Below are 139,418 nucleotides of genomic sequence, written 5' to 3' on the forward strand. Positions count from 1 at the left end.
TTTGTCCGCTATCAGTTCACCCCCGCTTTTCTCCGTCTGCGGCAAGTTGGAGCCACGTAAGTGTGCATCTTTATTTACGAGGAAGCAGTTAAACAGTTAAGCAGTATTTTCTCTCTCACTGCTGTCTGCTTTTTTACCTCCAGGGTGGAGTTCACGGTGGGTGACATGCCAATTGACAACTTTAGAATGATCGAGAGACATTATTTCAGGGAGAAGTTGCTCAAGAGTTTTGACTTTGAGTTTGGATTCTGCATGCCGAGCAGCAAGAACACCTGTGAGCACATCTACGAATTCCCCCCTCTGTCAGAGGACAGCAGTAAGTAAACACGCACACACGCACACACACACACACACACACACACACACACACACACACACACACACACACAGAGTAGAGAACGATGTGGATACCCCTGTTTCTGGCAGAATACTAACTTACTTCTTCTTGATTAGAATTGGCAGACAGTCTTTAGTGTAGTCTAGTTTGTTGTAGTGAGCATACTCTGATTTTACCCTCCCAGCCTCATAGACGTTTATCCCAAAGCATCACTTATAAGCACCACCACACTCATTAATAATTTTCCCCCACAGCCTGACTCTAAGTCCACACTGATTTGTCCAAGTGAAAATTGTGGCTGTTTGTGTTCACACATACAGCTCCTCCAGAAAACATCAGGAGTTTTAATGTATAGAATTGTTCAGGTTAAGAAACAGATCTCTGATGTTTTTTTTGTGTCTCCTCACAGTCAGAGAGATGGTCCTGCACCCATACGAGACACAGTCTGACAGTTTCTACTTTGTGGACAATAAACTCGTGATGCACAACAAGGCAGACTACTCGTACAACGGAGGGACGTAGAAAGAACACGCTGTGGCGAGGAACAGATGGATATATGGACTGACAGGATGGGGGACACTGCAGGGGTTAACTGCCTAAAAATGGTCTCTCTCTCTCTCTCTCTTCCTCTGTCTTCTTACTTTTCCTCTCTATCGCTTTCTTTTCTTTCTGCTGAGAGAGTACAGACAAGATATCGCCCAGGCAGACTGACACACATATATAGGATATATATTTGGTTCAAAGCTCTATGTGCATCTGTATCAAAGTGATTTTGAAACATGATAAACCAGCAAGTAAACAACTTAGGACTTAAGTAAGGACAACTTAAGTTGTGTTGTTATTTTTTGCTCTCTAGCCAGGTCATGTAGTGAAAAACTATGTTCAAATAATGATAGAAATTATTTTTCTCATCCATGTATGTACGTGTTAGGATTTTAAAAAACAAAGCAAATCTTGCTTCTTAGAAAGTGTGGTTTTAGGCTTGAAATGACAGTTTGAATTTATTTTCCAGATTCAGTGAGGGTGTGTGTTTTTGTACTTTTTATGACTGTGACTTTTTGTAAGAATGCCAGTTAGAAGCATGTCTGCCTTCAGTCTGGTTAAAATATATTCATTTAAAAGTCATTTAATGTGGTCATCAGGGTTAAATAGATTTTAGATCTGTTTGTGCATTCTTTACACAGTTTAGAGCTGCTTTCACATATGCACTCCTGATGAGTTCTCGAGAATCTCAGGACGACTGCCCAGGAAATCCTACTGCTCTGCATGTTCACACATACTGCTCTCAGCAGGAGACAGGGCAAGACGTGATGTAAAAAAAAAAAACATCCCGGAAGTGGAGGACGAAGCATCAAAGTCTGCTATACTACATTATAAGTGGAATCCTTGAAAACGTCAGGAGTTTGGTGAGAGAGTGAAAGCACGATACAAAGGAATTTTTATTCCCTGATTATTTTCCTCTTATTCCTCGTTCCTTCGTCTATGATTGTTCAGCCTGTCAACCATTTTCCTCTGTTGTCATTCTCGTGGTATGAAGTTCACATTTTGTTATTATGTCACACTGGTCTGTTCTAGGAATCAGACAATTATTATTTCACCAGCATTTTAGAGTTAAATGAAACTTAAAGAGATAGACTTATAACTGAAGATTACATTACCAAAGTTGAACAATTAGCTGTTGATGATAGCCTAACTAATGGGGATTATAATATGTTGTTTGAATTTAAGAAATAACACTCAGGCTCCCTTTTTTATTTTGGATCTCCATTGTATCCATTGCATTGATGATCAATCGAGAAGCAATGATAGGATATCCATCGTTCACGTTCCTGACATGTATAGCACTTAAAACCTCAGCACAATTGTAAAACATCATAAGGCCTAAGCTTCCACCCTGAACTTAAAGTCAGAGGAAAATGGCAGCCATGTGAATATGGAGAATTGTCTCAGCTCAAAGCACAAACACATACAGTACCAACTATCAGGAAGCTCGTAAAGGTGATCATAAACGCACTCTATCATCTGTGAACTCATCAGGCCTCATGTGGCTTTTTTAGGTGATAAAGGAAAGAAAGTGGTGGTGTGGGTGTTCAAGATGAAGTTGAGCTGTTTTGGAACTCTTTATAAGAGATTTTTAAATGTCAATGTGTTTCAGTCAGAATTGTCAAACAAAGAAGACAGGGAAATGTAGAAAAAAAAAATCTTCCTGAAATCTCAGTTTTTCTTTTTTGTGTTTTTTTCTGTTTTTGTGGCAGTCGTGTCTCTCGTGTATACTTCTCATTGTGTGTTGTCTCTCTGTTACCTGATTTCTGACTCTTGTACATTTCTATGTCATTGTTTTCACTCGGACACATTCCAATGAATTGGTACCTGAGTGTTGATCTCTTATCCAAGGACATTCACTATACAAATGATCAGACACTGATCTGTCCTCAGATGTCTCTAAACTTTAATATGCACACTTACCCTCTTGTGTCTGCATTGAAACACAACCTGACTTAAATAGTATCATGTTTGTGCAGCATAATTACATAAAATAATTGATTTGCTGCACTTACAAGTCAAGTTAATGACTGCAGAAGCAGTTGTCTTAAAATGATCATTTGTGAATTCCATTTGAGTCAGACCCTGTGAATAAGCGCAGCCAAGGGAAAGATGTTTTTTTTTAGTGCACGTGTGTTTTATTGACTGTATAGAACGATGGACAACACGTCTTCACCTCCTCATGTTGTAAAAAAAGTGAAAATACCCTGAAAAATTATCTTGTAATATCATTTGAAGCCAGAGTCTGCTGGTGGACCCTTGGCACTGACTTGCCGCTCTTTTACTCACCCAGCACAACAAAGATCCTTGAGGGCCGTACGGTGCTCGTTGCAGAACATGTTCTTAGATCAGCTAGAAGCAGACCCTCATAAACACTGTAAGGTAAAAGACTATTGTGTAAGTCTGTATTATGGTTTGCATAGCTCAAGGATGAAATTCATTCAGATGACTTAAAGTTGAAACAGGGCCAGGAAGAGACACATACTGACTTGAATGTTTTATCTATAGAGTAGGAAAGATTTATTTAAGACTGGTTCTGTCCTGATTAAAATATTTGAACTGATATGGGGTTTTTAAATGTTGTTGTGACTGGTAAATAAAACATGTATGGGACTTTTTGAAATAAAGTAACGTCTTTGTTTTTATATCAAGCAAAGAGTATTCAATGTTCACCAAATAATTTTTTAGCATGAGATTCTGGCACAGCAAACATACAATGTTGAAAACAAACATCATTCAGGAAAAACTTAATGTCTGTGTTTTCAGTTTATTACATTCACCTGTAATACACACAAAGCACAATGGAAAGTTGTAATCGCTCACTGCAGCCTCTTATCTTGAAGTTATCCTTTAACCAACCTTTTAATCTTTTCTCACTGAACAAAATCTGAAAACACCTTACTGCTACTGATTTTCATTTCCTCATTGTTAAAAGGACGTCATTCACTGTACCCTGCACTTGATGTTCTGGTACGTGCTCCTGTATTGACTGGAATGGATCCGTTAAAGGAATGTTTTTGCTGAGAGTTCGACAAGAAGATGGTCTACTGGAAGTTAAGCTGGCACTAGTTGATGATTAGCTTAGATTAAAAAAACAGGCCAACTTAACAGATGGCCTTGCTCTGTCTGTAAAAAAAAGAATGCCCACAAACACCTCTAATGTTCACTTATGTACAAGTTTGATCAATCCGTACCAAAAAAAATGTACAAAACAGTTTGTTTAAATAAAGGCACAATGTGGTCCAGAAAGACATGAATGTTAATTTGAGCTGTGCATGTTTTTTTGGTTTATTTAACTAATGTTATTTGACTTTAGAATAGAGGTAGGTTAGCTGCTTTCCCTTGTTTTGAGTCTGTTAGCGCAGCCAAGTTTACCAGCTCCTTGTTATTCACTGTACAGTTAGGATGCATTATTTAAGGTTCAAAATGTCTCTTTAAGCGCCTTTGGCTGTCAATTAACACATTTCATGGCATAAAATGTATCGTCAATGCGCATTCATGGTCAACACAGTGTAAGCAAAACACTGATAGAAAATAAACTTTGCAAGAAAACATGTAAGACTTCAGGTCCTACAGAGTTCATAAGTTAAATATATTGATAAAGGTAATTGAATTAAAGCTTAAACCTTATTTAAACATGATATATTAACATAACGTGGCATAGAATAATCACATTATTTTAAATAATTCCTTAAAAATAGTGTTCACATCTATGCATCGTTTTCATCGTATATACATTAATATATATATATGTGTGTGTCTGTGTGTGAGTGTGTGTGTGTATGTATATATATATATATATATATATATATATATGTGTGTGAAATTACCTCATAAACGGGTAATTTTGTCTTAATATGTCACTGACACAGGAAGCAGTTTAAATAGCTGTCTCCATGTTTTCTTTTACTATGTCCTAGTTTAATAGTGATTTTATTGATTTTTCTTTTTTGAGCCTGTCAAATAGTTGTTTCGTTCTTGATCTGTTTTTTCTTTGAACTCGATTGTCTTTAAGATATCAATCTATTGTAAGCACTATATTTCTCCAACAAATAAACAGTTTAGGTAATTTCATTTGATAGATCGACACCAAACAAGACTGCGGTCTGGTTGTTACAGTTGCTGTCAATCAAAAAGTGTTACACTTTTCTCACACAGTCCTGATACATTTATTCTCTCAATTCCCCATGTAAAATACCTCACTTTATGTTCTTTCCATATGCTGGATGCTGCAATGTTAGTCATATATATTATGTTCTGCTATAGAGTTCCTCATCATCTCCTTCCTTAGTTGTTCAAGGCTGGGTGTTTGAAACGTTGGCCCACACAGGGAAGGTGCCCATGTCAAACATGGCGTATCCCCAGGTATTGATGCCTAGATTAACAGTCAAGATCCCAATGAAGTTCAAAATGGTGCCAGCTTTCACCTGAAGAAGTAGAGTCAAATGTAACATTGTGGATTGTATACAGAGTATATCACAAAACCAAAAAAGTCTTAAAAAAGTAATACTTTTTCTTAAACATCTATAAACAAAAAAAACAAACAAACAGCACACTTCCCAGCTTGCATTGATTGTACGAACAGGGTAGTTTTGTTCTATTGGAGAAAACACATGACATCCACTGAAGTCTACAAACATGTTTTTTTGTATCTTATATCCAAAAATAGAGAGATGTTTAAGTCCCAGAATAGTAACAATTCAAAATATCTGTCCATTGTTTTATAAACTGTTATGTGTGTGTATCTTACCATGTCAAAGACTTTAAGGTTTCCAAAAGAGAAGGCAATCGCGTTGGGTGGTGTCGCCACAGGCAACATGAAGGCAAGGGAGGCAGCGATGGTGCAGGGCAGCATCACGTACAGAGGGTGTATCTTAATAGCTATGGCCTAAGAAACATAAAAGAAAAAAAAACATATTACATACATTGAGAAGAGTGTTACAGCATTACTTGTTAATTAATGTGCTTCTGGACATTTGAGTTATTTTACCATTGAGGCCAGTATAGGCAGGAACAGGGTGGTGGTGGCTGTGTTACTGGAGCACTCTGTGAAGGTTGCTATCAGCAGGCAGAGCAGCAATGAGATGGCATAGGGGGGAATTTTCTGCAGAGGTGTCAACATGTTTCCCAACCAGACGGATAGACCTGACTCCTAGCAATATACATATCAAGACAAAAAAATCAGGAGTCTAAAAACAAAATTAAAAAAAACATACTAGCACAGTGGTCCAAAAAAAATTAAGGTTTGCTAATGTTATGAGCTCTGCAAATTTACAGAGACATGGTTACAGAAATAACTTTGATACATATTTGTTGCTTAAGTAAAAGAGAGATTCCCATTATAAGAGTTATAGATGATTTTTTGAATAATGTTCAGTAAACATTTGGTTCAAATGCTAATTCAGATCAGATCAACAGTTATCATCCTAGTGATTCAAGAGTCCTGCTACATAAAAATTCATAATCTGATGAACACTCCAAACTGAAAGGTCTCTTGTAACCACAGTATCCACACCTTACCTCACTGCCGGCAGCCAAAGCAAAGCCTCCTCCAAGGAGCAGGATGATGTTCCAGGGCATTCGCTCATGGACCACCTGCCAGTTCAGCAGAGCAGGGGGGGCCTTGATCAGTTTACCTGTGAGACCCAGTTAAAGTGTGAACATGAAACATTTTGAAAAAAAAAAAAAAAAGCATCAAATCTGCCAGGTAATCATCCACCAGCACTCAGATGAGCTCAGATTAAGGTCACTTCATTAAGAACTTCATTAAAGCATGGTGCTTCATGGATTCTTTGCTGTATATTAACGTGATCAGTGGAGATTAAAGACAACACTTCACCTTTTTCATCATATCCGTAACCTCCACATCTGGGCAGCTGGGAAGGGATGACGAAGAAGAGCATGGACATGAAGATTGCAACTGTTCCATCAGACACAAACCTGAATAAAATAAAATACGTAATTAAATGATTTAATGTTGTTGGCCAAGCAGAAGTTTTTTTGCTGCCATTTGTCATTATTTGGAAACTGCTATATCAATTGCATTGAAGAGAAAAATATTAAATGTGTTCTGCCTTTCATTAGGAATAAAGGAATAAAACAATACACAACTAAGTAAAAAGCAGAAAGAGAGAAATAGTAATTCAATATATTTTTTAAAAACAGGCGATATTCTGGAAATTTCTTGTCTCAAATAATTCCTGAGACAAACAACAATGTACGAGCTTCATTCTACATTCATGGTACTTGTTGATATAAATAAAAAACTTAGAATAAAGCAATATGCAGAAAAACAAGACAGAAGGTCAAAACTCACGGCCCATTCATGTTGAAGAGTACTGTAGCCCATCCCTTTATGAAGCCCGGCTCTCTAGTGAACCAAAGGAGCACCAGTAGAACGAAGATGGTGAGCACCGCCACCTCAGCGAACTTCATTGGCCCCAGCTTTTTGTACTCCCCCCTCATCACTGCGTACGCCTCCCTATCTCTCTCACTTTTCTCGCCACAGCCAAATGACTCCTTCAGGCTGAGGAGAACAAAAGTAAAAAACACAAAGGCGCTGCAGATTGGTAAAAAAAAAAAAAAAAAAACATTTTGTAGAATCATAGGTGTGTAATTTATGGCACTGTGCACACTTGAAGGCAAAGGGGATTTATAGCATTATTCACTGCAATCGTCATTGCAGTTTATTGAATATCGGGTCTGATCAGTGTTTAAAAAACATATTTTGTCTTTTATGAAACAGAAGAAGTATAAAAAAAAAACATGAATGGTAATCTTCACTTTTGTTTCAGTCAGTGATGACAATGTGGGAGTTGTTCTTACACACAAGAAACAATTGTGTAAATTCATTATTAAAAGCCTGATCATTTTCTTTAAGTAGGTGGCTTATGGGTAATGTATGCTATGTGAAGTCTCGTAGTTGATGATTCCCCAGACGTAAATGTGTGTCAGATAAACGGGAGATTTGATTGCACCAGGCCAGCTGTGTCTGTCTATTTCAAGTCTCAAGCGAGGCTAACAAGTTTAATATTTAAATGTTTAATTGATATGCTCATCAGACATTTTTTTTATAAAGGCCTTCCCTGCTTATGTTGCCTTACTTGAAGCCCAGGAACATAAACTGAAGCCAGACCCACGTCAGCACCAGCATGAGCAGCATGTTGGGAAAAGCGAAGCCGAACCAGCTTGCAAAGTTGATAACATCTCCGTTCCCGGGGAAGAGCCTGAACAAAACAGAGTGAGAGATAAGAAGAGAAAGAGAAGCACAAACAATAATCAGTTTCATATATCTAAAGTGACAACCTCCTCCATCTATTCGTGACTTACTCATCGATTTGACCCTTGAGGATGATGTTAGGGGTGGTTCCAGTGAGCGTGGCAGTGCCCCCAATGCTGGCAGAGTAACACACACACAGACTCATCCCTTTAGTCAGGAGGTCGTACTTGGCCTCTATGTCTTTCTTCTTATTCTCCTGCAGAGTGTCTGGACTCAGCTGCGTTTCACCTGTAATTCAAGACACCATACCTTAAACCATTACGAAGAAGACCATAACCCATTTATGAAATACATATTTTCTCTTACATTTCAATGCACATCTGTATGAGCATGTGACAAATAAAAATCTTGAATCTTGAAACTTACACACATTGTCCTCCAACTGAATCTTGGTGTCTATCGGTTTCTTGGCTGTCTCTGTTAAGTCCTCTTTAGTTTCTGGGACCTCAAGCTCAAATCCCTCATTGTCGGCTGCAGCCTGAATATCTCGGGCATCTGCCTGGGCCTCTGTGGCTTTCAGCTGTAACAGCACAGCATGTGCGATGGGCAGCATCATAGCAGTGGTGGCCGTGTTGCTGATCCACATAGACAGGAAGGCAGAGACGGCCATGAACCCGATCATTAACCTGTTTGACAAGGTAGGGATTAAAAAAAAGTGTAACCATGGTTAAAAAAGCATTAAAGGGATTAACATATCATAATAAATGCCTACGTTTGACTATATATATTTAGTGAGGATATTTGTAGCACCATGTGGGTTTTATTTGTTGTCATTAGTTTAGGTCATGATGTCATATAACATCATCATCCAAACATAATCTGTGTATCTAAAACAAGGAATAATGCTATATTACTGTAACATAACATTTAAAAGGTTTTCCACAAGCATTGGTAGGATATCTCTTTAACTTTGCTCTCCTTGAATCATTACTTAGTGTGGTTGTTTATTCTGTTTTTTGGCAGCATTTTCCTGTTATTGAATATGTGCAGCATTTTATCCTTGCTTACATTTTTTCATCAAAGTTCATGTATATAAAACTGTTTGATACCATTAGAATCATCAATTGAAGGATTGATTGATTCATTTTGCATTTTGATAGTCACGGCAAACAGATGATGTGGAATATGATCTGATAATTGAACAAGTTGAGACAAGGCTCTTGTCAGCACTGATGATAGTCTAGGTGTAGTTGCCTTTACAGGGAACATGGGTGAGCTGTATCAAGTATTCTTACAGGGACGGACGAACACCAACCAGCAGCAAAACTCGGAGAGCGATGCGCTTATGAAGGTTCCAGTGCTCCACTGCTATGGCCACCAACAGGCCTCCAATAAACAGCATGTTGGAGTCTTTCAGATACTGAATACTGACCTGAAAAAGAAATCAATGACACTATCCTTAGAAAACTAATAAAAACTACAAACATGAACATGAAAAGTTTTCTTTTAACTGCAGTGGTAAACTGTGAACCTGCTTTCACATAAAGAGCAAATGTGCCATAATTTATTTTATGACCAATAAAACAAAACACAGGGCTCAGCACATTTGTCTGTAAAGGTACAATATGCCCTGCAAAAACTGACTGAAAGGTCAAAATACACTTCTTTGTCGTGCTCCAGACAGTTATGGGATTTCACATTTCACTTTTTTACTGTACATTTTAGCTGTTTTACTTTAGTTTTTCATCCATAACATGTTCCTTTTCTGTGGTAAAGTTGATGTCATAACCTTTAATTTCAAATATGTGACTAACTATTGAAAATGTGAAATTAATTAAGTTTAAAAAACATTGTTTAACAGCCATAATAATATATCTAAAAAAAAATCATACAGCCTGGCTGATGTGGGGTAACATACGGAAAGAAAAGTAGTTTGTGTCTGAAATCAAACATTCATGCCTTTCTCCTTCCTCTATATCAGGAGTTATATGTACTGGACTGTATAGTAAATAGCCTATATGGCCTATAGTGACATTGTTCACAATATCAGCATGGAATACTTCTTGTTAAATTGGATTATTTGGTTGGACCTAACAGCTATAATGAATGTAAGCATAGTCCCAGACGTTTGTTCTATGCGGGTATAAAAACAAGTGTACTGTAATTATTTTAAATAAACAGAAAAGGTTCTCTTGTACTCTATTTCTGTTCTGCGGATGTCCTTCACATGTCCCCAGACTAATCATTGATCTTGGTCAAGCAAAGAAAAACAAGTGGTAAGAGTGAGTTAAGGGGACTGAAAAGCACTAAAATGTAAAAAGAGACTTCACTTGTTTTTAAACAATACAAAATTGTTCACAAATATATAGAGATTTTACCGCTCCAGCATTCATGATGCCCATCATCGGAAAGAGGATGACCGGCAGGAGTGCAGTCACAGCCAGAGGCATACACTCTGTGCACCAGTACAGAGCCATGAGGATGATAGCAAAACCACATTTTGCTTCCTGTAAACACAAACACACGTCTCCAGGATAAATTCCTTGTTCTTGTCATTTTACATCTGAAACAGCCTAAGATCTGTAAATATTCAGCATAAACACACAGAGAGACACTTTTATCTGTACATCAGAGACACAAGCACAGTGTTCACTTCCTTTGTCTTATCTCAAGGCTCTCTTTAAATGGCCCTAAGACTTTTCACATGTAGATATCAGTAATCCCTGATGATAAAACAAAATGTTCGTTAAGCATTTGTTTTAGGAGATTACTCTTTATGGGTCCTCAGTAAAATTCCTTTACACAACGACTTTTAACTACCTGACAAAAAAATCCAAGTCAGCAGCTAATGCACTTTAACTGAGAGTAAGAGTGAGTAGGAGTTTAGGAAACACACCTACTTTCTTGACGAAGATCAAGATCAACCACACTGTCAAGCATGGACTCTACAAAGTGAATAGCCTACAATATATACTGTAGATTTCTCCTCCATAGTCCCCCCATGGTGGAATTACCTTAAACTCCATTGACCCTCTGTAATCCAGCTTTTTCATGAACACTTTGCAGTTTGCACTTAATGATAATGATGCTGTTGAAGATGTAAACATTGCTTCTTCTACATTGCTTCTGTGCACTGCCTGTCAGCATCTGTGGCCAATCAAACTAAAAGCGGTTTGCTGGCAGTTACTGACCTCGATTCTTCTTGTTTTGGTGCATGTACTTATTGTCAGATGAATGTGAATTTGGACAAAAGTTTCTGCTAATTGAAATTGTAACATTGTAACATATGATGAAGCCAGAAATGGTTAGCCACCTGGCTAAGTCATTGGTCATTCCACCTTTAAAGATCAACTGGTAATAACATTTGGTCTTTTTTCTTTACAAAACCCAAAGTTTATACAACAGTTATTGTTTGCAGTTTTACAGGGACATAAGTGCCAGAATAACGCAGACGAAGCTAACTGTAATTTGAAAGACATCAAACATCATCATCATTTCCCTTCTTTTTTTTTTTTTTTTGACTGATGAAACACACCAGATATAACGTATTATTTGATAAACTTTTGAGGCATTGATAGCTGATTTTTTAAAATTTATTCTCTGGAAAGCCATTTTTTTCCTCCTTTTTCAGTTTGCATGCTTGGCAAAGCCAATGATAGTGGTATTATTTACTTGTCAAACTCTCAGCAGGAAAGCCAGAAAAAGTATTTCAAAATGTGTGAAAGTATTTGATTAGTTGATTATAGTTATTGTTGTTGTAATTAATCTCTTATGAGTCCGAGGTACATTGATTTGCTGCAGTGTCTAAAAAAGCCATGAATTTATGATGCTGCCTAGTTTTTGGGGCTGAAATGACCTGGGTCACGTGGTATAGTTCAGATTAAATATAATGTTAGTCTTTTCAATACATATTTAAGTGAAAACTGTCCTTGTTGTGGTTTGAGGTGTTGTGACTCAGAAAGTACAATCAAAAGTAGTTTTCCCTTTAAGCTAACGTTACATTTAACAACACTTTGTCTCCAGTTTGAGCAACTGAGCTTTATGACACAAGCAGTAATGTTTCCCGACATTCAAAGGCAAGTTACTTGTTACAGCTATAAAACTGCATCGTCCATGTCAGATTATCATTAGTCAACAAAAAAGAATGAAGGAACAATTGGGATGTCCACTCTTCAGTTTTGTTTGTTATCAGGATATTACATTTCTTCTTAATCTCATTTGGTGTTGGCCAAGCATAGTAAATGTTTTCATTATTTAGCTCTCTGACTTGTACAATGCAGTGATGAAAGAGGAAAATATTGGGCTCAGTCACACCAAGGTCAAAATGTTTTAGATTCACCTGTGATTCTCCTTTAACCAAAAGTAATGACTCTAGTACACTTACCGGTGTAGGGATCTTTATTGGCAAGGGAAGGAGTAGAAGCGGAGTGAGAATGATGATGAAGTAGTTTCTGTGGTACCACAGCCATAATAACCAACGACGAAGGATTCTCTTAAAAGATGTAAAAACTGACATCACTGGACTCACAGAACCCATACTTGAAAAGATATGGAAAAGCCACTTGGATAACTATGAGTGGCAGCAGATCAACAACACCTTGTCTGTGTGAAAAAAGAGGTGCTGACAACTAAAAATTATACCACGCACTAAGCTCAGGTAAACTAACTTTAAACCTGCAGAAAAGTAAAGAAGTGCTCTTCATGGAACCACAAATGAGATAATATGTCTGTTATCTATACTCTATTTTTATCTCTCCCGGCATATCAAACATTAACTTAACACCACAGAGACAGTGAGGCAGATGAAGCTGTTGTAAAAGAATAAGGTGGTAGTAAAGGTTGAAAGAGGTGGATAGATTGACAGATGAAGAGAAAGATGGCAGAACAACAAACAGGTTTCTCATCTAACAGTAGCAATGTTTTTTTTTCCAGGTTTAACCAAAATACATGTGATGTAACTGTTTAAGCTAAGTTTAAAGAACTCTTTTGCTGCAAAGTCTAGAGAACGTCATTATTTGTACTCTGGTTTGGTCAAAAATTACTTGTTAGAGAAACAACACTATCAGAGATTAGAAGATAAAACAAATGCCATTTGAACCCAGCTCTAAAAAATACAGCAATAGATGTGTTGTCTTACAATATGAAAATACTTTTTTGAACATCAACAGGATCTCAAAATTAGAGTAGAGTAAGAGCAAACCATGTTGCTGAGTAACTGAGCACTTTATTAATTAATGTTACTACTGTTGCCTGTTTGTGATACTGTCTAATTAAGAATATTAAGGTTGTGGAAACAATATAGCAGTCTAATTTTAAAAGGGATAGCTTCATGCAACTGATTAACTTCGCTTTGCACAGTCATTGGACACATGCAGGAAACAGCTACCTGGCCCTCAGGTAACAGTATAAAATCATAAGTAAGGCATGCGGGCATCTTAAAGTGACCCTGTTATTCCTACACGTTTATTGTGATGTTTAGTAACATCTATAAATCTACACCGGGGATAACTGAATGTCTTCTTCTATTCGATAGAGTTGTTTTAATAGTGCGGAAAATAGATTTGTTACTTTGAGTACAGTGTGAGCAATGTTTTTTTAATTAAACAAATATTAGTACTTGAATTAAACTTAGAATTAGAAAAAAAATCTAAAAATTAGATATCTGCTTGCATGGATAGATTCAGGAGCTTTTAAGTATCATAATCTGTCTCTCTATCTGTCACAAGGGGAGGGCAGGAGCACACAGATGACAAGAAACACAAGGACAACACCGCCATAAAACATGAACCAAAACTAATTTTAAAAAATCAGACAACACAATAAAATATAAAACCAAATAAAATGTCATATTTATAATTCAAGTGCTGAGGTTTTATCACTTGTTCCTGCATTTCAAACGTGAGATAAGGCTGGCTTTACTCAAATCATAAAATCCACACAGTAATAAATCCAACCATGATGCTATAATGTGTTTCGTAAAGGACGTAAGGTTACCAATTTTCACACAAATAATTCATTTGAAATCAATAAAGAAGATGTTGATTTTTTCTTTCTGATTTGTCTATAAACTTTAACTTTTTTTCCTTATTATTATTAAAAAAAAAATAAGTATTACATTGTTTCAGACTTCTTTGATAAATATAGTTAAAACCTTATGGTCAAAACTTTGTTGACAGCTTTCAACATTTTCTAATTATGAAGGAATAAAATTTAAAATCCTTGATATGCCATACCAATCAATGCTTCAAAATGAAGAATCAGCCTGAGCGTCATACTGTGGTTATGCTCATTTTATGACAGACAGTGTTACAGTGTCAGATCCATCATGAAAAGCTCAAAGGTTTCTATGATCATGGTTTTTTTAAAGCTGACCTCCGATTCGTCAGAAGCTAAGTAGCTGACTTGTTCCTGGATTGGCTTAATATTTGACACAAAAGAGGCCCTCTCATTAAACCAGCTGTATAAGTTTAATTGGTACATTATACCGAAGGTATATGGATGAAAGATTCATGTAAAATATTTATCTGTCAGGTGAGCTCATACAGATCCTCTAATTAACATAGTTTTAATGTTATTTATCAAAATATCCTCACAGAGAAAAAGGCAACTGAGATGTTAAATCTAATTATTATTTATAAATGTACGGATGAAAAGGATCTCCAGCCACAGAGCAAACATTTTGTAGAGGGGGGAGGACTTTAAGTTCACTTGTAAGGGTTCAGAAAAGAATCAAACACAGAAACACTCCATGTTGTTGCTTTATCTCAAAATAATAAAAAATGGTTTTATCTGTTTCTTCTGTTCTTCTAAGTTGTCTTTTATGACAGTCTGACTTATTAATTGACAGCTTTTAGAGATACGGGAGCAACATATTCATTAGTCTCCCGACTAACTGATATTGAAAACCACACCAAAGTCCACATGCCGATACGATCGGTCTCAAACAAGTTTTATGGACTGTTTCAACTGCACTTCACAAAACACACACTCACTCACACACACACACACACACACACACACACACACACACACACACACACACACACACACATGCATAAACACATGCATAAACACATGCATAAACACATGCATAAACACATGCATAAACACATGCATAAACACATGCATACACATAAAGACTAACTTTATACAGCGTTTGGACAAGAGACTTGAGCTTTAGAGCCAGACATACCTGAAAGAAATTTGGTTTTATTGTAACATCATCAGTCTCTACCTCTGTCTTTTTGCCTGGTGTTGACGTGTTGGTTAAGCCTCTGCGTCTCTCAATGAGGGTGAATCTATTTGTCAAATACTGTCAGAAAATCACCTGTTGGACATAATACTAAATATGTTGCATCTCTTTGTTAAAATGGCACTGTGGTTATCAGTGTTTGCTTTAGAGTTGTCTGTTTACACCAGAGATCAATAGAGAAACTAATTACTCTAGTTCCATCTGAGCTCAGGTTCCCATTATTTGAACACAAGCTCAATATCCAGTAAATAAAAAAATAAATTGAGAGGACAACACTTCTTCAGTTTCTGGTTTGTAATGGTACATATCAACTGTTCTCTTTATTAAATAGTGCCAAGCTAAGGCAATACAAGATGTATTCTATCAAATGTTTTTTCAACAAAATAACCACAAACTGTACCAAAAGTGTTTCCAGATAACAGGAAAGGCAACGGGTATTCACTGTGCCTTGAAGTGACCTTGTCTATTTGGAGAGAGCTGTCCTGGGACAGACATGATAGAGATCAGTATTCACAGTTTAATCATTATCACGACCGATCGGTGACCAATCAGGACAGCAGACGCCTGGGGTCAACAGCTTTTGAAAAATGTCTATTGATCTGCACATAGTCCAGTACCCCAAAGTGGGACAGAGAGTTCAAACTCACCCAGCTCCCTGCGGAAAAAGGCAAAGAGCTTGTTGGGGTTCTCTGGGCTTAAATTTTCCATTTTAAGTTAAAAAATACTTCTGTGAGACAGCATGAAGCCAGCAGTGGTTCTGCTGGGCCTCATCCTGCTGCTGGACACCACCTTCTCTGCAGATGGTAAGTCTTCCATATCATTTATCCCAAAGTTAAGTAAAATCTTTACAGCCCAATTTGATTGCAGATGAAATTGTTTATAAATACATCAAGTTAAAAAAATCAGAAGTTGACAATGTGTGCCCTAGTGACTGTGATGTGTGTGCGTTTTGCAAGAATATGTTCTTTTTATTGTTAAAAAAAAGTGATATAAAGTAATTTACTGAATACTGTAAGTTATTCATCAAGCCATTCCCATGAATTTTATTTCTGTGAACAACGTTCTTTGCTGCATTGACAAATGCTAGCTAAAACTTTAATTTTCAAAGAAAACACTGTGTATAAATGAGATCTAGAAATGCTGCCTTCTTTACTGGGCTCAAGTTTAATAGACTGAGACTAAGTGGAAAACTGTTCTGAGGTCTGATGAGTCAAAATTGGAAATTCTGGACACCCCATTCTCTGGACTATGAAGAGAGGGGCCATCAGGCTTGTTATCTGCACATTAATGCTGAACAATATACACGTTTTGGAGCAACAGATGCTTCCAGATGGAAAATGTGTTCTTCAGGGAAGGCTTTGCTTATTTCAGCAAGACATAACCAATTTGCCAAACCACATTCTGGATGTATTACAACAGTAATACAGTGATAGAGGCTTTATAGTGATAGAGTGCAGGTGATGGCCTCTCTGTAGTCCTGACTTGTCTCTCAATGAAAATCTTTGGACCATGATGACGCATAAAATAAGACAAAGGAGGCTAAACTGTAGAACAGCCGAGAGCCGGGATTCAGCAAGAATGGGAAAATATTGTGCTTTCAAAACAGAATTTGGTAACTTCAGTTTCCAAAATGCTAACAAAGTGTTTAAATGTTGCCATCTGGCTTTAAGAGTTAGTATTTTGTTGGAGTTTTCAGTTGGTGTATAACTTTCTTTCAAATTTCCAGATTTAAATTGATTGAAAAAAAACCTTTCAACCTTTTAGGTTTGATATCTATTACAGAAGAGTTGTGTCTTCTCAGGGTGGGATTCCAGCTGTAACAGATGTATATGAAACAGTGGCCTCAGAAAATATCTAAATTAAATAAAAAATTATGATAATAACTATTATCATAATTTCCCTAAAAAGGGAGAAAAAACATTGTCTTTTTGGATTAAACAAACAATTACTGTATCTAGATAGTGTCATCCTAATTTAAAAGGTCTATTGTACTCTTGAGAACACGAGTATAGTAGAATTGATCACTTAGATGTATTGTATATATTCTTGCGGTAAACCCTATTGTCGTATATAGTAAAATCACATTTCATCTTTAAAATATTGTAGATGTGTATTTATATATGTGTGTATATATACATGGATGTATATATAGCATTATCTTGTCGATAACGTAGGTAAACATGATGAGCATTTTACATAGCACAGCATTTTAAAAAAGTAAAGATAAGAGAATGGTCCTGAAAGACATTTTGACTGATAAATGTGGCCAATAAGCTCAGAGAAACTAGCGAGCGTGTTAGTACTTTTATTTTAATAGAACTGTCAAAGCTGTACCTGTTTCAGTGACAGAACATTGTTATTTCATGTCATAACATATAAACTCATTTCCACAGAGTCCTGTATGAATAACTGTGGCTCCTTCGACAAACAGAGGAAATGTCAGTGTGACTCCATGTGTGTGTATTATGGAAGCTGCTGTGCTGACTTTGACACCTTGTGCTCCAAAAAAGGTTAGTGCAGTTATAAAGTATTCCCAAACTACTGAACAAATTGGTTAGATTTCAGTTAAAATCATTGATTTGTATTGAAAGATGTGACAAAGTTTCTTCTGTTCTGCCTCCAGTTGCTCGTGGCGATACCTTCGAGGAACCAGAAGTACCAGATGCTCTAACGAAACCGAACACAACAACCCTCTCACCAACCTTTAATACAGTTGTCCCAACCACTCCAGCCTCTCCTCTCCCCACCGTCACACAAAAGCCCACACCACCTGAAGACCCTAATGCAGCACCCTGCAGCGGTCACCCGTTTGATGCTTTTCTGCAGCTGAAGAATGGGTCCATTTATGCATTTAGAGGTAAACTTGGACTTCATAAAGGATTTCTGTCCTTGGCTCTGTTATTTCCTGCCCTTTTCTGTTGTTATTATTGTTCAGCATAAATGTTTAAATATGATTCATATTCACAGTTTACAACAGATTATTGTGTCAATTTGAATCAGACACTCACAGTTATGGAAAGTTCAAAAAGTACTTTCAAAGTCTTTGTTACATTTTCTCTCCTCTCTTATTCTGCAAAGAGATTATAGAAGCTGTGCATGTTATTTATATCTTTAAATTGTTTTCAATGTGTATATTGTGCTCCATATGACCCTGACACATGGCCTGCTTTTCCTCTAAGGTGAATATTTTTTTGAATTGGACGACAAGTCCATACTTCCCGGTTACCCAAAACTTATTCAGGATGTGTGGGGAATTGCTGGGCCAATTGATGCTGCATTCACACGCATCAACTGCCAGGGAAAATCCTACATTTTTAAGGTACAGAGTTTTGTCTTTTTCAAGTGTGTACACTATGTTTTTATCAAAAGCTCTGTGTTTTCTGATGACTCTCCACAGGAACTCCTGCATGTCCAAAAAAAGTGTTATAAAGTGTCAAGTTGGTCTGCAGAAATATAATGGGCTTAGTATAGATAGCAATGTGTTGTTTCCTGCGTATTACAGCTGTTGAATGAAACTAATCCACTTCGGCCTCTCCTCAGGGGAATCAGTACTGGAGGTTTGATGGAGATGTCTTGGATGAAGACTACCCACGAGACATTTCAGTCGGCTTTGACGGCATACCAGACAACATTGATGCAGTCTTTGCTGTACCAGCACCAAGTCACCGTGGCAAGGAGAAAGCCTACTTTTTCAAAGGTATTTGTGATAACTGTCAGAGCAAAATAGTGCATAATGCACCTGAAATCATCTGACTGTTCACATGCACCTCACTGCAGGAGACTATCCCTGTTGGCCGAGAGAGGGGCGTACAGACATGATGTAAAAAGAGAAGCTATCGTTTTATTTATTTTGGGGATTTGTGACCACAGTTGGAATATCATGAAACGTTTACTAACAAATTGCTATATAAGAACATAATGTTTAAAAATTATACTTAAATGTGATGAATATTCTGTAAATATGGATTCTTTCTGTTGAAATATTGACTTGTCATTGCTGAAAAACATCAGCTCAATTCAATTCAGGTGTAATCTTTTTCAATATATTTGTATTTTTTAATCTTATGAAGACATGATAACTGAAAGCCCACAATGTCTGATTCGTTCTGTCTTCAGGTGACAATTATCACCAGTACGAGTTCAAACAGCAGCCCTCCCATGAGGAGTGTGTTCGCATGAGCATGTCTTCCCCCTCTGTGCTGTTCACCCGATACACTGACCTCTTCTGCGATCAGACATGGGAGGATTTATTTGCTGAACTCTTTGGAGGCCCCTGTAAGGCTGTGATTGGTTTTTGTTTAAAATATATTTAATATTGTGTATGTTTTCTATTTGAATGAATAGGATCTAGCTTGTTGATTCTGATCTCTTTTTTCAGTCAGCAGTCACCACACAGGGGCACGTTTAACCAGCAGGGACTGGCCAGGCATCAGGCCCCCTATTGATGCTGCCATGGTGGGACGAGTCCACCTCAGTCCCAAGCCCACTCCTCCACCATCTACAAGACGGGGCAACCGGAGGAGGAGACCCAGCCGGAGGCGTGGACATCGGGGAAGGCACAGTCGCCAAGCGTTGTTTGATGATTTCTGGGGTTATGATGATTTGTTTGACTATAGCCACTACAGCGACATGATTGATGAGATCACCCCACCGGAGCACAAAAAGACACCTGTTCAAAATGTGTATTTTTTTAAAAGAGGTATGAACATGTTAATTAATTTTTTTTATCCACAAATCTGAATGTGTTTTATTAGAACATAATGATTATGTGCAATGCACTGGAAAAAAAGAGTTTCCTTTCAAAGCACTTTTTTGTTGATTCATTTTTTCTTTACTGCAGATAAATACTACAGGGTGGATCTGCAGACGAAACGGGTGGACTTTGTCAACCCTCCTTACCCACGATCTATTGCCAAATTCTGGCTTGGCTGCAAGCAGGAGGATACACCTGATACATCCAGAGCAGAGAAGAAATAGGCAAGCTGACTGAATCTTCAGCGACAGGAAATGCTAAACAGCTCGCTCTGTTTAAAAGCATGTCTTTACGCCAAGTCTTAAAGTAATAACTATGTGAACTCATGATAGTTTTCTGTAATAAATGCCCAGAAATGTTCCCTGTCTGTAGGTGGAAAGACTACATTCTACATGATATAATAAACCTAATATTGAAGCTTTTTTAAGTGTCATACTTTATTAGAAAACCTACACCTAAGGGTTTCTGACTATAACAATGTGACTAACTTCATCACTGAGGATACTCTGACCTTGAACATAACATGAACTAAACATTGAAATATTTATATTTATTTTAAACGCATAATTTATTGGGCTACTTTGTTGATCTGATGTCCAACAATAATAAAAGATTGCTACACTGTGGTCCAAGGCTAACATTACCTCTTCAGTCTCCTGACTTGCACCCTCTGCTGGACATTGTATGAAATGGAGGACTCATTTTAATGCTTCAGATATGATTCTGAAGTAAACTGCATGGGTATTTCCCCATGCAAAGTCAAATTAGGCTAAACACATGCCTACATTTAAAAGTTATTTGCCTAGGCCGATGCAAGAAAGAGAAACATGTGATTGGATAATCCACATTGGAAAACAAAAAACAGATCACCTGTTGTAAATCGGACCGAATCACGTTGTAACATTCATTGTTACTCATTCATTGTTTTTAGTTTTAACTACCTTAAAATAGTCCCAAGGAGAGTCACGTGGTTGTTCTGTGTGGTGGATGTAAAAGGCACCGCTGGGATTTGAACCCAGGATCTCCTGTTTACTAGACAGGCGCTTTAACCAACTAAGCCACGGCGCCGTATGATGACGAAGGCGGTTCTAGCTTTAATGAATATAGTACAATCAAGCCAGTAGGACGTTTCAATAGTTTTTATTTTTATTTTTTTAGACGCATTTTATACTCTGCAGTGCATATATAACTATAACAACATACTTCTTTTCTTACAATTTCATATGAGAAAGTCCTCTTTTTTAAAAAGGCTTTCTGCTCAATAATAAATACTAAAATAGCTCGGTTTTCTTTTTTTTAAATGTCTTAATGTTCTCCAAAAACGGCATTCCCTTTTGTCGTTCAACCCAGAAGATATTCGATCATAGCCTCAGAAATGTCCAAATTCAAAAAACTGAAGTCGCCCATGTCCTGAAAGCACAAATCGGAGAGGTCATCCAAAGACTCGTCGTTTTCACTGGACATACTCTGCTGGTCCAGCTGACTCTGGAGGCTCTGATTTGACCCAGACGGTCTTACTGCAGCGCAGCGAGTACCTTCAAATAGGGGTCGCCGTGTGTCTCTAAGAAAAGCCTCAAAGTCCTCCGTTAGAGCCCAAGAAGTTAGTTCACTGTCCGTGAACGCATCATGGCAGTAATGTTCTTGGTCCAATCCTGTGACACAAAACGGAGAGAAGGTAGCTGGACCGGCACGGGCCGGGGGGGAAGGTTTAGGTGCAGGCAGGGACATTGCCTGATTCTCCCAGATGGATGAGAGCCTACTGGACTCGGGTAAACTTGGAGCAGGGTAGCCTGGTGGTGATGGTAAACTGGCTGTAGGAGAGAAGCAAGGCACCCACTGGGGGTGAGGGGGACTGGGAATGATGCTGGAGAAGTGGGGATGAGGGTAGTCTGTGGAGGGTTTGGGGACCTCCTTGTTTGGTTTCTTGCTCTTGAAATGGCGTGCGCGTCGATTTTGAAACCAGACCTGTTGAAAATAAGTGGTAAAATAATAAGTAATGTTGGTTATTTCTGTAGAAATATTCACATTTTATTAGATGTGTTAAATTTAAAGTCTATGAACCATGTATTATAGCCTACCTGAATTTTAGACTCTGGAAGCCCAGTTATTGAGGCAAGATATTCCTTCATTTTAATGTCCGGGTACTGTGTGACAGAGAAAGCCCTCTCCAGCTCGCTCAGCTGCGCCTTGCTGAATGTAGTGCGCTTCCGGCGACGACTGGGGTCAGAGTGCGTTCTGTGATGCCCTGAATGGATAGAGAAAACAATCATTAGTTAGCCTATTACATTTTTCTGTCCTGGATTTAAAAATAAGAGTTTTGCTGTAGCAATCAAAAATGCTGACCACACAATATTATCCAATCACTCACCTTTGCTGGAGTCCTGTGCGTAATCATCATTGCTGTTCATATCCAAGCTACAAGAAGGGTTCCAGTATTGTCCTGAGAAAAAAGCGCTCATCTCAGAGACGCTACCTCCATTGAAATCCATACCGTATGCCATCCTCTGTTGAAACACAAAGCAGGCGGAGAAGATGTTCCTCATAGAGAATCGACTGGATTCTGGTGAACTCCAAGGATAGGACGAGGACTTTATAGTTTGCTTGACTGTTACAAAATGACCCCCCCCTTCACCCCTCCTTTGTGCACAACTCAGTGGATATTGTCGAGCCTTAGAAACGCGTGCCTTTGATATGGAACACACCTATTGACGGCTGGACGGCTAATAGTTGTGTTTGATCCCCAATGACCCATTAATGTGGCCATTCAGCCTCTAGACAGAGCTTGTCCTGCCATGTGTATGTGTGTGTATGTATATATATATTTATTTATTTTATTTTCAATAGAGGAATGCAATTTAACCTACTTTAGACCCTTTGTTCAAATATACAGTGGCCTGGTGGCCTGACGCATGTGATTTGGATTAAAAAAACAGTTTTTATACCTAATCCAGTGGCTTCGGTTACGCAAGGTTGTAACAAAAAGGTGTACTCACACATTTCTTATATGTCAGTCTGTGACGCATCCTCCTCTCCTCAACAGCTCACGGCCTCCTGGTGAGTGTGTTTGGATGGTGAAAGTGTATTGAAGAAGCTGCAGGAGTGTGGGGCTTCAGTCAACTATAATGTGTCAAGGTGACAAATCAGGCTACTTCTCCTGCTTCCTGGTCTGTTTTGTTTCCAACGTTTGAAACATCAAAACACCGGATAAAGCGCAGTCCAATGCACAGCCAGTTCTCAGACCAGTGCCAGACTCGCAGTGTATGGGGCAATTTTAAAATTCAATTTGAAAATAAGGCTGGCTGGAAGTTAAAAAAATAATAATAATAAAAATTGCAAGTTATAGGCTAGGTTCTTTTCTTTAATTCCAAAGTATTGTTATTTTAAACACATTGTTGACATTATTGTTAGGTAATCCTGTGCACATGATGTAGGTGAAAAATGATTTTGGATGGCACATTAACTTCGATGATTAACTCAAAGTAGAAGTGTAGTATTCAACATCCACTCTTAGAGCCATTGACAAATGGGCCATTATACGATCATAGCCCAAACTGTTGTCACATGACTTAGCCTAAATTAAGACAGCATGAAGTGTATCGATACCCAGATGAGCCGTAGAAACCGAGTCACATGTTGCCAGGGACATGCCCTGAGCTCTAACACTGTTCAGTCATACAAACTGGCAGTTCTATCATAGTTTATTTGACTATAGTAACAGGCCTATTTTCACTTTACCTCAAGCGTGAAATGCCTTGGCTTATTTGTGGTATATGACCATATCAGTGGGCCAAGTTTAACACATCGAAATGCCTAAAATAAATAATTAGTTGATGTTTTTTTTTTGTATTTAGCCAACACATTTTGACGTTCATTCTTTCTATATCTTTGAAGATTGTGAATCTGTGTTTGCCAGGTTGCACAAGAGAGTTAGTTATGGAAAGAAGCCACTAGGGGGCAGTACTAAACCATGACACGTTCAAAGTTTTATACTACAACACGACTGGGATGACGTCTGATTTACGTACTTACGGCTTAACATCGCTTCTATTTTGGACTTGCATTCTAATTATTTTAATTGATATTTGCTTTAGTCATCTGCTAAATAATATAGGCCATTCTAGACCTTTCTAGTTTTTAAAGATTTTTTTTACAGAAGCTTGCGTTCCTTTTATTCAGTTCAGCAACAAAAGATTTCCGAAATTTCTCTGTAAAAGATAACATGCGTGAGAGAACCTTTGCTATATAAAAGCATTTAATATCTAACTTGTGAACATCCATGCTGATTCAGTGCACAAGCGTTTAACTGTATAAGAGATGCATATTGAATATAACAAAAGTTGACAGATTTAAAGATGACAACAAATGAGATGATAGGAAAACAAAAAGTAGATGCCTTCCAAGAAGGATAGACAGGCTATAACTGTGATCTGTGAAATATGGCATGTACTTAACAATCACCAGATCCAGACAGAAATGAACACCTGTGCGAGATTATGGACTGAGAGGGAATATTTTTCGTACTCTTTTGCTCCTGTAAAATTTAGAGACTTGGACAATATTAACACACAAAACATTGTCTCATGCAGTCAAGAAATGCAACTTTAGGCAAATGCAATGAAGCTATTTGGCCATGGTTGTGGTTACTTTACATTGAAACCTTTATGCATATTATAGGAACTGGTTCCTCCTTTCATTTCAGACAGTCTTTAATCTGTCCATTATTTTGTGACCAGCCCTTGATAGTATTACAGCGATTGCCATAAAATCCAACAATATACAGACTGTCCCTCTCTCTGTATCTGAATGCTACAGTTTACACTTCTCAGGTGTGTACACATAGAAGCTCTGATCCTGTGTCCACACTCCTGGATACAAAAATCTGCCTTGACACTCAGGTGTGAATGACGCCGCGTCCCCTTCTCCCTCACCTACAGCCTCGCTTCTTCCTTCACAATACACAAACAGCATTCCCCCGCCTGCTGTTTGATGTGCAAGCTCTGTCCACATTTCCTGTCAGCTTGAGAAACGCTGGGACTAACCATGTGCTGCTTGGCTGAAGAGAGAGGGTAACTCCTTAACCCTGTACCACACTGTGAAACCTTTATGGAACTGATAAATAGAAGCAGAGTGTGATCCCAACTTGGCTGTACATTAAAGAGGTCTATGAAGAAAAAGAAGGAGAGGCAACAGGGATGATTCCACTACAGTATAAAATAAACCGATTTTATGGCTTATAGAGAATGCTGAAGACAAAAGCTCAAGTATTCCCTCAGCACAATTAACAGCACTGTGATCCAGCAGGCCTGCATGACTTCAAATTGACTTTGGATTGAACAACCAAAGAGAACAGAAGCCCTGAGCTAAAAGTGATTGAGGTGGCAAATTAAGGTTAATGGCCTCAATTTTTTATTAAATATAGGCTACTACTTATACAGAAAACATATAGAGCCTCCAGGGAGAGTCCAAGTTTCACAGAGTTACATGTCAAAGAGTTCTGACTGAGTTTAACTTATACTCACTTCTTCTCTAAACAGACTTACAGTATATAGTTTGTGTTATATCTTCAGTTTTAACATTCCCTTGATTTGCAGCCCAAATCTTTATACTTTTTTACTGCAAACTAACATGCAGTAACAATGTTTTTTTCTTCTGCTTAACTCTATAGTGGTTCAGAGTTGTCATAGTGCTTATTACAGTTTCCTCATGTTATAGCCTCCATCATATTGGGCATGATGTCACGCTCGTTTCTATCTAGAAACATAAAATTGTTAGGTTAATGGGGTGGAATTAGTTATCATGTAGATTTTATATATATTTTTTATTGTATATACTTTATTAATCCCAGAGGGGGGAATTCTGGTTGTTTGCACTCTGTTGTTTTAGAGAGCTGCTTCTTGCACACACAGGCACAAGCAGGACGTGCATTAATGGAGAAATGTCAGAGTGCGATGGAAGCCATACAGGAAGCACCCCCTAAGATGGTGGGGGTTCGGTGCCTTGCTCATGGGCGCCCAGGGTGGCTGTGGCTCAGTTGGTAGAGTCGTCGTCCTTCAATCGGAAGGTCGAGGGTTCGATCCCCAGCTCCTGCGAGCAACATGTCTGATGTGTCCTTGGGCAAGACACTTACCCCCAAATTGCTCCTCCTGCTGCGTCTGGGGCGTATGAATGTGGCGTGAATGGAATTAGTTACTAAATGGGCATATAACCAGCCATCAGTGGGAATGGGTGTGAATGGTAGGTGTGATCTGCGGTGTAAAAGCACTTTGAGTAGTCGGAAGACTAGCAAAGCGCTATACAAGCTCAAGTCCATTTACCATTTACCTTGGAGGTGCTCTGGCACCTCTCCAGCTACCAGACCAACTTCCATATTTTTGGTCCTTATCAGGACTTGAACGGACGACCCTCCGGTTCCCAAACCAAGTCCCTAAGGACTGAGCTACCAAATGTTTTTGTATTGTTTCAAGGTGATTAGTCATTCATCAATCAAACTTTGTCCTAGTGGAAGTAAATATTTTTTTGAGCATATTTCAGCTAGCTAGCTAAAGGTGTGTGTATCAAGCATAAAACCTTTGTCAAGAGGCCAGGTGGGCCTGGTTGTCACACACATTACTCAGTCACATGTTTAGCACTAACTCATTCACTTACTCACAATGAAAATCTAGGACATACTGTATTATGTCGGCTATTTTTTAGGCTGTCTCCTTACTTCTATAGACTATAGTTTCTTTTTAAAGAAGTTCAGAAATGCATGCCTAGCATTGCAAACAAGATTTATATAACAATCTGTACAACATGCACTGCTGTTGTTGCTTCATAGTTTAATACACTAATTGCTTTTTCATTTTATTTGATTCAAGGTGATATATTATATATTGATTGTTACAATAGCCCTAAATACTGTATTGTGTTGAAGATTAAAAAAAAACAGTAAACAAATAAAATAAAGGGAAAATAAATGCACTGTAAAAACCAGGACGGGGTTGGTTGGCATAATGTGTAAGTGTTTCTTGACTGGTTCAAAATTTACTGTAAAAACTATTTAGAAGAATAAAGGGGATACCCATTTCACCACAAGTCTGTCAGCCTATTTTACAAATGACAGCTTTGTTGTCTTATGATCATGAGTGGCCCTAATTTAAACAAGAGTGTCACCCAAACCTGGTCTGCCACTTTTAATTTTAACATTAATCTTAAATCTAGATTTTAAAAGGCTATCATAGCCTAAACCTACTTAAAACTAAATGTTAAGATGAAAATAACAGACTTCGGCCTATGCTACAATACCCAAAGGCCTACACACACAAAAAAAAATAGTTTAAGCTGATGTCTTTGTTACTGCCAAGGTAACTACAATAGGTTATTATAATGGGTTATTATTTGTTAATATATTGACCTAATTTCTTGACATTTCATAACAAAGTTTACAAATGTTCTGTTTGTCATTTGTTTGACTCAAAGAATCAGCATCCATGAAGCAGCCATGGTGGTATCAGAGGCAGTTAGTCCTGCCCCCTGTGGGGGTGGGACCTAGCGGGGAAGGGGTAGTTTTCTGTCCGTCATCATGTCATAAACTGTTATTCAGCTCCTTTTCCACAGGCTGTCTCACCATTAACACCGAGGGTATTTCTCAAGAAACTTAATACAACCCAAACAGCTCAGGTAGGCATTAAAAAGCGACCGTGCAGCGTTTCTCGTTTAGTTTGATCCTGTTTGTTTTTATTACGGAGGACAGACGGAACTATAGAGAGGTCGCGAAACGAAGAGAATAATAGATGTAGCCTATGGCCACATAAAACTTTTTGGATTATGTGAATATATCAATAACAGTTTAACTAAGATAAGTGAATGAATGCAAAATGCAGTGGTTAATGTTGACTTACGATGTCATAATTGTGTATTACGAAGGAGGATCTAACGTTCCCGGATGCGATTGGTTAGACATGAGAGTAAGCCATAGTCATGTTTGTGATCACTGTACCTTCAACTCTGACCCACTATTGTTGTGATCAGAGTGGTTTCTTGTGTCATTGCTATAACATTCACTGTTTTCGATAAACAAAGAGATGCTAAGACAAAATGTTGACATATGGCAGGTCGTTCAATGAAACTGCGACACTAATTAACATAGTTTTGTAACAGTGGAAGATGTGCTCAGAAAATGTGAGGAAAGGAAGAACAAATGTAGCTTACAACAACACACTAAGTTTGTTCAACAAAGTTATTGAAATAGCATTGTGAAGTCCACATTAAGAAGAGAAATGTTTTTGTTTAATGACAGCTTTTCTTTCTGTGACAGCTCCAGCCTGACTGTCTGCTCCAGCCTCTAGAAATGAATTCAAAGTCCTTTATGTTTGTGAACTTAATAATCAAACAGCAGGCTGCAAGGCCAATGTCAACTTATTGATCTGTCAATAAAGATGACCAGCAAGTATTTCATATATAACATGGACATTTGTTATGAACAAAACCAATCATTGGATCATCTCCTCTCTTTGAGTCTGTCCCACTTCTTTCCAGCCTTAAAATGTAATAAACTGGATATGTGCCTGGATTACCCATTCAAATATTAAATAGCAGGCAGATTTGTGGAAATAGAAATAAAAAGGGGGAATCCTTAGTTGTCCTTTTGAAGAAGTTTGAATGATGACAAATCAAATTTTGGGCTCAAGATCTTTCAACATACTCCAATGTGTTGGCAAAATGGAAATTGCAGAAAATTATAGATAGAAAAATCAATAATTGTTTGGTATTGCCTTGTGGAAGCATCATTTCTGTATTTCCACTGGCATGGGAGGCTGATTTAAAAATTACATTAATCTGCATTATTTGATATCTAAAAAATTGTTTTGTTCTTTTTTTCTTCTGTAAAAGTTAGTGTTAAAGTTGTAGTGGAGTTCAAGACTCACTTTGTCCTTCTAAGACTCCTGAAGTAGTGTTGTCTTATGAGTGAAGTACAAAACCCTCAGCACTGTACATACTTTCAGTTTTGAGTGACTCGTCTGTGCTGTTTTAAGTTAAAACTTGATTTTCTTTTCCCAGGATGTCTCGGGAGCAGCAGGCAGTGGCTCGAGCCAGAAAAGCCTTTCAAACAGGCAGATCCAGACCTTTAGAGTATCGCATTCACCAGCTGAAGAAACTACAGCAGTTATTCATTGACAGACAGAAAGAGATTTCAGAAGCTGTCAAGAAAGACCTCAATAAGGTGAGTTATGAGTAGTTCTTCCTCATGGTCCAAAAAGCTTTAGAGCCAGGGTCTATCTGTCAGGATAACAAATTGGTATTTTTTGTTTTTTTATAAACTTTATTAATCCACAAGTTGGGAAATCTGGTTTGCACTCTGTTATTTTAGAGACATGTTTCTCACACATACAGGCCTGAATCACACATGCACAAGCAGGACCTGTGACATTCATTAATGGAGAGATTTTAGAGTGCAGCGGCAGCCCCACTGGAAGCGCCCCCTGAGCTGGTGGGGGTTTGGTGCCTTGCTCAAAGTGCCCCAGGCAGTGCTTGAGAAGTGTTCTGGTATCTTTCCAAATACCAGAACAACTTCCATATTTTTGGTCTCGCCCCAGTTTTTGAGTCTGTTGGTTCAGACGTTGGGTTGCAGTTAGAGGTTTTAATGGTTTAATCTATGAAATACAACAATAGTTTAGTTTGCCAACGATTATCACGATATGGAAAAAAATATTCTAAATTAACCTAGAAAACTGAATACAATAAGACAATTCACACCAAAAAGGAAAATGATAGAGGTCTTTTCCTTGACAAAGTTCTTTAAAATGAGGTTTTGAAAGAAAAATGAAAACACATTACAAACAAAACTCAAACAAGATCGTTGTCTTGAGCAGAGCGACGTGGGGACCCAGCTGTATGAGACCCTGGGTCTTGAGGGGGAGATCAGCCTGGCCATCAGAAAGCTGAAGGAGTGGGCAGCTCCTCGGCCCGTCGAGAAGAACCTGCTCACAATCTCGGATACCGTCTACATCCAGCCAGAGCCTCTGGGAGTGGTTCTCATCATCGGGGCCTGGAACTATCCCTGGGCTGTCACCATCCAGCCGCTCGTTGGAGCAATTGCTGCTGGTACTATTACTGTTTTTTTTTGTGTGTTTGTGTGTGATTTGACTCATCTGGTTTGATTGTCATGTATCCCTGAGCTGAACATATTTCAGTTTTCACGCACAGTCATCTCAGACAGCACCAGTTGAATTTTGAAACGCTGATGCAAGATGTGTGTCCTTTGTCCTCATAAAGGAGTTTCAAAATAACTATGTTAAAGGGAATCACAATTTAGTATGATAGTAAGATACAGAATAATGTTGTTCTACACCAGCGTAGAGCTATCTTAGCTCATATAAGTGTATTCTGAAATGTTAAAAAAAATGTACATGGACAACAGAAACTCCTGTTTGGCTTTTCTTGCTTTGTGATCATAATCACAACACTTACCTTTTATCCCAGCATTACCTAACACTTCCCTCCCTTGCAATAAATGGGTCAAAGGGCTTTCTGTGAACTCTACTCTACAGTCAAAAGAGAGATTAGAAGTAAATACAAGCAAAAAATATATTACATTTGAATGTCACATGTGTTAAGGTACCCATCTCAACTCTGCATTATTCCTATCAGCGATAAGTCAAAGGACAAGGTTGAACTGAGTGAATCTCTCTGGTCTGAGATAATGACTTAACCCGTGAATAATTCATTTCTCTTTAAGGCCTTTAAATGTTGTCTTGCACTTGAATAGAGGTTCATAATACAGTAAGTGTTTTTGGCTCAGAATGACTTTAGCACGGCAACCTGAGTGGAGAGTGTTTGCTTGTGGTTGCTACGAATTGTCCGACCTACTTGCTTGAGTCTTCTGTTTGATACTCTCACATATTATTGCTTCTACAACTGATGAAGGTAGGTAGACTCTTATAACAACTTTTCAGACATTCAGAAGAAATGAGAACTTCAATGAAGTGAGTCCCGTCAGGCTGCAGCCCGTGCAGTAAGCGTGTGCACCGCATGGACTTTAGTCTTTGCCCTATCACATCATACACTGGCTGTCATATCAGCTTCGCAGGGCTGTTCAATTCAATTCTATTAATTCATGACAAAAATCAATAAATATAAAATATATGTGAAAGGCAAATAAAAACATGCATGTTCAACACAATTCAACAGTTTAGATACATTATTGCATGATGTAACCTTAAAAAATAGTAACTTGACAAAGGCAACTAATGCATTAAAAGTGAAGAAAACAGTAGTGTACAGTGTACACTAATATTTGCCACTTAAAAAAAAAAAGATTCATTTTATTAAAATTTGATGCACTTGTAGACTGGTTATTCAGTTCAAACCCTTCACCTGTCATTAGGGAACTGTGTATCTTTAGGTAAAGGATGATTTTCTGTGCATTGTTTCCAGTAATTGGATTGGATTAATGCCTCCAATACAGATTTCTACATGGTATGCGAGCTATTTTGCTATGTGTGTCTCATAATTTTCTATCTTGTTTTTGTGCAGGTAATGCTGCTGTGATAAAGCCCTCTGAGGTCTGTGTTCACACAGCAAAGGTCATGGAGGAACTGCTGCCTCTTTACATCGACAAAGTAGGGATGGCTCACATTTTACATGTTACTCATGTGTCAAGCTCCGCATTAAAAAGGAAAAATTCTTTCGTCCTTTAAATGTACAGTTACTCAGAAATATGTTATGTACATCTAATAAAACAATTATTTTAACGCATATCTTTAGAAACCAACCTCAGCTTTATGAGAAGTACATGTTTGTTTTGTGTGTCAGGAGCTTTACCCTGTAGTTAATGGAGGAGTGGCAGAGACCCAGGAGCTGCTGCGCCAGAGGTTTGATCACATCTTCTACACCGGCAACTGTGTGGTGGGCAAACTGATCATGGAGGCTGCCGCCAAACACCTTACACCTGTCACCCTGGAGCTGGGTGGAAAGAGCCCGTGCTACATCGATAAGAACTGTGACATCAGCATAGCCTGCAGGTCAGACAACAGATGCATTATTTTCATCCAGCTGCTTCTACCCGAGATCCACCTGCTAACTTTTCATTACTGTGCAGACGGATTACCTGGGGAAAGTACACAAACTGCGGCCAGACCTGCATCGCCCCAGACTACATCTTGTGTGAGCCAAGCATACAGGACCGGGTCATTTATGAAGTAAAGAAGGCCATAAAGGTACCAAATTTGAAAACTTTTTTGGTTTATTTTTTAATTTCACCAGGTAATTAACCCATTGAGATCAAGATTTCTTTCACAAGGGTGACCTGGCCAAGTGGCCACAACAAAGTCCTGAATAGGAAGTCTCATTCTCTATACAAGTAGTTTCATATGTAAATCATTGTAAAAAATTAAAAAAAAAACTACCAAAAAAAACCCACGTTGACAAAAGACAACAGACAAAGTGTCTAATTTAGTTGAGTCTAATTTCAAACTGCAGTGAGGAACTTTTGGTTTGTGTTTATTATGGTTCCCCATGTGGTCAAAGCATTACCTAACAATTTTAAATCGCTGTATAGAAAGAGTCAAACTGTATCAGTCAGTCAAAAACAAAGAACAAGGCCCACGTGTGGAGCTAAATGAAAAGATTTTATCATACATAAAAGAAAAACAAAGGCTTACCTTTTCCCAGGTACATAGAAAATCCAAATTAAAATTCCAAAAGGAGAATGAAAATATCTAAAAGTCACAAGGAAACATCAGGATGTAAGACAACAACAAAAAATCAAGTAGTCACACAGAGAGGTTGACATGACAAACAGACAAGGACGTGAACGCACACAGACACTAAATAGACTTTTGGTGATTGGACACAGGTATGACTAATGAAACAGGTGCCGGCAATCAAAAAGGGAGGGAAAAACAAAAAGAGAGGAAGTACCACGAGACATGATGAACAGGGTCAAAACTACAAAATAAAACAGGAAACACTGAAAACCTAAGCCAGGAATGTGAAAAAAAAGATTAACACAGGGAGAAAGCAACACAAGGGAGGAACAAGACCAACTAAAAAGATATGAACACTTAAAGAACTATGCTTGGAATAAAGATGCACACGAGAGAAACAACAACAGGGACCAAATAAGACAGGAAAAGACAACGCAAGGGTAAACCATCACACAGTTACTTCTCTGATGATCTCGTTTGTTTTTGTAGGTCGTAAAGAGGCATAAATATTTATTTCAGCTTGATTCATCCTAAAAGAATCTTTAAAAAAAAGTGTATGCTTCACATCATTTGGTATTTTGGCTGGATTTTACAAGACTACATGTGACACAATGTTTTATTCTCTGGCAGGAGTTCTACACAGACAACCCAAAGACCTGCGCAGACTATGGACGCATTATCAACCAGCGCCACTTCAAGAGGATTTTGACCATGTTAGATGATAGCACTGTGGCTGTAGGAGGAGATAATGATGAGTCAGATTGCTACATAGGTAAAACATCTGAATGTCACTAATTCAGTACTTTTTCGTGGTTTATATTTTGACAGTTGCATAAAATCAAGAATCAGCTAGAAACACATGTTTGGTAAATAGTGTGTATGTGATGTGTTTAGCCCCCACAGTCTTGCGTGATGTGAAGCCAGAGGCGAAGGTAATGCAGGACGAAATATTTGGACCTCTGCTTCCCATCTTACCAGTCAGCGGCCTGGACGAGGCAATCAAAGTTATTAATAAGGGAGAGAAACCTCTGGCCCTGTATGTGTTCTCATCAGACAGCAAGGTATCCAACAATAGTTACTTCAAACAATCAGTAGTAAATAGTTATGCAGAGCCTTTATGTGTGCAGTATGTTTATTCAGAGTCAGAGGCATAACGCAAACCCTCTCTCTTTAAAGGTGATCAAGAGAATGACAGACGAGACCTCCAGTGGAGGACTGCTGGCCAACGACTGTCTGGTACACTTTTCTGTCAGCTCTCTGCCTTTTGGAGGAGTGGGTGAGTGCACACAAGGACAACACTTGAAGAAAAAAAGGTCAAGAACTTCTCTTTAAGATAGTCCATCTTACAGTGTGGAGGGGTGTCTGGGTCTATAATAAAAGTGAAGGCAATCCGCATTCTTTCTGATGGCCAGCAGAGGGAACTCCACTTGATGAAGAAGAGGTCATATTGTAAATGACCTTTATATGAGAAATGACCTTTATATGAGAAAATTCTCATACCTCTGTAAATATTTTCTTGTGAGTTTCTAGCCCCAACAACAACCCCTACCCATTTTTTAATCGGAAATTGTTGTAAATTATGCACCAATTTTAAAACAAGCAGTTTTCCATAGAATATCCAACTTTAAACACAGTTCCTGCTTTCAACTGTTTTGATGAAACAATAGATTTGAAAATTTATTAAAATTGGTGATGTAGAACACAACATTTTAAGGGACCATATTCTCTGTGTTCACTGTGTTGACTAAAGACCATTACATTTGAAGCCAATACATGTTTACATAGTCAAACCATCTTTTGCTTTTTTAAAAAAAAAAGGGAACAGCGGTATGGGTTGCTACCACGGCAAATTCAGCTTCGACCAGCTGAGCCACCTGAGAGGTTGTCTCATCAAGCAGCTGAAGATGGAAGGGGTGAACAGCATGCGTTACCCACCTCACACACTCAAGAAACTGGGCTGGGCTCGCTTCTTCATCCTGAAGACTGTCGACCTGGGCTGGGTGGGGCGGATGGCTCTGTTCGCTGTCTTTGCTGTGGTGGCTGCTGTTGTGCTTCAGGTGAGTTACAGAGACGAAGAGAGTCAGAAAGCATTGAGTATACGGCACTGTGAGTATGATAGCCTCGTAGATGGGCCACATGCACTAACCATTATGCAACCAGCACCTCCAAAGTATAATGTTATGTACATTTTTATTGTCTTTGTCATAAAGACAACAAAAAGGCAGGCTTAAAATGGCCCTGTCATATCAGAAGAAGAACTAGAATGGGGCACATGATAGCCTAGCATTTATGTTACTCTCCCCATGTACAGAGGCAATAATCATCACAAGGTTGAGTTCAACCCCAGCCCTTTGCTGCCTGTCATGCATAAAATCTACATCTACAGGCCGTGAAGCCTTTATGAGTTGTAACCTGTCTGCATCTCCAATATTGATCATAGTTTTACCACAATTCTGGTTGTGGAGGTTCTGGTTTTTAATCTTTTTATTTTATTTTAAGGATGTATATGACATTTAAAGGGCATACAGAGGATATAAAGTACAGATGAAAAACTAACAGACAAAAACAAAACCAAAAAAAGACAAAAAGCTGGTCACATAAATCTCAGTTACAGTATGTGTTATGTTAGAGGGATACAATGTAATTAGTGTATGAATAACAACCAGGTATTGTGAATTAATGTTCCTACAAACAAACAGATGATCAGTTATATATTTAACCAGCTCGCTTGCCTGTGTTTAACACTGCAACACCTTTAGGTGCCATGGTGATTGTTCTCACATCTGGCAAACCGCTGGCAAAACGAATACAGATTATTCCTGACCAAAACTTAGAAGGACATAGCTGCTGGGTTATTGTCAGAGAAGCCAGCACTTCAACGTAGCATGTTTCCTTTATGTCTGATAATAAGGTCCGTCTAACATTGAATTCAGTCGATATATTGCATATTTTTTCTTAAAGACTATATGACCAACTTAATATTTTTAATTTAAATCTTTTTTATTTTTTCAGAATTATTTCCTTTGAAGACATCCTGCTGCATCCCAAAACAAGCCTTGCATTTATTCCCCCCTGAGGACCAGGGAGAGGTGAAGAGCAGCATGAATGACAGATCTTTTAATCAGCAAGTTTCTGTTTTAATCAGAGCTGCACTGGGTGGCTGTAATTCTTAAATGTCCGTTCAACATTTCCCAAATGTGTCAGAAGTTTCATGTAGCTCACAGGAGAAAGCATCTGATTTCATGATTTTTTCAAATGTATGGCTCTTGTATTTTATTCAGCATTACTAATTTACAATTGAACCTGTTAGATCAGGTTTGCATTCTTACAAATATTTATTAAATACATTATGAAATGCACACTAATGCTGTGATTTTGCGATGAAAATGCTAAATTTACAAATAACAAGTAAGAAATTGAAGTAACGAAGCTACAGTAAAATGTACATGAAGGAAGTTAAACCTATCTAACCTGCAGTTTATTCTATCACACTATTTTTACTATGTAGGGGTTACCTGCAGTCAGTCTTTTGTCCATTCCATTTCATTTTCTTCAGCTTTAGGCTCAATCATTTCCATCCAAGTTTTTATTTATTTTTTGATGAAGAAAATGTTTCTTAGTCCGCGTTGGAGACTTTTGAGTCCCATGTTTAGTAGATCGGAATCAAACATGTGAAGGATGTTTGTGTTTAATGTGTCTTAACCACCAAATGCCTCTAACAACTGTAGCAGCCTTGTAAAACGTTTTTGAATCTTTTAACACAACAAAATGCTTTTTTTGGGGGGGGGGGGGAATAAATGGCCTTCGTAATTAATTGTTCACTTAATTTATATATATTTCTATGTTGGAATCAATGTTCTAATAAATGTCTACCTGTGTCTGCTGTGTTGTCATTATTCAAGTTACAATATAGTGCAGTAAACCAGGAATAGCAGGACATTAAAACTGAGTTACTTAATGCAGCCCTCACTTGAGTGTCATCAGACAGTTTTCTACTGGGAAAAGGAAATAGTGAGTTTAAAGCAGTTAAAGCCGCCTCCAGTTGGTAGCCCCTAAACATGAAATGATGAGCAGTGCTATGGAGGTCACTTGACTTTCAAACGCCACACCTTCAGATTTGTATAATTTCAAATGTGTATTCTATCAAACCAAGACTGACTCAAATGACATCACACGTGTCAGTTTATGAGACCTTACACTAAACTCTGCTCTGGAGTCAAAAGCATTTTGTGTATTTGTTCATATTGTAAGTGGTGATAAAACTTATACACTAAAATCTTATATAGGCTATTGTGATGAACTCTACATTCATTAGGTTTGTCCAGAAGCTTTTAATTTGGTGAAGGAAGAAGATTTTGGCTTTTAAGTATACTGCAGAATAACAACCCAATGTCTGACTTTGCCACCAGGTGTCCGTCTTTCTTTCTTCATAAACAGGACAACTCAGTTATTGCAGAGTGACTTTAAACGCTCTTGTGACACCCACAGAGAGACACACACACACACTTTGTCATCACTATGATAGTGTCCCTCCCACTCTTCAAATGCTGTTCAGAGTCAGCATGTGAAGGCAGCTGAAATTATTCTATCAGGATTTTCTCTGGTCTTTCTGCTGGTCATGGATTTTTCTGTCTACCTCCTGACTCTGTTTTCTCTCATCTCACCATGCACAGGTAGTACACACATTTTCTGATCCTTATTTTCACCTTCACTTTGTGTTCTAATGGTGATGTTCATATATATATAATGTTGCCTTAATGTAAATAAAATGCTTTAATTTGGATATAAAAAGGAAAACAATATAATATGGTGAGTTAATGCATTAGTTTTGGATGGACTGGTCACAAATGTTGGGCACATACAAGTTGTGATGAGGGTTTTCTATATGGAAAAACATCTTACATTTATTTTCATAAAAAAGTAAAGATAGGATAGGATCTGCATTTTTTTTAATCTTGTTACCTCATAAATCTACTTAGCTCATGAAACTTAAAATATGTCAGTGAAAGCCAGTGGAAAAATCTCCTGGTAAAAATGTATTATATTTTGTCTTCATTTTATGACTTAGATATTTCCATAAAAACACAACAATTGTTAAATTGCTTAATCTTCGAACAGTTTCAAGAAGGTAATTTGCTTTAAAGTTAACCATAATGTTTGTTGTAAATGAACCACTTAAGACAGAGTCAAGAAGAGTTATAACGTTATGCAAATGATGCACCATCATGTCAGACAAATCAATACAATTTAGCATAAATGATGGGATCCTGTCAGCACTCCAGGAAGTTAGCATTGCCCTAGTTCCCTTGGATCAATTGGAATTTTGCCTCACGATTTTGGATTATTCAAACTGTTCTTAATACTGTTAATAGTTATTGATACTACATTTTGTTGAACATTTAATTACACACTATCATTTTTAAAATACAATAGCAATAACTAAAAAGCCAATGTAAGGCTCAATAAGCTACATTAACATGTAGCCACATGCCAGCAACCCGTAATATTCCCTCATTTATAAAACACAAGTCATGAATACTCAAACATTTTTATTTTAGCAAAAATCCTCAAATCTAAAGTCAAACTACATGTATGACTTTATTTAAAAACATAACATAAGCTTAAGAACTATAAAGCTAACATTGTCAATCTTATTTAATAACATGCTATTAACCACCTATTTATTTATTTATTTATTTTTTAACAAGTTTGAAAATGCGGACTCATGCCTGGGATCTAAAAATGAGTTAACATTACCACATGCTACTGCTGTTAGCCGAACAATCTGCTTAAGAGGAGGAATGTAATTTTTTTTTAGAAAACTTGTTGGCCACAACCCTTTGAAGCTATACATTTCTATAGTGATTATCAGCATTGTATATAAAAAGAAAACAACAAAAAAAGGAATGAAAGGAAGCTGTTGATATTTTTCAAAAAAGATTCACCGCACACAAGAGGCCTGAAAAATGTCTTATTTTTATTTAAGCAACATACTAAACAAAATAACGTGTTTCGCCCACAGGGTTTCATCTGTTATCTGCCTGATATTAGTTTTGGGTTATTTTGTTGCGGGTTGTCTTATGTTTGACTTTGTCGACCTGCTCAGTTTGGCCCACAGATGTCCAAGCCAGGTGGACCAAAGCCAACATCCACCTGTGCATTGTTCTCAGTTGGTGAGAACTGTTGTCCCCTTTCACAGAACGGCATTGTGGGCTAATCCTCTTTCCTATATTAGCTAAATGGTTCTCTATAGCACCCTTCATTCCCACTGCAGATTCAGACACTGGAGTTTCTCACACATCAGCAACACAATACACAACTAAGTAAAATTATCAGCACCTGTTGGCGGGACATGTTTAATGCAGCAGTACAGGGCCAGATCAAGTGTTAGATAATTATTTAATTATCCAGCGATTTACTTTATAGTGACTGAATCAGTGTAATCAAAATAAAATAAAAATCAGTAGATACAGTATCTCTTTATATAACCTACAAATGTGTTTAGACGTATGAATCAGAATCAACAGTGAAGACAGGAAATACCTGAACTAATTACATTTGTGATGGCTTGATAATATGAGTAGTTTCTCTGTTCATTATGTAATAGGCAGTGATGGTACTAAGCTTTTATGGCCATTGATCTAAAAGGCATTATGATCATGGCTGCCATCTTTCTCATATCCAGGCCTGTCGGTTTGATCAGGTATGATCGGCCTGAGGCCTTCAGATTTATAAAATATCTGATTGGCTAATGGACTCTGCTTTTTGGCGTTGACAGTCAGAAAAAAAAGGAAAAATCAATTAGTAAGTACAGCTGAGCAGACATTTATTACACAAACATTTATTGTTGCATAACATTATCACAGAAAACAACAAATGTAAAATGTATTACAAACTCGTCTGATCCCACCCACCAAGGCTCAAACAACATAACAAAAAACTCCAAAACAAATAGGTAGATACACAAAATATAGTTCCTGTACTTTACTTTACACTGCTCATAATTTATTTTCTTTTTAACTGAACAACATTTTGCAAAATGTCTTGCAAAAAAGCCGGAACAGCAGCTATGATGTGGAGACAATGAGAAAATCTATGGCAGCACAATGTTCAACATCACCTAAATCATAAGTCTGAAAAGATGTATTTTCTTTTAAAAGAAGTTTAAGGAACTTATATCCAGACATTTATGTTATCCCAGTTGTCCCAAGGTTGGAGAACACATTAAATTAAAGGATTGCTATTAAAAGACTAATATTTAACTTTTGAACACAAAAAGTGCAGATGAAGGACATGATTGGTAAGCTATTAATAATTATCCTCGCTTGTTATTATCCTCGTTTGTGCAAAGTTCAGCTGCAGAGGACAATTATAAGGGGACCAACTATTAAAAAATGAGAGGAATAAATATTGTTTTATTAACTCATAAAAGCCATGTTGTTGTTTGACACAGGGGAGAAGTCTCTGAATAAGAATTTTCATCTCTCTCTCTGCAGCTCAGTGGTGTTATCAGAGCCAATACTCCTGTGATGACACATGCAGAGGTAAGACCACACGGGTAGACTGCCACATATTTGAAGAGAAAATACAGAAGAAATGAAAACATATAGGCTACGAACTTTTAGTTAGTAAGATCACTTCATTGTAAGAGTCCGAAAGGGCTCTGTGGTAAACACTGACAAGCACTTGTTGCTTTATCCTCTCAACACAAACCTCTCCTTTGATCTCAAAAACAGAAAACCATGTTCTTAAAGTAGTAATAATAATTATTTAAATGATATTTTAAGTCATGTGGTTCCCAAACTTACTTGTATCATAGAAAAGCTGAGGACCCACACACAAAAAAGGAAAACAATGCTACTAAAAATTCAACTTAGTTTTTCATTAATTGTGATTGATAGAACCCTGACCATTGATAAATGTCAAACGACACCTTTTTACAAGACAGTGGGTAAACTTGTAAACGCTGTACTCTTATAGAAAGTATCAGCTGGTCCACCAAGGTACACTAAAGGGTTTTGGACCCTCAAACTCTTAATTAGCATAAGAAAAGTGACATTGTTTCTGCTGCTGTTTGTGTTGTTTAGACCCTAGCCGCTGGGCAGCTCAGTTTCCAAGCTGTGGAGGATTACGCCAGTCACCTATTAACATTGTCACCAATAATGTGCATGTCAACAGCGCCCTGCCACCTTTTGACTTCATCGGTCACACCAACACAATCAACATCACAGTGGAAAACAAAGGACACTCTGGTGAGAAGAGCCTAGTTAAATATCATATTTCCTTTGTGGTTTCTTTCCAGATGTTTGTTCGTTTTTGTGGTTTTATATTCATTCTAAGATGATGTATTAACTCCTCCTTTTAGCTCATTTTGGTCTGCCACAGTCAGTTAGACTGACAGGAGGAGCTCTGCCTGGTCTCTACAGAGCAGCCCAGTTTCACTTCCACTGGGGAGGAAACGGGAGGCCAGGGTCAGAGCACACCATAGACGGAGAGAGGTTCCCTATGGAAGTATGTACGCAATAGTAGCCAGTGTATGTGTTTTTGGTTTTGAGAAATTCACCATATTCACATGGCAGCCATTTTCCTCTGAAGTCTTGCTCAGGGCGGGAAGCTCAAATGCTACTTTAATGTTGTATTACTGTGTTCCAGTCGTATAGGTTGTAAGTGATAACTTTAACACCAGCTAAGGAAAAGTGTAAATCAACAGATTAGAAAATGTGTTGTTTAACTTAAAACGTGGCATGAATTCCTCCAGATTGTTACTGCACATTGTCCTTCACATGACCTGTACACTCAAGAACCCTAAAACAACCATGATGCTAATATATACACTCTATACAGAGGCCACTGTTATGCTGCAACATAATAGATTTATGTAGCCTGTACATACTGTAGGACCACTTATCCCAGCTAATATTGTAAGCAGGTGGCTGAATGCTAACAATAACTGTTATGTGTCTAAAACAAAAATGATTTCCCTTTTAATTATGCATGTTATTGGTTCAATCTGCCTTCAATCTAGAGGCAGTAAATTAATAAAGATTAGGAAAAACAATGACTGCGGATCTGACAGAAAGTTAACCAAAGTTTAATAGAACATTTTTGACCACAGATCTGACTCAATTTTAAATGAAAAAACAACTTTTCATGAAAAATCTACTGTATTGTTTTAGTCCAGTTTTTTAAGTTTACTATTTGCCCTTATTTTAAAAATTCCAAAATTGCCTGTGTAGGCTGTTGGATGATTTGGATTTCCCACTTCCCAAAGGAATTATTTATTTGAAATAATAATAATAATAAATATATGTGGGGAAATATTGAAATACTTAAGTGTTTATTATTTTGATATGTGTGATTTAAGTTTTGATGGCCTTGGAATGTTTCTTTTCTTTCAATTTGGACATATTGATTTATATGAGTTTGTGTTTTTCTGCTACACCATATTCTGCTGTTTTGGGGTTTTTCAGCTGCATATAGTCCACATCAAAGAGCCATACGGCTCTCTGGCAGAGGCGGAACATGACATGGCCGGTATCGCTCTGCTTGCCTTCCTGTTTGAGGTATAAAAATGACAATCATTTATCTTCATTACTTATTTTTCATACATTAAAAAGATCTTTTCGTAGGCTTATGGTATTATGTCTACTGTTATTCTTCTCAGGAAAAAACGGATGATCATCCTCATTTGGATGCAGTGATAGCTGCTTTGGGCCGCGTACAGAACAATGGTGTGATATTTATCTTAATTGATAACATAAATTATATGATATTTGAGGGCCTTTAAGAATAAGTTCAGATTTTAAGTTTTGCATATAATTGGCAGTAATCAAACACCTCTCCCTTCTTCCTGTACTCAGGCAGCAGAACAGTGATCCCAAACTTTCGACTCAGTGAAATCATCCCATCAGCGAAGGAGCTCCACAGTTATTACCGTTACGTGGGCTCCATGACAACTCCAGGGTGTGAACAGGCGGTGGCCTGGACAGTGTTTCACACGACCCTGCCCATCAGCAGCAGACAGGTGACCGTTTGAAGGCTCTGGGTTGGCTCGATGACGACAAAAACTTCCTGGTTCTGAATTCTAAGAAGAGAGAATAAAACATTGCTATTAAATATCATTATCTTAAACTTTCAAACTGACTTTGAAAAAGAGGATATCAACACTGAAAGCATTTGAGCATCTCTAAGTAATTTACACAATTAAAAAAAGAAAAGACAAAACAAAAAAGTTTAATATGGTGATTTTTTTAACCCCATTGGATAAAAGAAACTTTTTCTGAATACAGGTTTTATGTTGCAGGCTCATTTTTTAAGTTTAAATGTAAAGAAAGAAGAGTCATGACAGAAACTTTGAGCTCTGTTTAAGTTGTACAATCACTCACTATTTCTTCCACTCTCCTCTTCAGCTGGATGCAATCACTCGGCAGTGTCGGTTCTGGACGGGTCAGCCCATGACAGACATCTTTAGACCCACGCAGCCTCTGGACGGCAGAGTTGTGTACAGGTCCAGTGCGAGTGCAGCTCTGACAAGTGTGATCCAGCTGTGTGTGTGTGTTTTCTCAGTCATGCTCTGGACAATGGTCTGATACACTGACTGCATGTAACACCTGATCTGAGAGTTTAACTCCACTCTGTGTGTGAAAGCAACTTATACATGATAAAACAAAAATCTATTAATTATGTGCATGGTAATTCATTGTACAAAATGACATATGTTATTGTGCAAATTAAATGTTTGTTGTCTTTTAGCTGTTTTCTGACAAGCATAAAGTGAAATTACTCTGTAAAAGAAGTTAGTTACCTTAGCATCAAACTGTGATAAATCCATTAAGTTCCCTCAATTTCCTGATGATGTCCAAACCTTCCTAAGATAATAAAATGTCTATCACCAGTGTTGCTTTGTATTTAGTGCTCTTCAGCAAATTTTAGCACGCGAGCACACTTAATTGTAAAAATGTTAACATTTTCACATTTTCTAAACATGTCATTGAGAGCTTGTCAGCACGCTGTTAGCATTTAGCCCAAGGTGCCCAAGTAAAGCCTGACACAGCTGCCAGCTTGTTAACACGACTCTATGATCATGTTTCATTTCTAGACCACCTGTTGAGGTCAGCGATAAAGAAATCAGCCGACAAGGGAGTTTTGCTGTCCTGCAACATATTGGGAGATGGGATTTAGTTTTCAAGAGGAGTACATTCTCCATATGTTATCATGACGTTACAAAAACTATGCTTTTCCCTTCATGTTTGTTTAATAGTCATATCGGTGTCATAAATAAGTATAAAATAAGAGGTTTAGAAAAAGGTTTTGTCCATTTTGGATGGGCTGGGGGTGTTTAAGTAGACATACGTCCATAGATTTTATTTGACTTCTTTTTCCTGATATAACAAAAGACATTTTTGTTGATTTCTCGAAGTCTAAAAACGTACCTCCCTCGTTATGTTGGGAAAAGAACAGCGCTGGTTTTCCCATGGTAACTAATTCATTTCTCAAAATCTCGAGAAAATGATTCGAGATCTTTGACCCTTTTAAATACCCAACAGGATGCTCTGCAAACAACCAACATAAATTAATGCAAACTATGGTGATATGACCAACAAATACATAACATCACACGAATGTAGAATAACTTACGAGACTCTGAAGATACTATATATGGAATGAAACAGTTGGCCTTATATAATGAATAATACCACGGATTGATTTTAATTTCCATATAACTTGAGACTGATTTTCTGTGGACATTTTAAAACTTTGACCTTAAGAAAATTAATATTCTTTAACCTTTTTATTACATTGTGTTCAGCTCAATGGTTGATGGTTGAGTTAAATTAACTGTACATTTTACAAGGTTTCTCTTCCCTGAAAAGTTTTTCTGCAGCGCACCAACTTCAGTGTGTTTAGCTTTTAACTACCTCTCATAATGTTTGAATGTATGTGTAAATCAGTCTAATGGATCAGGCTGTAACAACTCTTTGAGAGACATTTATTTTCTTTGAATTAGCCAAGAAGTTTGTGAAATGACTGAGGAGGATTAACAATCAAAACACCCCTTTGCTACGCACAGAGATGTTCTCATGAAGAAAGGCAACAAGGTTTTTAAAAGTTAGACTGAAATGTAATACTTGTCTTAATTTAAGGAGTAAACCTGATGCTAAAATGTGAGGAATCACTGGGTCTGTTTCTTCAGCCAGCTCCTCAGGTGTTCAACTTGAGCAGTAACACTACTCTTGGCTGTGCCTCCGGGGGCGCTGTACTGCTCCACACTGCTTCTATAGTCCCACACTGAGGAGACATCTCTCTCAAACAGAGGGCTGAAATTATAGAAGAGACACAAAGGAGAGAAAGTGAGACTTCCTTCAATAAACTACTGTTCTACTGATCCTGCATGGAACATAAATTAACAATATGAGGTTAAGGCTTTTAGGTTTCATGTGTGCATGTCAATGAGAAGAAGACAGAAGAGTCACCTTAAAGCACTCAGGTCTTCCACAGTGAGTTGGTTCAGGGCAATGTTTTTGGATTCAGCTGCAAACACAGCTTTACCAGAGACACCATGAGCTTCTCTGAAGGGCATCTGCAACATAAAAAAACACAGGTGAAAGCTGTAATACAACTAAATGAATTAAGTGCATTTGTCTTTTTTTGTGTTCTTGTATGACATGACCAAAAAAAGTACATTTTCTTATTTATTTTTAATTTTAAAAAATGTAATACTGGTTATATTCGTCAAGAAAAAGTGGATCTGAAATCCTTTCAATAAGAACGATGTCTCTACAAAGGTTAAACCATTCCTTTATCAATGGAGGTTCAACAAAGAACCAAGAAGGTATTATTGTCTTCTTTGTCACAGTTGAGCCAGCAAAGATAATTTTCTCGCAGGCCAGTCTGGTTTCATCCCTGAGAGCAAAACCTTATTAAATAACAGCAGCTGTTTGGGAACTGGCAATATCAGGATAATTTTAAGACATTTAGTCACCTTAGACCAAAGGGTGGAAACTGAAGGACATTCCCAGAAAACATGGAGGTATGTACTGTACCAACCACATCAAGATTACATTTAGTGCATTTTGGATTGTCTATAAGCTTCTTTTTAAGCGCTTAAAAGCGCTTTTCTGTTGCATAATATTTATGTACAAATTTAAAGTGAATGGTATGTGGTCAACCCCAGAATTTTGGCACTTTTAAAGAATTAAATGGTTGTACATAGTAGACACTAGTCCTGTAGTTGTTTTTTGGGGGTTAATCCAAGTGTCCATTAGATGAGAGGATAAAGATATATCCCATGGAACCCTTAGGGAGGGAATATAGATCCTTGAGCTACTAGAAAGAAAGCAGTCCATCTCTGCTGTACAAATCTTTGAATCTATGGACTTCCCCATCGGCCCAGCTTTTATTGTAAAATAAGCAATCCATCTGTTTTTGGACTTCTATCCAAAATGATGCAGAGGTTAATAAATGCTAAGGTAATTTTTAATCATTTATTGTTGGTCAATAGCTTTGTATACAGATGTTACTGCCACTCCTGATTTACTATATTCTCATGATATAAACTGCACAGACTTCTATTTTATTTTTAATCAAACTCCTATAGTGTCTATTTCTTTAAGTTACTATTTTCATAAACATTAAAACAGAGCAGACATGACTCACCCCCTTCCTCACAAGGTAGTAGGCAAGGTCAGTCGCCAACATGTCGGGACTGAGGGCTGCCTCCATCACGCTCTGGTTGATCTGAAACAGGAGAAGGACACGCAATTTCAGCCAGTTGGTCTTTTGAGTTTAGTACAAAGTCATATTTTTGCAACATGACATGTTGGTAGAGCTGGTTGTCCTTCAGACATAATTCTGGTAGTACAAACCAAAAAGTTCTTCCAAAAGGAACAGCCGGAGGCCTGTGAATGTGTGTGAATGTGGTGAAATGAAAGGCTCTTTATCCCATCAGTGTATGAATGTTGTTTACAGTATACTGTATGTTCGAAATTGACAGCTAATGTGAATGCGCTTTAGTCCTTTTAACATTTTTACACACAAAAAGTATGAAGAATCTAGTTTTGAACCACAGGTCAAAAATCTATCCACTTTATTAATACATTAGTGTCAGCTCAATAACAGTCTCAGAAATAAAAATCTGTCTTTACCTCTTTTCTCAGTAAAACATCTTCCTACTGAACAACACTCAAATTCAAGTAAGAGTAAGAAATTCACAATTTGTCCTCCTTTATTACAAGGGAACCAAAGCTTCAAGCATCGACATGTTAGAATAGTGTGTGCAGTCAGTGATGGGAAATTCCTTCATGTTTCTGTAAAAGACAATGGCACCATTTGTTTTGGAACACAAACACAATGACATTACAAGTTCAGGACGACCAATCAGAACATTTTTAAAGTCATATTGTTTTCCCCTTATAGACCAGGTGCTGTTTTACTTTTTAAATATAAATAGTTCATTTAATCGCTGACCTTTAGAGTTGATATGACCCCAGTTGTGACCTGCAGCACAGCATGAACAGTATCATAGCAGTCAAACATGGCCTCCTTATCCTCCTGAGGAAGGAAGACAGAAAACTGTGTTGAAAACAAATATCCACAAATGAAATAAACAGCCTTATCATGTGAAAGCAATGAGACACTTTATAACCTGCAGGTCTTTGTTGTAGGTGCTGGGCAGACCCTTCAGCGTCATCATGAACCCTGCACACTGAAATATGAAAAAAATATAGAATAATTAAAGAACTTCAGAAACTGCAACAAGACATACTATAGACAAGAAAAGCCTGTGAAGTGTGTCAAAGCACAGCAAGTCTGCATGTACAAAAAGGTACTTGAGTAAAGCTCGAACTGAAAAACAGCCAGACTTTCAACCTGTGGGTTGCCAGGAGGAAGATCATAGAAGGACCGTTAACTTCTTAAGGAAACATACATGCCATACTCCTGTTTTCATTAACGGGGAGAGTGTATGGGAAATGTGATTTTTTCTTATGATAAGTTGGTTGCAATTACGATATATCAAAAAGAAAAATGTTTAAGTCTACAAGCAATTTCACGTGAGCATTTTCTTTTATTATCCGACCAAATGAAAGGTTTGAGGTGAAGCATTAAAATTAAGAAAATAATTATAAAAGAAGAAAAGCATCTCTTTATAAAGACTTCTTACGCTGCCAAAGGCACGGCCTGCTTTACTCCTGATCAGCTCCAGACTGTCAGCGTTCTTCTTCTGAGGCATTAGACTGCTGCCTGTGCTACAAACATACACAAACACAAACGGAAGTATGGGTGAAAATTGAATTGAATAAAAAGCAAACTTGTGCCTCTCTTGTATAAAAAGTGACAGGGCTTAATAAAAAAAAGTAAAACAATTAAATCAGTTTATAAAATAATACATAATTTTACATTTAAATGAGGATAATAAAATCAATCTTCATGTTTAAGCAAAGGTATTCAAAATGCTGTTTTTTTCATGTACTTTTATTAGTTTATTGTCAACCAACTCCACTGCAAAAAAAGTCTACTTCACTCCCATATTCTGATGGATGTTTTGTAAACATGGAGTTAGAGCGCACTCTGCTGGATAAATGACATTGAGACAACATTGCTGAATAACCCCACCCATTGTGTTTCTAGCTGGAAAAGAGCCACAGTGTGAACTCTGACCCAGGACATCAGCTTGAATGACTTTATTATGTTTTAAGGTATTGTTGTCGTTCCCACATGAACATTTCTACAGAGTTACAAAACAGGGACTAAGTCAAAGTTTGGCCGTCTTGAGAACATGTGCAGAAAAAACATAATTTATCAAGGCATACTAAAACACAAACTGACCTGTAAGCATCAGAGAGGGTGATGAAAGAGAACTCCTTGGTGCTGTACAGCATCAGGTCCTCCGCCATCTTACTGAGATGAGTCAAACACAACGAAGCCCAGAACAAGAACTCCACTGAAGAAACACAAAAATACATCCAAACATATTATCTCTGAGACAAGAAAATGTAAACAGATTTTCATTATTGTTTCCACATAAGACAGACGTTTACATACCAACAAAGTCCCTCTGGCCTGTGGCATCCATACTGTTTAGACTGATGCTGTCAAAGTCCAATTCTACAGAACCAGACGAGGAGACATTGAATGGCTCAGTTAATAAAAATGCATCCTTTGTATAAAAACAAGACCCATGTAAATAGTATATAAATGACATATGAAACAAAAGTGCTATTAAACACTATTAAAAGGATAATAATAAACTTTTGTGCAGTAGCCCAACCTTTCCTCAGCAGTTCTCTGTCGATGTCAAATGGTGTCCCAGCGATGGCACCACTAAAACAAGAAGAGTTATTGATATTGACAGTCCTGTCTGTGGGTGAAAACCTTTGTCAGTGTGTTCACAGCCTACCTGCCAAGAGGTAAAACATTAGCTCTTTTCTTGATCTCCTTAAGACGGTCAACATCTCGGCTCAAAGCGACAGCGTGACTGGAAGTGTTTCAACCAGTGATAGGGAAAAAATAAGAAACCAAGACTAATGTAAAAAAAATCATATTCTAATACAGAAAAAAAAGAAGGAGTGCAGTGAATTTTCCATTCGTTATACGTTTACCTGAGGATCCAGTGGCTCCATCTGATTGGCTGAGCTCTCTGCATGTGGGTGTAACCAGGAAACAGTACATCGATTTCACTGAGAGAGAAAGGAGAAAAAAGGCAATGCATTTATTTATTTTTTAAAGCCCAGTAACCAACAGCCATGTGTGTTTATGAGTACTGGTGTGTATTATATGTGGCATACGCTGCTGCCCGTTCCACCATGGAAGATATGAGCTGTAGAGCGTTGTCTATCAAGGTCGAGATGGCATCTCGCAGCCACAGCCTCATGTCGGTCACAACCTGTTAATTAATCACACACACACTTTACACTTAAAAGTCTTTATAAGGATGAGACACATCACCTGCTGTAACTAGTATTGAGTCATCATGTTTTCGATTTTGAGAAGAGAAACCTGGTCATTTCTGCTCCTGCCCGTGTGCAGCTTCCCTGCAGGTGCACCAATCAGCTCCTGAAAAGAAATGCACAATGTGAAAAACTTAAATGATCTAGGCTGGGTTTCTGAATGATTTTTCTCTTGAATTCCCCATGTGATGTTTACATTCAAAAGAAAATTATGTTGGGGTTTTTTTACCCTCAAAGGTTCAGACTCTTAATACTTTTAAACTCCCTAAACATTGTCTCTGATGCTCAGGAATATTGGGTTTGAATAGAAACATAGTGTTTGGTTTTTGTTGTTTTTTTTGCTTTTGGGACTTTTTAGAGTCTTTATTGGAGTGACAGGACAGTGGATAGAGTCAGAAATCAGGGAGAGAGTAAGTGGGGAATGATTGGTGAGGTCAGATTTGATCAAACCTGGGCCACCTGCTAAGCCTACAGCCTTTGTACATCGTGAGTGTAATCTTACCACTAGGCACCCAATATGATTTGCTTGTTTTAAAATTCTTTATATATCTCCAATTTGGTTGAACTGAACAACATATTAGCAGGAAATTTTTCACAAAAGCAGAAAAATAAAGATTTTATGTAAAATTGTGTGGCTGTAGGGCGCTTAGGTAGGACCATATATAATAAGCGACAAGGCTCATACACATTGTAATAAACAAACGTGTCAGCCAGTGCAACACAGTGGCTCACAAATTGGATTCAAATAGCCGAGGTATCATCGTGGAGATCCATGAGAAAGAAATATAAGATTTCTTTGTGGGATGACTGAACAACGTTAAGCTAAAATGAGAAACTGATAACTTCTGGTTGTAAAGATTTAGGTATTCAATATTGTTAGACTTTTTGGATTGTAGGGTGACAATATTTAATGTCTATAAAATGTACTTCGATTACAAACTGAATCCTATTCTCACTGTTTGGCCATAATTCTAATTACTTATGTTATTATTCTTACAAAGCTTAACTGGGAGACACATTAATTACATGTTTCACAAGGCAGGACAAGCAGTAACATGCAACCCATTGTTATTTTCAAAACTGAAATGGAACATTACAATAACTATAACATTCCCAAGATATTTGCATACAAAAAAATTGCAAACATACAAAAATATAAAATGTACAAAAAAACGAACGAACAACAAAGCTCAAATATACTTCAATAATATAAACTAAATTAAATTATATTAAATATTTATTGGAGGACTTGTGCCTAAAAATGCCTCTTATAACAAAACACTAGCTGTTGAATGAACCTTGACCTTTCATCTGTGAAATACCTTCTTTTTTTTTTTTACTATTGCTGAGTTCTGAAAAAAAAAAAAATAAATCACTCTCACAGTAAGCCTGCGCTCGTTGGCAGTATGGATGTCTTCATCTCCAGGTTTGATTACAAAAGCATCTTGGCTCCATTCTTCAGAAATCTAGAGGTTAAAAAAAGACTTTATTTAGTGGAGAAATATAGAGGGTGCAATTGTCTGTTTGAAATAATCATTCAGTGATGTGTATAAACTGTGATGCGTAGTTGTACTTTATTTTGATTGACAAACATTGTCTTCTAGTTGGAGGTCAGGTAGCACTCGCCATTAAATATAACTACTAAATATCAAATTAAAAAATTCTGTTGTGCTTCTCTATTTTAGATGATGTGTTGTCAAAGGTTACAACAGAAACTATTTGGTTTGAGAGGGCCTTCTTAAAAACTGATATGCCTCTGTTGGGGTGGGCATCAGAGGCACTGCCCTGAAATGGTTTAAATCATACCTCATGGACTTTCTCTGTTGGGATAGCCAAGTCGAGGTCTTCCACCTCTAGGCTTTTGGGGTTTCCTCATGGTTATGTATGTTTTATTACTGTTTCATGCTTTGTTTCGTTTGTCTTTTACTGATATCGTCTCTGTCCTATCATTAACACTTTGTTGTTTTTTTACACCCTGTTTTGGAAAGGTGCTATATAAATAATGTTGATTATTATGTTGGTAAAAGAATTGCAATGTTTAGCAGCTGTCAACTGTTACATGACATTAAAACTGACCTGCACAAAATCAGGATTACAGAGAAACGTAATAGGGCGTTATCTTTTTAATCTGATCTTTCTCATTTGTTAATTATCATCTAGGCAATGACGCACATACCCATAATGCAGCGGTACTGCACTTCCTGACAAGCATGTGTGAGAGAACTTTCGATCAGAAAATATTAAAATCACACAGCTTACTCAGCAAAGTGTCAGCTTACGTGGCAGTGAAGTTTAAGTGCGTCTCTTGATGCTGTGCGAAGCTGTGTGTATGTGAATTCACCTGATTCAGCCCTTCTACAATCCGGTTCATTTCATCCGTGGTGACCAGCTTTGCCCTTTCCAGAGCTTTCACATAGGCCTTGCTCCCCCTGATATCAGCATCCCACATCCTCTTGTCATATGCGATGGATGCATTAAACTTCTCCATGATAGGATCCGTGTCTCCAACGAAACGCCCTCCCCAAAGTTTACTTCCCTGAAGAGCAGCAGAGACAGAGTTACAATTATGTGAGTATATAATTTAATAATACATATTATCGTAAGTGTGACCACATTTGGTTGCAGATATTCAGCTCAACAGAGGGAATGATCCTGGTTTGACAGCTTACTTGAAGCGTAGCGTGCAGCTGAGTGCTAAAATAAATACACGTGGAGGCCAGATCAGGGACGAAGACAAAAAGTTATCCCTACCTCTGTGCTTGCCATGATGGTAGTCAACAACCTGGGTCCACACCGGGTTATATCTGATGAAATGTTTTGTCTGATGGTACGCTGAATGGAAATTATCAACTCAGTTTCAGTCCTCACGATTTGAGAAAGGGGCGAAGTGCTCCGTACAAATCTGTGTGTATCACTTTAAAATACGTCACTGAACGCGTCTCTACGTACGTTACGTAATGCGTGAACTGAATTGTAACACTTATTTCACTCCTGTCAGGAATATCACCACCATAACAGCATTTTTCTCTGAGTCACAACTGTACAGCTAAGGGTATAGGGGGTTTCTTCAACAAGGGGCACTTTTAGACATGTGAAAGTCTCATATTTGCCTAATTTCCCTTGTAACGAGGTACAAGAAAGGAGGAACTTCCGTTCCGTCACAAAAATGTGACAATTTTGGACATACACTATATTTAGACCCTTTATGAACAAATGTAACGACTGCTAAACGTAATGCAATTGTATTTACGTTTTGCATAATGACATCCAAATGACTAATCACAACTAGTTTTGCCTGTTTACATAATTTTAATTTTTTTTGTAGTATGCCATTAATAAAATGAAACAAGGGCCAAATGGCACAGCGCACTTTTACCAAAATCTGACATGTAATGCTGGATTAGGTCAATATTGTGATGAAATAAATAGATTGTACACAATTAAAGTCTAAGTAAAGTGTGATCTAACACATTGTGTCTAATAAGTGTTTAATGTATGGTTTGAACTTTTTGAATATTTAAAAATAATGTGCAGTTTTTGAAATGACAGGGTATCTTAAACTGAAAACAGCTAAAACATAATGTGAAATATATCAACAGAAATATGATCTATGAGTTGGTACACTGAGGTTTAAGCAATAAATAAAAGAAAAGTAATTTCATTGATTAATGGTAAAAGATTCTCTCTCTTTTTTAAATCAAATTAGTATTTTAGGTCACGGCCATGTCATCCGCTTGACTTTGAACCATGCTCTTATCCCATCAGCATGGCGTTTTCCATGGCCAGCTTCCAAAAAGTTCAGAGTAACTTTCTTTCATATGGCATGACAGTTTAAAGATAATAATTGTTCCTCTATTATTGTTCATCATACTGAAGCAGTGACATGTTGTTCCTTGAGGGAAGTAAGACCTTTTTATACATAAACCCAAATAGCTAAAGTGTCATGGCAGAAAGAGGAGCTGAAAGAGCAGGCTGAAATGACACTTTTCTTGATATATCAGCAGTGTAAAGTGAAGCCTGTTTGTCTGAATCCCAAAATTGAACTGCTTGGATTTTACTGCTATATTTGCGGCACAAGTCCTCTGCAAATGTGTTCTCAGGTCAAACTCATCCTCCCTGACATTTCCCTTTAGACCACAGAGAACAATGTACTGGTCAAAGGCGTGAATATAGACAGTGGAACCTGTACAGTTGCTCTTGGGGTCTGTGGTTAGCTCTGACAACCAGAGGTCTGTGGTTGGCAGCAAAATCTAACAACAGACTGGTATGAAAAACACAATGAACAGACACAAAGACGAAGGAACACAGAGACTTAATAGACACAGGGGTATTCAGACACAGGTGAGACTCATCAGGGTAATCAAGACAGGAGGGAAACAAAGAGGCAGGAAACCAGACAGCAGTGAAAACTACAAAGTAAAACAGAACACTGAAAAAACACAAGGAACAGAACTACTATTTTTAATCAAACAGGGCAGGGAATCTAAAGCTAAACTTGGTGTATTCATTGTTTGAAGCATCATTTCAGAAACGTGTTGGATAATTTTAATGCATGCTCCTTTTTGTTAAAGATTCATCCAAGTATACTGTATATACTTAGTTATGTTTGTTCAAAACAAATATGACTTCACTGGTTGGAGGCCCAGCCTAATAAATAATACGGATAACAAAATGTATGTTATTATATTCCATAAATCAACCTCAGGGTTAAGCTTTCAGATTTGTCAGAAATCTTTGGAAAGAAACACAAATGATAAAAGATGCTTTACTCAATGACAAGACTGTGTTGTCTCAACAAAAGTAACACGTTTATTTTGTAATGGATCTGGTTTGTTATATTAAGAGATCATCTCTGGTAAGGTTGCGTGTTCCTTCAACAAAATTGATCCTTGATATCACATATAAACGGTTAGAAACATGAAAACACATTAAATAGGTTCATCAAATAATTTCCATTATCAGGTGAAGTTTTTATGCACAGGCTATTTGAATGGTCAAAATTCATGCATGTGCCAGACCGTTGACAGAAACCAGTCAAACTATTTTTACAGGAAACAGGAGTTATTGAAAAATAATTTAGTTCAGTAACCACCAGCTACCACACTCCAGTCCGGTAGGTGGCAGAATCACCCTTAAGATGGTTTGTCAATCAAATCAAAAGAAGTAGATAGGAGACGGAACCTCCGTTACCCCCTTTGTTTCTGCACGGGAGCATTTGAGACCGACTGCTGCAAAGTGACTGGCGAAATGGAAGTGTGAGATCCCTTTTTTTTTTAATTTATATACGTGCAGATATTAGTTTACAGTTGATTATTTATTTGTAAATGGGATTAAAAGTCTGACCGCAGGGTGCAACGTCACTACATTTACCTCCAATTAAAGAGAGGGAGACACCACGAGCTTTAAAAGTTAAATACGCAAACAGTGTTTTACTATGAGTTACACGTCCTGACACTTTAAGGGTTATTGAATGAGAAGGTCACATCTTTCAATAAAAAATATAATTTTATATTTTCCCATCAGCAGTGTTAAACAAAAAAAAGGTAGATGAAATCAGTTATTTCGTTAATTGAAGAAGATGATAACTGAATAATTATTTAAAGCTTTTTCCTTTGTTGTCTTCATATGTTTTATGTCGAAAACAAAGTTCAAACTACGTTATGATGAATTAAGCCAGCCCCTTTTTTCCTGCAATTGTCAACATCAAAACGCCACTTCTGGTTTTTATAAATCCAATAATTTGAGCCCATAAGGCCCCAATCCATATTTTAGAGCTTGAAGATTGATGGTATCCTCACTCTAGAGAGTAGAGGTGAAGACTGAGATCTGGTCAAAAGCTTCAAGGCTAGAACGTTAACCTTTTGAGTTAAAATTATTTAGTCGACATAAAAAGCTTTCAAAGGTTCAGCAACATTGAAACTTTTTGCCTTCATTTCTTATCACCAGGAAAAACTCGAGTGCTGCTATGCTGAGCAACTATGAGGTAAGGTCGTATATATTTTGTCTCACTATTTTAAATGAAAACATTTTGTTCAGTCTTTGAAGTGAATCTTATGGTTTAGCTTCACTTCAAATGTTTGTGTCCGTGTTGTTTCAGGTGTTCAAACTCCTCACAGACCTGAAGGAACAGAGGAAGGATAGCGGGAAGAACAAACACAGCTCTGGACAGCAGAACCTCAACACCATCATGTATGAGGTAGGCACTTATCGTCTCTCTCTTCACTGGGTAAACTTTGCCAAAAATGTGCCAACAGTTTCTTCTATATTTCCAAACAGACCCTGAAGTATCTGTCAAAGACGCCCTGCAGCAGGCAGAGTCCAGAGATCGTCAAAGAGTTCCTTAAGACCATGATGCCTCACAAACTCACAAAGTCAGTGAGCTCAACACAGCCCTGTATTCTTTCTGTTTTATTAAAAACACCATTTTTAAATAACATAAACATATACACTAATGTTTTTTATCTGCTATATTTCACGCATCAGGGCGGAGAAACTGCAGCTTCTGAACCAACGACCACAAACAGCAGTGGAAATTCAGCTCGTGAGTTTTTACTTTAATGTTATAATTTCTTTATTTGGTATTATTTACTGATATGCAATTCATCTTTGGTTTACACATGTGATAAACTGATTGTCAAACAATAAGACGGTATAAATCTTGATAAATCTTGGCTCTTGATGTCGGTGCCACACGACGTACAAAAGTCGAAGACAGACCATAAAATAATTCTATCATTCAGTATTGTTTGAATGAAACCCTTTCAAAGACATCTGTAAGCCTCCCTGTTTTCAGTCTGTTCTAAATAAACTTCATGCTGCTGGACAAACTCAGTAGAGAATCATTTGTGAAAATAATCCCCTAAAACGGCCCTCTTTTCGCCTATTCGTTAAACATGTTCATGGCCTGCTTTAGAAGATCTAAGTCCTTAACAGGAATAATTGAGGTTGTTTGTAATATGATGGTATTTAGAAACAGAATGTTATGTTTTATCAGATAATTAATATACAATTTCAAGAACATCGGAACAAATCTCAGCCTTGTCCTTAGACCAACCACAGAAGGTTGTGGTTAATCGTGAGGCAGTTTAAAATCGATTCAGAGGTATCAAGGTTCACGTTGATACTGTGAAAAATGAACAGCAGTAATGTCGTGAGCATCAGCAGCTGTAGAGCAGAGGCGGTCAAACCACACTAACAAGCAGGTTTGTAGCCCGCTCACCCAAACAAGTGCAAGAGCCAAAGAGACTACGAGGTGCGTTGGTGTTTTTATGAAAAAATTAAAAGAAACTTTCAGTCATTTTAAAATAAATCGTGATGGTATCGTGTCGTTAAGCCAGTATCGTGAATCGTATTGTGAGTCAAGTGAATCGTTACATCTGTCGTCTCTTTTGTTTTCCGACCTCAAAGAAAATGATCTAGAAGTCAATGATCATAAGTCAATAAAAGGTGTCAGAATGTAAATGATCAGAACAGGTGCTTTAATGATTCTTTTCACATGACCCTTAGCATAGGCAACACTGGACCATCCTTAGGACAAAAAAAGGAAATGATGCTGTGATACTTAACCCAGTATCAGTATCATCAGTGTATCATTTGGACTTAAAAAGAACATTAACGGGGTCGCCGGTGGCGCAGCTGCAGTGCGTGCGACCCCATGTATTGAGGCTTAGTCCTCGCGCGCGGGCGGCCCGGGTTCGCGTCCGGCCTGTGGCCATTTCCCGCATGTCTCTCCCCACTCTCTCTCCCCCTTTCCGACTCTATCCACTGTCCTCCCTCTACAATAAAGGCAAAAAAGGCCAAAAATAAATCTTTAAAAAAAAAAAAAAAAAAAAAAAAAAAAAGAACATTAACTTTTTTTAAATGCAGGAAGTCTGAATGTGACAACTATTTTATTTATCGTTCATACAATCCTTTTGTTTAATTCATTTACAAAACTAGTAATGAGGTCATATATTTGGGTGCCTGTGGCTCAGTGGTTATAGTCGGTTGGAAGGTTTGCGGTTCAATCCCCAGCTCCTGCAGCAACATGTCTGATGTGTCCTTGGGCAAGACACTTAATCCCGAGTTGCTCCCGCTGCTTCGTCTGTGGCACCGGTGTCTGCAAGTGCATGAATGGGATCAGTTATTTCTGATGGTCACGTTAAATATTAGCCTCTGCCATCAGTGTGTGAATGAGTGGGTGTGATATGCGCTGTCAAAGCGCTTTGAGTCATCAGAAGAATATAAAGAAGAACTATAGAGGCTCATGTGTATTTAACATCTTTACACTGAGCTGTTCTTGAATATGTAAAAGCATATCTTGGGTCATTTTAGTTTATTGTCCATCTTATTTATATGTATTTGTAAGCCTTTATTCTTTAATGGATAGGACAGTGGATAGAGTTGGAAATCAGAGAGAGTGGGGAATGACAAAGGAACCTGGACTGCAAACTTGGAGGAATATTCTCCATGCGACATGACCGCATCCCACGTCACTGTAGTTTCACCACAGCATGCCCTTATTTGTTGCATTAAGGTTAAGCAATTAATGTAAGTGTAGCGAGATATTCTCAGCACTGTTGTTGTCTTGTTGTTGTCCAAAGCAAACAATGTGTTGAGCCATTTCTTCACTGAAAACACTCCTTTGGCTCCTATATTGAAGGAAAATCCCCATGAAAGCCTTTTATTGGTGGCACGTCTTTAAATGTCTGAATCTGTGTCACCAGTGTTTTTTATAGAGATCCACCTCTCAGCAGGAAACAACATGGACAGCTTGTTCACCCAGGCCAAATTGCATTTTGGGTTTCAGACATTCAGTCCATTACCAGTGACATCAATAACTTGTAGCGGTGCACATGGAAAAGTAAAATGGCCCCGCAGCTATTTGGACTCAGTCAGATCTAAAGCCTATTTCCACAGCTGGAAATTGACCTCAGACTGGTTGAAACATGCTCTGCTTTCTTTTCTGGTCACATGTTACATCACCTCTGATGTTCTTGAATTAGAATCCCTGTTTTTGTGTTATGTCTTTTTGTCATTTGCATGTGCCAACATCCAGTTTTAAAAACAATAAATAGAAAGAAAACAGAAATAGTGCAGTTACGTCTTTTAGTGGAATGAATGTACAATCACATTGATGAGCAAGCTGCTTTTAAATTTTGATAAAAAAAACAAAAAACAAGTGGCTTTTCTAAAGCTTTCTGTCATATCACATGGTCTGTATCAGCAGGTGGGGTTACCTACCATGATTTTTTTTATGTTTACATTATCATGTAGTTTAAACATTTAACTTAATTTAACTTTTTATTGCATGTTATCTACATGTTATCTTCTCTTTTAAAGCAAGAGGTACCAAATGACGTGTATCTTGATTATTGAAGCCTGTAAACATTTCTGGATAAACAGGACAGTAAAATAAAAATCCTCCTGGACATCTGAATATGTGCCACTCAATCATTTATCTAATAAATCCTTTCTGTCTGTGTTCAGTTGGTGGAGGAGAGTGAAGAGCGGCTATCAGAGGAGCAGATTGAGGAGCTCATCCAAACAGTCTCTGCTGCTCTACCTGGTGACCCGGAGCTGGAAAATGCAGACGGAGAGATTGAGGAAGCTGTTGAACAGTCATGACAGAGTGGCACCCAGAATGACTCATACGTTAGGTGGAGAACTGGAGTAAAGTTTAAAGACTGCTTTTTACCTTCACCATGACACACCCCCTTTTGAACTAAACAACAAGCGGACTGAAGGGACAAACAAATGCTGCATGGTCGTAGATAAAAGGACCCGATCACTTAATTTTGAACAGAAAAAGATAAGCCGGTTGTAATTCGCGTTTGCTTCTTTATGTACAAAAATAGGTTCAACTCTAATGATCATGTCCCTGCCTAAGAACAGGTTTTAGGACAGTGAGTCACAGATGATTTGCATTGTGCCGGTCTAATTTGTATTCCACCTTAGATATTGTTCATGCAGAGACGGACTGTTTTTATTGTGCTATATTTATGTCTCCTTAATGCCAGTCATCACTGTCCCTTCTCTCATTCGTGCATAAAATAAGGGTTTTTGCTTCTGATTTACCACGTCAGACTTGTCATGGTACAGCTCTAACACAAGGTTAGATAATGATATCAGAGTGGCTGAGTGATCACAAACATGTTTACCAAAAGGTAATTGATGTCTTTTTCTATGCAGTGCTTTTTGTAACAGGTTTCTTTCTTCTTTTTTTCTCCATAATACAAAAATATCTACTGAAATGTGCCTGTCAGCAAGTCAACGGCACAACAGAAGTTTTCATCAAAGGCTGCAGGCTTTTCTTGTGCTCCACACATGACGCAACATCACAGGCTGTGAAGAGCTGGTGCTGCTGTCGGACGATAATCAGAAACCCTATTCAGTATCAGACAATAGTAGCATCACCCTCACTCCTTCTCTCATCTGCATCCTATCTGTGACTGCAACTCAAAGGAAGAACAGCCAATGTAGTGTACTGAGAAGACATCATATGGGTCATTCTTTTTTATGATCGTTTAATAAGTTTGGAAGGTTGTTTTAGGTGTTGAGTTTGAAAGAGGCAATCAATCATTCATCCTCCTCTAATAATGTCATCAATCAAAGCCCTAACAGTTTTTTTTTGCTGGATAGGTTTGTGTAACCACTCTGGGTATAATCTGTAAACTGATGTGACGATAGAAACTCCTGATCTAAAGACAATTAATCACCTTGTTTTCCTCACCTGGGATGTTCTTTGATTGTGACTTTATGATCTAAAAATGTCTGAAATGTAATTAAGAATTAATTTATACAGCAATTTTAAAACAAAGTGCTTCACAGTTAAAACAATTCACACAGTGAGAAAAAATTTAAATCACAATGTTGAACAAGGAAAAGTTAAGAACAGGAAAACATACGCACAAACAAAAAGTTGTCTTGCATCAAAACAGCTCCATTTACAACATAAATATTAAAGACAAGATACAATCAACAATCCATCGTCAGACTAATATTTAGAGACCTTCAGTGTGCTTTGGTGTGGGATTACACTCCTTACTGAATTTTAGGATTGACTTGTGTATAATAGTGCTTCAGTTGGACCTTGTTAAAATGTGGGACCATGTTTATCAGGTTTCATGGTAATCATTCAAATTCACACGGTGCGGTTAGAGTCTGAGACGATGCTATGACCTAAACATGATTTTAATGTAGGCTGATTCATAAAAAAAAGTTTAAAATGGTTGGCCTGCGATATTGTGAAACAGCAGAGGAAGGATGTGCTGATTACACTCATGTAGCTTTCCGTTTTGAGTTTCCTGTTAGTGCATTATATCGGTTTCCTGTGCTTGCTTTGCAAAATAAGAAACAAAACAAAAAAGTAAAGTGATGGACCCTGATTTAAAGTCAAACATCACACCCAGTAGCCCAATGTCTGTCGAGCTTAAAACTGAAGGGGTCAAAATGCTGCAGCAATATGAGGATCAACTTTATTATTAAAATAGACTGATGTGTTTCGACTTGTGGTCTTTATAAGGGTCATCTTCAAACTGAACACCTCTGAATAACACACTGTCATTCTGTGTGACCATTTACTGTTAGCATCAAGGATTTGTGTTATTCCACATTGAGTTTTTCTGTTATTTATTGATAAATCTTATAATTGTAGAACAATTTTTAGTTCAATGTTGGACGAGGACGTCACATGGGCCTGTTGGAGGGAAATTTAGTAACACTGAAGACAATCTAGTTTTCCAGGGAAGCTAAGGCCCTGAATGTTTTGAAATAATAGTTAAATAAAACGAAACCATATCACCTTACCAATGACATGGCAGAAGAGTTATTGGGGTGCATGCATTATTATTATATAGGTCTTAAATCCAATGTTTACAAATATAAAATACCCATTTCAACATTAGAAAAAAGTAATTAATTGATTAGCTCAACATTTTAACACCTATCTGGTCAATAGTCTTCCGAGTGCTTCACTCATTGATTATTTAAGTATCTCCTTACTTATTCATGAATTTCAGAGATTATTTATGTTTTCTTTATAGTAATTTGACAGGTTTATGTTTTGAGGTTCACCTCAGGGGCTGCAATCCATCATGAAGATCCAGAGTCACTGAAATGTGCCGTACAAATGAAAAGGTGGGCAAATTAAATGAGAGCGAGTTAAACCTCAACTAAAATTCACACTGTGATTACATTTTCCCTCAGGGCTTTTAGCTGAGAGCATACAAATCGATGCAAGTAAAGTCATTTAAGCCTCAAGCATATCTTGTGGTGTCACTGCTGCGGAATTGCCCTTTAACATCTCCACCAATCGGGTGAGCTCAAGCAGATGCGCTTTAGTATTCAGAAGGGGCTTCTGACCAATCAGCGCCTTGCTTTCTCTGCCTGGTTGAGCTCGTGCTCGCTGGCGTGTGTTTTTTTTCCCTCCTCCCAGCGGTGGATACAGCTCGACTTCTCACGGTTCAAAGTTACATCAGGAAAACAGCGTTAACAAGGATAGTTGTGCGTTTTACATATCAAATATGCCGTAGACATCACGGCCCTTTCTTTCGCCCACATATGAGAGAGAGAACACCGATGTGGTCGTCGACAGAGGAGCTGCTGGTTTCGGCTTTTGGATCAAGGTTGATGTGTGTTTTTTTTCTCAGGATTTCGACAGTTTCACGGACGTCGGTAAGTGAACGAGCTGCCTCCTCACAGATAAATAAATTGTAGCAGGTAAAATGTTATTAACCAGGGTTTTTTGTCTGTCGGATATGGGTGTCCTCTGGTCTGTCACGGTGTGCATGTCTGATAGCAGGTCATTCACCTGGTGGCCGCCTGCTGCCTCGGGTGCATATTTGAAGACATGTATCTTCAGTCCAGATGTTCGTGGCTGCTGGGCCTTCACTGTAAAGCTGTGCAATAATCATATTTAAACACACACCGCGGTGATATAGCTTTTAGTTGTTTGCATCAATATGCACCTGGTTCACCACATTTTTTTTTTTTTTTTTTTGCAAGGTTGCAAAACAAATATCCACCATGAAGCAGCTGCAAAGTAGCCCGACCTTAAAGACATGCAGTACATGTTTTTGTGAAGCTGTCTTTGAAACATTAATTGTACAGGAGTAAAGGGATAATTCAACCTCTCTGTTCAAATAGTGTGTACGCTGCTGTAAGTCTTTAAAAAGCAAGAGTTAAATCTCTCCCTTAGGCAGGAAATCTGTGTCATCGTCGCCTCCTGCTGCGAGGAACACACACGTCTTGTGTTTCTTGATAACCTGCTGGCCAGAAATGTAACCTTAAGGCACCAGGGTCACCAAAAATGCCTGCAACTAAAAAGTAAAGCAGATGTCAGCCCCTCCTTCAGACAGAACACAGCTCACTGTTTCTGAGTGTTTAGACTTTGTGACTTGTCCCTGATCAGAGAACTCACTGGCCTTCTTCAAGGTCAGACCCAAGAATAGAGCTGCAGGTTTTTGCGGAAACCACTTTGTGAGGAAACGAGTCTAAAAGAGTCTAACCAAGGAGGTAGTTTCAGTCACTGACATTTGAGATGTTTTTGTATTTCCTTCCAAAACAATGTTTATGAGATTATTATCACTTATAATATCTTTTAAGGTTCCCCTCCAAAAAAGATGGTTAGTGTTTTTAACGGTATGTCTACCTGAATGTCCAGATAATACCAGAGGTATATTATAGAGCTGGAACAGAAACTTGTTTAGTCAACAGACTTAAAAATAACTGACAGTTATCACGTCTTTTATTCTATGCAAAGGTTTGTATTGTTTCTCATCTTCGCCATTTGAAAGATCTCTTCTTCTTCTTCTTCTTCTTCTTCTTCTTCTTCTTCTATAGTCATTTAGTTTTTGCTATTTTAGAGTTGTATTAACACAATGATGATCAAGAAGAAAAACAACAAATGAATCAATAATGAAAATAATTGTTTGTATTTGTGCTTAACTGGCCCTTTACTGAGGAAAAGTCCTTATAGATGGGGGTGAAATAAACCAGCCAGTCTCGTCTTAAACCGCTGGCCTAATTCTCCATAAACTCCAAGTGGCTTAATCTCTGCATGGAAATGCATTAGAATTACATGTAAAGCTGGTGGAAATACCCGTGGACTTAGCAAGGCTTAAGGCAGCACCTCGGTCACCCAGCCAGGCCATCATGTCCTCATTTCCAGCTGTTTTTCCCCTTTTTGCTTTGATCATCAAATTTTAGAGGCCAGCTACTCCAGTCCGGAGAGAGGAGTGTTCCCCCACGTGGCATCCAGATGTCAGGCTCGCTGAACAGTCTCAACGAGACAGAAATACCACAGTGCATGTGAGAGAGGGACGTCAGGGGGAACAAGGGGAAAAGAGAAGTTAAAGATCTGTGAAGTAGCTTCAGAAATAGTTCAAACAGTGAGCGTAACCAGTAAATGAAACCTTCTTGAAGATAATGACAAGCTGAATTCTGTTCTCCTAACAACCTTGAGTGTATTCATTTGTTGTGTGCTTAAAAAAAAAAATAAAAAAATAGAGGAACTACAGACACGCACATGTTGATGTAAGTATGCCTCATAGTGAACACTGAAGAAGAGAAATGGGGAAGTTGCGTTAGTCTACGTTTCGTCAACTGTAACCTGATCCGACACACATGGTGTTGTGTGGCAGAAACTGTCTGTGAGAATTAAAGAGGAAGCAGTAATTAGAGTGAAGTGTGATACTGCTCCACAGTCTGGATCGTCCCAGTGGACAGATGCAAAATAAAACTGGGTGTGATTCAGCCTCTCGAAGTCAGAGTCATGTCGCCAGTCAGAAATCACACCTTGCCAATAACAGCTTCATCATGCAGCTCAGCGGCTGATGTTTGGAAATATATAATACATCATGATGGTGGACGGTATGTTTGTTTGTCGTGAAGTAAAATCCTAAACTGGAGTACATTTGAAGTCCTGACACGGGAGCCTCCTGATGAGCTGATGAAGGCTCTGTGCGTTTCTAATTCAAGTCTTTATAATGTGTTCTTCTGTTTAGGTAATAATGATTAAGAGATGTGGCCAGCTGTGGAGCGCAGCAGGCCTGGATCCTGCCCTGCGACACCAAAGCTGAGGAGTTGTGGAGGAGTGAATAGCCGTCTTGCCCACCCCTGATCATCCCACCTGGACATCGCCTTCGATCAAACCTTCCTCATCCACGCTTCCGCTTCAAGTGAACTCTTAAACTGATCGTTCCTAATATTTAACAAATATCCCATATTCCAGAATCCTCGTTTATTGTTGAATTTTATGAAGCCACCATGAGGAGCAGCAGATCCAGCCTCCTCCTGGGCTGCGTGCTCTTCTGCTCCGCCTCCTTGCTTTACCTGGGCATGAGTGGCGTGGAATGCCCTCCGAAAAGCCATCGTTACAGGTGGATGGAGCTCAACCTGGGGATGGCCAATCAGAGTTTATCCCTGACTGAACACTTCCCGGAAGACACGCCCCTGATCTTCATCGGAGGCTTCCCCAGGAGCGGCACCACGCTGATGCGCGTCATGCTGGACGCCCACAGTCACGTGCGTTGTGGGGAAGAGACTCGAGTGATTCCCCGTCTCCTGGCCATGCGGGCCACCTGGAGCCGCTCGGTGAAGGAGAGGATACGACTGGACGAGGCCGGGGTCACAGACCAGGTGTTGGACTCAGCAGTACGAGCATTCCTGTTAGAGGTTTGTCCCAACTACCAAAATAACAACTTCAAATAGCTTCTTGTTTCTATTCATCCATCCATCCTGTTTTAATGACATTTTCTTTTAATCCCATAAAACAAATAATCACCTAATACTCGTTTTTGAGATGGGTGACGTCATTCAGGCTTTGTCTATTGATGTACTCGAGGACTTTCGCCTCTGTACAGGGGGCATGCACGCTCACCACTAGGCCACCCGTCCCCCTCAATCATCTAAAAAAAAACAACATTTTTTTAGCTGCCCACCTATATTTAAGAAAATAATCATGTGTCCCAACATTTTAAATTTGTGATTTAAAATGAGTAAAAAAAGACGTTATTTGTGTAAATGTTTCTTCACACTCAGTCATAACTCGTCTACCTTGAGTGAAGTGTCTAAACGTTGTTATATTAGAACAAGTGCTCATCCCTGTTAGTAGGATTTACACTCATGGTCGTATTTAGGCCTCAGTATAAACATGACAAGCTCGCTGTTCTTCTTCTTTGAAATAGAAAAGGCTCGTATATAAAGGCGTTTTTTAATTTTAATTTTTCAGGTGATAGTCGGCCACGGCGAGCCGGCTCCACGCCTCTGCAACAAAGATCCGTTTGCTTTGAAGTCTCTTTCATATCTGTCCCGCATCTTTCCCAAAGCCAAATTTGTGCTCATGCTGCGAGATGGGCGGGCCACCGTTCATTCCATGATATCACGCAAGGTATGCTGGGATTTTTGCTCTTATCAGAAACAGCCTCTTTTGAAGTGTGAACACAGGAAGTAAAATATATTGTCACAGAATGTGTATCACATGTTTGTATCTCTCCTTTCTTTCCATCCATCCACAGGTGACCATCTCTGGCTTCGACCTGACCAGCTACAGGGACTGTCTGACTAAGTGGAGCAGCGCGGTGGAGACCATGTTCAGTCAGTGCCAGGCGGCCGGGGAGGAGCGGTGTCTGCCAGTCCGCTACGAGCAGCTCGTCCTCCACGCCGAGGAGGAGATGAAGAAGCTGCTTCACTTCCTAGATCTGCAGTGGGACCCATCAGTGCTGCACCACGAAGAGCTGATCGGAAAGGCTGGTGGTGTTTCTCTGTCCAAGTGAGTCTTTGAAGTGTGCGTGCGTGTGTGTGTGTGTGTGTGTGTGTGTGTGTGCACACAGAGCTCCACCTAGCTGTGGTTGTATCCAGACTAAAATTACACTTCAATGTGCAGAGGCGTGTAGATTTTTACTGGAAAGGCAGGTGGTTGTTGTTTTGTGTGGCTCAGCTTAACCTCAGCACATGAAACTGGTTTAACTACCACAGTTAAAGTTCAAGTGTGGGAGTTTGAAATGTAACCGTTACAAGTTTTGTAAAGTATTGAAATGCCTTAAATTATCCTCTTTATGCAAGGTCTAATATCACCTTGAGTACTTTTCAAAAGCTTTGAAGTTGTTATATGTTCTTACTCGGGCTGTCTACATTATTCTACATTAATTATATTATTGTTATTTTAATTATTATTGATATTAATGTTTGAAATTCCATTATTTCACATTTTCAAATCAAAATTCAAAGGCTTTTACTTTACGTCTATAGTACTTATAGATATATATGTGAAATCACTTGAATAAGATAATTGTTATCCTTCTGTTGTGTGCCATGATGTGAGTAAAAGAGAGGAAGTGAAGGTAATTTAAAACTTTATTGATCAGTAAGAAATATCTCTACTAGCCCCGCCCACAGTAGGGAGGTCACATGACTACTGGACTCTGGTTTGTGTCATCAAATAGTGCTGCGTAGGAGTCCTTTTGTTTTGTAATGGCCCTCAGCTGACGTGCCTTCTTCCTGCAGTCTGTGTCGTCCTACATTTCCAAGAAAGATATTAAACGTTTGAGGCAAAGTCCAGTGTTTTTTATCTATTAAGCATCCAAAAATTTGAAGGTCCATTTGATCGTGCATCCATCCCTTAGTAGGTGTTTACTTTGTGCTGCTTCTCTTAATCGTTGTGAATCAAGTAGAGCAAGTGATTACAGGCCAACTCTGGGAATTCAGTGAGAGTCCTGCTGCTTCAAACCTGGCGTGTGTGCGTGTAGGGATTAAGGCTACAGTATTTGATGTTATGCAACAACTGGCACAAGAAACTTTAACATCTTCTGTGTTTTTGTGTGTAGGGTGGAGCGCTCCACCGACCAGGTGATGAAGCCAGTGAACACTGACGCGCTCTCTAAGTGGGTTGGGAACATTCCCTCTGACGTGTTGAGTGACATGGCGGAAATTGCCCCCATGCTAGCTCGTCTGGGCTACGACCCCCATGCTAACCCCCCCGACTACACAAGACCTGCATCTGTGCCGCCGTCATACAACTACTCACAGGTGAGGTAGACATCTAGTACCTAACAGAATGATGAGGAGATACTCGGCTTGTTTTACCTTCTTATCCTCTCTGTTAACAGGAGACATCCTGAAATAAGGACGTTTGTTTCCATTGTTGTACTGACTCTGCCCCACGTGACTTTAGCAGAAATCAGATGTAGCCTCTAATAGTCAAGTACACTGTAAAACATTTAATGTTTGAGGAAACCAACAAACAAAGAAGTGGATCAAATGACGTTTATTATTTGTTTGAGTTTCTTTGGTGTATGGCAATAATGATCTCAGTTGCCATTTGAGATCTTAGAAAAGTGAGTTTGCAGGTGAAAAGTTTGTAGAATTATATAGAAGAAATATAACTAACATATCGGCTATTTAGACTTTAAAGAGATGTTAGGGGAAGATGTACAAATTATAATGATGAAAACATACTAAAGAACTTTAAAGTTAGTTGATACAGTACTTTAAAAAACGTTTTATTAACATTGAAGGACTGAATGTGTGACATTTTGCACATAAATATAGCAGAAATCCAGTATATCCTCTAGAAATAACTCTGAGTCATGACTGTCTACAATGAGTGTGACACTTGACACGTGATGTTGTCTGAGCCGTATCTACAAGCGAATGACTTAATGTCCTCACTGCTTATTTGAATGTACAAACTAAAGGGTGCTACCGTTAGCCTGCTAGCACAACAATGCTGCTCGAGTTGTTTTGGTTTCATGCTGGTGCTCAAGGGCGACATCTACTGGATCAAAAAGTTGCACACAACACATAACTTTATGAATTTGTTATACATGTAATATGTGAATGCCAAAGAAAACAAGACTGTTGACAGAAACCCCTAAAGAGCTCAGACTTGGATGGATTTATAGCAGATCAAAAGGGTAAATCAAGGGTTCACTCAGTTAAAGTGGAGATCCTGTTACATGAAAGAAGATTTTCTGTACATGTTTAGAAGCCGACAAATGTTTTTTGGTTAGTTCTTTGCATAATCGGCTTATGAAACAGTAAGTTAGACTTATTGCTGACAGGAGCAGTTTTGTAACAATGTGATTTAGAGTTATGTCACTTTATCCTTAAAGTTACCAAGTCACAACAACTACCAACCAATCACAACGTTTGGTCACTGTTCCCACAGAACCTTAGAGTGAAGTCACATTTCCTTACATTATATCAGCTACATCAGATTTCTGTAAAGCACCTGTCACATGATTTAAATACAAAATCCTACTTTTGCCCTTCTCTGATAGTTCTGACTTTTCTTTCCTCAGAGTTCGAAGGCATCAGAGACTCCACGCCCCAGTTAGGTGCAGAGAAGAAACTGCTCTTAATTAGGCTTTGCAAATGGATGCACCTTAAACCGGACTCCCAGTTCAGCAGTGATCTCACCTCACAGGAATGCTTTTTAATTGTTCCATGTGTAGTTTGTCTGTAAGACTTGTTCGCGATTTTGAGAACAATAAATGGAGTGAGCAAATCATGAACTAACCCGGTGTTTTCAGGTTTCTATCTCTGATATGAATGACACATGGACTATCTGCTTCAGGAAGTTTGCTGCGTCTTACACCTCCTTCACGTTGAAGCAACAGATTGAAACCTCATTTTGATGTGTCCTCTCTCACCTCATACATGAAAGTATTTCTACATGTTTGTATGTTATGATTCACCACAAATGTGAATGTGTCATGAGACAAATCTGTCACTTGCTGAGAGCTCAGTCAATGTTCATCAAGCATAATGACTGTATATTTTTGAAGACGTATGTTTATTTTTAAATAAATTATTTTGGTGTTGATCATTTATTCAGGAATCTAACGTTGTTTATTCTGAACTGAGGATTTTTAATTGTTGTTTAATGTTGACCATGAATAAAACCGATTCTTCGTGTCACTTATGTGTTGTATTTTGTTAACCAGTTATTCAGCCTGACTTGGACCATACACTGTGATGGACCAGACCAGCTGAGCCACAGCGCCCTCTAGTGCTGCAAGGGCAGCACGAATTTACCTGGTGTACAGTTAGTTTTTTTGATTGCTTACAGTAATTCTGTCTGAACCAGTTAAACACTGCTGTTGCTAACCTTCAATAGTTTTAGCAATTCTACTTCTCTTTAATTTGAGCTCTATAGTACACAGAGCAAATGTTCACCAAAACACTTGACAGACTGAGGAAAATAAAACGTCTCCATACACCCAAATCAGTCAACATGGAGAATTGTTGACAGAATCGTTGAAATGTATCTTTCATGTTTGTGTCTTACTGACTTTTTCAACACTTAATGCAGAGGGGGCTCTAACTGAGACCTGCTTGTATTTGTCAAAGGACGGAGCATTAAATTGGGATGGGCTTTTTTAAAGCAGTACAGCCATTTTCCTGTGCAGCAACACACACAGGGTAGAGAGCCCATAGCGCTGTTACAATTCTGTCCTGCTGTGTTTCAGGTTGTGGTCTTTATGACAGGTGACTTAAGGGTACAGAACAGGTGTGCCCACCAAGAGAAGTGCCTGTATCCATTGCCATGGCAACATATGCCAGCCTGAAAGCACGTTTTAATTGATCCTCTACACACGCTATAATCTAAATACTGTAAAGATAATCAATTTCCACTATTATCGTATTTAGTCTTGTACATTAGTCTTTAATTTTTTATATTTTTAGTTAATTGTTCATATTTAATGTTTACATAATGTACAAAGAGAGGACAGTCTACCGAAGCTAAGTTCCTTGTGTGTTAAACATACCTGGCCAATAAAGCTGAATTAAAGTAAAGAAATAATGGTCAGATCATAAATCAATCAATCTTTATTTGTATAGCGTCAATTCATAACAGGCGTTATCGAGACACTTTACAAAAGCAGGTAAAGGACCTTACTGTTTGTCTGTCAACATTAACAAAAGAGCAGGTAACAAGACCATGCTCATTGTTTACAAATTGTTGTTTTTTGCTGATAATTACCCTTCATAATGTGAAGTTGTCCTGAGGAAGAAAAAAAAAAGTGTGGTAAATGTTTAAATGTGGTATATAAAGGCAAAATCAAAATCCAAAAACAGCCAAAGTAGGCTCAGACCCCAGAGGGTTAACAAAAAGGAGCATGCAAAGATAATGAAAGAAAAATGAAGCAACACGTTTCTGAAAGTGATGTTTCAAACAATGAATACACCAAGTTTAGCTTTAGATATCATTCCCTTTGATAAAGTGTTCTGCTATATGAAAACAGACATGTCAGATAGGCCTACTGTACACGTCTGTGCACAGTCTGTACTTAGTCAGTGTCCATGTTGACAGGTTCATCGTTCTGAAGGAAAAATTCGAAGAACATCTTCAAACTTTCCTCATTTGTTTGCACAAAGCGGCTGAATCCATTTTTAAATGATGTGAGATTTCTGCTTTCAACCAATTTCTTCACATTGGTCATCATGTTTTGATGTTGTCCATAATCACAAGCCAGGTATTCCTTCAGCACATCAAACTTTTCTCTTTCCACCATCTGGATGATGATGTGTTCTAGGATGAAGGACAAAGGATAGCCATACTCTATGACACTGTTCTTTTTACCATTTCTGTTTTTGTATACATATCCTCCTGAATGCATTGCAACAACATTGCAGTGGTCGTCAAAGACCGGAGAGCCAGAAGAGCCGTAATAAAAGCAAGTCTCGTATGTGAGAACTGGCTTCTGAACACATTGTAACACGTTTTCAAAAAAATTTTGGGTTATCAAATTAATCTGCCCCTGGTATCCCCTGTACTGCACGCTGTCCTCCAGAACACCATCTGGGTTTTCCTGGTGGTGCTGCGCTACAACCTCGATGCGGTTATCAGTGGGAACAATAAAGCATGGGTCGATCTTCTTTACACCATCATCGGGGTGCCCAATAATGCAAATTCCTCCACGACTGGGGAGGAAACCAAAGTTTTTTAAGAGACACCGCGGTAATTTTTGATCAGTTCTGATCTTTAACAAAGCCCAGTCATACATGTGGCCTGAGGCGTCATGACAGTACTCAAAGCCTGTGACCTCCTCCACTTCTGCTCCTGAATCCACCTGGCCCAGACTCTCAAAAGAGAAATGGACAGTCATCGGCTGTAAAAGCTTCTTTGTACTCTCCTCGTAAATTTTTCCAACCACATGGCCATTTGTCAGGACAAACTTGTCAAACAGGAGAAAGCCACTTCCGCCAGGTTTCCCATTTATCCTGACATGGCAAACAGAATCACTGAGATCCATCAGTTTCTTCATTGTTTTCACGTCTCTGCATGTCTGAGCACTTTTTCCATACTCTTCACGGAAGAGATTCTGGATGTTCGAAAGCTTAGGATCTCTAGTTTTCATCCTGTCAATCCATTCGCTAAGCTGGGAAGATAGTTGACTCTTTAGCTTTTCTGAATTGGGTATCTTTTTTGGCTGTATATTGCCATTTTGCTTGGATTTTTCCTGTGACGTGTTGTCAGTCACTGACTCGTCTGTGGTCGAGTGCTGCTGAGGATCTTGGTTTTTCTCAGAGTCAGATTTCTGAGATTCATTCTGAGGCACTTCTGCATCTTCAAGACTTTCAGGTGGACTTTCTGGTGGAGTAGACTGGTTGATCATTTTGATCTTGAAAGTTTTACCATCAAGATCATCAACTAAGTTGTGCATTTCAGTTCTTACGTCAGTGTTTTTATCGATGAGCGCACAGTTTGTTTGGAAGACTCTTGTCAGTAAACGTCCATCGCTTCTCAGTGCATCTATCACTTCTTCTCCTTTATAAGCATACACAGTAATTTCCTCAAAGGTTATTTTAAATTCTTTGTTTTTCATGATTTGTGCTATCTTTTTCCCTCCTTTTGTCGCCACATGAAACACCACAAGCTCGTCAGAGGGACCCTGTCTTTGGTTCCCTCTGGAGGGTAGACTTTCAGCTGATCGCTTGTCCTTGTCTGATGCTTTAATGTAACTGACAGTAAGACGTTCATTCTTAATGAAGCTGCATGGGAAGTGGGAGCTGACAGCTTTCCCATCTCTTACAATGACAAGTTCTTTGTTTTTGTTCTTTTCTGCAAGTTCTCTGAACTGTGCACTCTTCTTCAGTGACTGCTCAATAGTTCCTGCCTTATTGCAGGTTAAGTTTGTGGGTTTCTTGTCACTTCCCACCCACACAAAGGAATGGACTGCATGTGGCTCCTCTTCCTAGAAATATAACACATTTATTGTTAATTTCATTATGACATTATAAAAACACTCGTAAATACAAAATTAATTAGATATACCTGTTTAACTGTAGTGATGGGGGAGGCTTGAGCTGATGGCAGCTGACGCTGAGTTAGTGGACTGGTACACATCAACGGGGTTTCTGGTTTACAGGACTGACAACAGACACAGACATGTTATGTCATCTCAAGAAAGTCCAAAGTGCAAATATTTATTTCAAATATAAGACAATACAAATAATATTTGCTTACACTCAACGATTTCTCACCAATCAATAGGCCTGTAGTTATCAACATTTTTAGTATAGCTTGACTTTATTAGATACACAAGACTTAATTAGATTTAAGTGAAGAAAAATCTGTACCTTGACAAATTTGTCCATTGGTCCATTTTTTTTAGATTTAGACCGATTCTTCGACATGTTTTCACTTCAACTCAAGTGCAATAAGAGAAGATGGTGATACAGAGTCTGAAGCCTACCTGCAGGAAAACGAACATACATTTCATAAAACTTTATACACATGGATACAACCAGAGTGTTTATTGCGTTACAATTTACTCAGATTAAATTCAGTAAAAAAAAAAGATCGACTAACAATAGTCATTTGAGCTGAAACTGTTATTTGTTCATGGTGTAACCCAATTTAACACGATTCAAATAATGTGTCCTGGCTTCCGCGAAAACGAAACTAAAGCTGTAAAGCGGCCAGCCGACCACTCCTTCTGTCCTTCTGTTCCTTTATTCTGCGATCCGTGACGAGGGCCAACAACATCGTATAATTGTATTAAATAGTAAATATTGGGCATCACATGAGTTCTATACTCTATAAGTTAAACCTTTAGAGCAGGGGTGCTCACACTTTTTCGGAATGTGAGAGAGAGGGAGAGAGAGAGAGAGAATGACTGGCCTTTGTATGTAACTGGGTCCTGGTCTTCATGTCTCTCTCCTGTCTCATCCTCCGTTGAATTTTTTAATTAATCCATTAATCCACCCAAATAATATTATTGATGGATAATTCATACTGTGACTGAACAACATGATTAAAAACTGATTAACATGGCCTTGAAATATTCCGATTCATTGCATATCCTTCCGTTTTCCAGCCTAAGCTACATTTACATCTCTATTTTTTATGTTTCACTTCACTGTTTCTCATTCTCTTAGCTTATTACAGTTCACACCTTTCCTCCTCGTTGCCTGATGATCCTCTGCCTTTCTTGCTGCAACAAATGATAACTTGATTGATGCAGCCTTTTAACACTACGTTACATATTTTAATATTCATTCAGCAAATACAGTCACATCGCGACCGTCTTTACTTTCGGTTTTAATGAAACGAAACTTAAGAGGAAAATACGGAGGCGCGGGGCACTGAGCCGGTTTTTTTTCATAGTGAGGACGGACGATAGGCTGACGTCTATTTATAATGCTTTGCGATCTACCCACACTGCCTTCGCGATCGACGTATTGAGCACCCCTGCCGTACAGTCATCAAAGGTTAAAAAAAGGGGTGCGCAGAGACATAAAAGTTTGATGGTACGCCATGGCCACGCCCTTTAACGAAATAACGTGCGGAGCACAACGAGAGATCTTCAACATGTCTAGAACACACTGACACTGAGTTTACGATGATCGGATAAACGCTGTTGTAGGAGTTCGTTCAAATAGGTAACCTGTGAATTTCGGCCATTTTTCTTACATTCAAAAAAATATGGCGGACTTCCTGTTTGGAATGTGTGCAAGAGGATTTTTTGTAGGTCCTGCCATGGTTAACATACACAAAAATTGTCATGCATGTCAGAGAAGAAAACTTCTATGGGGAGGCCTTTTGGAAAGGTAAAAAAGGGGTGTGCCGAGACATCAAAGTTTGATGGTACGCCATGGCCACAACGAGAGATCTTCAACATGTCTAGAATACACTGACACACAGTTTACAACATAGACTGTAAAAATAATTAGTTTACAATGATCGGATAAACGCTTTTGGAGGAGTTTGTTCAAATAGCTCACCTGTCAAACGCGAATTTCGGCCATTTTTCTTACATTTAAAAAAACAGACTTCTTGTTTGGTTATGACGATGGGTGTAAGAGGATTTTATGTAGCTCCTGACATGCTTAATGTGGATAAAAATTAGCATGCTTGTAGGACAAAAAAACTTCAATGGGGTGGCCTTTTTGAAAATTTCAAGGTGGCGCCACTGAGTCATCTTGACACGCCCACTTTTTATACCAACATATCTAGTTTCATTTTTCTTCTGGGATCATGTGTGTGATGTTTGATGAATGTATGACTATATTAAGACCCTTAACAAACTACTTCCTGTTTGTGACGAACAACGCGTCCGTATGACCACGCCCGAAGCACCCCGCGCATGGTTGCGACCGCGAGGTGAAACCGCGACATGTGGCCAAGCAGCAGGCCTTACAGTCATCAATGGTGTCCTTACACACACACACACACTCCTTGTCTGTCAGACACACACACACACACACACACACACACTCCTTGTCAGACACACGGAGATAAAAAAAATGAGTGAGATGAAAAATGATAAAGAGTAATTGACTGACTAAATGAGTGAGCGCATTGTTAAAATATTCTTAAGGGATTTTACATAAAGTTACATTTATATGGACCTAAAAGAGGACATTTACAACTCCTGAACAGAGCGGTAAACATCGTAATGGACAGCTGTCATCTGATCGACACGTTGCCCTATGACAGAGCTCAGACAAACAGGTTCAAGGACAGCTGACAGCTTCTTCCCCAGTGCTCACCCTGCCATTCTCTCCACACACACATAGCATGCACGCACACGCACACAGGTCCACGCAAATTGAAACAAATGCAATGCAATCTAACCTTTTGCAATACAAATACTCTATATTACCTGTTACCTGGGATGTGCAATAACTACTTCTGTATTTATTTAATATCTGCAATCTGGCAAGACACTTTTTTTATACTATACCTCCGACCTAAGTAAATGCTGTACACATATGCACACCTGAAGGAGAGTTTTTGGTGATTTTGTGGATGACCTTTTTGAATTTCCTTGTACAAATACATAATGACAATGAAGACAGTCTATTCTACCTAAAAGAGTAATTCCCATATGTGGGAGACAGATTTAAAATGTTATATCCACAAAAATGACCAAGATAGATGAATACAAGAAAATACACACTAACGTGTGCAGCATCAGAGGTCGGACGGGCTGAGAGCTTCTTAAGTGATGCATTTAAAACTCACACTAAAGTAAATTAAAAACTATATAAATTATCTCACTTCCTGATTCACAATCACTCTACAACAACACTTAGCTGATTTCTCTAAAGAAAAGAGTGTATTCAGGCCAGCTATGAAAAATCAACACAAAGAAAAACAAACATTTATGACACGACTGAGAAGAATGTCCACCTACCTCTCAGCCTAAATATCAACTTTGATTCAACAGGAATTTCAGTTCAGAGAAGGGGTCAGAAGGCTCCACAACCACTCCGTGTGTTTGTTCACTCGTGTTTTGATAAGTGCAACGTCTAAGGAAGATGATACATCTACCTGGTATCCACAACCTGTGTGAAACCTTACACCTGTGTGAAACCTTACACACCCACTATTCAAATATGATAGAAGTCATATCCTTGTGAACGATTAGTGTTCAAAGATCAGAGAGAGGGTGATGCATTTGTTGAATAGGTTTTTTATTATATTTGTTTTGTTACCATTTCATCCTTTTATTGTTTTCATATTTAGATTTTATGACCATTTCATCCATTACTCATTTAACCTTTTATATTATATAATCATAACTGCTTTTTAGTTATTTTACATAAACCATTTATGCAAAAATCTTTTTTGAATCCTTTACCTATGGTGATATGAAATGGATAAGCCTGGTACACCTGCTATAGCTCAAAATAAACCTTTTAGATCTGCTACCAGCAAGGCGCCTTTGGAGCTGTGAGGTCTGGTAAAGTGTATCATGTCTTGAACCAAAAAACACAACAAACCTGTTTGTGTAGTTGGGTGTATAACTGCTGTTGCAAATCTTCATGTTGATAGTTATGCATTTCCAGTTTGGTTATAAATAGGCAATGAAATGCTGACCAGCAGGATCCAATCGGCTTCTCAAACATTTCTATTGAGGTTCAAGTTCAGGCGTTGTACGGTACAGTGATCCTCCCACAGCCACAGGCGAGGTTCACTACGAACAAAAGATAGAAACATTTCCAACTGCTGAATGTTGAATGTTATTGTGTGCTTCCATCTTGTCAAGCGAGCCAGGGTTGCCAACTATACGTCAAAACCACAGACAAAACACACCCAACGGTAAACAAAAAAAAAAGGTGCAGCAGCACCTGAAAAGAAGCCCAGCTCGAATGAAGCAATTACAAATGGAAGGGGAGTGGCCATTTTATTTAATAACAACTTCCAGTATACAGCTGATCTTTGGTATCTTTAATTCCTTTGAATATATTTAACACTTTAGCTGAAATCCACCTGCCAAATAATACTTGTAAATATCTACAGGAGCCCCAAGCATAATGCACACAGCTCTTTTATCATTTTGCGAAACGACTCTTTGTCATCTGCATTGACTTTCGTTGTGTTGTTGTAATTGGTGATTTATTTGGCGTTCATTTCCACCAGCTGCAGGTTGTTGTGTTGTTGTTGTTGTCAGTGCTTAAGGAGGTTCGCGGTTGTGCTTTCTGCTGTAAAAAGAGTCCCATGGACATAATTTACATCTGACAGTGAGTTTCTTGTCATCTTTCCTTTGACAAAACTAAAGTCAGTTCATGTCGATTTGTGCTGCCTAACCTTTACTTCATTCACAAGCTCCTCCATTTCTCTGTCTCCACGTGATCTGTGCCCTTGTCTGTATGAATTTTCATTCACAGGCTGGTTTGCATTGACCATTTATGGAGGTTACAACATGTTGCTAACCACCACCATCCCCACTTCAGATTCTCTCGTATTCACACTCTGTCAAAGTCAAACATATCAGTCGGGAACCTCTTTTCCATTTTCATCTTTCTCCTCGACTCTTGTCTCAGCCCATACCTCTGATAAAACACATCAACTCTACGTATGCAGCTCAGGTCTTAACCTCAGGACAGGAAAATGGCGATCCGTTTCTGGTTCCAGAAACAATTTTCACAAAATGTAACGATATCAGTCTCACAGCTCAGCTCCATTTGAATCGGACTCTTTTATGGGCTGTGATCAGTTCGGGGCAGAAATACGCTTGAGACGGGTCCCCCACTCTGAGTCTTCCTCTGTCCTGCAGTCACTTCATCATTCCAGAGCAGCCAATCAACAACGTCCTCCTCCATCATAATCATTACCTTAGCATATTCATCTGTCTCATACGATCTACGTCAATGGTTGTGGCGTGGTCGATGCTCGTAAAGTAAAGTTTAAGGATGAAACTGGAAATGCAGGCTGGGTGTATGTTAGGGTGGAGGTTTCTGTGCACAATGAACATCAAGAACATTGTGAAACAGACCGTGGGTCAACTTAGATTTATTTAGCCGTGGTCAAACAGTGGTCCATGCTTGGCCAGGATCTTACAATGACTGTCAACATGCAAGTATTCATCTCAACAGTGTTGCTTATATGCTGCAGGAAAGTACAAACTCTTTACCCCTTGTGTACTTCTTTATTAGGGCAGAAAAAGGACAGCACCTTGACTCATAAACATCAGACATCTTAGCAAATCTTCTCTTACAATAGACAATTGGCTCTAATCCAAAGGTAACTTTACTACTGTAAGATGTATTTTACTCATATCAACCAACTTTATTTTTATAGCACTTTTAATACAGATAAATTGTAATACAAAGTGCTTAACATTGAAATCAATGTAGAGACACTTATTAAACAAGGTGTACTTAAACAAAATATAAAAATGGAAATGGCCACATTTGGGGGCCGTCCACAATGACAGCGGCACAGCTTATGACCACAGGGGGGCGCCACCCCACAGACCCCCTTTGCCCAGGAATATCCCACAACAAACTTGTGGGACCCTCCAGGTGCCCGGAGCGGAGAGACCCGAGGAACCACACCACCAGCGGTGTAGCAGGCCACTGCCAGTGTAGTGACCCCCAAGTATTGATGCCTCTCACATTTTCTTTCAGTAACAATAAAACTTTACTGACAGATCCGTGACATCCTCATCATTGAAACCAACAGTTTTATTTGGGCTATAGAATACGTGCGCAGGGAATGAGCTGTTTTCAATAAGTAACGTCCTGTATGACAATACATAAACATAAAGTAGTTTGTAGCTGTGCATGTGTGTGTGAGGGTGCCGGGTCGGGTGCTTAAGCTTACCAAGAAAACAGGGTTATAGACGCCAGACAGTTCCTGAAAAAGGCTAAACTAAATATCTTGTTTGTGTTTCGAATCAGTAGAAGTTCATACAGGGAGAAAAGCAAGTCCAAATATAACCGCAAGCGGTGATGAAGGGACCGAAGCACCCCGCGCATGTCGGCGTGTGTCGCGACCGCGGGAGTGCAGCTGCAACACGTGGCCAAGCAGCAGGCGTTGCAGTCATCAAAGGTTAAAAACATGGGGTGCGCCGAGACATCAAAGTGTGATGGTACGCCATGGCCACGCCCTTTAACGAAATAACGTGTGGAGCACAACGAGAGACCTTCAACATGTCTAGAACACACTAAGATTGAGTTTACGATGATCGGATAAACGCTTTTGGAGGAGTTCGTTCAAATAGCTAACCTGTCAAACGCGAATTTGAACCATTCAAAAACAAATATGGCGGACTTCTTGTTTGGTTATGACGATGGGTGTAAGAGGATTTTATGTAGCTCCTGACATGCCCAATGAGCATAAAAAATTTCATGCATGTAGGACACAGAACCCTCTATGGGGAGGCCATTTTTAAAATTTCATGGGGGCACCACTGAGTCATTTAGCCACGCGCACTTATTATAACAACATGACAAGTTTAATTTTTCTGCTGGGATCACGTGTGTTATGTTTGATGACTCTACGACTATACTAAGCACTGTAACAAACTACTTCCTGTTTGTGATTAACATCACGTCCGTATGACTACGCCCTTTGAGAAAATAACGTGCGGAGCACAACGAGAGATCTTCAACATGTCTAGAACAGACTGACATTGAGTTCACGATGATCGGATAAACGCTTTTGTAGGAGTTCGTTCAAATAGCTAACCTGTGAAACGCGTATTTGAACCACTCAAAAAAAATATGGCGGACTTCCTGTTTATTTCTGAATATGGGTGTAAGAGGATTTTATGTAGCTCCTGACATGCCCAATGAGCATAAAACATTTGTGCATGTAGGACAAAAAACGTCTATGTGGAGGCCTTTTTGAAAATTTCAAGGAGGCGCCACTGAGTCATTTAACCACGCCCACTTTTTATACCAACATGTGTAGTTTTAGTTTTCCACTGGGATCATGTGTGTGATGTTTGATGACTCTACATCTATAATAAGGCCCTTAACAAACTACTTCCTGTTTGTGACGAACAACGCGTCCGTATGACCACGCCCTTTAACAAAATAACGTGCAGAGCACAACGAGAGATCTTCAACATGTCGAGAACACACTGACATTCACATTGTGTCATCGGATAAACGCTTTTATAGGAGTTCGTTCAAATAGCTAACCTGTGAAACGCGAATTTAAAGCACTCAAAAAAAATATGGCGGACTTCCTGTTTGGTTTTGACTATGGGTGTAAGAGGATTTTATGTGAGATCTTGAATGCTTAATGTGCCTAAAAATTGTTGTGCACGTACAATGAAAAAACCTCAATGGGGAGGCCCTTTTGAAAATTTGAAGGGGGCGACACAGTCATTTTGCGAATTTTTTTTACGAAATGACAAAAATATCAAATTTTTCGCCAGACCCGATGACGTTAGAGATTTTGATGAGTTTTCATTCACGTTCAAGCCGTCAAAAATGGCGGCAAAGAGACGGAAGGAAAAAGAAAACAATACTGTTGACAGAAACCCCTAAAGAGCTCAGACTTGGATGGATTTATAGCAGATCAAAAGGGTAAATCAAGGGTTCACTCAGTTAAAGCAGAGATCCTGTTACATGAAAGAAGGTTTTCTGTACATGTTTAGAAGCCGACAAATGTTTTTTGGTTAGTTCTTTGCATAATCGGCTTATGAAACAGTAAGTTAGACTTATTGCTGACAGGAGTAGTTTTGTAACAATGTGATTTACAGTTATGTCACTTTATCCTTAAAGTTACCAAGTCACAACAACTACCAACCAATCACGTTTGGTCACTGTTCCCACAGAACCTTAAAGTGAAGTCACATTTCCTTACATTATATCAGCTACATCAGATTTCTGTAAAGCACCTGTCACATGATTTAAATACAAAATCCTACTTTTGCCCTTCTCTGATAGTTCTGACTTTTCTTTCCTCAGAGTTCGAAGGCATCAGAGACTCCACGCCCCAGTTAGGTGCAGAGAAGAAACTGCTCTTAATTAGGCTTTGCAAATGGATGCACCTTAAACCGGACTCCCAGTTCAGCAGTGATCTCACCTCACAGGAATGCTTTTTAATTGTTCCATGTGTAGTTTGTCTGTAAGACTTGTTCGCGATTTTGAGAACAATAAATGGAGTGAGCAAATCATGAACTAACCCGGTGTTTTCAGGTTTCTATCTCTGATATGAATGACACATGGACTATCTGCTTCAGGAAGTTTGCTGCGTCTTACACCTCCTTCACGTTGAAGCAACAGATTGAAACCTCATTTTGATGTGTCCTCTCTCACCTCATACATGAAAGTATTTCTACATGTTTGTATGTTATGATTCACCACAAATGTGAATGTGTCATGAGACAAATCTGTCACTTGCTGAGAGCTCAGTCAATGTTCATCAAGCATAATGACTGTATATTTTTGAAGACGTATGTTTATTTTTAAATAAATTATTTTGGTGTTGATCATTTATTCAGGAATCTAACGTTGTTTATTCTGAACTGAGGATTTTTAATTGTTGTTTAATGTTGACCATGAATAAAACCGATTCTTCGTGTCACTTATGTGTTGTATTTTGTTAACCAGTTATTCAGCCTGACTTGGACCATACACTGTGATGGTCCATACCAGCTGAGCCACAGCGCCCTCTAGTGCTGCAAGGGCAGCACGAATTTACCTGGTGTACAGTTAGTTTTTTTGATTGCTTACAGTAATTCTGTCTGAACCAGTTAAACACTGCTGTTGCTAACCTTCAATAGTTTTAGCAATTCTACTTCTCTTTAATTTGAGCTCTATAGTACACAGAGCAAATGTTCACCAAAACACTTGACAGACTGAGGAAAATAAAACGTCTCCATACACCCAAATCAGTCAACATGGAGAATTGTTGACAGAATCGTTGAAATTTATCTTTCATGTTTGTGTCTTACTGACTTTTTCAACACTTAATGCAGAGGGGGCTCTAACTGAGACCTGCTTGTATTTGTCAAAGGACGGAGTATTAAATTGAGATGGGCTTTTTTAAAGCAGTACAGCCATTTTCCTGTGCAGCAACACATACAGGGTAGAGAGCCCATAGCGCTGTTACAATTCTGTCCTGCTGTGTTTCAGGTTGTGGTCTTTATGACAGGTGACTTAAGGGTACAGAACAGGTGTGCCCACCAAGAGAAGTGCCTGTATCCATTGCCATGGCAACATATGCCAGCCTGAAAGCATAGGTTTTAATTGATCTACACACACTATAATCTAAATACTGTAAAGATAATCCATTTCCACTATTATCTTTAGTCTTGTACATATTAGTCTTTAATTTTTTATATTTTTAGTTAATTGTTCATATTTAATGTTTACATAATGTACACAGAGAGGACAGTCTACCAAAGCTAAGTTCCTTGTGTGTTAAACATACCTGGCCAATAAAGCTGAATTAAAGTAAAGAAATAATGATCAGATCATAAATGTGAAGTTGTCCTCAAAAAAAAAAAAAAAAAAAAAAGTCAAACATGGGTATGGTAAATGTTTTAATGTGGTATATAAAGGCAAAATCAAAATCCAAAAACAGCCAAAGTAGGCTCAGACCCCAGAGGGTTAACAAAAAGGAGCATGCAAAGATAATGAAAAAATAAACACATTTCTGAAAGTGATGTTTCAAATAATGAATACACCAAGTTTAGCTTTATATACCATTCCCTTTGATAAAGTGTTCTGCTATATGAAAACAGACATGCCTTGAATTTCCCTCGGGATCAATAAAGTATCTATCTATCTATCATGTCAGATAGGCCTACTGTACACATCTGTGCACAGTCTGTACTTAGTCAGTGTCCATGTTGACAGGTTCATCGTTCTGAAGGAAGAATTCAAAGAACATCTTCAAACGTTCCTCATCTGGTTGCACAAAGCGGCTGAATCCATTTTTAAATGATGTGAGATTTCTGCTTTCAACCAATTTCTTCACATTGGTCATCATGTTTTGATGTTGTCCATAATCACAAACCAGGTATTCCTTCAGCACATCAAACTTTTCTCTTTCCACCATCTGGATGATGATGTGTTCTAGGATGAAGGACAAAGGATAGCCATACTCTATGACACTGTTCTTTTTACCATTTCTGTTTTTGTATACATATCCTCCTGAATGCATTGCAACAACATTGCAGTGGTCGTCAAAGACCGGAGAGCCAGAAGAGCCGTAATAAAAGCAAGTCTCGTATGTGAGAACTGGCTTCTGAACACATTGTAACACATTTTCAAAAAAAATTTGGGTTATCAAATTAATCTGCCCCTGGTATCCCCTGTACTGCACGCTGTCCTCCAGAACACCATCTGGGTTTTCCTGGTGGTGCTGCGCTACAACCTCGATGCGGTTATCAGTGGGAACAATAAAGCATGGGTCGATCTTCTTTACACCATCATCGGGGTGCCCAATAATGCAAATTCCTCCACGACTGGGGAGGAAACCAAAGTTTTTTAAGAGACACCGCGGTAATTTTTGATCAGTTCTGATCTTTAACAAAGCCCAGTCATACATGTGGCCTGAGGCGTCACGATCGTACTCAAAGCCTGTGACCTCCTCCACTTCTGCTCCTGAATCCACCTGGTCCAGACTCTCAAAAGAGAAATGGACAGTCATCGGCTGTAAAAGCTTCTTTGTACTCTTCTCGTAAATGTTTTCAACCACATGGCCATTTGTCAGGACAAACTTGTCAAACAGGAGAAAGCCACTTCCGCCAGGTTTCCCATTTATCCTGACATGGCAAACAGAATCACTGAGATCCATCAGTTTCTTCATTGTTTTCACCTCTCTGGATGTCTGAGCATTCTTTCCATACTCTTCACGGAAGAGATTCTGGATGTTCGAAAGCTTAGGAACTCCAGTTTTCATCCCTTCAATCCGTTTGCTAAGCTGGGAAGATAGTTGACTCTTTAGCTTTTCTGAATTGGGTATCTTTTTTGGCTGTATATTGCCATTTTGCTTGGATTTTTCCTGTGACGTGTTGTCAGTCACTGACTCGTCTGTGGTCGAGTGCTGCTGAGGATCTTGGTTTTTCTCAGAGTCAGATTTCTGAGATTCATTCTGAGGCACTTCTGCATCTTCAAGACTTTCAGGTGGACTTTCTGGTGGAGTAGACTGGTTGATCATTTTGATCTTGAAAGTTTTACCATCAAGATCATCAACTAAGTTGTGCATTTCAGTTCTTACGTCAGTGTTTTTATCGATGAGCGCACAGTTTGTTTGGAAGACTCTTGTCAGTAAACGTCCATCTCTTCTCAGTGCATCTTTCACTTTTTCTCCTTTATAAGCATACACAGTAATTTCCTCAAAGGTTTTTTTAAATTCTTTGTTTTTCATGATTCGTGCTATCTTTTTCCCTCCTTTTGTCGCCACATGAAACACCACAAGCTCGTCAGAGGGACCCTGTCTTTGGTTCCCTCTGGAGGCTCGATTTTCAGCTGATCGCTTGTCCTTGTCTGATGCTTTAATGTAACTGACAGTAAGACGTTCATTCTTAATGAAGCTGCATGGGAAGTGGGAGCTGATAGCTTTCCCATCTCTTACAATGACAAGTTCTTTGTTTTTGTTCTTTTCTGCAAGTTCTCTGAACTGTGCACTCTTCTTCAGTGACTGCTCAATAGTTCCTGCCTTATTGCAGGTTAAGTTTGTGGGTTTCTTGTCACTTCCCACCCACTCAAAGGAATGGGCTGCATGTGGCTCCTCTTCCTAGAAATAGAACACATTTATTGTTCATTTCATTATGACATTATAAAAACACTCGTAAATACAAAATTAATTAGATATACCTGTTTAACTGTAGTGATGGGGGAGGCTTGAGCTGATGGCAGCTGACGGTGAGTTAGTGGACTGGTACACATCAACGGGGTTTCTGGTTTACAGGGCTGACAACAGACACAGACATGTTATGTCATCTCAAGAAAGTCCAAAGTGCAAATATTTATTTCAAATATAAGACAATACAAATAATATTTGCTTACACTCAACGATTTCTCACCAATCAATAGGCCTGTAGTTATCAACATTTTTAGTATAGCTTGACTTTATTAGATACACAAGACTTAATTAGACTTAAGTGAAGAAAAATCTGTACCTTGACAAATTTGTCCATTGGTCCATTTTTTTTAGGCAGCAATTTAGACCGATTCTTCGACATGTTTTCACTTCAACTCAAGTGCAATAAGAAAAGATGGTGATACAGAGTCTGAAGCCACCTGCAGGAAAACGAACATACATTTCTTATCACTTTAAGTACACATGGATACAACGAGAGTGTTTATTGCGTTACAATTTACTCAGATTAAATTCAGTAAAAAAAGATCGACTAACAATAGTCATGTGAGCTGATACTGTTATTTGTTCATGGTGTAACCCAATTTAACACGATTCAAATAATGTGTCCTGGCTTCCGCGAAAACGAAACTAAAGCTGTAAAGCGGCCAGCCGACCATTCCTTCTGTCCTTCTGTTCCTTTATTCTGCGATCCGTGACGAGGGCCAACAACATCGTATAATTGTATTAAATAGTAAATATTGGGCATCACATGAATAAGTGACTTAACATTTAAGAGCCATGAGTTCTATACTCTATAAGTCATTTGAAAGGGTTCGTGGAAGAGAAATCCATGCACTCATATCCATGCACTCATGCTGCATATAATCGGAGAAACGAGTATAAGAGTTGGAAAACACAACAGAGACATCTTTTTTTGTAGCGTTCATGCTGTTTGTTGTTGCTGCTGTTTGCATGTGTTTTTTCTTGACGCCGAGAAGAAAGCAATAGTTTTACGCTATGTATCTGTCTAGAAACGTGTTAATAGCTGACGTGGCTGTTAGATCTTAAACCTTTAGAGAGTAGCTTAAAGTGATTTCAGCAAATATTCGGCATACTTACAGATCTGAAAATCCTTCGTGGAAGCGACAAAACTTGACTTGATTTTTGCGCCTCCTCAGATGCCCCTCCTTATTCTTCTTCCTCGTTTTGGTTTAGTTTCGACGATTGGTATCCAAGAAGTCGTAATAGTAATACCGCCACCTACTGGATAACAAGAGCTTTATTGTGATATATGGCATTTACAATTCTTTGTTCCAATTGCTAATACACAATTTTGCAAACGAGGCTGGTTTTATCAAAATACTTAGTTAACTCACAAAACCACACACCACATTGCAAAATACCTCATATATCCTGCAAAATGAAGCACAGCAACCATGCCAATTTTTTTTGCACCAAATGGCACGCACTTCATTCATTTGATCAGATTGTTGTCTAACCAACTAGCCTACACACTGTTGGGCATAATGAAAGGCACTCTCAGCTTTAGTATGCTTTGCCATAATACTAAAATAGTTCAAATTGTAGAAAATACTTCAGATTGTTCACTTGCACAGAAATATTTGTAGATACACAAAAATACAAATAAATATTGATTGATATCTTAAGACTTCTAAAACAAGCAGGCCTTGCCCTCAGAACACATCAACATATTATAGCCCAATTCAGCAGGAAAAGTAAACAATTCTCAATCCTCTTTTGAGGAGTATATCTTGTTTAAAATATTAAATTAGCCATATGATTTTCCTGCTTTATAGCTTCACCTTTTTCTGAGGTTTTCTGGTTACAATAACGCCTAATTCTTCAAAGTCCCAAAATCCCCTATTATGATGTGATGAAGAAAGACTGAATCCAAATTTATGCTAAGAGAACTTCTCCTTTCAACGCTACTTTACATAGTTGGATTAAAAATGTTCATCCATTCATTGTGAAACCAAATTGAGGCCGTATAAGCTCACATATTGCTAAATGAGTTGGCCTGTCACTTTACTGAAGATCTTGATGCTTTGACAGCTGACCTCAGGATTTTACAACCACCTGTCATACACTGAGCAAGACACAACCTTCCCCAGACATCTTCAGAAACATTATACTGAATCATAATCACAGTTTCCTCTGACATAAACTTGTTACTGAAATCCCTATTTTAGTCACTTGGTGCTTTTGTGTGTTTAATGTCCTTTCAATCTTTTGTGTTGTCTTGTATTTAAATGTTTGTTTGAATAGTGTGTTTATGCTCTGTGCAGAACAAATTTTGCTATAGGGGCAATAAAGGTTCTTTATTTTTTTATATTTATTGACATTTCAACATACACAATGTTAATAAAAACTCTTAAAAGGATGAACAAACAACAGCAAAATATAAAGAACGAGTAAATTAAAAACATGAATCAAGACAAGAGGGGATTATATATAAATAAATTTAAAGAGCAGACAACAAACTGGGTCAATGACAAAAAACAAATAAACAAAAAACAACAACAACAAGGCCTAGGAATCAAAACAACAAGAATTTAGATATGTCAGCACTAGCAATCCCTCTAGACTTAAAAAAATTTCATCCCTGGTTCAATAAGCGCACGAGTGAACGATTCAGCGTTTTAGTGACGTTGCAGCGAACGACGTTTCCGTAGCAACAACAGCTAGGGCCGATCCGTTAACCGCAGCGGCCGCTGTGTGCTGCACTGTCAGGTCTTATCGAAGAGTACGAGGGGGGGATTGTCGTCGGTAACCGAACACCAGCTCTGTCCTGTTTGGCGTAGAGACACAGGGACGACCCAATACCGAGGCGGGGACCCCGCAGTTCCGTGCCGAGATGCTAAATATGTGGAAAGTCAGAGAGCTAGTGGACAAAGCGTGAGTATCGAGGCGCAGGTGGAGCTGTTGGTTTAAGTCACACCGTTATACGGGGATGCCGAGCTAACCGGCTAGCTTGAGCTAGGCGGTTGTAGCAGCATCAGCAGCGTTTATCACTACAGGTCGTGACGTCACATCGATAGCCCCTCAGCTGGTAGCTCCGACTAGCTGGCTAGCTGCCAATCTTTACCTTAGCGGCATTAAATGATGTATTTTTCAACCTCAACATCCATTTTACAGCTTCCTGCAAGGGTGTGCACCAAACAGGGAACATTCAGTATTACAAACGGCAAATATCGATTTTTTTTTCTGAATCTAGATCGAAGGCTATCCAGTTAGCTAATTCCGCTAGCATTGTTAAGCCCAGGTTTGCTCCTCTGTGAACTGTTTCCCTCAGTACTGCAGGAGAATCACGCCCTGTCCCTTCATGGTTATACCCGCGTCTCGCACCGTGCATTCACAACACTGTATACTAGTTAGAAGGGTCAAGATTAAAGGATGCCATCTAAGTGGATGTATGTGGGTGGTTATTTTTCCTCCTAGTAGCCGCAGTTTATGTCTGTACTGTAGCTGCTCTGTAACGAGGCCCATGTCTCCACGGTCCCGGTCACTCAACACAACACAGCTTGCAACCCAGAGCCATCACACAGTGGTAGCTACTGCTGGAGAACCCAAATACCAGGCCTACATGGTGTTGTTTGTTAGTTCACAACATCATGCATGCATGCACATCGGTGTTCCTATTGCAATATCATATTTCCATTTTAATATTGAAGAGGTAAACTGAATATACACCCGCAATATTTGGTGGCTGAACTGTGGCGAGAAGACCAATTCTCGGTGCAATTGCCTGTTATTTAATGATTAACTATACTTAATTTTGGAATTTGGGCAACTCAGTGTTGCTCGCAGCAGCTTTGAATTGTCCCAAAAGTCCCAAAAAGTAAACAAAAACATCTTTGGTGGAAAAGATATTAATTTTTTTTTTTTTTTTTTTTTTTTTTACCTTGAACGACTTCAGGGACTCTGTAGAATTGAAAACTTTACTTTATCTGTTGTTTTTAATAATCTTTTAAAAGTTAATGGGATAGAAAACAATGCTGACTGTAAGGTGAAAAGAAGAGTTACGTTTCTTTGATTAAAGGGAAGACTACATTGAAAATGGATGTCTCACTTTGTTTAACTGTTTGACACCCTATGTTTCCTGTAACATCACTCTTGCTTTTATTGCACATAAAGAGTTATGCTATTGTAGAACTGTATTGTTTATACAGTTCATCCTGCTGAAATCACTTTCATGTTCAAACAAAGCCTCAGTGAGCTCAACTCCAAACTCCTCAAAGACCATCAGTCCTAACTCAAAAAAGACATTGACAGCAGAATTGTCAATAAAGTTTCAACATTTTAATGACAAAGACAATCAGCAGCTGAATAAAACAAACACCTTTCAGCTTTCATGTGCATGCTAGTTATTCCTCATTTCCTGTCATGCCCCCAACAAAACTAAATATTTTCTTACATCACTTGATGTCTGAACCTGTTGCACACATGTATGTCTGTTCTCACCAAGGCAGTGAATAGAGCTTTAGGAAAGATATATAGTTTTTAATCAGGGAACTGAGATTCTCCTTGTCGTATTACATTTTCATAGTCTGTGTAGCACATGCATCAATAAAGTTACTGTATGTATTAGATACTGTTAGCCTGTGTTTAATTTGGCTGATTCATTTATTATATTTGTAATCAATAAATGAAATGTATGTTTGTGTCAACAGCACCAATGTGGTTATGAACTACTCCGAGATTGAGTCCAAGGTGAGGGAGGCCACCAATGATGACCCTTGGGGACCCTCTGGACAACTGATGGGAGAAATAGCCAAGTATGTGTTCAGTATATGATCATCATGTAAATACAGTCAGTATTTACTGCCAAGAAAAAAAACATTTTATTGTGTTTGATTAAAGTGAATAAGCCTGGGCGGTCCCTGTCCGCTTGACCTGATTTAGCTCTTGCAGTCTTGATGGGTTTCCCCAGCTCTGTAATATTAAACTGTGTGTGTGTGTGTGTGTGTGTGTGTGTGTGTGTGTGTGTGTGTGCGTGCGTGTGTGCGCGTGCGTGTGCAGATCTACCTTTATGTATGAGCAGTTTCCAGAGGTGATGAACATGCTGTGGACCAGGATGCTAAAAGACAACAAGAAGAACTGGAGACGGGTCTACAAGGTATGCTTATGCTCTGATTGGTACATTACCCCTTAAAAATAAAGATACTCATCGGTTGATAGCATTTTTTTCTTGATATTTACATTTTTATTGGACAAGGAGAATGTACCTCAAATGCACCAGCGTAGCAGGCTGCGCACTAAAATGCATCTAGGTGACGTGATGTGATAGAAGGGTTAAAGAAATGAGATTATTAAGGCTGACTCTGACTGTGCCTGTGTGATTGAATGTGTATGTTACAATGACTGTGAAGCAGAGAGTGAGTTTGATTGTTTACTTAGGTTCTGACTGTTTGCCTGGTTCCTCCTGTAATCCTCCCTGAGTCCTGTATATTTTGTGCAGAAATCAGAGCAGCACATTTGTCCAATCCTACCATCCTAATCACATAAGACTGGTTTGCAGTGATTATAAATTATGCAAGAGCCACGAAACAATGTGTTAAGATTCCTAAGAGTGAGTTAGGCAAAGTTTAATGAGTGGACAATACATAAGTTGGGCAAAAAAAGGACATTCCACTTGAACAGTTGAGCAAAAGAGCATGATGAGTTTATCGTTATTTTACTCACACTCCGTCATTTGATATTATTCTATGTCTCCTTTTCTGTAAGGCTTTACTGCTGCTGGCCTATCTAATCAGGAATGGGTCTGAAAGAGTGGTCACCAGTGCCAGAGAACACATCTACGACCTGAGATCTCTAGAAAACTACAATCTCATCGGTGAGTCTTTAAATGTAAAGTAGCTTCTACTTTATTGGATCACAATTTTCTTCTCATTCCTTTTTATATCTTTGAAAATTAAGTTAGATGTATGAAAATCACACCCGACAATATGAGAAGATCACAAAGAATCCAAAACAGAAATTTGATGGAGTCCTTGAATCTGTTCAGCTTAGTAAAATACAAAACATGTCTTTTTGATTTTGATCTTTAGATTAACCCTTTTGTCCGTGCCTGTGTGTGTTTGTTCAGATGAGAATGGTAAGGATCAGGGTATCAATGTACGTCAGAAGGTGAAGGAGATGGTGGAGTTTGTCCAGGACGATGACAGACTGAGAGAGGAGAGGAAGAAAGCCAAGAAGAACAAAGACAAATACATCGGAGTCTCTTCTGACAGTATGGGAGGAGGAGGAGGAGGAGGAGGAGGAGGAGGAGTAGTAGTTGGAGGAAGCATTAAGAACTGTAAGTTATTCACCACATCTCCTCTTATAGCTTGATCAAAAGTGGAATAAATGATAACACAGCATCCAAAATCTGAAGAAGTTAAACACATAAAACACTAAAATCAACACTGCTGCAGTGACAACTCAAAGATATGTTAACGTGCAAGTTAAGGCTTATATAAGATCACTTCATCATCATTCATAGAGCACAATAGATCAGGATTAGAAACGTACCGGTTGGGAAAATCAGGGCAGGTACCAATGTTTGGTTTAAGAACTTAAGCTGATGACCATAACAGCGTTTCTTTCATGACTTCTTTTGGTTTAAGACTTCAAAAATTCACCTTAAGTTTGACAATAAGAACAAGTCTGGCCTATAAAAAAACTCTTAGCTGAATCAGTAGTTTGGTGTAGTAGAAGTCAACATGAAATTGATTTTACACAACAAATAAAGGTTGTCTGTAGACATCGGTTCATGCCATTTCATTTGTCAATGTCTGCCAACAGAGCCGATGTCAGCCAGTACTGATGTTGAACAAATGCAGTGGTGCTTCCCTAATCACAATATATAACCCCAGTTTCTTCCCTGATATCTGATTAAAGCATATTCTGTCTTCCCTGGGTGGGGTATCTCGTCTTCTTCCACCTGATGGAAGGGCTGATGATGTGACAGAGAGGGGTTCTCTGGGAAAAAAACAAAACATGTATGAAACAAGTTTGAGCTTTTAAGCTAAACTTAATCAAGCTGAAGGAAGCGCTGAACACAGAGACGAGAGCTACAAATCTGGGGGGAGTTTGACTAGACTCGTTTTTATTTTTAAGGAAGTCATTACTTTGCAACATATTCACACAGATTATATTTTTACTTGATTAATATTCAGAATGTGACATTTTTTTAGGTATAAATAGAGTATTTTCTTATATCTGGCTGTCTGACAATTTAAGAGCTCATATTTTGGCTGTAGCCCTCACATACAGAGCAGTATGTGGCCTATAAAAAATGAATATGAAGGACGTCGTCAGCAGGAAGTAAACTAAATCGTATGTTTAGTTTATGTAAAATAAATAGAAGGCTTCAGTGCTTTGTTTAGTCCCTGTTGTAGGATGATTACAGTAAAGAGTTCTTATGTGTCACAATCATATATTTTAGAAGGAAAAGTGTTTGTCGGTCTTTCCCTCTCCTCCCCTCTCACAATCAGCCCACAGATCCTTACTACAAAGAGATCTGATTGGCCAGAGGCTGGAGTTTCATACAGGTTGATTTCTTATCTGGAACATTATCCTCTGTAGCAGATGAGGTGTTCAGAATACGTTGCCATGGCGATCTACCTCAGTAAGAAGTGAACCATATTTTATGGTTAGAAAACCATAATTAACCCTGAAGTAATCTCAATAACAGTAAAGGATGACAGTTTGTTTTAAATCAGCAGTTCTGCCTATCACTGAAAGAATCCCTCCTCACAATGTGCTGAGTGTGACGCAGCACAGTGGGCATAGTGTTGTTGTTCTTTCGTGTGGGGTCAGTTCAGAGCAGTGGGTCTGAGACAGTAATATGAATCGCTGAAGTGAGCTTTAAGGCTTGCAGTCTGGGCGTAGCTTTAATGTCGACCTGGCTGTCTCTCTCTCTTTCGTCCCATCAGCGACTGAGTTGGATCGAAGCAAGTGGGATGAGGACTGGGACAAGAGCAGAGGAGCTTTCCCTTTCAGCGAGAAGCTCGGAGAGATCAGTGACAAGATAGGTAGCACCATCGACGACACACTTAACAAGTTCAGAAAGAAGGAACGCGATGACTCTCCAGACAGAATTAGGTAACCACACACACAAACACACATTATGTGTAAGTGTTACATTGTCTGCATGCCCATTGTTATTGTCATTGTGCATGTGTACATACTATGGTGCTTAAACTTTTCAACACATTTTTTTACATTTTATTCTTTGTTTTGAAGTGGTCTCTGTACATTTTCTTGGTTATGGTAGCAGTGCTTATATTGCAACCGCTACTTCACTTAAAGTCTTTCAACAAAAATAATCTGAAAAAACTCCAAACACAAAACACTGCTTGCTTTTTATTCTTCATGCAAATGTCAAGTGAAAAAACAAAAAACTTAACAAATATTTCCACAAACAAATATTTTGAAGTTAAAATGGAGCTCACTGCAAACATACATTTAAAAGGAGAGCATGTTAGACAAATCTTCAGGGACACATTTCTATTTGGCAGCAAAGACTGGCTGTTCAGTGATTTGATCTGCCATGTGTGGTAAAAGTGTTCTAGTTCAAAAGGCGTTTATATTTTTCATATAAAGTATTCAGAAAATCCTCCTCATTTTTTTTCCTAATGCCATGTTAAAAAAACAGAAATACGTTTATGTTATCAAGACTGTTATGTCTTTAAATAATCCAGTCTTGAAATGGACATTACATAATCAAACCCACATAGACATAACAAAAACTGTAAAGCAATCAGTAGCAAAATCTCCCGAGTTCTTTTTTTCATATATTCTTCCTGTTGCTATAGTGACAATGAGGAGGACAGAGCATCAAGAAACGGAAGGCAGGAAACCCTCGAATTTAAAGATGAGGAAGAAACCGTCACAACAAAGAGCATCCAGATCACACAAGCAACAGAAACCACGACAACCACGACACGGAAACGTAGTGGAGCAACAAGCAGCAAGATCCTGGACCTGGGTGCTGCAGCCCACTACACAGGAGACAAGAGCCCAGAGGAGAAGGTTCTCACACTCACACAAACCTGTCATGCTGTTTCACATACAGTATATGTCCCAGAGTCATTGTTTAATCACCGTGTCTCTACCTCTGTCTTTAGTCTGCAGTCAGACAATCCTCAAGTAGCGGTCTAGCTGACCTGCTAGTCATCAACCCTTCATCTAATCAGAGCACTGCAGCAGGTAACACATTTTTGTTCACACGCAAAGATATAGAGGGGATAAGCTTGAGACCTACGAGTAGGTGAGGCTCTTCAGTCTTTTGCTGTTTGATTGAAAACGTGTGTGTCTTTCTTCCAGGTGGTGGTTCAGACCTCATTGGCGGCTTTGCTGACTTCTCCTCTCCTGCAGCCTCCGCCAGCCTCCCAGCCACCACTGGTAAACCTCTTCTTTCAGCTGCTGCTGTAGGGAACTGATGTTCTCTCAACTGAAGTTCAATATAGTCTTTTATATTTTTGTTCTCTTTTGAAATTGATCCTTCAGGGAAAATCCCCATACTTACCAACAGCTTGTTTTAAAAAACACATTTGAAGTGAAGGCATCCTTAAGTGCTGAAAAGTTATATCTTTAAGTATTCAGATAAAATCTTTTGTCATAAAATGCCAATTTTTATGTTTTTTTTTTCTTTTTATAATGTTGTCCTGTATGTTGGATGTATGTATGTATGAACAATAGAATAGGTCAGTTCCTCAGATGCCAAGATGAGTGTTAGTTACAACTATATACACTGCTTTTTTTTGGCCAGCTGCTGCATCATCCAATGGAAATGGTGAATTTGGAGACTGGAGTGCATTCTCAACCAATCAGCCAGCCCCGTCTAGCTCTGGTCCCTCCCAGCAGGTCAGTGACTTGTTTGGCAGCGTCCAGTCACCTTCAGCCCCAACCGCTAATCCTGCTCCTGTCCCACCATCTGCGGAGCTCTTTGACCTGATGGGCGGAGTTAACCACCAGCTAACCAATCAACATACGACACTGAGTGCCTCTCAGAGCATGACTTTCTCTCTGGGAGGGATGACGCCAGGAGCTTCTGTTGTTATGCCCACCATGCCACTTTCTCGCTCTCAACAGGTAGGTGTGGCACACATCAAACAAAGTCCTCATGAAATAATTAACCAGAAAAGTACAAATTCTGAAAGGTGATGACATAAGCTACTTATAGATTGTGATTCCACAACAGGCCCTAATGAAATTCTATCATCCTTAAGCCTTTGTTCTTGCAAATGGAATGTTGTAATATTGGTGTCCCTGTGTTTGTGGTTTCAGCATGAGAAACACAGCATGTAAACACACACTCAGAAATGCACACACACAGCATTGTAGCATGCTACTGGCTTTGATGTTACACATTGCCAACGTCTTACCCCCCCATTCAATCGCTGTCAATAATGTCTGATAGTGGATCAGGTGCAGAATGACTTTACCCCACAATTCTACCTTTGTGCGTAATATATTGTGGAAGAGGTGTAACAAGGGGTCAAATGTCCCACCTTGAACTGGCAATATGTCACCGCCAATGAAGACACTGCAATGCTGCCAAATCACTCAAAAATGTTTTTGTTTTTATTGTTCCTATCCATGATACTGAAGACTGAGGTATTAAACATTTGTTAACCATTTCAGAGCTTGGGAGGCATGACATCCCAGGAGTCTTTAGGACAACAGCAGAAGGTCGGAGTTGGAGGTCAAGGATCATTGGGGTCGACTTGGTCTGACCCCTCCGTTAACATCAGCCTGGACTTCTTATCAGCGGGCCTTAACCCGACTAAGACACCTCCCACACTCAACAACATCATCCAGCAACAAGGTGACATTTTCAAACTGTGATTCAATTTCCTTTCCGTTTTGGAACGCACGTTTTTGATTTGGTTCATATAAGAAATGATTGCTTGGCTCCATGAACAGGACAAACAAGATGTATCTGTCATTGAAGCACGTGCAAAACATGTCAAAAATTGAGAAAAAAAGTAATTTTCCAACTGAAGGCCCAGATCTTATATGGTGAATAATGCAACATATTCAAAGGAATGACTTAAAGTACTGAAAAAAAACACGGATTAAATGTCAGTAAATTTATGGATTTTATTCCTGCTGGTTTAAATCTGCTGATTGAAGGTCTATGAGAGTCTTTTGTATTAAAGTGTCATAGTGACTGCACTTGATGAACTCTGCATTAATGGATTCATTTTGGGTCATGACAGTTTAATGGGAGTTCAGGTTGATTGAGTAACAAAGTTATTCAGTAGACAAGTTGACACCAATAAACATTTTAAAAGGTAAATGTTAGGATGGCACTGATCAGTGTGATTAACTAGTAAAAAATAATAATAATAATAATTTTGTTATTAACTGTTTCCTGTTCACATGTCTGTCCAGGTGTGCCTGCTGTCAACCTGTTAGCCCAGAACTTTGGAGGGCTGAACCTCAGCTCCCCACCCCATGTGACACCCATCAGACCACCAACCAATCCCATGATGGCAGGCAATGCCATGACGATGGGCATGCCTGCTTCCTTGGCAGCTAGTATGCCTCCTTCAATGAACACGGGGACCATTGGGATGGGAGGAATTCCTGTAAACCAAGGCATGATGGGAATGAACATGAGCATGAATATGGGCATGGCTGCTCCAGTGATGATGAGTGGTATGGCTGGCGTCGGAGTTCCAGGAGTGGGGATGGGCCTTGCACACTCAATCACTCCATCTGTTGTTCCACCCAAACAAGATGCCTTTGCTAACTTTGGCAGTTTTGGGAAATGAAGAAGTGCAACTAAGTGTGTGTGAGAATGTGAGTGTGCATGACTGGCATTATGAGAGGACCACAGGAGGACTGCTTTACTTGAAAGACAAGCTTGCATGTACATGTCTCTGCTTTCTCTCTTTGACAAGCTGGCTCTTGTGATTGTTCACCATCAAGATATGTTGATATGAAGGGAGAGTCGGGGTAAAGTGCCCATCGTTCCCCTCAACCAGCTGTTATTTGATGTGTGAAATGATGATGTCACAGAGAGGACACCCCAAAAGCAGGGAGGTGTCAACCTTGAGTCATTACTGCCCTTTAGGGGAACAATCTTTAACAGAGGGTTTTTTTTTTGTGTTTTTTTTTAATAAAGACAAAAAAAAATACCCCCTCCCCCCACAAACTACAGTTTTTCATCTAACTGCACAGAGAATTCAATCAGCTAGGTTGACTCAAATGAACATGGCATCTGCTGCCTTAATTCCTCATTGTAGCCTGAGATATCACGTTTTATATGAAAGATTATATCTCAAAATTAAAGCCATGCTATGATTGGCATCTGTTACTTACTTTCACTCCTCAGGCCAGCAGGCTGATACTAAGTTTGTCCAGCAGAGGGCAGGATGGGCGTAAACTTTGTGAGAGGACTTCTTGAGCCATACCAGTGTGAAAATGTCATTTAACAACCGTTCCCTCTTTATCTCACCCGTCTGTTTCATCAGGCCTCTGAAAATTCACACTTCTATTTCACTTCCAAGAACAAAAAGGTCCCACACATACTGTTGTGCTCTTTATTTAAAAAAAAAAACACACTTATTAAAATTGAGAGTTGGACTCTTATCAATTTCCATTTTCTCAGATTAAAGCCTGACGAAAAGGTTAGTAGATGTTTAATTTAGAGAAATATTTACATATTATTTATCATTTTAAGACCCCACATGATTTTTTTTTTAAGCTGTTAAAGAACCCTTGATGGTTAAGGAGTTGAAGTTAGCATTGCTTTCTGACACATCTATCAAGTTGATTATACTTGACACAGATATGGATGGAGGGGAAGGATCTTTTTGAAGGGTATTTTTAAACAGGCTGTGGGAAGATGGAAACATTTGCCTCATATCCACATGCTACTTATTCTCCCCATGAGAAGAACAAGTTTTACATTTGACAAAGTACTTGAATTTGATCATTTTTCATGTGTACAAATGAGTTATATGGCTTGCTGAGACTATAAAGGATGTTGGGGGTTCTACAGTAAAGTGTGTGTAAGAAAAGGGTGTAGGAGTGTGTGAGACTGTGTGGGTATAGTTTCCTCTGTTTGATGTGCAAACACAGCTAAGCAGAGCCTCTTGTCACTTTTGAGGCACTGAACTCCAAATGACCAAATCTTTATTTTGTTACTCTCAGATAAATGATTCCATAGCAATTTGTTTAATATTTTATTAGTTAACCTGTAAGGTTATGTTCATATGGCAGAGAGCTACTAAAAACATAATTCAGTAGACAGGAATCATGTGTTTGTTTCTTTTTTTGGAACACCTTGTTTTGTTTGATTTTACACTATATTTTCTGTACTTCATTCAATATTAAATTAACTTATAACATGTATGACCCTGTTGTCTTTCTTCATGATCTGGCTGATGCTTACAAACAGCATGAACAGGCCATAAGTTACTAAAGAAAAGGTAATATTCTGTAATTCAAAATTAACACAAAATTCTTAAATCTATTAACCTAGTTTCAGATGTTCTAATGAATATTCATTGTCATTTGTGCAAAAACATTTCAACCAAGAAGGAAAGAAGCTATAATTGTTTTCTTTCATGCATGGGTTGCGAGCTTGCGTGGACTTTTAAATATCCCAAAATATTCACCGTTGGCTAGGCAACGGTCCGTTTAAATTACAATAAGCAAAAGGGGTCTGATCGGAGACCCCCCCACATCTTTCCAACATAGACATGGAAGGTTTAGGTGAAATTAGAAAACTAGAAACGTATCTTTTTACAGAGCAGGGCTCAAAGACCTCCTCTGACTGTTTTCGTAACATGGACGCAGATCGAAAGCAAACGTTAGACCGGACCGGTAGTGACGGTGACTCAGTTGGAGCAGGCCACGAGTTTCAGGACGGAAAGCTACCACCAATATCGACTTTTTTCAGCCAACCAGCACATCAGTATGGTGCGCCAGAAAACGTGAGAAGCACTGCTAGTGGCGGGGATTGGGTCAGGTCAGAAACTCATGCGAAGCCCAAGCAGGTGGGTGAGGCTGGGGAAGAGCCCCTTCTGGTCGATCCTACATATGAGACTCTGAACCGAGATTCAAACCAGCCTGCCCAGACTTCAGCCAGCTATGATAAAGATGCTGATCGGGTAATCAACTTTACCATCCCACCATCAGAGGAAGGTATGGCCTGACACACTTTGGAGTTTTCAGCCTATCCTCAGGCTGAATTAGTTTTTAGTGAGTTTTTAGGTCAATCTGTTTCCCTAATGTGAGGCTATTTTTTCTTTTATACTACGTATATAGAATACATTTTGTTTTGATTTTCTTAGGGGATATGTGTTTCCTTGCAAAAACATTTAGTTCAGCTAAATGAATAACTCTTAATCAACTAATCTTGGTTTCCTAACTGTATCACTAACATTTTAGCTGATTAAAATACATTGAGCACAATTTTAGATGACAGACATTACTGTATAAGAAGTTTTTTTGTTGTTGATTTAGTTGAATTGTCTTTCTAAATTTGACCTCAAACATTTATAAAGAAGTTACCACAAACACTGAATGAATTTATTGTCGTAAACTATCTATTTTCACCCCAGATCTGAGGTTGTTGCAGTCCTTCCAAGAGAAGAATGGTTATGTTAAACGACCAATGAACGCCTTCCTGGTGTGGTCTCACATCCATCGGTGTACCCTGAAAAAGCAAAATCAAGGATTGGGGAAGAAAAATATTAGTACTCAGTTAGGCCATGAGTGGTCCAATCTCAGCAAGGAAGAAAAGAGGCCTTACTTTGAAATGGCTTACAAAATAAAACGCATCCACCAGCAGAAATTCCCAGGTAAGACTGCTGGTTACTGCTGATTCTTGTGTCTCAAATTCTGTGCTGTTGTGTTACCAGTGACAAACTCACAGCTTTGATTTTGCTGTCTGTTTTGTCACATTATTCTAGAATATGTGTTTCGTCCTGAGAAGAAAAAAAGCATAGAGAGTTTGTCTGCAGGTCAAAGAACAGGGGCGGACACCAGTTTATCCGCGTCAAGGCCAGGTTCACTGGTTCAATCTGAGTTTCAAGGCCCCGGTGTGAAAACATGTCCTGACATAATACCATACATCGTGGGCTACCATCACTGTCCATTTTTATTCCCGCATATTCCAATAGACTTCTGCTCCAGCCCCAAGATCCAGTGTGCAAGGTTGGTGAAATAAATCTTAAAAGAATGACTGAATCCCAAGAATTTAGCTTTTACACCTTCAATAGGTATCTTATTTACATCCTTTGTTTTTATTTTTTTTTACAGTTACCCACATGCCTGCTGCTCCATAAAGGAAGCCGAGAAGAACCACAACAGTTGTCCACAGAGAGACAAACAGGAAGTTATGATTGGCTCTACCACAACGTCAGAGAGCCATAAACAGGCTGACATTGTCACCAGTCAGCAGGTCTTGCTGAATGATGTAGTTCATGAATGTGATGATTATATTGATGTGGATGGACTGCTAAGCTCTTCCAGAGTGAACTGAGTATTTGTATCTAAAGGGTTCCTTTTGTGGGATCTACTTTTGATTTTATATTAATATAAAGTGTTTTGTGACTGTCTTTTGATATTCTTTTATCATAAATTCAACACAAATATGATATCATATTCTGCCTATTTTATTGCATGTGTTCTGTGTCAACAAATGCATGAATGGAGACAAAGAAAAAATGTTGTCTTAATAAATGACATAGCCTACTGTATGAATCTGAGAAAAAAAAGGGTTTTCCAGTCTAAACAGTCTATGGTCTAAACAAAAAAAAATTAAGAAATCTTTACTTTTAGCAAACGGTCATTCAGAACTCTACATGAAAAGTTTCTCTACTTCAGAAAGTATTTTTTGTACTCATCCGTTGCCTCCACCAACAGGAAACAGACGGAGTGGGAAACTTTGAATGGTAAAATTTGACACAAAGACAGATCGAAAAAACGAAATCCAAGCGGACCTATGGAAGCTTGACTGAGCCTTTGCAAAAAAAGCATCCAATTATAGCGTGCACAGTGCCGATGCGCTATGACTGACATAAAGTTTCTCCAATGGGAAACGTAGAAACTACTTAGGGGCGTTTCCAGGAAGAGAGTGTCTACATTTTCCTGTAATGGCGGACCAGACAGAGAGCGAGGCTATCGGGTTCAGCGACAACAGGTCAGATATGAGCAAATAAGGTGTTTAAACAAATATAAACGAAGCTGGGTCGTAGGAACAGCCTGGTGGTTGAATCAAGTTTGTCCGCGGTGTTTCTGGTCGAGAGGTTTCAATAAACAGAGGTGTTCTCATGTGCATGTAGCTACGTTAGCGTGTTAGCTTCTAGATAACTAGTCAATGATGCCAAGCGGCTCGTGTCAGTTCCCCGCTCGTGGCACGCGGTAAACACAGACAGCGAGTGTAAAATGTCCAGATGTTTGTTTCTCTGTTCCTGGGCTGCAAACAGTAACAACCCATGGGCTTATTTAGACGCCCGAAACACGTCTCAAGTCTTCGTTTCGTTCATATATTTTTAGCGTCTGTTAGCCATCTAGCTAAGCTATGCTACATTCATTTCTACTGAGGGGCATACAGTGTGGCGTGGTTTATCCATATTTTTTTAAAGGCAGTGCATCTTTTTTTCTTCTAGAATAGCACAGTAAAGAATACAGAATATTAATGTGTGCCTTTTTAGAGACTCTAAATATATAAATGCTTCAAAATACTGCGAAACGAAACTTATTCATCACGCCAGAGAGGCATGGACACATCTGTGCAGATGATGAAAACAACATGAACCAGCAGGCCCATATGATAACAAAACTATGTTCTTTACTGTAAAGGATCAGTTATCAACCATTCTTCGTCAGTCTGAAGTGAATTTGTTTGTCCTAGACTTTATTGCAGCCTCCTCCATTGAATACTTTATAATTGTTAAGTAAGGGGGACACATTTGGTGCATCAAGTTTGAATCTGTAGTTTATATATTTGATATTGTGTTCAACATTGTGAATATTAAATTTGCCAGTCTGAAGTAGGTATTGAAAATCCACCCTTTTGGAGAGTGTGTGGAGACTTTCTTTTTATAAGGTTGTGTTGTCGTTTCTGTAGTAACGGATACATTAAGGAATTATCTCCAGGTATGTGAGATAACTTGTAAGTCTTTTTTTAATTAGTATATATTTAGCATCCATAAACCCCCGTGTTTGACTTTACGTTTCTCCTCAATGTGCTAGAATGGCGCAGCAGGCACTGCGGTTCCGCGGCCCTACCCCTGCGACTGCCCCTGCAACCGCCCCCGCTCAGACCCCAGTGTTACGAGGCCCACCGCCACTCCTCAGGCCACCACCTCCTCCTTTTGGGATGATGAGGGGACCCCCGCCACGCCCCCCATTTGCGCGTCCCCCCTTTGATCCCAGCATGCCACCAATTCCACCACCAGGAGGCATGCCACCACCCATTGGACCTCCCCATCTACAGGTGACCTTTTTTCCCATCCTGATCTGCTTGTGTACTGTTTTACTTCATTAAGGTATACTACTGAAATAACGAACTTCATCTGCTATAATGGTGTTGATGTACAACATTTAGGGAGAGGCAGAGCAGCAGTAAAAGAAGCCCTCTAAATAGTGTCTGTTTTAATAGTTATTTCACATGATATATGTTGTCTGTACAAGTAGCATTAGTTTTACTTCATCTTATTTATGTGTTAAGCGTCATTGTGAGTTGGATAGAGGATTTGATTTCAATGAAAACTAAAAGAAGTGCTTTGCAAGGGAAACCATACTTATGTGGTGTTTTGGAGGATATGAAAATTGTTTACTCTCGCACCATTGACACTCCTTATCCTTTGTTTCAGAGACCTCCCTTTCTTCCCCCACCAATGGGCAACCTGCCTCCTCCTCCAGGAATGCTTTTTCCTCCAGGGATGCCCCCCATCCCCACATCTGGATCCCCTGCCCTCAACCCCACAGAAGAGATCTGGGTAGAGAACAAGACCCCAGAGGGAAAGGTAAGCTGGAAGAAACATCAACTTATTTATTCTGTTTGGAACTGCTTAAAGCAAATGCTTTGTTATATTTTTGTAATTTTATTTCACAAAGCATACATTGAAGCACTTAATGATTTTGGACGGATGTTGCCTTTTATTTATCTTTTTCACCTTTTCTGTCCCCTGTACAGGCATATTACTACAACGCCAGGACCAGAGAGTCAGCATGGAGCAAACCGGATGGTGTGAAGATTATACAGCAGTCTGAGCTAAACCCTCTACTTGTAGCCGGGGGCGGGGCAGCGGGTTCAGGTGCAAGTGGAGGGGGGACCACATCTGCGAGTTCAAGCAGTGTCAACACTACAGCAAGCACGGCAGCGGCAGCCTCCCCTACGCAGTCTCTGTCCACCACCCCCACCCGCACACTCACCTCCAGTCCAGACTCCAGCTCCTCCCCCTCCCCCGCTGCAACTATCACAGGTAAGTCCACACTCCTATTTCAAGCATACACACACACACACACACACACACACACACACACACACACACACTAACACTCATAAAGACTACAAATCCTCTTTTTCATGTCTTCTATTTCCCTAAAGCCACTGTTATAGCAGACCTGAACCCAATTTCCACCGTGACCTCAACTGTTACCATGTCTCCCGTCACCGTGGTAACCGTTTCCAACGTGCCGTCACCTGTCACTGCAGTGCAGACCATGCCTCTGCTCCCTGCAGGTCTGCCTCACAGTGTGGCCCAGACCACCGCAGCCATACCTGCCTTCCCGCCTGTCATGGTGCCACCCTTCAGGGTGCCCCTGCCAGGCATGCACATCCCTCTGCCAGGTAAGGGGTGCAAACTCAGAAACAAAAAACTATATTCCAGCTGATGTCTACTAACTAACCACATCCTACCATGGTAGCTTGAAAGTCCTTTTAAAAAAAAAAACAGAATTGTTTTGAATTCAATTCAGTCGATCAATTAAACCCATACGACCACTCGGGGTTTCCAGTGGAAAGATCAACGGCTTCACACAATATTACAAATAGCTACACAGTACATTTAAATGAAGTAAAACAGAGTTATAATTAAAAATCTATTGGCTGGTGACTAGTTCAGGTGTTTGGTTGAAGTCCGTCGTGTAGAGGGTGGAAAAAGTAATGATGGGGGGGAAAGAACAAATGTAAATCTTTTCAGTCCTTACAGCCTTTCTGCTGTACATGAAGGTTTGGTCCAGAGTGTCGCAGCACTTACAGGCTCAGGGGCAGTTTCTCAGTTTTGAGAAAAATTAACATTTTGGACACTTGAGAACCTGTCGACTTCTCGTTTGGTAAAATGTTTGTTAAAGCTTGAAGAAACAACATAAGAAGGAGTATTTGTTGGATTCCCAGTCATTCATGAACATGCTCCTCTTAGTCTAATGTGTTTCTCTCAGGGTCTTTTCTGTCGCTTTTCTCTTCCCTGCTGTCGCGTCTTCTGTCATTCCCCTTTTTTCCTTGTTCCACATTTAAACAGAATTAGATCAAAGACGATTACTTGAGTAGTTTATTCTGTTTGTTGTTTTTTTAGACAAAGTGTCCTTTCAGGCTGAGTCCAGATCAGACATTATTTTAATTCAGCTGACAAATATCAGATTAAGAGTTGTTCAGTGGCGTTCAGAGTACTGTGCGGACATTAATGCATACACACTTAACAAAATGCCTTTTGATATTTCCTCCCCATTTAAAGAAATAAATCTCTTATAATTAATAATTTGTACAAATTAGTCTAAAAAAACAATTCTTGATTTGTGAACCTAATATGAACTCCACAATTCCCGAAGAAGTTTGAAATCAGATGTCCACAGTTTAACTGTATGATGCACTGTCCTAAGATTTGGGTGTGTTTGTCTGAGCTGGGCCACACACACACACACACACATTCTCACACACCATGGTAGTTGATGTCTAGTGTCCTGCTGTGTTCAACCAGATGCTTGCTTGTCCGTTGTTCTTGCAGGTGTAGCAATGATGCAGATAGTAGGTGCACCCTGTGTAAAGGCAGGCCCCAGCGCCAACGGTAAACACCCACCCGCTCGCCTCTCAGACCTACAGTAGATGGCATGGTAGTGAATGTTTACATGAGTCATTTACTGTATATGAAAACCTTCAGTGGCATGACCCTGAATGCTCTAAACATGCAGTGAAGTCTCTGTCTTTACATCAGACAGGAAGAGAATGTACAGTTTTATTTTATTAACCCTTATTTAAACACACTCGTGCTGTAGATTTGACATCCTCATATTACTGTTTACTCTCTTCAACCTGTACTCCACATCTAATACTTAATTAAAACACATATTCTTGTGGGTGTTTTATTGGACAACTGGCGAGTCATGCAGGATTCCTTTTGTGTAAAGCAAAACGTTAGACTTTATAGCTTTCACTTAAAGGCATGGTCGGTCATTTTTGATTTTGAAAGTAGCATCCTGTCCGTTCTCCTTATTCACTCACCCTCTGTGCGCCCTCAAAAGCAACGCCCCTCACTTACATGCACTAGCGCCGGATTTCAGCTCATGCTTTGAGTGTGGGCTCATGCATGCACGGGGTAGAGAGGCTCGATTGGTTTATTAAAAAACAAAAAAACATCATCGAACATTGGTCGAAGATTTTACAGGCTTACTGCTTATTTGTTCCTTTTTCAGAGCACATACATAAGATCTTAATTACTGTAAGGACATAAAGACAATCTCAACCCAAAACTTACAGAGAGAAAATGACCGTCCCTGCCTTTAATGATGACTGAGCTCTGTTTGCGTGATGCCCTCAGTGACTCTTCGGGAAAGTGTTCGGGTGTGTTCAGACCTAAAGTGAAGCACATTATGTATGTGGAATAAAAACAGAAAGCTTCGTCATAAATAAATCTCAAATAAAATGTCTACTTTTTTGTATTACATTGCAGATTTCCTCCAAATATAACTCCAAAATACAGTGAAGCTGTAGGTCACTAGGGATATTAAACAGGTCTTTCCAGGCTGATTGGAAACCTACCTGCTGGTGTCTATTAGAGAAATCCTGTAGCTAAACCCCACACACAGGTCGCCCTGCTGGAAGCAGCAGGAGAGGTTTTCCAGACAAAGACCATGTTCAACAGGACGAGCTGTGTGCACGTTACGGTTCTTTTATAAAAACCTGAGGATATTAACTCGCGCCCGTAACTCAAGGCCTGTATTTGAATTGCTAATGAGCCGAACGCAGCTTGAGCTTTTCGCTTTGTTCAGTTAATGAGAGGACGCGGGATATTTTTCATTGTTGAAGGATTGTGACTGTAAACTACCTCAGTGTTGTAGCTTCCATCACCTGGTAGTGACTCAGCACTTTATCAGTTCAGGGTTCTATGTCGTGGTCATGTATTTGTCTTTTTACTGTGGCATGGTTGTGTGTGAGGTCACTTTGTTTGTGTACGTGGCCTGTTTGTTCTTAATCTTTTTTTTTTCTTTTTTTTTGTGAAGCCATTTTTAGACTTCTGCAGTTTGCTTCATTTATTGATAGTGTGCAGATAAATATATTGCAAATATTCACTCACTGATCTACTAATCTAGATTTCAAGATGATCAGGGAAATGCTCACAGTGAAAGCCCTATGAAAGTTATAAATCACTTACTCTGCTTGTGGAGCTTTCTGTCTCTGTTCTGGTTTCGCTAATACCTTTTTTTTATTTGAAGGGTCAGCCTGGGAATTACTTCTCAAAATTGATGTATAAACTTATGCACTCTCTAGATTTGAGTCAAATGTTTTTTTTTTTTTTTTTTGGGTCCAGACAGAAAGAAAATTCTCAGCCGATCATGTTCTGTCTGCTTCCTCTCTTGTCTGATAACAGGCATGCTTCCTGGCATGGGTCCTCCTCTTGTGTCTATGATGCACCCACAGCTGACTCTCTCTGCTGCTCCTGCCTCCATGGCCGGATCTCTGCATCTGCCTGAGTGGTCAGAGTACAAAACAGCTGATGGGAAAACGTACTACTACAATAACAGAACACTGGAGTCCACCTGGGAGAAACCACACGCCCTCGTGGAGAAAGGTAAGCTCTGCTGACAACAGTCATGCACACGCACTAGTCTGACCTGGGACCTGTACTATGATGCAGGATTTGAGATTAGCCGGGTACCTTCAGGGTTAAATAATGTGTCCAGCATGATTTTACATCAGGTAATAGTCCGTCAAGTTAATGGTTATATCTCACTGATATTATTCCTCCGTCAACAGAGACTGAAAAAGCAGCGGAGCATTTTAGTTGTTTTTTAATTGTACAATTATGAATAGCTTCTTATGGTTTTAGTTGTATTTTCATATTAATGTTTCATGTCTCCATGCCGCTCTGTTTGGGATGGTCAGAGCTGCTGCTGAAATAAAACTTCTCAAACTGTGTTACTTGCTACAGAAAAGAGTTGGACACATCTAGTTCAGAGAAGAAACGGGAGTAATTACAGCCGGTTCTAAGGTGAACTAACGATGAAAGACATAATAAGCCGCAGTGTGCATGTTAATACTCGCTAATATTTCTTTTTTGTGCCCTTGTGTCCTTCCTGCATTTGTTGCTGCTGTGATGTAACTTCAGTCTTCGGGAGCCTGTTTGTCTTAAACGTCTTTATATTGTTAGTATAGTTTGATCAGAGTGTATAGATTTGACGATGTGCTGACGGCAGACGCGGTGATGATTGTGATAGGTTAAATGAAGCTAACTCCGCCCTTTTTATGTGAACGCGCTCTGAGCAATTCTGGGTTGACCCATCAGGTTGATAACCAGCTACGTCAGACTGTTAAGCACAATCTCTTGTGTCAGGGTTCGTGAAGCCAGATCACCCCAAAATAACCCTGGACATGTGGAACTGGCTTCGTCGTACAGGCCCCAGGAGTCATGAACCACCAGTCCTGGACTGGTTTTCCAATCTCAAAAACCTAACCCTCTTTTTTTCCTGTTTGCAGAAAAGGAAGTAGAAAAGCTGAAGGAGCGTCTGGCCCAGGAGGAAGCTGAGGCAATGGAGATGGAGGACGAGGAGCACAAAATGGAAAACATGAATAATGAAAAGGAGGTACTTCAAGATTATCTAGATAATTTTCAAAAAAAATCATCTTTAAGCTTCATGACATCTTATTGACTAAATGACTTTCATGAAGCACATAACAGCTGCAGGGAATAAAAATACAACATATCAATATAACACAATCCATGTCCTCAGTCATCCCTGACTTTACCTGTAAAAATGAACATCTTATCTGGTGCCCTGTGTTGTTTTGCTAGCACTAATCAAACTAACTTAAACACAACTCTTCACATTATAGCTTTACCAGCCGTAATTATAGTAATTCATCCCTGATGCTTCTAAGGGGCAGTAAGGCTCCAAGGTGCGGAAGATAATGTTATGAATGGAACACTGATGGAGTGGACCAATTTTTCTTCATCCAGGCGCCTAAAGAAGAAGAGATGACCGAGGAGGAGAAAGCCGCTCAGAAAGCGAGACCCGTCGCCACCAACCCGATCCCGGGCACACCGTGGTACGTGGACAAGATCGCTCACGCTGTCCACTCCACCCCGTCGCCTGACGAATCCAATTTCAATGTTCTCTAATGATTTCGCATGTTTCACACTGTCTTCCTATTTCTTCAGGTGTGTGGTGTGGACGGGTGACGATCGCGTGTTCTTCTACAACCCGACAACACGGCTGTCCATGTGGGACCGACCCGAGGAGCTGGTCGGCCGAGCTGATGTTGACAAACACATCCAAGAGCCGCCGCACAAGAGAGGCCTGGAGGATGTCAAGAAGACAGGTGAGAAGACACGCACAGACAGTCAATGATTCTGACTGACAGGATGTCTAATTATAAGTCAAAGATACACACTGAATTCTGCTGCTGACTATATTTGTTTTGCATGTTTGTTTCCAGTTGTCAATAAGGAGGAGCCAGAATTAGCCATTGCCACTGAAGAGAGTCAGGATGAGGAGCCAACAAAAGCCAAAAAGAGAAAGCAAGTCACTTAACACTGTAGAGATTTAAGGAGTCACATAAATGTCTATTTTTCACGCTGATTTAATCGTCCTTAACATCTCTCTTCAATTTGTATCACGTTGTCCCTTAATCCTCACGTCTCATCCTCTGGTGGTCTGCGCGCTTTGTCCCTCACAGGAAGGAGGACGTGAAGGAGCCGGACTCTGAGAAGGAAGCGGCGATGGAGGCCGAGCTCAGAGCCGCCAGAGAACGAGCTGTAGTGCCCCTAGAGGCTCGGATGACTCAGTTCAGAGAAATGCTCCTGGAGCGAGGGGTAACGATGACTTTGTGCTGACATAGAGTTTGCAAAGCTTGTCCTTAATCTGAGCATTTCAGCTGAGGCAGGTCAAAGATAAACAAAGTGTACCCGGGGCATCATTCCAAGTTTCCTGAAGCTCTTTGTACATTAACTTTTGCCCGTTCCCTAATTCTTATTATTGAAAGTATTTTCTACTGGATGTCATTCAAAACATTCCTCCAGTCAGTATCTACACTTCATTGACATTTTGGTTGTATGTGTTTACTGCTCAGCTGTCTATTTAACCTCAATGTTGTCTGTATTATACGAAGGTGTCTGCGTTCTCGACTTGGGACAAAGAGCTTCATAAGATTGTGTTTGACCCACGTTACCTTCTGCTCAACCCAAAAGAGAGGAAGCAGGTTCGGTTCCTTCCCTTATCGTCCCATATTCCTCCTTCCCACCATCATAGTGTCACGCGATGGAAAGTTTCTTTTGAAGACTTAAACTGTTGTGTTGTGATAATGTCCACTTGTAGGTGTTTGATCAGTATGTGAAGACGCGAGCGGAGGAGGAGAGGAAGGAGAAGAAGAACAAGCTGATGCAGGCCAAAGACGAGTTCAGGAGGATGATGGAGGAGGCGAAGCTAACAGCTAGGTAAAGGGACAGGCCAGTTTGACTACTGGTAGGTTCTGATTGGTGTTTAAAGGGATACTATTACAAGATATACTTGAAGAGTAATATATTGTGTGCTGACAAATAGTGAGAGATCATAATTATAGCCATCATCCAAAGGAAACTGCCTTTATGACTTTTTTTTATTGTTATATTCATCCACAGAGGTTTGAATTTGTTTTTGTGTTGTGAAAGACAAATTTGTAAATTAAATTCAATCTGTCAAAGTTTTAAGTTCAAATTGTCTGTTTTTTCCCCTCGTACAGAACAACATTTAGTGAATTTGCCGTGAAGCACGGCAGAGATCCCCGGTTTAAGACCATAGAGAAGATGAAGGACAGGGAGGCCATATTTGTGGAGTTCATCACTGCAATGAGGAAGAGAGAGAAAGAGGACTCCAAGTCCAGAGGAGAGAAGGTTAAAATCACTCTCAAACATCAACACAGTGTTTCCCGCTCATGAGTCAGCCAAAAGTTGTCCTCCTCTAAACTGATTTCTTATTGTGTTTTGTTTTTTTTGCGTCCAGGTGAAGCAAGACTTCTTTGACCTTGTGAGTGAGCAGCACATGGAGGGAAGTCAGCGGTGGAGCAAAGTGAAGGAAAGGCTGGAGACAGACCCACGATACAAGGCTGTGGAGAGTTCGGCACTGCGAGAAGAACTCTTCAAACAGTTCCTAGAAAAACAAGCCAAGGTGGGTGGAGGATGATAGCTTCAGGAGGTTTGTGCTCCAATAGAGTTCACCTTCAGATTGTAAAACGTCCCATAATACAAAAAAAACTAAACGAGCTGAAGCGGGCTCTCTGTTGTCTGTAACAGAACGTGGACATCGACAAGGAGCGAGAGCTGGAGCGGCAGGCTCGTATTGAAGCCAGTCTGAGAGAGCGGGAGCGTGAGGTGCAGAAAGCTCGATCTGAACAGACCAAAGAGATCGACCGAGAAAGAGAGCAGCACAAGAGGGAGGAGGCCATCCAGCACTTCAAAGCTCTCATGTCTGATATGGTAAGATGCTCTGCGCCGTTTTTTTCTATTCAAACTTTCTTATATGAAAAAAAAAAGATTTTTCAGGTTTCAAGAAGTACCGTAGAGAAGTACCTCTAGTCTTTGTATCTCCAGTCAGAGCTCTTAATTTACAGCTGACAGTGTTAACTAGATAGATGATCTTATAGGGTATTTGTTGAATTTGGTACGGTCCACTTCCACTATTTATTACATTTTTATCAGAAGAGGTTTTTTTTTACTGTAATGGAGCTCATAGAGCGTTTAATGTTATCCTCATTTCTTACTTTATTTGACAATACCGTATGATGTTTATAGCATTTCTGAAGCAATGCCAGATTTAGCAAAATAACTCATCATGTCGTCTCTAGAAGTAATAGTAGTCTCAAGTAACATGAGGTTTATTCAACAATGAAGTCGTAAAAATGTGAAGAAACAGACGAGCCTGCTCTTTATGGGTACAAGTTCAGCCTTTATTACGTCTAATAATCAACAGCACGATGTCACAATCAGCAAGTGATAGGTTTCAGTCTGTGTCTTCTTTATTCTTTATCAGGTACGCTCTTCAGATGCAGCGTGGTCAGACACACGTCGCAACCTGCGGAAGGACCATCGCTGGGAGTCGGCGTCTTTGCTGGAGCGAGAGGAGAAGGAGAAGCTGTTTAACGAACACGTAGAAGCTCTGGCTAAGAAGAAGAAGGAACATTTCAGGCAGCTACTGGATGAGACCAGCATGGTGAGAAGAACACATGATGAAGTTATTACACAAAAAGTTTGTCATTCAAGATGACCTGTTATTTTTCTTTCTTTCTGATGTGCACTGTCACATCTAACGACTGAGTTTGTGTGCTTGATCCTATAACGGATATTTCTTCTGTTTGTGTTGTAGATCACTCTGACAACGACATGGAAGGAGGTGAAGAAGGTGATCAAGGAGGATCCTCGCTGTATTAAGTTCTCCTCCAGTGACAGAGTAAGACGTTGTATTATTATGCTCCGGCCTACTTTAATATTCCTGTATGATTTAAAATGGGAAAGATTTGACTTCTGACAAAATACATTTAATTTTTGTGACTTTGATAAATACAAACTGAAGTTACATTGTAAGAATCTAAATCCTGAACAATTATAAAAACACCTGGTTAAGAAAACCCTTTTAAAGGCATCATATTATCAGGGACAGTTTCATCCATCTTTTTGACAGTTTTTATATTTTTGAGATTAAGATAGGGATTACTTTTCTTAATTTGTGTTTGTACTGCAGTTTTAACATGAGCCTCAATGAAGTTTCACCTGCAGAGCTGCCAAGGAGCAAAACACGTGCATCACCACTTTCTTTTCATTCCTAATGTCACAAAGTGATCAGTGTTGTCAGGAAACAACGGTATGTTGTACAGAAGTGAGGGATTCATTTAGTAGTTTAAATAAAAAATAAACTGGTTCCAGGCAGCAAAGAGGATTAGACGACTCATCAGAGTGATCAGAAACATAAACATACCCACTTCTCAATTGACTCCAGGGCTGGTTATACATAATGTAGTGTCTGATGTGGATAATCTCTGTGTGTGTAGAAAAGACAGCGGGAGTTTGAAGACTACATCAAAGACAAATACATCACCGCCAAAGCTGACTTCAGAACGCTCCTGAAGGAAACAAAGTTCATCACATACAGGTTTGAAAAAGCACTGTTGTATCTGGGTTGAGAAACTGTTTGTGACACACACATTGTGTCACTTAATTTTTTTTAATTTTTTTTTCCATGCCTCGCAAGACAAAATATTTGAGTTTGAAATGATTTGTCTGTCAAAGAGGATTAAGTGTCGTCTGCCAGTCTCACGTGCTCCTTTCCACCAGGTCGAGGAAGCTGATCCAGGAGTCGGAGCAGCATCTGAAGGACGTGGAAAAGATCCTCCAGAACGACAAGCGGTACCTCGTTCTCGAGTGTGTACCAGAGGAGCGTAGGAAGCTCATAATGTTCTACATCGAAGACCTAGACCGCCGTGGCCCGCCACCTCCCCCCACTGCCTCTGAGCCCACCCGACGCTCTACCAAGTGACCAGTCCCATCATCTTCTCGGCCAGTGCCCTACTCCTCGCCTTCCCTTTGGCCAGAGCATGACCTCCCCTGTCACCCCATGAGACCCGCCCACCAGGCCCACGGCTGGCCTTGCAGTGTTATGATTGCTGAGGGCTCATGTTGCTTAGCGATGTATCATAGAGACCAACGGTTAAGATCTCCTTGTTACGTCCGCTCTTAGCCCTGAAATGTTTTTTAAGGCAACAGCAGGGAACACAGGTTACCTGACAGCAAGGTGACCCTGAAACCTCCACCTCTGACTGACCATATCAGAGGGAGATGTATATGACTGCAACGTAAGCAGTTAAAGAGGTGTAAAATAGCTGATGTAAAAGAGTGTGTGTACATGCGTGAGTGTGTGAAAACACGTGTGTCGAGTATGTGAGTGATTGATGGTGTGTGCATGTGTTGGAGGCGTCCTTAAGCCTTACTGCTCCACTGTGCCAGTCATCGTTTCAGCGGCTCAGTGTGAATGTTAGTTTATTCTCAGTGGTTTACTCCGATAATGCAGCAGTTTGTCTGTGGAATGAAATAAAAGCAACTTCCACTGTTTTTCAATATGTCTTCACTTCATTTATTTCCTACACCAACATTTTTATATCATTAAACTTCCTCATTTAAATACATTTGCTCATATGAAATAGAAAAAATCCTATGACCTGTCCATACTTTTTAACATTTTAATGATTTAATGAATAATGCGCGGACGTGCATACAAACATGCTCCATTATGTCCATTATTTATAGCTTATAGTTCCTTTAAGATTTCCTTTCCTTTTTTGTTTTTTTATAACTAAAAGGTTGTTGCAGTAACAGACAGCAGTATGCTGATTATCTAGTGGGGTAAATGTGACTTGAGGAGACCTTCCTAAAAGAAGGGTTCATTGCAGGTTCACGACTGTGATTGGTCAGAACAAGCCAGTCTCTCGGATCACGTGATGTTGCCGGATGTTGCTCGTTCATTGGCGAATTGAATCGCCGCAAATTCACGATCGTCGTCAAGCCATCTTTTTGTGCCGTTAGCATCCTGAAACGTGATCAACGACAGAGGGAATCGACATGTCTGAAGTATAAACGAACATTCACGTTTGATGAAGGACACAGATAGGCGCTAACAAACCCTGATGTGTTAGGTGAAGTTCCCCTCCTCTCCTCCTGGTTGTTTATCTCTGCTCGGGTGCTGCTATGGACGGCTCTCTGCTCCCCCTGCTCGTCGTCGTGCTGTCGTCCTGGGCTGCTGTCGGAGACCCGACCGAGCCAGCAAATGTGGACGGAGCTCCACCTGCCAAAATAGGTAAGAGTGACTCGTCAATATGCAGTGTGAATTGATGTTGTTGTCCTGCATTTACAGGATGTTAAGTGACTCTAATGAGACATAAGATCTGGGAGTCATGATCAACACCGTTTTAATGATCATACTCCTGTGTATCATTAGACATGCATTCCCATGGACTGGGTTATTACTCCACATCTTCAGGTGTTTGGACGAAGGAGGAGGCTTGTACTTCGTCAGCTATAATTGTCCTGTTTGCATCCTTCGGACATCTTAAATGCAGCTTTTGTTGGAGCGACAATCCGAAAACTGTCTCAAGCGTACTAAACACATCTGACATGTGCAGGACAGAAAACAAGCCCCAAGTCTCATATCTGAGAAAAGTATCCGTTATTCATTGATAACTAAGTTGAAGGGGTCGGTGTTGTTTCATCAAATATTTCAGACTTAAAATATAACGAGGTGAACACAGTCCAGTCTGAAAGTGCAATCTCCTGGTTCTCTTTTGAATCATAAAAGGTGTTAACACTCAAATAAAAATAGATAATAAATTCAGAGATAAGCAGCTCTCTGGAATAGACACCTTTACTGCCATCTACATTTTGTCTTCCTCCTGCAGTTGTAAAATATCAGAAAATATGATTACCTTACAATCACTCTGTTTCCCTTGTTGAGACACTTTTATGTCACCTTTTATAGTCAGACCATGTATTGTTAAATGTATTGTTGCTGCATGAAATGAACACTTCTATATGATTGATTGCCCTTTTTTTTTCTTCTTTTTTTTTTAACATATCTCACTATCAAATACCTTTATTTCCTGCTTCCTGTCTGATACCGGTTGTAATCTTCTGTTCTCCAGCGGTGGTCGGGGCGGGGATAGGAGGCAGTGCCACGACACATTTCCTGCGGCAGCACTTCGGCCCTGAGGTCCAGGTGGACGTCTTTGAGAAGGGGGAGGTTGGAGGCCGTCTTGCAACTGTAACTGTCAATCACAATGACTATGAGTCCGGGGGCTCTATCATCCATTCCCTCAACCTTCACATGCAGGACTTTGTCAAACAGCTAGGTGGGCCTTCCCACACACACACACACACACACACACACACACACACACTAAAGCTAAGGCTACACAGACTGACTGTGCAGAATTCATTTAGTCTCTGTTTGTCCCTTTCTTTTTAACTTTACAATAAACGATGCACTGTGTGTCATTAGATTGTAAAATATGATTTTAAAAAGTGCTCAATCCCTTGAACCAGCAATGATGAAATATGTATCTTGATTGATCTATAAATCTTAGTGGTTACAGGTTTAATAACATTTGTGACTCATTAGCTGGGGGCTGTTCATCTTCACACATGAAGTACAGTTCACACAGTAAAAGTAGAACATTTTGATTGGATAATTGATCCCTCTCTATGTATATCTTTCTATATCTGTTCTGTGTCTTCCTCTCAAGGCTTGAAGTATCGACGCAGCGTGGCAGGGAAGACGGCGGTGTTTAACGGCGAGGAGGTGATTCTGGAGGAGACAGACTGGTACCTTTTGGACCTCTTCCGGCTGTGGTGGCGCTACGGCATCAGCTTCATTCGCCTGCAGATGTGGGTGGAGGAGATTATGGAGAAATTCATGAGGTGAGTCAGGGAAATGTTAGGCCCAGATTGCTGATTAGTCTTAACTGCATGCATGACAGGATGCAGCTTAATTTCTGTTCCCAGTGCATCACACCTTCATTATGGATATTCCAGTTGTCTCAGTTGTGCTCGCGCGTCTATAAAGGATCAGTGGAGTGTCCAAGTTGTTTTGACTGGTGTGGCCCATGTAGGACAGTGTTTTCATTAAGTAATGTGCACACACTCTGATCTGAAAGGCCATTTTTTCATTTACTGAACATACAGTTGTTACATTCCTGTGTGAAGAGTTTTTATAATTAAGCAAGCTCTCAACCTTTCCAGTTTAACGCCTCCTCTCAGTTTTGAAATCAGTCAGTAAAGCCCATTTGGAGCTTTTCATTCTTTAACTGCAGAGCCTGAAGCCGAAATCTCTGCAAAACCCAGACTCTGAGTGTAACTTAACACACGTTAGGGAGTTCATTATGGACCATGACAACCATGATAACATCTGCTCATAATGTCTGAGTGCAGCTGTAGAAAGAAAAAAAAAACTCTTTATCCCCCCATTAATCAAACAAAAGACCAACTGACTTCCTTCTGTCTGTCCTGTTTTACATATGAGGTTGTGTGTGACCTCACGTGTGAAAAATACAGAAAAAATATCAATAATTTTTCCGCATCTCTGTTAACTTGAACCAGTTTTGTCTTTAAACATGAACGAGCCTCAGATTTGCACTTAACCTTTATTTCCTCCCTCACAAAGTCATTTATCTCTGCCTTGCTTTTGTTCTTCCTCTCTTTATCAACAACGACAGGCCAGTATGTCTCTGTCTGCGCCTGTTAATGTGTCATGAAAAACTGTAGATAGAAATAAGACATTCATAAATGTGTCTTCTGGCTAATAACTATTTACAGTCATTCATAACTTATCAGTATTTGTTTTGTGTATGTGTAATGTAGGATCTATAAGTACCAGGCTCATGGATATGCGTTCAGCTCGGTTGAGGAGTTGCTGGACTCTCTCGGGGGGAGTGGTTTCATAAACATGACTCGGAGGCCGCTTTCTGATTCGCTGCTTGAGCTGGGTGTGTCGCAGCGTTTCATCGATGAGGTCATCGCGCCTGTCATGAGGGTCAACTATGGGCAAAACGTCAGCATACCGGCCTTTGTAGGTGAGTGTGTAGAAAGCAGCATCAGCAGTAGAAGGAGAGGAGGTAGCGAGTGGGTGAAGGGTTAAGAAGAAGTAGTGAGAAGTAGGAGAATGTATTGCTAAAATCAGGGCGAGCTAGGAGCTGAACATCCATTTCCCTGGTGACGAGGGTCATGAGAGAGGAAAAGAAGAGATAGGAGAGGAAGGGAGAAAAGGCGGGGGGAATCATAAAAGAGAGGAAAGCAAGAGGAGAGGAAAGTGTGTGGGCAGATAATAATTGATTTATAACACTTGGAACTGTCTGTTGACAGTGAGCTAATGTGTTCGTGTGTGTGTGACAGGCGCTGTGTCTTTAGCTGGTGCCCAGAACAACCTGTGGGCGGTGGAAGGAGGCAACAAGCTGGTGTGTTCAGGCCTCCTGAAAATGGCTAACGCTAACCTGCTGCAAGCACAAGTCACCTCCATCTCCCCGCTCTACTCGGGTAACTCACCTGAGGCTGGCTGAATGGGACCATGTCAAACTATGGCATTAGCTTTTTTTCTTTTTGTGTGTGTGTATTTGAGCCATGTAGTCTGTTGTTGACGTGCATTTTTTTTCGACAGAGTTTTCGACAGAGTTGCCTCAGTACGAGCTGAACTTCAGCACAGCAGCGGGGACCAGTTCAGAGCTGTATGACATTGTCGTGCTGGCGACGCCGCTTCAGGCCAGTGTCAGGTCCGGAGTCCTCTTCCAAGGTTTTAACCCTCCGTTTGACGAACTCCCTGGAAACTATCACAACACCGTAGCGACTATTGTCCATGGTTACCTCAACACCTCCTTCTTTGGTTTCCCGGACCCCCGCCTGTTCCCTTTCGCCAGCATTTTGACAACTGAGACGCCTGATCTGTTTTTCAACAGCGTGGCCAGCGTTTGTCCTGTCAACATCTCGACAGGCTTCAGACGTAAACAGCCACAAGAGGCCGGAGTCTACAAAGTTTTTTCACCTCAACCTCTGGAGAAGAGTCAGCTCAAAGCACTGTTCAGGTCAGCAGCCTCCTCACTGTCATTAACAACTGTGTCCATGCTGTCTGCATGCTAACTTAATGGCCTCTCAACATGCAAACTTGCTGATGTTTGGATTGTAATATTTTAACGTCAAAAATGTTTCAGTAACCAGCTAAGTGTGTAGTATGGAAGTATTAGCACAAAACACAAAGAGGAAGACGTAGGTAATTAGTCATATTGTGATCATATTTTTGCAAGGTAACAACATCACCAGTATCCATAGTTAATTCTGGAGGGAACATGAATGTTTGTTCTTGGCATCCATAAGATAGTTTATAATATTTCCCTTGAAAACTAAAACGAAAACATCATGGCAGTGGTGGAGGAAAAGTCAGAGGATCACTACAATCAGTGGGTTCATCATCTGGTGGACATGATTTTGCTGCACTCATTACTGCAATAGATCCAATAGTTGTCTAGATATTTCTGTTGGGATCAAAATATTGGACCAACTGAAAGAACAACATTACCATGTACTCACCTAACTAGCAGTCTTTAACAGTTCTTGACGTAATTTCAAAACATCACGAAGAGAACATTGTACATGCAAAGTAACATCTTCCCTCCTTTACTGCACGTTCCGATCTCAGGTCTTACTACTCGGTGCAGGTGACAGAATGGCAGGCCTACCCTTGTTACGGAAGCAGCCAGGGCCTGCCACCTGTGGAGCTGCACCCGAATCTCTACTACCTCAACGGCATCGAGCTAGCCGGCAGCGCCATGGAGATGAGCTCAGTGGCGGCCAAGAACATTGCTCTGCTGGCCTATCATCGCTGGAACAGACAGACGGACATGGTGGACCAGAAAGATCTGATGCACAGGATCAAGACTGAACTATGACCTTGTTAGCTGACAGCTACAACCTAGAAGTGTATGTGCTGTGAAGCAGAAAAGAAGGGGTTAGGGTAATCGCAGCTCACAAAGCTGATGGGCATCAAAACTGTAAATTGCACATGAAGGTAGCTCTTGCTGCAGTTTGATCAGTAAAATTGTAATAGGATACTACAATTTGTCAGTTTGGTTTGGGACTATTTGTGCCTTTATTTGAGATAGGACTGTGGAGAGAGAGTAGGGAATGATGTGAAGGAAAGGATCCTCTGGTTGGATTTGAACCCAGGCCACCCGCTGGGAGGACTACAGCTTACGTACACGAGGTGTGCTAAAAACTAATGCTAGCAACGCACCTCTATTTTAAGAGTTTTTATTTTAATGTATTACTATAAACCGCATGTTGAACACTGGAGTGGTTGTTGTTGGGCGTTGGATAGCCCAGTGGTTATGTTGCGCAGCCCATGTACGGAGCCTAAAGGAAACTCTTGAATTTCCCTCGGGATCAATAAAGTATCTATCGATCTATCGATCGATCTAAAGTCCAGACCTCTGCAGCCGTGGGTTTGAAGTAAAATTGCTGCATGTTATCCCCAACTCTGTCCTCCAAGCGTTTCCTGTCTCTCTTCAGCTGTCCTATCAGATAAAGGTAGAAATGGCCTGAACATTTAAATAAATAAAAAAACTCATACAATTTTAACAGATGACTCATTGAAACTCTAGTTATTAATGGCATGTAAAGGCAAGTGCTGCTTCCTCTATATGCCAGCAACGCTGCATATAGGTGAAGTGATTTGCAGTCTTGGATTGGGATTGATGGCTTTGGTTAATAAGGGATTTCATCCAAAAATCAAGCTGCAGGCAGCTTTTCTGGGCTAATGCTGTTTAACTGAGTTGCTTGGAAACTTCGAAAACACTTCACAAGAGCATGACTTAATGTGTTTGAAAGCGGTTGTAACATCAGTACAGTCAGTGTTTTCACTTAAACAACAGCAGCACTATTAGCTGTTTACTTCCTCTAACTTTAAAGACTGTTAACTGTTTGAACTGCAACACTTCCTTCATTTGTTCATTCATAAAATAATTCTGATGTGACTCATGGACATGGCCACTGTTGCCATGCTCTGTTGGTCCTTTCATCAGACTGTTTCATTATCTCCCCTTCCTGCTGCTTTTGTGGCGTAATCCAGCGGAAAGATTTTTTTTTTTCTGGGGAATGCTGCCAACAAGCTTTCACACTGGACCAAATACAAGCAGAGGACTGATCAGTGGAGCCATGAAGAGGATGCTTTTTTCTTTGAACTATGTAAATATTACACAATTTTAATAACCATTATGGAAAGTTACACAAAGATGTAGCTGACCAGTTAGTATTAGAAATGACAAGTGCACAAAAAAGAAGAGGTGGCATGTTGAAGCATTTAAAAACCAGTGGCTGTAATATTCTCAAAAGAATTCAGAGCTGCCTTGTTTAAATCATTTTTATTATCACAAATCTGAAAACAGATTGTCTGGGCTGAAGACATTTTTGGACTCAGAAAACTCAACTGTTGTCAAGTGAATATTAATGGATGTTAATATTGTGCCATGTGGGAGACAACAATACCCTTTCAAACTGTGGAATTTGAAGAAGTCATGACGGTGTCACAGTTAAAGCCTTGACACATAAAAAGTATTTATGTGAAATAAAGAAATTGAGACTACTGGTGGAAGTATTTTAACACCAAGTTTAAAATACTTCTTCCCACAAAAAAAATTGACGAATGAGTCATCTTTTGTAACAGCATCTTTCTGGGTACTCAAGGACAGTTTCTTGTAATCTTTCTGCCTGCAATCGTGAGGTACATCTTTGGGAATGAGACGTTAATGTGAGGAAAGAAGAAGACAACTTCTATTTTTTTTTTTACTTTCGTCTTTGTGATATATTCTTAAAACCACTGGATTCAACCTTCCACAATGTGTGGAATTTTAGAAGACATTTTTTGAATGTATTTAACAAATGAAGTACAACAGAGAGATGAATGTGGAAGGGGAAAAAATAGAAAAGGGAAGTACAGTATTTCTCTCTCTTGACCTGCAAGGATGTACTTTAATCAGTTATTGATCAGGAGATTTTCATAGATGTTTTGCTCAAAGTAACATATATTCAATAATTTCCAAAATGTGCATGTTTATTTGGACTTTTGGAAAAATAGGGGGAAAAACGGAGCTAACATTATCCTGTAATATCAATTACTTAGATGAAAAAGTTGAATAAGACAAATGTGGCTGATGCAACTTATGCAGTGTAACTCTTGTATCTTTCTTTCTATCAAGGTCAGCGCTTAACGGCATCCATCTGCATCCAAACAAGTGTTAATAATTTATCCTTTTCATTGTTATGACTGTAAATAAAAAGATAAGCACTGGTTTGTTTCCCGTGTGAGTAACTCTGGATTTACATGTTTGACGTTCTCTATTCCTTCACTTGTTTAAAAAAACTACAGTAGTCCTACCCCTGAGCCCTGAACACAACTTTTTTTTTCGTTCTTGATTTAATTCTGCTGTTCAATTGCTGCTGTTGTGTTTTGCTGAGAAGTTTCATAATGGGTCCTGTGTGTGCTCCTTTTCAGCTTCCCCTCAGCTCAAACAATCACAATGCCGCACAGAGGTGTTCCTGTTTCCAAGACGTACAGTATGACTCAGTCTGGTGTAACAAGGGTTTGTTGTTCTGCTGTCTCTTTAATCCCTAAAGATGTTATTCAAGGTGAGCTGAATAAGCTCTGCAATAACCTTGCTGAAATAAAAGAAATCTGTGTTTTTTTTTCAACAGGTTTCCATAAAAAAAACCATAAATCAAGATCTTCAAAACATTTGTTCTTCATATTGGTCGTGCCACAAAACAACAGAATATTAACTTAACATGTTTTAATGTTAGAAAGTAATTGTTATGAAATGTTCAAAATTGGGAATGTCGCATTGGGGATATTGTATTAGCCTCAATTGGTGATTAAATTGAATGACTTCTTAATTCTTACCGTCGCCTGGTAACTCAAAGTGACATAATACTCTAAAAACAATAGCATATCAAACACTGGACAGCCTGTTTCAAAGATGGCAAAAGCTGTTCTTTATCACTTGGTTTTCACTTTTTCTCTTTCAGTTCATTATTTTTCTTTCAACCACCAATATCTATTATTGGAAAGAAAATATTGTTTAAGATGTTTTTAAGCACGACTCTACAGTATATGTTATCAGGTGCATATGCTTATTAAACCAAATGGACCTCAAATGGAAAGACCAGACATTGAGAGAGCTTTATTGACAGAGAGTTAGGGTTTGAACCACATGGGATGATGTGATTTTGATGATTTATTTTCCAATTTTTGGTTTGATCAGCCTATAGGCGTAGCTCATTGAACACTCTGTTTTTATCGTTACAGACAAACAAAAAGAAATGGTTTTAGATCGGTCTACCATTCTGAAAATCAGACCATGAACTGTTTATCTCTGGAGCCATTGACCACGAGGTGGCACTGTGAACCCAATGACCTAAATTGTATTTAAATCTAATTTAAAGCAGAGCCTCGAGGCTCCTTATTAAGACGTACAAATGTGATGTGATGACAAGAACAAACACACTAAACTCTTCCACTCAGTAATTCAGCTGACTACTCTACCTGAGTAATAACTATTTTTTTTGGTCCTGCGTTGCGCCCTTTTGCGTTCAGCTGGAATAACTACATTTATTTGCTTTAATTAATAACCACTTTGCACCTCTATCACTTATGATAGAGGTGATGACTGCAGGCGTTCTCACTGATTAGTACGTGAACTCCTCTTGCGTTCATTTCTGCTCATCCCAGTCACTCAAACATTGATTTTAAATAATGTACTTTAGGGTTATGAATGCTATACAGAATTTTGTTGAGCGTAAAATCGCAAACAAAACCTTACGTTGGGCCAACACGTTATATTTTTTTTATGTCTTAATACCTAGGCTACAAACATTACGTCGTGTTAAGAAGTTAATAAAGATAATTGTCTTTAGAAGTTAAAAATGTGTCACCATGACGTGTTCAGACGTAAAAATGTGAGGTGACGTTCATGTTAAGATTAAGTGAAACAGGAGCCTAAAGATTGTGGATGAGTTGGTGCCCTTTGCATGACAACTGTACTGTTTTTTCTGCACTAATGAGAAGAAAAAATCTTCAGATGTTTCCATAAATGAACACAAGATATAGCTGCTTTGGGGATTCAATGAATCCAGTGGAAGTTTCATTTCAATGAAATCCATAACTTTCACTCGTTCATCAAAAGTCCCAACTCACACACATGCACGCGCGCGCAAACACACTCACACACCACACACAACATTATGTCATTCCTGTTGTCTGAGTAATGATTATCTGATATCTGTCCCTAGTAATAATGAAACAGAAAGAGTTGTGTACATTCCTCTTTGAGTTACCTAAAAGCTTCAACCCAGACCAAAACTATTTTCTCATCTTTATTTTATCCTTATTTTATCCTTTTCCAACACGAAATTAAAACAACAACAACAACATTTTAATTTAAAAAAAGGTTTCTCTTTCCAGAGAAACAGGGTGTGGACTGCCTGGCACAGCTGCTTACGAACTCTCTTGAGATTTCTTTGGAACGGAGCTCAATTAGGAGATTTTGGTTGTTGGTTTGGTTTACATAGTCTCCTTCAAGCTTTAAGACATCACAGACAGACAGACAGACAGACAGACAGATAGATTAGATAGATCTATTAGATAGATTAAAGCACATTTGCTCCATTTTACTCATTTGTCCGTTGCTGATTTTTATTGAAGAATTCTGAAAACACAAGTGTACAGACTATATCAATAATAACAAGAATTATTATTATTATGACTGTGCCATGTCTTTTTAGTTCCTTTCCGAAACTTTATTTATGCCTCGAAAATCATTTCACTCATTGACAATGATGTCAACATAAAGATAAAAAAAACAAACAAGCACTATGTCATTACGCATGCTTCCTGTGTCATTCTTGTGACGGGTGTGCACTTAACAATTGAGAAAAAAATGAAATATGTCAAACAAGTGTTGTCATGGTTTTCAACCTTTCACCCAGTATCCGTCTCTTCTCCTATTGACCCAGTGGTGTACCACGTGGTCGGGCAGTCACGCGCTTTCCAGGAACCAGTCAGGAAGAAGAAAAACAAAACAAACCCGAGAGAGCTGTAACAGCGTGTGGACTCCATTGAAAAGAGGACTTTATTATCTATAATAGAGAACGGAAACAAGGCCCTGCGCTGGGGATACGCATGCGTCCTAATCGTGAGTACGACCCTCGTCTATTCGTGTTGGGTTAACTTTGCAGAGCAGCGTGTTTGTGGAGGAGAAACTGAGGGGAGGTCGGTGTTGTGTATCGAGCTTCAGCTGGGATGAGGAAGGGGGCGGACGGACGGAGGCCATACTGACAGTGAGCTGCTGCTGCGGGCGAAGAGGAAGCAAGACTCGTAAGCTCCGTATTAATAGCGACATTTAGGACCCCTAAAACACATTGAACTTGGTGTTTGTTGTGTTATAAGGTTAATCGAGATCTTGCAGGAAGTGTCCCTCGTAGTTTAATGTTTGCTGGCTAACGCAGACAGATAAGAGACATTTCGGCACTTCACGCACAAATATGTCCAGCATAGCTTCTTTTATTGATATCTATCACATGCTCAGTCTCTTCAGAGGAAAGTTTTCACGTGTTATGATGGTAAAAAAACTGACATCATGGGAGCAGATTCGCTTGCATGCCACTTCGAAACTATCCAAAATGCTGCAAATCTTACAGCTATTTTTCGTGTCGTACAAATGTTTTTATTCATATTATTGTATCTTTTTTTTCTCTCGTCGGATAGGCCGTGCTTTTGCCTGTGAAAGGGCCAACATTTGACTTTTTCCTGTCAGACCTCTGTGTAGGTACACGCCCCCCAATAGCAAACACATCCACTGCTGCCGAGAGAAAAAAAAGAAACTCGACATGGCTAGAAATTTCCATGAACCAGACTTACATTTCACCGAGAACACATCATTTACGACGATTTCGTTGCGATGAAAGATTAGCTCGGCCTTTCCACCATAACAATCTGCTGTAACTCCCAGTTTGTCAACCGACTTTGGTAGATGAACATTTTGTGCTTTTGAGTTTTAGAGATATTAACACAAACTAAAGCCGCGGATTGACGTATTATCACGGGGTGTGCTTGTTTTTCGTGTGCACTTGCACATTTCACCTGTAATTAAAAAAATATATATACAGATATCTAGGCCACGGACATTTAGGCCTCCAACTTGTTTATCTTCTGCCTCAACCTAGATTGAAGCTGGCTGTTTATTATGGAGCAGCTCCTGTGAGTGACAGTCTCGGCGGCGAGTCACGTCCGCCTGGGGGCGGGACTTCTTCTCAGCTCGACCCATAGGCAACATGGATTACGTGGGTGTTGGCACCCTGTGTTAGATTGTGGTTCTGTTTTGCTTTGCTGAGCATCTGTGATAAGTTGGGATAGCGTGGAGATACTGGTGACATGCATGGAGTTATTTGTGTATAGTAGGTCATACGTCATCTGCACGTTACATGCTATGTAGTTGATGTTTAGATCGTCATGCTGTAAAACTGAACCTCTCCTAAGATCCATCACACAAAGCTGTTCCTTTCAATGCCGTATTTAGAGCATGCAGTCAAAATACTACAATCACAATTCATGCTGTATTGTAGGACATTTTTGGGACGTGTGTCTTCTGACATTGAGGTTGTTTATACTGTTTGTTATATACTGTGTTTGGGAAACTGCATAGCTCCATCAGCATAGCTCCATGTCATCTCCAGCTGCAGTGGCTGGCTTGAGTGGAAACCTATTACTAATGCTTATAGGAAAAGACAGGAATAGGGAAAGAAACGTGTCCAACAAAAATGCATGTGGTTGTCCACATGTGAATACAACTCAGTGTAAATATGTGTCCATTATTGTAAATATAAAGCTGTTCTTTCTGTTTGTATCTTGCATGCATGCATCTAGTTTACCATCTCACTATGAAACACTGTGTGCTATTGCAGAATAGATTGTGTAATTTAGCTCTTTGACTGCAGAAAATGCACATAATATCAATAACAATGGCTCAGTTTTTAAAAGCTATTTCAATGATCTGTATATTATCAGTGTTATTCGGGCAGATTGATGCATTAGAAATTAATTTCAAGATATACCTGTATACATTTTGTCTGATTATTAATTAACATTTTTTACAAGGCAAATTTAATTACATTTCATTCAGTCACATTAAGCCCCAATAGTCATATAAATGCATCAGCTTTTCGAGCGATTAGCTGCCAGTGAACAAACATTTTCTGTTGGGTTTTGTTCCACGCTGACTCTCCTCACATTTCCGACTTGTAAATGAGTATTTCTTCAAGATGCCTGCGCAGATTCTCTCTCATTGAATAAACAGTTCTGCATCCCATGCTTGTTATCTCTGTGGAAATCAGGGACTGACTGCTATCAGTAGATAACTCATTCCCAATAAGACACTGCTGCGTGGCCTACTTGGATCTTGTCCAATGTTGTGAGGCAGAGAATGTGAGCTGTTTGTATGATGGAACTTTTAACCGCTCGTGGCGCAGTCACAACTAAATACAGCTTTGTATCCAGACCTGGACCGACAGGAACATTAGGACATTTACAGTTGTGGGTCTTGAAAAGATAAATTAATTGTGTTTTATTTCCTTGACCTGATTGTGTTTGAAGTTTGAACAACAATAGTGTTGGAAGGACATTTACATGAAACAGGTTTTCATTAAGCTGCGCATTCAGGCATCCATCTTTGCTTTCATATTTTCTTTCTTACATTTTCTTTAGCAGCATACAGTTAGGTAATCAAAAACAATGTTATTTTATGCTCGCTCAATTTGGGAAGCAAATCAGTTAGAAATGATAAAACATCAGTTATGTTCTCTGTGTGGTCAAGTGCCACTTTTTGACCAAGACGTGAGGCGACGTGAGGCGACGCCACTGTTAGTCCTCGTCGCCACTTGTTCTTTGCCGTCTGCTTGGCGTGTCAGGACCTTCAGCTTCAAATGAAATCGAGAACTGTAAAGGAGACAGTGATAGTTAAAGTCAACGGAGTGCGATGAAGGCGCCACTGCTCACCAGCTTTGTTGCGGTGTAACTGCAGATCACATTGGCTCAGGATGAACGTTGGCTCTGCAGATTTAGCACAGTATAAGTCATTCTTTAGATCAAGCAGAGCCTCAGTGAGAAACTCAGCTTCAGTATTATGGGGGCTGTCAGTGTCAGTCATAAATATCCGGCTCTACATCACATAATGTTTCACATTAAATTGTGGTGCTGTGAAATATTCTGCGATGCTTTGATTGGAGAGATGAGGACTCTTTTTCTGCATGTTTGTGTTTGTGAGAGCTCATGGTGTGAACGATGGCTTCCTGCTGTAAAAACACAGTCTGGATTATACTGGTGGTACTGTGGTGTTCAGGGGATGAAAGGAAGCACACATTAAGACATGATAAACATCTAAACTCAGTGACACATTTAGAATAAGACCTTAATCCAAAATAGTGTTGTCATAGGAGAGAGTATATGTGCATGTTCCTCTGCAGCTTCTTGTGTGCTTGCATGCGCTGTGGTGTTTTGGAAGTGTTGCTTTTACTTTTTGTTGCTGCTGACTGTTTTCTGCCACTTCCTGTTTACACGCAACATGCATACGCAGGGGGACAGAGCTCTTGGGTGAGAAGTTCAGTCGAGTCAGTCAGCACCCAGTGAAAGGAAGTGATGTTGTGCTCTGGCCTCAGAGGAGTGGGATTGGTTTGTGTTCATGTCAGGGGTCATGTCTGCACGGAGATTCTTTATGTATTTGCAATGCAAAAGCACAAAGGGAGCAAAAACAATGTCTCACACGGTAGGAAGTGCTGGGCAGAGAATGAACCAATCATGAGTCTATCCTGAGGAGAGTAGAAGGAAATAAGTCTTACGTTAAACTCAGTACTCTGTATGCAGAATTGGTCCCGGGTGATGTTCATTTTATCAACACAGCATTTGTGGACAATCAAGAGTTTAAAGAATGAAAATAGTTCCGATCTTACCCACTCGTTTGCTTCCTGCCGTGTGTCTGTGTGGCTCCATGCGTGTGCCATCCAGCGTATGAAGCTGCTCTGCCTTATCTGTACTTCTGTTGCACCCTTAAAACGGCATAGTGCGCTTTCAAAGACACGTTTAAAGCTTGTGTTTTAACCCCGAAAATGATATTCAGTTTACTTTATGAACCCTCAAAGGAAAAGTCAGTTTGCATTTGTTAAATTCTATTGATAGTATAAAAGCAACACTTATGTATAATCATGTCTTTGTCATGTAAATATTCATTTTTTTTAAGTGTCTTTGTGTATTCATGAAAGCATATTTTTTTAATTATATGAATATTATATAAAACCTTTTTTTTTTAAGAAAAAAAATATCAAAATTGTAAATAAAGTTGGCTGTGACTCGCAACAGGAAGCCATTCTTCCTGCTGTTTACTCCAGGGTCTTGGTGCAGCATTAGGCTGGATAGCAGTAGCCACTGACCGGAGCTACAACCCTAACTTCGGATAAGATCGCCGTCTTATTTAAGGAGCACACACAGTAACAGTGGTGTACATGGGAGCGAACAAAGCTGGTTCTTTGGTTGGTACCAGGTTTCATTTGAGGATAGGAGGTTTGTGATAAGACAGTCTTATATCTTGAAAGATGAAAATGTGTTGAGGATCTGCCAGAGTGCTTCTCAACTGGTCCAGCCTCATCATGACCCACCATCAGCTCCTTCATAAAAAAAAAAAAAATCGCAACCCAAATTCTGGTATTTTTCAAACCATGTCAGATGTATTGTGTAGAAATATGAATGCAGTGTAGAAATAACATTGGTTAAGACAGGAGAGCAGCCCAAACTGCACCTTAGAGCTGCAGCTGGCCTTCTCTTCACTGCAGGCTGCTGCTGGTTGAACTGAAAGCAACTTGTTATTGCAACCAGATATCGTCATTTTATCAGAGGCCTCAAGACAATTTGCCCTGATAGAGTTGACTGTACCCTGAGAGGACCTTATTGAGGAGCCTTTTGAATGGAAGCTGGCCAAAGACCAGAGACTCCTTGAGGACAGCCTGAAATGAGGATGGAGAGCTAACTGTTATCCAGATAGGCGGCAGAGGCTTTGCAGGCCGCTCTCTCCAGAGTGTACACCCTGCTGGCTGTGAGAGGCTCACAGGAGAACAACCTTCATGACTGCAATGGAGGCAGCAGAGGAAGCCTTCAGGTGGCTGTAGATAAAAAATGGGGGGGGGGGGGGGGGGGGGGATTCGTGGCCTAATGCTGATAAGACACAAGTCGGGGCTTGATCGCCTGGGCGAGGGTGTAGGATGTGGTGAGACCCGAAACACCCAATGAAACCAGGAAACATCACTGATGATGCATCCCAACCAATCCACAGGGTGTATCTTTGATGTATTCAGTGACAAACTATGCAGTTTGACCAACAGGTAGTTACAAAATAAAACATATTTAAAAAGCGCTTCATAGACTCCTTGACACCAACTTTTGGCCCAGGCTAACATTCGACCCACTCAAAACAGCTCCATCACACACTAAAGAACTGTTACCGCTGTCTTTCTTCTTTCTTGGTTTTGTGATTACAGAATCAAGAATGAAAATATGTTCAGAAACAGAGCGCGTCAATGATATCACAGAGGTCCAGACCTCAGTTGTAATTTAAAAAAAAAAAATTATTAGTAAAATTATTCATTTAAATGCATTAATTTTATATGCACGGTGCTTGAAGCGGTGTCAGTTAGCAGGTCTTTCTCCTTTCTCCTCCTGTTCAGTGTGTAGCAGGCAGGTAAGAATGAGTAACCATGGTTACTGCACCGTCAGTGAATCCAAGTTATCCCGACACTTCTATGATTAAAACTTACGATTTCAGTAAGACAGACTTTGACCATGTGTCAAGGAATAATCCCAGTCTGTCACGTTTTATCTTTTTTTTTACAAACCCAACTCAGTCCAGTGTTGTTATAAAAATGACATAGCTGAGCAAAGGCTACTTATATGAAGCTACCGTTGTATTACCGCTACTACTGAATTAAGCTGGACTGAAATAGTACAGAAGTCCACAGGTTTCAAATGAATACACTCCTGTGTGAAAATGTACATCCTAATTTAAAGACAAAAGATGATCATTTTTAAAGTGGTGTAAAAATGCTTCAAATTCATCAAAATTCAGGGAAAGAATCTCAGAGTTGCTGAGCTGTAGCAGAAGTAAGAGCTAAATAATCAAAGAATGTTAATCCCAACTCCTTGTGGGGATAAGGGACTTGCAATGTAAACTGGATTAGAGACTTGAAAGATAGCGCCATCAGGGATTCCACAGTTTGGAAAATGTTCCAACGAACGAGGTATCTCTAAACTCTTGACTCATCACTGAGTCAACAGCTGACTCTGTCCTGCTTAGATAGCCATGCAGAACAGTTAACCATAATCAATTACTCTGGTTTACAATTTTGTAGTACCCCAAAACCTTTGTCGACCAATAGAGGGCCTGTTAATAATGCTTCACACACAGGCCCTAGAATAGGGTGCATATTTAGGTCTTAAGTCTGCCAGCAAAAGAGAACAAGAGGGACTGAGGAGGAGGAGGGACGAGGAGATTATGATGGACCAGTATGGACCAGTTCTGTGTTGACTTTAGGTCCAGCTCCAGAGATGGAGACAGAACGCAGAGCCTCACATCCAGCAGGTATCAGTAAACAGAGGGAGGCCTGGAGGCAACAGTTCAGCATTTTTAGAAACGCTGAGTTTCTTATCGTGTCTCACCTTAAAGATACAGGCAAACAAAGGCCTGGTGCATTTATAGATGAGTACATTTAAATGGAGGGGAAGTTATATTAAAAAAAAAAGCTGAGGCAGAATTCTATTTCAACTTCATAACTTGGTAAATAATCCAAAAAATGTATTCCAAAGTAGTCGACAGATTGCTCAGCTCAATAATGCTTTGCCAAAATTTGACTGTTTTGGTTCAGTCCGTCTCTTCAGAAACGTATTTATACATCGCCAGTATAAGACAGCATCTCTACGTACCTGTTACCTCTCATCTGCAGCGAGTTGAAGGGCTGTTTTACTTAAGAATGGTTGGAATAATTGATTGTCTTCAGATAAGAGATGCTTAGTAAGTAAACACGCTCTCATTGTGTGTTTATTCCTCATGCCTCTCGTGCTTACCCAACGTGTAAAGCAGTGTGTAATCACAAATAGGGATTTAAGATTTCGCCAAAGCACAGCAAATACTTTTTCCCAAATTGGCGAAGGTGTTCTATTCGTCGACAGCAGCTGGCTGTTATTTTTAGGGAAGAATCCTCAGCTGCTAGTTTCTAAACAGGAATCAAAGAAAATGTAAGAAAGTTGTGACTCCATATGGTTTAATTTTGCTCTGGAACTGAAACTATTTGCTTTTGGTTCATTGCTGTTTTTGACAACTTGCGTCTTGACTCAAAGAGGTCAAAAACACAAAGTTCGGGCTGTTATTATCTAGTTAATGAGTACGGTCCTGCACGAAGGTGAGGGCTTTTTGTGGATTTAAAGCAGCGACAGTAAAAAGTTTGTTTCAATTTATTGTGTGTAAATTCAACTGGAGCTGATTTTAGTCTTTTAGTGTTATGATTTACTTTTTTATGTCTTGGTCTCTCTTTCTGGTTTTAAATTATAATTTTTTTATTTGCAAACCTGTTTGGCTCTCACCAGTTCATCTGATCTGTGCGTTTCTCCCAGGTTATTTCTATGTTTTACCCTCATGATTCTGATATGTTCTCTCCCTCTGTTTCTATCACAGGCCTGAAGCGTACAGTAGAACCAAACCAGACATCAACAGACAACAACAGACCAGATCACAGCAAGTTGAGTCCAGTAACGGACCCCTCCCCCCTCTCCACGTCCTCCCCCTGCCTTGAAGGCTTCATCTACCATCACACTGCTCGAGTCTTTTTAAGCAGTAAATTTTGTGCGGAACAGAAAACCTCACACCACTGGGACCGGATCGGACCGGAGGCCCAGAGGTTCCCCCCCTGGAGCTCTAAGCTGTGTCTGGCAATGCCTCAGGTAAGAAAGTGAAAATGTACACACACAGACAGGTTCACATCTACACAGGCTTCTGGAGAGGTTGAAAAAAATGTACTGGTTAAGGAAGAATGTGCGACTTTTTCATCCAGTAGATGTCGCCTTTGAGCACCAGACATGAAACCGAAAACTAACTGGAGCTGCATTGTTGTGCTAGCAGGCTAATGGTAGCACTCTTTAGTTTACTCGTAGCTTCACATTGCATATATTTACACAACATTACCATAATGTAAAAATGTGTATGTAATGTTCAAATAAGCAATGGGGATAGTTTGTTATTCTTCTTTTCTTTAGCCCCTCACTTAAACAGCTTTTACACACGGGGATGAGCCGGCCGTCCCGTCCATGTAAACACGTTGTAGGTACGACTCAGACAACATCACAGACAGCGAGACTCATTGTAGACAGTCATGAGTCAGAGAGTTATTTTCAGAGGACATACTTTGTGCTCTGTGCAAAATGTCACACACTCAGCCTTTAACTTTACATTTTTAATACCAATTATTATCAGCCAAAATGTCCTGACCTTCAAGAAGAAAAAAACATGTTTTTAAATGTGAATGATTACAAAAACAACAACTCCTAACTACCTGTTTAAATCTGACCTGTAAGTTTTATATCAATATCAAATGGACTTATTCAAATCATGTGAAATGTACCAACATATGATAATCCAATAGATCCAAAGAGATACAGTTAGACAGTGACAGAGAGGATGAATAAATATGTATACTCTGAATCATCCTATATGAAGGAAATGACACTGAGTGATGAGCATTAACATTATTTTATATTCAGGTTTTCTGCTCTCTCTGGTGCTGAATTAATAGAAACATTACACAATCAGCCTCAGGAGAGGACGAGCTTGGACACGCAGAAGTGTTTTTCGACATTAAAGGTGCAGATTTTCCTTCCGTCTGGTTCCTGTTTAACTCATTTTGACTCATATAGAAAACCAAATTGAGGTAAAAGACAATTACTCAGCAACTTCTTGTGTCATACTGCAACATTATCATTTTAGATACGAGTGCAGAGCAGCTCTCTAAGCAGGGTATATTCCCTTCCTCCTGTAGCTTCCACGTCTTATAATTTACATAAATTGTCTGCACCAGTCTTGCTGCCTTCATTAATCAATCTCATCCTGGTCTGAAGAAGTTTAGCTTCACACTCTGTAAACTGAAAGTGAAGTTTAACTGGAGAAACAGCCAAATATTTAGACCGAACTTGATCCAGAGTTTCTTCTACCAGACCCCTAGTCTAGTTTCCGCTGCCAGCAAGTTTGAGTGGGCTGATGTGAGAACGCCGCGAGATATTCTTCGGAGAATTCCACTCGGGCCAATTACTAGTCTATACTGTTACTGCTGCACGGTGCATAGAGTTTCTGAATGCAACCACTACCATCTCTGTCCCTGTCATTAAACAGCTGCATGTTTTCTGTTCTCCCGTATGTTGTTCTCCGCTCTTTTGCTGATGTTGTCATTTCTTTGGACTACACGTAGCGTTGGTGTAAACGCAAATATTGTCATTTTAGCGTCGTACCGAGGACTCTGTGGCTTCATACGCTACTTCCAACTTTTTTTACGTTACGCCTTTGCTCAGGGAATCCCCTGTACGCCCTCCTGTCTAAAGAGATAGTCTCCCACTGTGAGGAGCATGTGTGAACAGCCGGGTCAGGAGAATGTCAAGAGCAGTCCTCCTGAAATCATCTAAATATTATCAAGAGTGCACATGTGAAAATAGCTTAATAAGAAACACTGTTTAAAATACAGATATCAGGATACAGTGTAATACTGTATATGCTGGCTAATTAAAATCTACAAATTGTAGTTCATAAAATGCTAAGCTAGGTTTCAGTTGCTTTTAAAACAGTGTCACGTTTTGAAAGAATTCAAATGTTTTGCCTGCTTCGTATGTATTCTACTAATTCTACTAATGTGTATGGCTAATGTATAATCAAGTCTAAAATCAAGACTTACCTCAATTTAGCACCAACTATAAGGCTAACTAGCTTACAGTTTAACTTGGTGAAAATGCATACATCAACACAAATCATTGGAATGAAAGCCTGGTCAGAATTAAAGGGCTTCATGTAAACGCGTCAGTTTGAAGAGACGGATCTGATTCGGTTCAGAAAAATTCATTCAGAACCAGAGGGGTAGTTTATGCCGACTGCTGTTTGGGTCAATATCCATGTGCATAACTGGTCCAATTATGTCTTTCTAGACGAGGTAAAACTATTCTCACTGTCTGAAAGTCCTCCCGCAGACCGGCACTCTTCCCCTGTTTATCGATTGCAGGACAATTCTGCTGAGCTCCCAGCTAAATTCGGAAAAAAATAAGAAAAAGGTCAAATAAAATACAGATATTTAAAGTCACAGATGTGAAAGAGGAGGAGAATGATATCTCTGGTGCACAGTGAGGGGCAGAGTGGAGGAGCAACATCTGGAGTAGGCTGCTCTACGCATGTCAGACTGGTTTTATTGTGGTTAAAAGCCTGATGCGTTTTATTTAGTGTCCGTATGACATTAAAGTTTGAACCCCCAATCGGAATGATTTATTGTAATTTGGATTGAAACCATGTAAACAGAGCTACTGTCACAACATTCATATTAATGATAGTAATCATGTCACATACAAAGAGGAGCCAGAAGAAGGGATGATTGGCCAACTTAGCGAATAATAAATCAGAATTCATTCCAAATGTTGTCAAAAGAGACAACACAGTTAGAAAAGATGAAACGAGGACAAATGAAGCACTCGGTTTATAAGATTTGAGGTGACGTTGTTGATCACATCTACATGTGTTTATTAACTTCATTTTCTTCTGCTGTGTTGCAGCCCAGCGTTAGTGGTATGGAGCCTCCCTTTGCGGACGCATTTCAGAACTACTCGTTTGCTGACCAGGCTCTGACCAGCACTGAGCTGCTCGCCACCAGCTCTGACCCAGATTTCATGTATGAACTGGTGAGTATGCTACACCCACACACACACGCACACCCACACACACACGCACACACACACACACTAGGACTTTTACTATCACACACACCTATGTGCAAACAAACACCAGAGATGAGGGCTCAAGTTTCAGACTCAGACTCGAGTTGCACTTCAGTCACACGCAAATGAAACTTGAGACTCGACCTGTCCCTGTGAAGACTGCAGACTCAACTTGAGGTTCGTTATCCATGCCGAATTTTTTTGGATTGAGTATTGAGTTTTTGACCCTGTATCACAATGAGCTGAATGTCAGGTGTAAAGTTGATTCCACGGAAAGCACATCACCTGCAGCTGCTACAGTCAGGGCGAGCTCAAGGTACTGTAAAAGCAAACTGAGAATGTTTTGAATGTTTGATGTGACATACAACATTTAAAAACTTTCCCCGCATTTATTCTCTACTGCTCTGCATCAAGAGGAGAAATTAGGTTGTTTATCACTGTTTTGTTAAAAAGAGCGCTCAGCCCTGGAAGGTAAGGCAGGTAGATTTAATACATAAAGTGTTTTTCTCTTCTCTCTGTTTTTCTCTTCATCAATTACTAAAGAATTAGAAATAAATGATTAGAATAAAATGCTAAAACAAAATCCAACTTAAGTGTGTTCATGTTTATTGCCAAGAGAAATACCATGCTTATTATAACTGTGACTAAAGGCATCTTTTGGTTACAGTTTATTTCTGACCACATAATATTGACATGAGATTACCATTATCTTCTATTAAAAGGACAAGAGACTTGACTTGCATTAAGGGATTTCTGCTCTACTCTGACCCACATGCATACATGCCATGGCCCTGCCACAGACAGGCTCCAGACCATGCCGACCATCCTTTGAGCACGACTTCTTTTCAGATCAGTCACAGCTGCTCACGATGCGCCGTCACTGATCTGAAAGAGGGTCGGCCAGTCTTTCAGAGGGAGGCCAATCAGTTCACCCTCTCTGCTGCCAGCGTGGCATTTGAAGCAGAGAGTGCCATGTGTCAATGTGTTTAGCAGCCGTTCGACATTTCGCTGACTCACAGTAGGGATGATGCAAGGGAGCATTGAACAGGAAGCTCACCTGTCATCTGCAGGTGTCGTCATTAGTTTAGACTAAACTGTCAGGCTATCAATTTCTCTCAACATGGTTAAAAAATAATCAGATGAATGATTGTTGAATGATCTTTTCTCTCCCTCAACACAACAGTTAGTGTTATTTATGATTAAGGCTTTTATGGGGCAGTATTATTTTCCTTATAGGACAGTGTGTGGGATGACATACAGCAAAGGGCAGAGGTCGATTTGAACCCATAGCCATCATACAAGGACTATGCCGACTTATGCTAAGCAACATTATCGATGTCATTTCAACATTTTTGATGGGCAAAAATGTTCAAATGACATCCCCGCGAGGTTTCACAGACACTGATCTAATAATCGCAAGTCCATATGAAATCATGCTAATATTAAAACTCTATTGAAAAGTCATTAAAGCAGTAAACAATGCGGGTGGCAAGTCAATATTCCCAAATAACTTATTCTGTTTAAGAAAGCAGCCGCTTGAATACATTGTCAGTGCGGTTTCTGATCCATCCAAAGGTCTCGAACACAATATAGTGACCAGCTTAAGAACTCTTTGTCATACATATTTGACCTTTGTTTTGTGTTGCATAAGCGGTTCATGTGAGAGTCATTAGTCCTCAACCCGAACACAGAAGAGTAAACAACGTCCTAAAGAACAACCTCACTGACTCACCATCATGATTGCCTCCTTTTTGCAGGACAGAGACATTACCCACCGACAGAGTCCCTGCAGAGACAGCGTGGTGGGCGTTGCGGACGGGGGGAAGGAGGTGGAGGGCTGTGTGGATCAGCTCATGGGTCTGGGCGAATGTGAGAGAGAAGTCTGCAGCAACTCAGCGTTCGAACAGTGGGACTCATACTGGGAAGACCTCACCAGGTACTCAATCATGTCTTAATTGCTGTAAGATCACGTTTTAAAACAGCTGTTGGAAAATGACACAGAAAATGTCCTGATGAATAACACAACACACACAAGTGTGGGCAGTGTTAACTGAGGCTGAAAGCCTCCAGAGATACAGCAGTGCAGGTTTCTGCAGGGAGAGACTTCCAGAGGGTGGGGGCTGAGGCACTGAAGGCTCTGTCACCAAAGGATCACAGTTTGGTGTGGGGGGAGAGCAGGCTTGAAGGACCACAGCGTTCAGGATGGGGTGTTGGGATGGAGGAAGTCGGTGAGGGGCGGTGGGACTCGAGCTTATATTGAATGCAGGATTTGATCGGGAGCCAGTGCTAGTGGGGGTGATGTGCTGCCAGGGCTTGGTGCGTGGGAGGACCCTGGCAACTAGTACTGCTCATACTGGAGTCCGTTCAGGGTCGTGCTTGGTAGCCCGAACAGACCCCTGTTACAGAAGTCCAGTCGGGAGGTGATGAAGGCTTGAATGAGGGTCTCTGCCACGGGGCCGGGGAGTGAGGGTTGTGGAAAAAGGAGGATTCAGTGATGGACTTGATGTGGGAGTCCAGAATGACGCCCAGGTTGTGTTCATCGGGTGAAGGGGAGAACGAGCAGTCGTCCACAACAAGGAGATCTCCAACCTTCCTGATCAGTGCCATGAGGGCCACAACCACGAGCTCAGTGTTGCTGCTGTTGAGTTTGAGGAGATTGCGAAAAAAAGAGGGCCAACAACTGATGAGCGGCTTGCACTGACCGTCACAGATAGTGAGTAGCTGCCTACACGTACTGAAAGCAGCACTAGCCGAGTAGAAGTGAGCCAGCTGTGGGATATAGAGTTAATCTGTTTGCGGACTCCTAGTAGTGGATTAAGTATGAGGGTGAAGCATATAGCACAAAAGAAACATGATTTTGTCACGAATCACGAAGCAGCAACGCACACGCCGAGACATCAAGCAATGAGACATCCTGCACCTATCCTATCGTGATGATGAATACTGTTGTTAAATTGGAGCCTACAATATATACACAGACCTGCTGCTGTCGTAAATCTAGAGAGGACACAAAATGTAAGAATGTTTAGGGTAGGATGAACTCAGCTTTTAGCTAAAAGCCACAAACAAACTGTAAAGAATGTGTTTGCTGAAGTCAAAGAATCATGCATGCTTTTTTTTTTTTTTTTTTTTATCAATCCTGCAACCATTGTTTTTTTTATCTGTAAAAGACCAGGAAATATGGATCAGTCAAAAAGCTGGCCAATCGGTTCAGGCAGAGTCTGGTAAGAGCGGTCACCTTCTGAGTCAGCTTAGTCCTTACTGCAGCGACTCGTTGGAGTCTGACCCGGGCCCTCTGCTGCATGCCTCCTCCCTTTCTCTCTCCAGCTGTCTCTTACAGCCTTAAAGAGGGTGAAGACACTGCAGAGTGTAGTCGCTGTGCTCAGGAAGTGAGATTTTTGTTGGAGGGAAACTGTTACTAGATCAGAAATCAGTCTGATAAAATTCGAAGATTGGACAGTTTCCTAAAGGTTTTTGCAGCAGTCCAGATTACCACCACGAACAGAAAAAATCCTCCAGCCAAGCCGTCTTGGTCTGACAGCGGACGATTTGAAGCAGGATTTGGTTAACTTAAAGGGGAAGTGGTTTGAAGAGATCTGTAAATGTCTGAGATCTCAGGTGATGCTCCGCCTGTCCAGCAGCCTATCCTGATGCTTTGCTGCCCAAACGGTTTTTGTGCTATCATCCTGTGGTTTATTGTTGACTCAGGGCAGAAAACAGTTTAAAGGCTTTAAATCTAAACCCGGATTCTGCTGATCGTTGCAGAGTTTCTAGAATCAAATCCTATCCGATTTGATGGTGGTCTTGTTCAAGTGGGAGGACAGGAAAGTGCCGCAACTTCTGACTAACTTATGAAACATTCTTTCCCAAGCTGGACTGTCCAGATGAATCGACTGCTGCTGCGAGGTAGCTCTGTTCTATAGCTCCTGGCTTTAAGAGTCACAATTTGATGTCTGTTTCTTGAGGTACTTTAGCTGATTGCTGGGGTTTCACAATTCTCATTCACCTCTGCCTCTACTTCTGATCTGTGATTGCTGATCCCTTTCTCTGTTGAAAAATTTAGATATTTAACTACATTCGAGTTTCCATTCCTTGCTCAAAAAGAACAAGAACAAAAAACACAAAAC

At 39.6% G+C, this 139,418-nt stretch overlaps 16 protein-coding genes across 22 annotated transcripts in view; 11 read left to right on the forward strand and 5 right to left on the reverse strand.

The window, feature by feature from the left end:
* unc119a2 (unc-119 lipid binding chaperone a2) overlaps window positions 1-1,648 on the forward strand; it is a 14,538-nt gene extending 12,890 nt beyond the window's left edge. The window contains exons 3-5 of the mRNA XM_079355466.1: window positions 1-56; window positions 144-316; window positions 747-1,648. The exon at window positions 1-56 is cut by the window's left edge and continues 44 nt beyond it. Of these exons, the coding sequence (XP_079211592.1) occupies window positions 1-56; window positions 144-316; window positions 747-859 (342 nt within the window). The 3' untranslated portion in view covers window positions 860-1,648. The remainder of the gene's footprint in view (window positions 57-143; window positions 317-746) is intronic.
* A 1,979-nt stretch (window positions 1,649-3,627) lies between these two features.
* On the reverse strand, window positions 3,628-12,789 carry slc13a2 (solute carrier family 13 member 2). The gene is made up of 12 exons (XM_079355465.1): window positions 12,484-12,789; window positions 10,478-10,606; window positions 9,395-9,531; window positions 8,526-8,785; window positions 8,210-8,387; window positions 7,984-8,106; window positions 7,197-7,406; window positions 6,720-6,820; window positions 6,401-6,516; window positions 5,871-6,032; window positions 5,631-5,768; window positions 3,628-5,307 (listed from the first exon to the last, which is right to left on the reverse strand). Exons 1-12 carry the CDS (start codon window positions 12,634-12,636, stop codon window positions 5,176-5,178), a joined length of 1,839 nt encoding a protein of 612 aa, XP_079211591.1. The 5' UTR covers window positions 12,637-12,789; the 3' UTR covers window positions 3,628-5,175.
* A 3,193-nt stretch (window positions 12,790-15,982) lies between these two features.
* vtnb (vitronectin b) lies at window positions 15,983-20,526 on the forward strand. The gene is made up of 8 exons (XM_079356438.1): window positions 15,983-16,154; window positions 17,745-17,861; window positions 17,975-18,208; window positions 18,531-18,670; window positions 18,892-19,048; window positions 19,468-19,626; window positions 19,730-20,050; window positions 20,192-20,526. Exons 1-8 carry the CDS (start codon window positions 16,091-16,093, stop codon window positions 20,326-20,328), a joined length of 1,329 nt encoding a protein of 442 aa, XP_079212564.1. The 5' UTR covers window positions 15,983-16,090; the 3' UTR covers window positions 20,329-20,526.
* Window positions 20,527-21,277: 751 nt separating this feature from the next.
* LOC306832065 (uncharacterized protein) lies at window positions 21,278-22,549 on the reverse strand. Its single transcript, XM_079356454.1, has 3 exons — window positions 22,473-22,549; window positions 22,183-22,349; window positions 21,278-22,069 (listed from the first exon to the last, which is right to left on the reverse strand). Exons 1-3 carry the CDS (start codon window positions 22,510-22,512, stop codon window positions 21,446-21,448), a joined length of 831 nt encoding a protein of 276 aa, XP_079212580.1. The 5' UTR covers window positions 22,513-22,549; the 3' UTR covers window positions 21,278-21,445.
* A 5,082-nt stretch (window positions 22,550-27,631) lies between these two features.
* Window positions 27,632-36,669, forward strand: aldh3a2b (aldehyde dehydrogenase 3 family, member A2b). Its single transcript, XM_079356055.1, has 11 exons — window positions 27,632-27,763; window positions 29,144-29,306; window positions 29,956-30,187; window positions 31,619-31,704; window positions 31,898-32,106; window positions 32,184-32,301; window positions 33,421-33,562; window positions 33,685-33,851; window positions 33,967-34,066; window positions 34,609-34,847; window positions 35,803-36,669. Exons 2-11 carry the CDS (start codon window positions 29,145-29,147, stop codon window positions 35,815-35,817), a joined length of 1,470 nt encoding a protein of 489 aa, XP_079212181.1. The 5' UTR covers window positions 27,632-27,763; window position 29,144; the 3' UTR covers window positions 35,818-36,669.
* Window positions 36,670-37,352: 683 nt separating this feature from the next.
* Window positions 37,353-43,858, forward strand: ca4c (carbonic anhydrase IV c). The gene is made up of 8 exons (XM_079355924.1): window positions 37,353-37,463; window positions 40,287-40,334; window positions 40,878-41,042; window positions 41,156-41,301; window positions 42,261-42,353; window positions 42,455-42,521; window positions 42,651-42,814; window positions 43,200-43,858. The coding sequence occupies exons 1-8, from the start codon at window positions 37,409-37,411 to the stop codon at window positions 43,377-43,379; spliced, it is 918 nt and encodes a 305-aa protein (XP_079212050.1). The 5' UTR covers window positions 37,353-37,408; the 3' UTR covers window positions 43,380-43,858.
* Window positions 43,859-44,762: 904 nt separating this feature from the next.
* asl (argininosuccinate lyase) lies at window positions 44,763-52,672 on the reverse strand. The gene is made up of 16 exons (XM_079356498.1): window positions 52,488-52,672; window positions 52,078-52,272; window positions 51,119-51,202; window positions 49,786-49,842; window positions 49,575-49,672; window positions 49,389-49,466; window positions 49,187-49,264; window positions 49,058-49,110; window positions 48,832-48,894; window positions 48,616-48,730; window positions 47,951-48,035; window positions 47,435-47,494; window positions 47,257-47,340; window positions 46,447-46,527; window positions 45,264-45,370; window positions 44,763-45,107 (listed from the first exon to the last, which is right to left on the reverse strand). Exons 1-16 carry the CDS (start codon window positions 52,500-52,502, stop codon window positions 44,963-44,965), a joined length of 1,398 nt encoding a protein of 465 aa, XP_079212624.1. The 5' UTR covers window positions 52,503-52,672; the 3' UTR covers window positions 44,763-44,962.
* A 2,216-nt stretch (window positions 52,673-54,888) lies between these two features.
* On the forward strand, window positions 54,889-60,437 carry crcp (calcitonin gene-related peptide-receptor component protein). The gene is made up of 6 exons (XM_079356647.1): window positions 54,889-54,991; window positions 55,683-55,719; window positions 55,834-55,932; window positions 56,013-56,107; window positions 56,220-56,277; window positions 59,205-60,437. Exons 1-6 carry the CDS (start codon window positions 54,984-54,986, stop codon window positions 59,340-59,342), a joined length of 435 nt encoding a protein of 144 aa, XP_079212773.1. The 5' UTR covers window positions 54,889-54,983; the 3' UTR covers window positions 59,343-60,437.
* A 1,624-nt stretch (window positions 60,438-62,061) lies between these two features.
* Window positions 62,062-69,639, forward strand: tpst1l (tyrosylprotein sulfotransferase 1, like). Of its 2 annotated transcripts, XM_079355017.1 has the most exons (7): window positions 62,062-62,390; window positions 63,924-64,025; window positions 64,721-65,390; window positions 65,947-66,105; window positions 66,233-66,486; window positions 67,541-67,742; window positions 69,017-69,639. In XM_079355017.1, exons 3-7 carry the CDS (start codon window positions 64,983-64,985, stop codon window positions 69,050-69,052), a joined length of 1,059 nt encoding a protein of 352 aa, XP_079211143.1. In that variant the 5' UTR covers window positions 62,062-62,390; window positions 63,924-64,025; window positions 64,721-64,982; the 3' UTR covers window positions 69,053-69,639. The 2 variants fall into 2 exon arrangements, with proteins under 2 accessions (XP_079211143.1, XP_079211142.1); XM_079355016.1 differs by lacking the exon at window positions 63,924-64,025 and having other exon boundaries at window positions 62,065-62,390.
* Window positions 69,640-71,008: 1,369 nt separating this feature from the next.
* On the reverse strand, window positions 71,009-73,358 carry LOC306831198 (serine protease FAM111A-like; the record flags this gene model as incomplete). Its single annotated transcript, XM_079355146.1, has 3 exons — window positions 71,009-72,916; window positions 72,997-73,092; window positions 73,302-73,358. The coding sequence occupies 3 exons, from the start codon at window positions 73,356-73,358 to the stop codon at window positions 71,009-71,011; spliced, it is 2,061 nt and encodes a 686-aa protein (XP_079211272.1).
* A 9,586-nt stretch (window positions 73,359-82,944) lies between these two features.
* Window positions 82,945-86,406, reverse strand: LOC306831939 (serine protease FAM111A-like). Of its 2 annotated transcripts, none has more exons than XM_079356250.1 (3): window positions 86,344-86,406; window positions 85,239-85,334; window positions 82,945-85,158 (listed from the first exon to the last, which is right to left on the reverse strand). In XM_079356250.1, the coding sequence occupies exons 2-3, from the start codon at window positions 85,308-85,310 to the stop codon at window positions 83,251-83,253; spliced, it is 1,980 nt and encodes a 659-aa protein (XP_079212376.1). In that variant the 5' UTR covers window positions 85,311-85,334; window positions 86,344-86,406; the 3' UTR covers window positions 82,945-83,250. The 2 variants fall into 2 exon arrangements, with proteins under 2 accessions (XP_079212376.1, XP_079212375.1); XM_079356249.1 differs by lacking the exon at window positions 86,344-86,406 and adding an exon at window positions 85,544-85,656.
* Window positions 86,407-87,903: 1,497 nt separating this feature from the next.
* Window positions 87,904-98,595, forward strand: LOC306831767 (clathrin interactor 1-like). The gene is made up of 12 exons (XM_079355995.1): window positions 87,904-88,140; window positions 89,916-90,020; window positions 90,265-90,361; window positions 90,970-91,078; window positions 91,331-91,540; window positions 93,162-93,330; window positions 94,044-94,260; window positions 94,356-94,437; window positions 94,555-94,632; window positions 95,000-95,322; window positions 95,875-96,058; window positions 96,628-98,595. Exons 1-12 carry the CDS (start codon window positions 88,100-88,102, stop codon window positions 97,008-97,010), a joined length of 1,998 nt encoding a protein of 665 aa, XP_079212121.1. The 5' UTR covers window positions 87,904-88,099; the 3' UTR covers window positions 97,011-98,595.
* Window positions 98,596-98,857: 262 nt separating this feature from the next.
* Window positions 98,858-100,847, forward strand: LOC306831768 (uncharacterized protein). The gene is made up of 3 exons (XM_079355996.1): window positions 98,858-99,390; window positions 99,810-100,049; window positions 100,161-100,847. The coding sequence occupies exons 1-3, from the start codon at window positions 98,946-98,948 to the stop codon at window positions 100,415-100,417; spliced, it is 942 nt and encodes a 313-aa protein (XP_079212122.1). The 5' UTR covers window positions 98,858-98,945; the 3' UTR covers window positions 100,418-100,847.
* A 434-nt stretch (window positions 100,848-101,281) lies between these two features.
* On the forward strand, window positions 101,282-113,774 carry tcerg1b (transcription elongation regulator 1b (CA150)). Of its 2 annotated transcripts, XM_079355993.1 has the most exons (21): window positions 101,286-101,392; window positions 102,448-102,691; window positions 103,071-103,223; window positions 103,394-103,682; window positions 103,808-104,050; window positions 105,204-105,263; window positions 107,064-107,264; window positions 108,170-108,276; window positions 108,651-108,739; window positions 108,852-109,012; window positions 109,130-109,215; window positions 109,374-109,505; window positions 109,802-109,891; window positions 110,008-110,126; window positions 110,411-110,561; window positions 110,671-110,835; window positions 110,961-111,143; window positions 111,697-111,876; window positions 112,030-112,113; window positions 112,712-112,812; window positions 112,995-113,774. In XM_079355993.1, the coding sequence occupies exons 1-21, from the start codon at window positions 101,346-101,348 to the stop codon at window positions 113,194-113,196; spliced, it is 3,087 nt and encodes a 1,028-aa protein (XP_079212119.1). In that variant the 5' UTR covers window positions 101,286-101,345; the 3' UTR covers window positions 113,197-113,774. The 2 variants fall into 2 exon arrangements, with proteins under 2 accessions (XP_079212118.1, XP_079212119.1); XM_079355992.1 differs by lacking the exon at window positions 105,204-105,263 and having other exon boundaries at window positions 101,282-101,392.
* A 328-nt stretch (window positions 113,775-114,102) lies between these two features.
* pcyox1l (prenylcysteine oxidase 1 like) lies at window positions 114,103-121,022 on the forward strand. Its single transcript, XM_079356175.1, has 7 exons — window positions 114,103-114,510; window positions 115,352-115,558; window positions 115,952-116,126; window positions 117,066-117,277; window positions 117,597-117,737; window positions 117,859-118,279; window positions 118,891-121,022. Exons 1-7 carry the CDS (start codon window positions 114,402-114,404, stop codon window positions 119,138-119,140), a joined length of 1,515 nt encoding a protein of 504 aa, XP_079212301.1. The 5' UTR covers window positions 114,103-114,401; the 3' UTR covers window positions 119,141-121,022.
* A 3,217-nt stretch (window positions 121,023-124,239) lies between these two features.
* The window catches only part of crebrf (creb3 regulatory factor), a 53,953-nt gene continuing 38,774 nt past the window's right edge, over window positions 124,240-139,418 (forward strand). For 2 of the 4 annotated variants that reach the window (XR_013780129.1, XM_079356057.1), the window contains exons 1-4: window positions 125,643-125,696; window positions 132,008-132,273; window positions 135,130-135,255; window positions 137,049-137,227. Coding sequence is in view for 3 of the 4 variants with exons in the window: in XM_079356057.1 (XP_079212183.1) it covers window positions 125,678-125,696; window positions 132,008-132,273; window positions 135,130-135,255; window positions 137,049-137,227 (590 nt within the window). In the remaining variant the exon portion in view is untranslated. The other 2 variants (XM_079356058.1, XM_079356059.1) reach the window with 2 other exon arrangements.

This window comes from Symphodus melops, assembly GCF_947650265.1.
Source record: "Symphodus melops genome assembly, chromosome: 11".
NCBI lineage: Eukaryota > Metazoa > Chordata > Actinopteri > Labriformes > Labridae > Symphodus > Symphodus melops.

Excerpts from the sequence above, each read along its gene's own strand:
- LOC306831767 (XM_079355995.1), top strand. The coding sequence starts at position 88,100 with ATGCTAAATATGTGGAAAGTCAGAGAGCTAGTGGACAAAGC. Across the intron at positions 90,021-90,264 it reads CTGATGGGAGAAATAGCCAA|ATCTACCTTTATGTATGAGC; the intron begins GTATGTGTTCAG and ends GTGCGTGTGCAG. Across the intron at positions 91,079-91,330 it reads AGAAAACTACAATCTCATCG|ATGAGAATGGTAAGGATCAG; the intron begins GTGAGTCTTTAA and ends GTGTTTGTTCAG.
- aldh3a2b (XM_079356055.1), top strand. The coding sequence starts at position 29,145 with ATGTCTCGGGAGCAGCAGGCAGTGGCTCGAGCCAGAAAAGCCTTTCAA. Across the intron at positions 29,307-29,955 it reads TCAAGAAAGACCTCAATAAG|AGCGACGTGGGGACCCAGCT; the intron begins GTGAGTTATGAG and ends TGTCTTGAGCAG. Across the intron at positions 32,302-33,420 it reads AAGTAAAGAAGGCCATAAAG|GAGTTCTACACAGACAACCC; the intron begins GTACCAAATTTG and ends ATTCTCTGGCAG.
- tpst1l (XM_079355017.1), top strand. The coding sequence starts at position 64,983 with ATGAGGAGCAGCAGATCCAGCCTCCTCCTGGGCTGCGTGCTCTTCTGC. Across the intron at positions 65,391-65,946 it reads TACGAGCATTCCTGTTAGAG|GTGATAGTCGGCCACGGCGA; the intron begins GTTTGTCCCAAC and ends TTAATTTTTCAG. Across the intron at positions 66,487-67,540 it reads GGTGGTGTTTCTCTGTCCAA|GGTGGAGCGCTCCACCGACC; the intron begins GTGAGTCTTTGA and ends TTTTGTGTGTAG.
- asl (XM_079356498.1), bottom strand. Across the intron at positions 46,528-47,256 it reads GGGTCATATCAACTCTAAAG|ATCAACCAGAGCGTGATGGA; the intron begins GTCAGCGATTAA and ends CTCCTGTTTCAG. Across the intron at positions 45,108-45,263 it reads GAAGACCTGAGTGCTTTAAG|CCCTCTGTTTGAGAGAGATG; the intron begins GTGACTCTTCTG and ends CTATAATTTCAG.
- LOC306832065 (XM_079356454.1), bottom strand. The coding sequence starts at position 22,512 with ATGAACAGCAATGATGATTACGCACAGGACTCCAGCAAAG. Across the intron at positions 22,350-22,472 it reads CGCACAGGACTCCAGCAAAG|GGCATCACAGAACGCACTCT; the intron begins GTGAGTGATTGG and ends CTATCCATTCAG. Across the intron at positions 22,070-22,182 it reads TTCCAGAGTCTAAAATTCAG|GTCTGGTTTCAAAATCGACG; the intron begins GTAGGCTATAAT and ends TATTTTCAACAG.
- pcyox1l (XM_079356175.1), top strand. The coding sequence starts at position 114,402 with ATGGACGGCTCTCTGCTCCCCCTGCTCGTCGTCGTGCTGTCGTCCTGG. Across the intron at positions 116,127-117,065 it reads ATTATGGAGAAATTCATGAG|GATCTATAAGTACCAGGCTC; the intron begins GTGAGTCAGGGA and ends TGTGTAATGTAG. Across the intron at positions 118,280-118,890 it reads CAGCTCAAAGCACTGTTCAG|GTCTTACTACTCGGTGCAGG; the intron begins GTCAGCAGCCTC and ends TTCCGATCTCAG.
- ca4c (XM_079355924.1), top strand. The coding sequence starts at position 37,409 with ATGGATTTTTCTGTCTACCTCCTGACTCTGTTTTCTCTCATCTCACCA. Across the intron at positions 41,043-41,155 it reads GGAAAACAAAGGACACTCTG|CTCATTTTGGTCTGCCACAG; the intron begins GTGAGAAGAGCC and ends TCCTCCTTTTAG. Across the intron at positions 42,354-42,454 it reads TGCTTGCCTTCCTGTTTGAG|GAAAAAACGGATGATCATCC; the intron begins GTATAAAAATGA and ends TATTCTTCTCAG.
- slc13a2 (XM_079355465.1), bottom strand. The coding sequence starts at position 12,636 with ATGGGTTCTGTGAGTCCAGTGATGTCAGTTTTTACATCTTTTAAGAGA. Across the intron at positions 8,786-9,394 it reads GTTGGTGTTCGTCCGTCCCT|GTTAATGATCGGGTTCATGG; the intron begins GTAAGAATACTT and ends CTTGTCAAACAG. Across the intron at positions 5,308-5,630 it reads ACCTTAAAGTCTTTGACATG|GTGAAAGCTGGCACCATTTT; the intron begins GTAAGATACACA and ends CTACTTCTTCAG.
- vtnb (XM_079356438.1), top strand. The coding sequence starts at position 16,091 with ATGAAGCCAGCAGTGGTTCTGCTGGGCCTCATCCTGCTGCTGGACACC. Across the intron at positions 16,155-17,744 it reads CACCACCTTCTCTGCAGATG|AGTCCTGTATGAATAACTGT; the intron begins GTAAGTCTTCCA and ends TCATTTCCACAG. Across the intron at positions 17,862-17,974 it reads CACCTTGTGCTCCAAAAAAG|TTGCTCGTGGCGATACCTTC; the intron begins GTTAGTGCAGTT and ends TTCTGCCTCCAG.
- tcerg1b (XM_079355993.1), top strand. The coding sequence starts at position 101,346 with ATGGCGGACCAGACAGAGAGCGAGGCTATCGGGTTCAGCGACAACAG. Across the intron at positions 103,683-103,807 it reads CCCCGCTGCAACTATCACAG|CCACTGTTATAGCAGACCTG; the intron begins GTAAGTCCACAC and ends ATTTCCCTAAAG. Across the intron at positions 108,740-108,851 it reads CCGATCCCGGGCACACCGTG|GTGTGTGGTGTGGACGGGTG; the intron begins GTACGTGGACAA and ends CTATTTCTTCAG.
- crcp (XM_079356647.1), top strand. Across the intron at positions 55,720-55,833 it reads CTATGCTGAGCAACTATGAG|GTGTTCAAACTCCTCACAGA; the intron begins GTAAGGTCGTAT and ends GTGTTGTTTCAG. Across the intron at positions 55,933-56,012 it reads TCAACACCATCATGTATGAG|ACCCTGAAGTATCTGTCAAA; the intron begins GTAGGCACTTAT and ends ATTTCCAAACAG.
- LOC306831939 (XM_079356249.1), bottom strand. The coding sequence starts at position 85,606 with ATGTCGAAGAATCGGTCTAAATTGCTGCCTAAAAAAAATGGACCAATG. Across the intron at positions 85,335-85,543 it reads CAATGGACAAATTTGTCAAG|CCCTGTAAACCAGAAACCCC; the intron begins GTACAGATTTTT and ends GTCTGTTGTCAG. Across the intron at positions 85,159-85,238 it reads CCATCACTACAGTTAAACAG|GAAGAGGAGCCACATGCAGC; the intron begins GTATATCTAATT and ends TTCTATTTCTAG.
- LOC306831768 (XM_079355996.1), top strand. The coding sequence starts at position 98,946 with ATGGAAGGTTTAGGTGAAATTAGAAAACTAGAAACGTATCTTTTTACA. Across the intron at positions 99,391-99,809 it reads CATCCCACCATCAGAGGAAG|ATCTGAGGTTGTTGCAGTCC; the intron begins GTATGGCCTGAC and ends TTTTCACCCCAG. Across the intron at positions 100,050-100,160 it reads CCACCAGCAGAAATTCCCAG|AATATGTGTTTCGTCCTGAG; the intron begins GTAAGACTGCTG and ends ACATTATTCTAG.